This window comes from Carassius auratus, chromosome 35, assembly GCF_003368295.1.
Source record: "Carassius auratus strain Wakin chromosome 35, ASM336829v1, whole genome shotgun sequence".
Lineage (NCBI taxonomy): Eukaryota > Metazoa > Chordata > Actinopteri > Cypriniformes > Cyprinidae > Carassius > Carassius auratus.
Window position 1 is genome coordinate 14,904,506 of NC_039277.1, and position 107,699 is coordinate 15,012,204.

General features: G+C 37.3%; 4 protein-coding genes and 1 long non-coding RNA gene across 9 annotated transcripts; 3 read left to right on the forward strand and 2 right to left on the reverse strand.

Moving 5' to 3' along the window:
- Positions 1-5,647: 5,647 nt before the first annotated feature.
- Positions 5,648-29,039, forward strand: antxr1b (ANTXR cell adhesion molecule 1b). 3 transcript variants are annotated; one of them, XM_026220159.1, is made up of 18 exons: positions 5,648-6,197; positions 9,158-9,229; positions 9,620-9,691; positions 9,992-10,073; positions 10,155-10,188; positions 10,881-10,960; positions 11,253-11,321; positions 11,468-11,548; positions 11,670-11,730; positions 11,951-12,049; positions 14,579-14,648; positions 15,466-15,667; positions 16,153-16,248; positions 16,805-16,846; positions 20,043-20,138; positions 20,226-20,393; positions 24,222-24,302; positions 26,505-29,039. In XM_026220159.1, exons 1-18 carry the CDS (start codon positions 6,043-6,045, stop codon positions 26,949-26,951), a joined length of 2,007 nt encoding a protein of 668 aa, XP_026075944.1. In that variant the 5' UTR covers positions 5,648-6,042; the 3' UTR covers positions 26,952-29,039. The 3 variants fall into 3 exon arrangements, with proteins under 3 accessions (XP_026075944.1, XP_026075946.1, XP_026075945.1); XM_026220161.1 differs by having other exon boundaries at positions 15,466-15,544; XM_026220160.1 differs by lacking the exon at positions 5,648-6,197 and adding an exon at positions 7,805-8,795.
- On the reverse strand, positions 21,372-32,497 carry LOC113054545 (uncharacterized). Its single transcript, XR_003277399.1, has 3 exons — positions 31,260-32,497; positions 24,056-24,324; positions 21,372-21,975 (listed from the first exon to the last, which is right to left on the reverse strand). It is a non-coding gene; the product is annotated as an uncharacterized LOC113054545 (long non-coding RNA).
- Positions 32,498-32,864: 367 nt separating this feature from the next.
- On the reverse strand, positions 32,865-60,601 carry aak1b (AP2 associated kinase 1b). 2 transcript variants are annotated; one of them, XM_026220162.1, is made up of 21 exons: positions 59,582-60,601; positions 56,980-57,098; positions 56,406-56,514; positions 55,185-55,327; positions 54,776-54,897; positions 53,213-53,294; positions 52,833-52,965; positions 51,771-51,874; positions 51,521-51,606; positions 51,267-51,433; positions 50,596-50,678; positions 48,304-48,594; positions 47,165-47,340; positions 46,810-47,030; positions 45,948-46,028; positions 45,512-45,571; positions 44,932-45,036; positions 44,204-44,305; positions 43,095-43,205; positions 42,669-42,767; positions 32,865-34,175 (listed from the first exon to the last, which is right to left on the reverse strand). In XM_026220162.1, exons 1-21 carry the CDS (start codon positions 59,745-59,747, stop codon positions 33,574-33,576), a joined length of 3,162 nt encoding a protein of 1,053 aa, XP_026075947.1. In that variant the 5' UTR covers positions 59,748-60,601; the 3' UTR covers positions 32,865-33,573. The 2 variants fall into 2 exon arrangements, with proteins under 2 accessions (XP_026075947.1, XP_026075949.1); XM_026220164.1 differs by lacking the exon at positions 32,865-34,175 and adding an exon at positions 40,005-41,465.
- A 1,005-nt stretch (positions 60,602-61,606) lies between these two features.
- anxa4 (annexin A4) lies at positions 61,607-94,643 on the forward strand. Its single transcript, XM_026219092.1, has 26 exons — positions 61,607-61,764; positions 63,746-63,786; positions 64,432-64,519; positions 65,655-65,749; positions 66,412-66,525; positions 67,460-67,550; positions 67,674-67,753; positions 72,319-72,375; positions 73,503-73,596; positions 74,379-74,474; positions 74,560-74,618; positions 74,711-74,833; positions 75,411-75,466; positions 85,822-85,851; positions 86,660-86,714; positions 86,856-86,943; positions 88,123-88,217; positions 89,133-89,246; positions 90,543-90,633; positions 90,755-90,834; positions 91,011-91,067; positions 92,538-92,737; positions 92,998-93,098; positions 93,184-93,242; positions 93,335-93,457; positions 94,353-94,643. The coding sequence occupies exons 2-26, from the start codon at positions 63,778-63,780 to the stop codon at positions 94,410-94,412; spliced, it is 2,115 nt and encodes a 704-aa protein (XP_026074877.1). The 5' UTR covers positions 61,607-61,764; positions 63,746-63,777; the 3' UTR covers positions 94,413-94,643.
- A 2,160-nt stretch (positions 94,644-96,803) lies between these two features.
- adrb3b (adrenoceptor beta 3b) lies at positions 96,804-103,330 on the forward strand. Of its 2 annotated transcripts, XM_026220641.1 has the most exons (3): positions 96,804-96,893; positions 98,453-99,670; positions 102,501-103,330. In XM_026220641.1, the coding sequence occupies exons 2-3, from the start codon at positions 98,465-98,467 to the stop codon at positions 102,507-102,509; spliced, it is 1,215 nt and encodes a 404-aa protein (XP_026076426.1). In that variant the 5' UTR covers positions 96,804-96,893; positions 98,453-98,464; the 3' UTR covers positions 102,510-103,330. The 2 variants fall into 2 exon arrangements, with proteins under 2 accessions (XP_026076426.1, XP_026076427.1); XM_026220642.1 differs by lacking the exon at positions 96,804-96,893 and having other exon boundaries at positions 97,881-99,670.
- Positions 103,331-107,699: the final 4,369 nt, after the last annotated feature.

The window sequence follows — 107,699 nt, forward strand, 5'->3', positions numbered from 1 at the left end:
TGAACCGCTACTTGTTCTGCAGACGAATACCCTATCGTCCATTCCGACAATTTATTTATTTATTTGTTTATTTATTTATTTCCTTCATTCGGATGTTCTCATCCGACCGCTGTCTGTAACGTGCGTTGATTTATGAGAGCAGCAAACTCTGCTCTGATGCCATAGTGTCCCCTTCCTACTGTCCCACAAACATAGGCTATGTATATTAGGCTATATAACATGCTGTATATATCCTATATGTTAGCAACATGATAAAAGTTATCTTAACGTTAAGATATAGGTTACCTCTAGTTTTAATCAATTTATTGATACTTATTTGATATTATGGTGTGTGTGTGTGTGTGTGTGTTTCGTGTCAACTCAGATCTGTTTTGAACAAGAATAATGCACTGTGCCTTGTAGAGTCGGCGCCCATCACTTCTGCTTGGATCCTCAACGCGCGATCCTCAGTGACGTCTCTACGTGCGTCAAGAATGCACCTGTTAGAAAAATTGCGCTGCTCACTCACTGCTCCGGTCGAGCTCGCTGTTGTACCATTTCTGAAACGACAGGGGGTGACTCAGAGTGATTGCCCAATCACCAGGAAGCGACGGGGAGCAGTAGACCCCTGTTAGTAGCTTGCCTCTGGAGTTGCTGAGTGAATTCATTAATATATCACATGGTTAGGCTGTGGGTCAATTTGTAGGGCACAGTTGAAAATGTTTAAGTGATGTGATGTTCATCAGTTTCGTTTTATATATATTTATATATCTAGCCCAATACTCGCAATTCTGACTTTCTCCTAACAATTATAAAGTCAGATTTGAGTGACATAAAATTGCAATTCTGAGAAAAATAGTAGCCTAAGCATATATCCTGAGGATATATAAGTATATAAGTATATATCTCGCAAATCTAAAGAAAAAAAAAAGTGGGAAATGCGAGTTTATATGAGTGTCGAGGCATTTCGATTTTTACTGTTAGGAAGTTTTCTTTAAACTGATGATTTGAGAAAACTGGGGAAAAGTGTCTCTGCGCATGAGGGTGTAGATCTGAAGCTGGATTTTATCATAGGCTACATCATGCTGCTTGGATCTATCAGGCTTTGGATGATGCCTTCCTTTAAGCAAAACATTAGCTGACTTGAGTCCTGTCTGCCATGTCTGTGGAAGACCCACTTCAGGTACTTCCCATTGATACATCTGACTTCTCGGTGGACAAAATCCGCAATGCCATCTCCAGCCTCAAGAGCAACAAGTCTTTTGGGTACTGGATGTCCAGGCTGTGCAACCATGTATGGAACTCTCAATTCCCGGAAAAGTCTATTTCAAGTTTTACCTCAATAGAATGTGTGACAATGTAGACTCTGAGCTAAGTGAAGAACAGGCTGGTTTCCAGCCAAAACGATCTTGCATGGAACAAATTTTCACGCTGCAGAGAATTGTTGAAAAGTGTGGAGAACTCCAGGTACTTCTTGCTGTCAACTCAATTGACTTCTCCAAAGCGTTCGACAGTGTGCACAGGTCATCACTCTGGAAGATTCTGTTTACCTACGGCATCCCACCAAAAGTCATGGGGGCCATTGAGGATATCTACAACACATCCAAATGCAGAGTGAGGACTGAAGATGGATATAGTGACTGGTTTGAGGTGGTGACCGGTGCAAGGCAAGGATCTATATCCACCTACTATTCACTATCACTATTGATTGTGTGGTGAGGAATGTTGCCACTGGCAAGGGGATAGAATGGCTGGAGGGACGGAAACTGTCAGACTTAGACTTACCTGATGATCTAGCAGCATTAGCAAACAACATCCAGGATCTGCAGCTACTTGTGGACAACATCAGCAGTTATGCTTAAAACATCGGCCAGACCATCAATGGAAAGAATACCAAGAATATGCCACAAGGCAACCACCCAATCTCAAGAGAGGTCTTCGTAGACAATAACAGGGTAGAAGAGGTAGAGAATTGTACTTATCTTGGCAGCTCCATCAGTAGAAGTAGGGACATTGAAACAGGAACTTAATTGCCACATGAGAGAAGCTGGAACAGCCTTTAATCAGCTGAAGAAAATATGGCAAAGCTGGAAAATTATGCTCAAAAACAAGTCCTTTGCAGCAGGGAAACTTGGCAGTTAAAGACTTCCCAAGAGAAGAAACTGAAACCTTGGAATCAAACAAAATGACTTTGTGAAAAATCAACAAGTCAGGGAGAAGTCAGACCTTCCACCGGTGTCAGAGACCATCTGTAAAAGGCGCCTCCAGTGGCTAGGTCATGCACTGCTCCCACAGAATGGCTCACTAAGTGTTAGACTGGATGCTAGCAGACTGGAGAAAAAAAGGACGACCCAAGATGACCTTGTGAGAGACCGTGAAGGAGGACCTTGCAATTGTCAACCGGTAATGGAGTGAGACCAGGTGGCTGGCAGAAAACCACACCTGCTGGAGTGCTTTGGTAGCCTCATGCATCTAAGGACACGGCAGCTTATAGGTCTAGGCCACACTCTGAGAAATGCAAATTAGCAGCCTATTTGTTTGTGACATGCTTTGTGACCAGGTCATAAAGTAACTGCAAAATTAACAAATAATATTAAACATATTTACATGAATGAAAGAATTCGAGACTTTTGATACTGGGCAAAATGCTATGGTATCTGGGGACCTTGGGCATAAATATGAACAAAAGTAGAATCCTTCAGATAGACTATGGGTCTTGTTAATTAATCAATCTTTTTTTAATACATCTGACGGGAAACAGGTCATGTTAAATGGTTAGAGGTGTCACAAGATTTTTACATAATATTATTAATAAATCCTCAATGACGAAATACAGTACATGACTGTAAAATGGAAAATTGAAATGTTGTAATTAATCATATTGTAATGGCATTTCAGTTACACTTTCTGTGAACGGAATATCATAGGTAGCCTAGTAAAAGATAACAATATGCAATCACTAAAAAAGGTTTTGCCACAAACTAAACTGCCTGGCTTCTTCTTCCTGTGTGATTTCACAGTCTCTTAGACCTTAGAACATTAAGAACTGTTCGATCGAAATTAATCGCTGTTTATCCAACCTAACATTAAAGTTTTTAAATATACTTTTATATTGGAATAATTTCACATTTTATATTCAACTTATTGTAGAAACAACAAAAACATAAAATATTTTTTAAATTTGTTAAATGGCATCTTTTTTATGGCTGAAGAATTACTGATACCAATACTAATGTGTCTATGAAATCATTTTTTACTATAGCCATTCAACAGTTTATATATCAATTTTAACATTTATTAGACTTTAAAAAATAACAACTAATTTACGTAAACTTAAAACAATCTTCATGTAAACCTATTAATAAATGTATTTGTACCTACCAATGCCCTTCAGCAAGTAGGAAATATACAGAAATGTAATAAAGTTATTAAACACTAAATTCTAAATTTAGATGAATGTTTAAAGTTACAAAAGTTCCTCTTTTTGTTTTTCTTTAGTTCTTGGATCAACACATCACAGTAGCAGGGTTATTGGGTTTTTAGCTGATTTAAGAGCTGCTCCTGAACAATAAAGAGTTTTCTCAACTCTTTACTTTTTCTGACCAACTTCAGGTCATGAAGTCTCTACTAATGAGCTGACAAGTTGAATCAGGTGTGTTAGATGAGGCAGACAGTGCTGAGGTGTTCGGGACAGTTTTGAAAACCATTTCAGAAATATGTTCTTAAATGTGACTCATAAAACAAATCCTTGCATGCATGCACAGTTCTAAGGCAGCTTTAATTGCCTTTTTGTTAACTGATGACATAACTACAACACTGCCTGCTCGTAGTTTCGTTCACGTTTTGATATGAAATGATACAGCATGCACCACCACAATAGTGTTTGTATTGAAGAGCTCAGGCCACGAGCACAATATAATGGCTGACAAGACGGGAAAATTAGTTTTTACTGACATACTGTATGACCTGACAAGATCTCATCTGAACGCAGTTCACTGTTGTTCTACTGAAACTTCCTCGTCATCTTTATCTTTTCCATCCTCGTTTGACTAATGTCTGACTCTGAGGCAAAGTTAGAGTGTGCGCCTCAAAGTCTCCAGTTTGATATGGCTGGAAAGATGTTTTAAACGCAATTCTTGTTAAGAAAAAAAGAGATAGAAGCAACAGTTGTAAATGGGGGGGGGGGCAACCCTAGCTCCGCCCCTGCATTAATTGCACTAAATAAGTTTTAAATAAAAAAATTAATTGCTTGCCTTAACGTATTGAGAGCACTTAAATAAATAAAAAGTATTTTCTTAGTCCAGGGGCTTAGATTTTTTAGTTTCTGCCAGGGCCATTGTTGCCACCAATTGTGGAACAACTGATTAATGCAAAAGCAAATCATGTGTGACCTGCAGGTGCAAAATATGCAAGGTCATAAAAATCGATTGGTGTGCATAAAGAACTATTTTCTTTATGTACTATTCTCTAAGTACTATTCTAATTACAAAATGTGCATAGGTGGACCCTCGCAAACATGTCAACATGGCCACCAAAAAAAAAGTGCTGCTTAAGCTTATACATGTGGTGTGAAACTCAGGTCAAAGTACTAGATGCCAGATCAACAGAGGTGGGAGTCACACATGTACAAGTCATAAAACTTGACTCGAGTCCCCTACCTCCGGTCATCAGATTTGGAGTCTTTTTGGTGAGCCATAGGTGGACCTCTTTGCTTCGCAGTACTCAATGCCTTTTGGAAGATATTTGTGTTGTTGCAGGGTGGTCCTCCCCGCACACATTTTATCAGGTTTTACCACCTGGAATAGGATGTGGCTGCTGGTTCCCAGGCCCTTTGTACATGAATCAGTCATCTGAGTTTAGTTTGGTTATTACTCTTTATGCCAGATGCAGCAGTGGTTAGCTTGGCATGTGTGCTTTATCATTCCCATTACATCACTGCTACACAGTGTTGAGTGAACCTGGGAAAGGGAATGTCTCAGATTATTTGTGTAACCCATGTTCCCTGAATAGATAAAAAGACACAGCAATCACTGCCAAGCTTCTTGCACTGTGAAGAGGCTTTTTCAGAAGAGGAGCTTTTTCAGTGGAGTAGATGATGTGCTCACTATTATTTGGTGAGTGATGTATCACTGTTGAGGAGTAGTCTGCGTCATCAGCCAATGGATTGGCACGATTTCATACATGCTTTTCAGACATTCAGCACCACTCCCATTGCATCACAGCTACAGTGGCTCGTTCACTATTCAGGGAACATGGGTTACGCAAGGAAAACGTTTTTGGTTGATTGAAAAGAACTGGTTCATAAGAATAATCAATTCAGGATTCTTTATTTATTCTAAGGAAAAAAAATACAGTAATGTTTATTAATTTTTAAATATATATTTTTTTTATAAATAATTATTATTTAAATTAAATTAATTTGTAGAAAATTTCCTCTTGCAAGAAAACAAACAATGATTACAGGAATAAACGATTCTTTGCTACCAATGAATTTATGAAAGTCACCACACTGTGGCAGTAGATAAGAAAAATACCTTCAACAAAAAAACCATTTTGGAAATGAGAGAGCAACAGAGAGAGAGAGAGAGAGTAAAACTGTTTTCCACGTTTTTTTCATAAAGTATCCATGTCACTCCCCTTTCCTATTCAAGATAAATCCCCAGTTTCACAGAGATACAGACAACACCAGACAGAATAAAATTATTTTATGAAGTTTTCAAATGAACTCGAGTCACGTTCAACATATGCCTCAAGGGCACACTGAGGGCCGGCTTTTCTAGAAGCCTGAGACACATCTGTGGCAGCACAGCAGCACAGCTGTATTAGAGCTATTTGAGCGTGTGTCTTTTGTGAGGGAGTGATTCAGGCCGGTCTGACTGGAGCTCTGGGACTCTGCCACAGACATGCACCGTCACTGAGACCAGACCTGCTCCAACCTGGATGGATCAGAGACTACAGAGGCTGCAGAGGAAATCATCTCCACCGAACTTGGATGTTTTGGTTTCAGGCTTTGCTGGGAATTGCCATTGACTTTTGGAAGTTTGCAATTACCAGACTGGAATAATGTCCATGGACTGGCGTGGAGGTGAAAGGCTGCTTATAGTCTTGATTGTGATGTTTATCCTGGGGCTCAGCCACTGTGCTGGACAGAGCTATGAACGCTGGGAGGCTGGGTCCTCATGCTATGGAGGATTTGACCTTTACTTTGTGCTGGACAAGTGAGTTTTTGTTTTTGTTTGTTTCTTTTTTTTTATTATTATTACCATTAGCTTTGAGAGTGTCTTGTGAAATGACACCTGAGAATCTTGCTGGTTAGATGGCCAAAAGTCAAGCAGGCATTCATAGCTATTAGGTCTCCCACGAGACAGATCAGGCAGCATGGAGCATCATTACAGTCTTTCATGCTCTTGCTGCTGCCAATCAAGTGTGAATCATAAGGTTTGAATGCGCCCATATATCTGGCATTATCCATCTGCAACATGAAGGTGAAATGTAATAATATACCTAACATTTCTATTCTCTGCAGCATGTTGTAGGTGTTTTAGAGGGTTAGCTCCTGTATCACCTAGGCAGTTTTTGTGAGAAAGCATGAAAACATATACACGGTCATCTCATATGTATATACTTCTACTAAATTATACATGCTCCGCTTGCACAGCCCTAATCCACAGAACTGTGCTGCAATACTAGATCTTCTTTTGCATGTTTTAACAGCTATGTGGATGCATATGGAACCATTTAGCATAAAATAGTAACTATGAGGATAACAACCCACCTCCAGAAAACGGAAAGAGATTGGCAAAGACAAAAAAGAAGCAGAAAAAAAAAAACTGCATACCAAAGTCAGCTTTTAAAAGTGTTGAAAAATACACTATGAGAGTTCTTACAGATTACACTATGGTTGCGGGATATTTTGGATTTAAAGGATTATTTTCCTTTGTCTGGCTCTATTAATGATGGTTTGCCCTGGGTTTGGTTGCTTATAATATTTAATATATTCGGCTCCATAACAAATACAAAAATCTGAAATAATTTTCCATTATTTCATTGAAAAGCACAGAATTTTGATGCGGCTATCATGAGGTGAAGGTAAGGGTATCTGAGGATAGCGTTCAGGGGTGTTTGGATTTCTCGTGTGCTGAACCTTTTCACCAGCAGGGCCAGATGTTCCAAAGCCTTACAGAGTTGTTTTGAGGCAGAGTTTGCATCTGAACACAAATGAAATGAAAATGAAAAAGAGACATGTGAACAGTGAAAAACCTTTGATGAATTTAGAGTACATTCATTTAATATGCATGCAAATCTCGGGTTAAAACAATGCCATCGCTGTGCAGGACAACAGTCCAGACAATAGGAAAGTCTTTTCAGTGATGATTGCAAAGAATTAACTCACAATGTAAGTTTAACAGTGCAGAGTACAAGCACAATGTTGATATTTCTCAGTTTATGGTCTCAGACACAAGATTGGCAAGTGGTTCTGAAATACATTGAGAAAAAAAAAATTATTTGTCTCATTAAAATGGACAGCCAGCTTTCTGGACCAACAGAAAACACCTCGAGACTCAAGATGATCTTCCCACATGTCAAAATGTTCAAATAAATTCATTTCTAATTGAATGACTGTGATTCATATACATCTGTAGTCTTTTATTTACAGTAAAAGAATGTGGACTGGGTCTTAGACATAAACTTTAGCTTGCATCTGCCTCTTGGAATATGGTCCCAGACAAAACATCAACCTCTTTCAAAAGCATTAAAGGTGATAATGACCTCAACTAAAGGTTGGTGACGTATTACAGAGAATTTACCAGAAATCCATAGTTCTAAATGACCACTGTACAAAAATGACCCAGTGTTTCAAATGAATGCCGTAATAAGTTCAGTCTTTTTTTTTTTTTACCAGTTCATTGAAATGCATGGCCTTTCATGGTTCTTGAATTATATCTTTGTCTGAAATTAAACACAGAGACGATTTAGTCTTGGTCTGGATCTTGAAAGGTCTGGTCTTGTCCATATCTACATAAAAATGAATTCTAAATATAAACGTGCATCACCATCTGTTGAATTTCTAAAGACAGAATTAGCAGCACTGGTGTGTTTGTGGGGGTGGATGTGCACGGAGGAAAGCTTATACTGACTTTGGATGGCTTTGACGTCGCTTACGTAAGCCTAGCATTCTTTTTTGATTTGTCTCCACCACAATTGCTCGGCCAGATGAACTATTACACAAGCTGAGCCATTAAAGAAGCCCACTTAACAGAGTTAGTTACTAGCTGCTCAGATATCATTCTCTGTTTCAGAAGCTACTTCTAAGACTGTTGTGGACAAGGACATACTGCTATGTAAATCTGCAATGAATCTTGAAATAATCCTTAAATCAGGAGGGTGTCATTTAAGTGAAGAATCACCACCACAACATACAAGCAGATTAATCCTTATGTCCATCACATAAAGTCATCATGTGAAAGAGGTTTTTTTTTCTTCTCAAAACTAGGGTCGGTACATTACTGTGGCCGATGATGTAATGTCTCAGACTGCAGTCATAAATGTCGCACCTTCTGAGATCTGTGATGTCTTGTGATGCTCTTTCCCAATGTGTCAATGAGGCAAAAGGTGTTTTTGACGAAATCATACCTTTAAGATTCACCGGCATTACCCCTTGCACTGAAAAACTGTGCAAAATCCATTATATGTGTTAATTCCATTACTTTCTATGCTTCCAAGTTGTTGATTTCTTTTACAGTGGCCTAAGAATGTATTTGGACTCTTAAGCAACACTTAATGAATGTCATTGGATTAGATGTCAAAATATCAAAGTAAGTGACGTGTGTCCAAAAAAAAAAAAAAAAAGGTAAAACACGCTTAAGCAAAATACGAAAAAATACATTTTCAGAAAAAACTTAATTTGTTTAAATAATAAATAACACTAAAAAAGAGGAACATACCTTTACTTTGTCTGATATAGTGTGTCCAATAATATCACTAAAACACTCACTAAGCAAATATGAAGAAAAGTTAGTATTTTTGTGAAAAGGGTTGATATTTTACCTAATGTAATTAATATACATTTTTAGTCACTTTTTTACTGAATGAAAAAAATTGTGGACGACTGCATGGTTATTTTATCCTTAATGCATAAATCTGTATTTTCATTGACATAACCCGTCTTCATTCTCAGGTCTGGAAGTGTACAGCACCACTGGAATGAGATCTACTACTTTGTTGATCACCTTGCACACAAGTTCATCAGGTGATTCTGGAAGAAACTCACGTTGCATAGTTTTGTTGTTGTTGTTGTTGTTTTATTGCAATCAGTTTACTGACATTATTATAATCTATTTAAATCTGTTGAGGTTGAAATGAAATTGTCAAAAAAAAAAAAAAAACATCTTCACTGCAGTAAACAATTTTGAGTTACCAGCCACTGTCCAAAAATATCACAACATATAATTAAAAAACTGCAAAGCCAATTGAAATACTAAGGACATGACAGCTTGTATAGAAGAAATAAAACGCTACAGTATAATGGAAAACATATTAGGCCCAATTAATGTCAGCTTGAGCGCAACTGCAGCATAAATATCATGAATGGTCTGTAAATTAAAAAAAGAAAATCTTACCGATTATGCTCTGTCTTCAGCCCCCAGCTCCGTATGTCCTTCATAGTCTTTTCAACGGAGGGAAGGATCTTGATGAAACTGACAGAAGACAGGCAAGCGTTCAGAGCACATACTGTGATTTCATACTACCTAACTCTGACTGAATATCTTGGATGACTTTGATTTCTGTGTACCTGCTGTCACTTTTATTTGTATCTTGTGTTTATTACACAAATCCAGAAGAGCAGGGAGCACTCATTCCCATGCTGGTCCAAGCCTAATGCTGGATCTGGCTTAGCTGGTCCAAAAAAAAAAAATTGCATACATTTTTATCTATCTTGTTAACTACGTTTTATTATTTAGTTAAACAAAAAGCAGTACAAAATGTCAAACAGCAAAAATTCAATGTCCAGGGATCAGATTCGTGCTGGGCTGGAGGAACTTCAGATAGTCCAACCAGGTGGAGATACCTTCATGCACAAAGGTTTTCAGAGGGTAAGAATTTTTTCCTCTTTCAATAAAGTAAATAAGAACAAAAGCACTGGTCATTGAAACAAATATCTATGTGTTTTTTAGGCAAGCGAGCAAATATACTATGGAACGGGAGATGGTACGTTATCACATTTAGATGGCTTCTAAGGTGACAGATGACATTGAACAGACATTTTAAAACTTTAGATTGATTTGATTTTTTTAAAGTATAGTCTACTATATTATGCTTTTCAACAGTGCTACAACAACTTCAAAAGTTAAATTAAGAGGTGGTCATATTTACGAAATATGGCCTACAGCGATTTCAATAACTCAACGCGAGAGGGAACTTCGTGGGTGGAAGACTTGCACATGCAAATTTTAGGTTTTTCGGAAAACTGTGCAAGATGTGCTTTATTCACACTGGAAATGATTGTACAGTACGGGCCCATCTTTAGCTGATGTGGGGCCTGGTGCCACATAGGGAGGGCGGTCCCCCGGGGTCCGTTTTCTGCTGGGCCTCATCGAGCACACCAGTTGCACCCCCTTAGTACAGCCCTGGTACAGCTTCACAGCAGCGGCTCCAAAGCTACATGTTTCTTTACAAAGACAAGTCAGTAATAAACGTGAGAGTTTGTTAACATGGGGATTTGCATGTACATGGTAAACACCAAAAACAGCTCTGATCATGTTCTTTCAGTCTACTCTAAGAAATTACAGACAGCTATTTTTAGTAAATAAATCTCCAATGCTGGAAAGTTGTTGAATTATTCATGCTCTGTACAGTTTTAGAGGTTCTGTGACTGTTAGTTTCTCTCTTTCTGCTGTTAGGATACCGCACAGCGAGTGTCATCATTGCTCTGACAGATGGAGAATTGCGCGAGAATGAATTTGACTTGGCAGCCAGAGAGGTGAGAGCCTAGACCTTGGATACTTTTACAGAACTGACATATTTTCCTATTCCTATTCTCTCCCCTGAGCATGAAAAAAAAATGAACTTCAAATCAGCAATCTTTAGCTGTGACTTTACCCGCAAACGGAGCAGCTATTTATAAAATAAACCTTCTTTCTCTCAAACTGTGTGTCCTTCATTATCTTGATCATATTTGCACAGTCTGATATTTCACGTGAACTGACTCTAATGACCCCATATTTGCAACCCAATACATTGTTCTGATCCCTTTCTTTGTGTTCGAATGGCAGGCTGATCGCTCACGTCAGCTGGGAGCCTCTGTTTACTGCGTTGGAGTGAAAGACTTTAATGAAACCCAGGTGAGGTGGCATCTGCACAGAGGTCAGAATGATATGGCTATTCATTGTGAGCATGTCACCACAATCTTGATCTTCCAGTATTTGAAATACAATGTAAGAACAAAAGAATACAGAAGCATTTTTCATGATTTCTTATTTGGTCGCAGCTGGCAACAATAGCTGACAGCAAAGATCACGTCTTTCCAGTTAATGATGGCTTTGAAGCCCTGCAAGGCGTCATTGATTCGGTGAGCGGATGGAATTCAGTTTAAGTTACAGCTACTAGCAATGACATGCTCCTTTAAAAAGGACATGTATGTCTTGCACAGAACATTAAAATATAAATGCATTTGTCTCTTCTTACCTCAGATCCTGAAGAGATCCTGTATAGAGATCCTCGCTGTGGAGCCCTCAAGTATTTGTGCAGGAGGTAAACAGACATCAGGCCTGAAGCAAAGACCTGTTTCTTTTTTTCTTTTTTTTCTTTTTTTTTTGGCAGGGCCAATGAAAATGTTGGACCAAACAAAAACAAAACTTTTAACCCTTGCCCCGACTGGGCCTGTAGAAAAAATCCTTACCACTGAGCCCTGAATTTTATCAGGAAACACCATGTATTTAACATCAAACACAATGTGTTTCCTCTATCCCAGAATCCTTTGAGGTGGTAGTTCGAGGGAACGGATTCCTTCATGCCCGCGATGTGAACAGAATTCTTTGCAGCTTCCGTATAAACAACACCCTCACCGTGAGTAAGTGAAAACAGCACAGAACGATTCCTGTTCCTTACACTGCCAGCTGCTGAATTATTACAACTTTATCCTGTGTTAGCATTAGCTGCTTACCAACAGTGATCTCCTCAACGGATAGAAACCTTCAGTTTCCAGAGTCCAGGCCAGGCTAAACTCACTGGCAAATGTAGCTAGCTACATTAGCAATGTGCTCACTCATGTGGCAGTGCAGATAGCTTTGTTTTTGTCCTTGTAATGGTTAAGAAACCAATTAAATCCAAATATCAGTATGGCTGTCATGTTTTCTACAATGGGACGTGAGCTAGCTTGCCGCCCGAAAAAGTTTGGCCGCAGCACTTGTAAATCACAAGACTTGACTTCAACGCAAACCACATGTGCACAAACACACATCCACACACCATTAAAAACACACCATGGAAAATATTACCAGGACTTTTTGTTAAAGATATTCGATGGTTTTAGTTTTTTTGTATACCGTATGTATCAGTTTGATAAGCAAGTGCAGAGTTAAACCAATGTAATGAAAAGCACCTTTTAGTTCACATTTAGGCAAACAATTTCAATTCTTTTAGGTTATAGTGACAAATTATATTCCCCATAGTCAACTCCTGCATAACTGTTATATTGAGTAACAAATAAAATGGCTCAACGCACAGCGCTTGGAATGCTGGATTTATCTTGGAAGCAAATGGTTAGAAATCGGTCTGCTGCGGTGTGGATGTCCTAATGATTTCTGAACATCTATCCTTCTCTCACAGCTGCTGTTTTACTTAAAGAATATCAGGTGGCATGGGGGAATGCAAAAAAGCCCATCTCACCAGTGTGTGTGCATGGGTCTAGGCCAGGATAAATAGACTTAGGAGTCAAACATTTTCCAGTTTCTCATTTTTCATGTGGGAAAAATGACAAGAGAATATAAATTCTGCCCTTTAGTTTAAGGCTGAACCAAAATGGTAAGGGTATGCAATACAGTTTCTGTGTTTTTCATCTGAAAATAATTATTAGAGGTTATTGCGAAGGCAAACATCACTATTACCTATACGTAGTGGCTTTTCAAACTTCTGCGCATAACTTTTCATGAACTATGATACAAGCATGAATAACAGCTCAAATCATACGGCTTATTTGGAAGAGGTATAATTTTATGAGTAAATGATCAACAACACCCGATGGATTTACAATAAGAGAGGGACTTGAGTCATAGCTGCAAAACAAAATATCATAGAGGGTGGACTCTTTTGACTTGAGCCAGTAAGCAACCACCCAAAAACAGTCTAAGAACTATACAGATACACCCTTGCAGTCACCCAGACCACTCCAGCATCATGCCATTGAATACTGTATTAAAGGAATAGTTCAACCAAAAATGAAAATTTGCCGTAATTTACTCACTCTCAAGTAGGGCAGGGTATCAGCCATTGAGTATCGAAAAATACCATTATATTGAGTATCGAAAAATTCTAAAGTCTTGTCATTCGGTACTACATTTCGATTTGCAGATCAATAGGTGTTTGACTTCAAAGTACTAAAAGATGTGGAAACTGAAAACTATTTGAACTTTTTTTAAACTATTGGCACTGTCTGATTTATGTTGTTTAAATTTTGGTTGGTTAAATGCTTTGTTTTGTTTTTGTTTTTTTGCTCCTTTGTTCAGTGGCTCAGGAAATTATACTTTAAATCTGTAAAAACATTTTGTTTTCAATTTTTTTGAGGTAATGTGTAATGTTATCTTGTTCAAACAGATTTTATACAACTGGTATAAAAAAAAGTATCATTCAGGAAATGGTATCGAAGTTAAGGTATCGGACAGGTATCTGTATCAATATCGAAAACTGAATGTATTTATTTTTAATGAGCCTACTCTAAAGCTTTACAAGGTGTAAATGAGTTTGTTTCTTCAATAAAACATATTTGGAAAAATGTAATGGATCCTCTGCAGTGAATGGGTGCTGTCAGAATGAGAATCAAAACAGCTGATAAAAAACATCACAATAATACACAAGTAATCTACACTACTCCATCAATTAATGTCTTGTGAAGAGAAAAAAGTGCTTGTTTATGAGAAACAAATCCATCATTATGACCGTTTTCAGGTCAGAGAGTTGCTTCTGGCTAAAGTCCCTTGTCCATAATATATTATTAATATTGCATTCTCTGTGAAAAAGAATCAAGAGAGAAATATGGTACATTCATGACTCTGATAAATAGAACGCTCAAAAGAACAGCATTTATTAGAAAAATAAATATTTTTACACATTATAAATGTCTTTAGTGATTATTTAGTCTTTGTCAAAAATTGTTTATTCCTTTAAAAACAATTTTTTTACTTGCTCCGAACTTTTAAATGGCAGTGTATTTTTATTTTTTTATTTTTTTTTTTTGTAAGGGGGGTTCAGACTGGCCTATTCAGTATGTTGAGCTGCTGTTAGATTATCCACAAACACCTTGTAAAATGATAGCAAATCACAGATTTCAAGCCGGAGGACATTCACCAATCTGCTGCTGTTTCTGTGTGTTGTTATTCTCCAGTGAAGAGGCCTCTGGTAGTTGAAGACACATACCTGCTCTGCCCAGCGCCTGTACTGAGGGAGGAGGGAACGTAAGTGTTGCTGGAAACTTTCTCTTCATCTGAAGCAAATAAAGCTAGAATGGAAAGAGAAAAACACAAGCCAAAACCAAATTAAAATATAGGACAGAAAGACGCCCAGCGCTCTCAAAGTAACTCTTCTCCCATGCAACCATGCATTTTCAATTTAAACTGCTTGTGAAGCATTGTAAATGCTTTAATATTGTTAATTAATTGTCATAACTGTTGTAAATGTTCATAATTTTAACCTAAATTAAACTTAACTATGAAACTTTACTGTAGAAATAATGCACACAAAAAAAAACATGTAGTCACATTTTACTGTACAGTGGAAGCAGTAAAAGGATGTTCCTGCATAACCCATTACATAGAAATGAGCAAAGGAATTTTTCTTATTTGCATTTTTCTTGAGCAGCAAATCAGCCTATTAGAATGATTTCTGAAGGATCATGTGACACTGAAGACTGAAGGAATAAATTACACTAAATGATATTACAATAAAAAGGTACAAATTAAATTGAAATTTTACAGTATTATTGTTTTTTTTTTACTGTATTGTACATGTTTTGATCAAATAAATGTATCCTTGGTGAACATTTCAAAAAATAAAAACAAAAAAAAATTCTTACCAACCACTTAAGTGTATTTTAGATGTAATTTAGCACAACTGGAACGCTTTTTTGTATTCAGCAGGAAAATCTGCAGAATGGGTTTAAATATGGTCAATGTGTTAAATGCACTGAGAAATATAATAGAAAAGATATTTCCTGACTGGATCATTCTTTTGAGACAGTCAGCCCAGTTTTGTCTCTCTCGGTTTCGTTCATAGGACTGCCTCCCTCCATGTCAGTATGAACAACGGCCTGAGTTTTATCTCCAGTTCTGTGACCATCACGACTGTCAGCTGTGTGAGTACAGTAACCCTGCAGGGCAGCAGTGCCACTGTTACACTGGGCAGAGCCACTGCCAGTACCACTACACTGGGCAGTACCTGTAGTTCAGCTCCATCTTCAGTCTGCCCTCTGAACACAGTCAGTATATTCTGTCCTACTTGCCCTCTCTAAAAATTAACACTCGTCTGGTGGGGTCCCATTCCGAGAGAAAACTGTTAGATCACAGCATTTTTGTGGAAGCCAAATGCATTCGCAAATCAACACGGTGCAGAATGTGCCATTGTGACAGTTTTGTGTATTGTGTAGTTAAATATAACTTTTTTTACAGGTTTCACCAGATACTATATTTGACTTCACATAAGGTTTAACAAACAAAACTGAATAGAATATGTCTTTTTAAAGGGGTTCCTGGCATAGTCCCTCATGCTAAGATCAAGATAGTGTTTTAAAAAGCTTGCAGCATCTCCTATACTATTCTCTGACTAAATTACATTACACTGCACATTTTCAAGTGGACCCCCATCCAGAAGGGTTTTGAGTGAGGCATGAGGAAGATTATCCAATGTTTAGGTCCTTTGGACTATAAACCTCCACTGGATGTGTGTTTGTGCTCTGTCCTTCAGACCGACGGAACGTTCTTGGCCATAGCACTGCTGATACTGCTGCTGCTGATCACTATGGCCACACTCTGGTGGTTTTGGCCCATCTGTTGCACAGTGGTAAGTCTCGCACTGGAGCCCCTCATCTCAGCTTCCTCTTTCAAAAGTTACCCCATTCAGAGCCTGAAATCCAGTTATTACAGTGCTCAAAAGTGGTTTTCCAGCAGTTTCTGTGCCCAGTGATGTCTTTTCTCAAAAACTCTTTCTAAGAAGTGAGATGGAATAAATAACATTTCCATTGAATCTGATTTCCATTCCTTCAAAAATGATACATGTGACATTAAGGGCTACAACATCAAAAAATAAAGGCATTTATAATGTACTTCTTTCCACAAAGTAACTGAAATTAATATGCATTCTAGTAGTTGCATATTCCTTGGTTGCAGATTTGATTTGTCATATTTTTTAATGTATTCTAGTTTCTAAATGTGTAATAATAGATAAGCATTAGAATGTGACTATTATAATGCATATTATTACTGCTTACAGTTATTCATGAGATCATAAAATGCATTATACAGTGCATTACCAGACATAATTACATTCCAGACATTATATATAAAGGTTTCAGACATTTTAGTGTTAAGACAATTTCATTTCGTTCTTATCTCAACAGATCATCCATGAGCCGCCGCCACCAGTCATGGACGACAGTTCGGTAAGAGATCCTGAACCACTTCAAGATCACATACAGTAACACAGCCAGATGTTGGGGGGGGGGGATCTGATTGTGTGTCCATCTTCAAACCTGAACATTAAGTAACTTAGTACCTTTAAAGGAATAATGCATCTAAAGATGAAAATTGCATTATCATTTACCTACCTTCATGTCGTTATGAACCCATGTAATACTTTTGCTGAAGCCATACAATAACTTTGTGCAACAGTGCTATATTTAAGTAATTCTTCTATGAAAATATACCCCTCTGCCGTAGCTCTCAAATCACATTCTGAATAGCTGGAACTGAAGTGGAGAGGGAGATTTTTAGCAAATAATAATTCAAATTGAATGTAGATTTTCAATGCTACGCCTTGGTGTCTTGGTAGGATCAGCAGTGTTTTTGTGGAACAAATATTAATCAGAGGGTTTTGCCTGTGAGGAGACGCCAAATGACATTTGTTCCAAACATTTACTCAGCAAAGTTTTCACAGATGTGGCCACAGGTGCCAAACTGATAGTGACAAAAGGCAGAGAGTGTCAGAAAATGATGTGATTAAAGGTCTCGAATTTCAGCTGAAAATCCACCCTCTAATGTCGATGAATTGTAGCGATTTTTACCCTTTTTGACTAGAATAAAAGTAAACACATGGAGACGAAAAGACAAAGAGCAGTTCCACTGCTGAGGAATTTTTGTACTGCTACGCTATGAATTTTTGAGAACAATTTAATTGTCCACAGCACATTTCAACCTTGACACGTTGTGGCTCTTCCACTTTCCAAGTCTCCGATTGCTCCTTCAAAACAGGAAATTCCAGAAGCTTAGAGCAGGTCTTTCTGTGTCTGAGGTGTCAGTCTGCAGTGGAAGTATAAACTCCTGCCCTCATCACTTTAAAAATGTATATCTGAACTCAACTTCAGAAAGATCAACAGTGCTGTACAGTACTAGGGATGGGTCATGATGGTGTAAAAATTATTCCATATTCCTCAAAAATATTAACCAGCACTACTGTTTTCAGCATTGATAATAATAATAATAAATAATCATTGAGCAGCAAATCAGCATATTAGAAGGATTTCTGAAGGATCATGTGACACTAAAGACTGGAGGAATGATGCTGGAAATTCAGCGCTGCAACACAGGAATATCTTTATTTTAAAATATATTAAAATAGACAACAATTATTTTAAATTGTAATAATACTTCAAAATATTACTGTTTTTACTGTATTTTGGATCATATAATAATAAATGTGGCCTTGGTGAGCATAAGAGACTTTTTCCAAAACCATTTAATAAAATCTGACCAACCCACCCAAAACTTAAAGGGGGGGTGAAATGCTTGTTTTCACTCAATATCCTGTTAATCTTGAGTGCATATAGAGTAGTACTGCATCCTTCATAACTCCAAAAAGTCTTTAGTTTTATTATATTTATAAGAGAAAGATAGTCTGTACCGATTTTTCCCGGATAAACACGACCGGCTGGAGGCGTGACGTGTGGGCGGAGCTAAAGAATCACGAGCGCCAGTAGACTTTTGTGTTGAGATCATGTGGAAGCTGTGACATTACCGTGAGGGAAAATCCAAAACAAACCATGGCTAACAGTCAGATTCAGCCGTTTATTTATGATCCAAAATCAGATCCCGAGGCTGAAACTGAACGAGAGCAGCAGCAGCAACGACTCGCTCCGAGCGGGGCTCGAACCCGGGTCTCCGATGGGAGGCGGACGCACTAACAAGGAGGCAGAGATATTTTAAGCAGTTTTACTCACCGCCTGCCGTTCCAACACACGATCGTGACCCCTTTTCGTTGGGATTGCATCATCCTTAAGAAATAAACGATACGCAAAAAAGCCCGTCGTCAAACTGGGCTTTGTTTGTAAAACAAGCATCTTCAAAATGCAGGGAACAAACAAATGCTCTGTAAGAATAAACTCCATCCACTGGTCTCTTCATGCTGTTTTTTTTTGTAATCTGTGCAGGGTTGTCTTGCCCTGGCAAGCAAAAACACACTTCTTTTGTGACTTTTCGCGACGCTCTCGCTCTGATCAGTGAATGTCTGTGCACAGCCTCTCAGTGCTGTGCTATACGGGAGCGCGTGCTCTTCCGGCAGACGTGCCCTCAGGACCCATATAAGGAAATTCCGCTCCATCTAACATCACACAGAGCCATACTCGAAAAAAACTTTCCGAAACTTGTGACAAACCGGAAGGAGTATTTTGGGAACAAAAATACTCCTTCAAACGTACAACTTTATTTTTGAAACTTTCTCCATGTTAAGCATGGGAATCCAACTCTTTAACAGTGTAAAAAACTCAGCATGAAATAGCATTTCACCCCCCCCCCCCCCCCCCCCCCCCATAACTCATGCTTAAAAATGTTTTAAAATGTAACAGTATATTTGATGAATAATTTTCAAATGCAACATTTTTTTTTGTTCCTTCTTATTATCCATTTATCAATAAAGTCATTACAGTTCACACATGGAAACAGTTCAAAGCTGCATCTAAATTAGTTATTATTTTTGATCAATTTAACGTTAAAATGTAACCCTAAAGACAGTGCTGGATCATTAGCAAGAATCATCATCAGACTTCATAACAGTTCTGTTTCTGCCGAAGATCTAGGGTAGTACTCAAAATAAAAATCAATAAGCCAAGCTCATTCTAAAAGTTCATCTCAGAAAGTTCTTTCTCCCGACCTCATTAAAACGGTTGCAGTCAGACTGCGGGGGAACATATGGAAACCTGATTCCGTCTGATTTGTTAAGATCTATGAAATCCAGATATATGCTGACATCATTTCCTGTCTGTGCTTGGAATAAATGAGTGTTAGACTGTTTTCATGAGAATAAACAATGACTTCATTCTTGAGCACCCTTGAGCATAATTCAATTAAACAAAGGATGCATTCATATGTAATCAGCTCTTCTAAACACTCCAGATCATCTCTCTAGTGCCTGATAATAACAGGCTCAGTTTGGCTAGTTAGCATGAGCCAAAGCATCTTAATCCATCCCCCTTTTTTGTAAGCCATAGTAAATATTGAATATTGAAGGTGTTTTTTAGTGCCAATTTAAAACTAATGGAACTTGGCATATAATTACAATTCAATCAATTCTTGATTATTAAAACCCGCTCTGCAAGGTTTCTTAATCGATAATCCATGTGTACTTAAGACTGTCTTGCTCTGAAGGATGAAGAGGATGAAGCCAACCCAAAGAAAAAATGGCCAACGGTGGACGCCTCGTATTATGGTGGGAGAGGAGTTGGTGGCATTAAAAGGATGGAAGTAAGGCAAGGGTGTTAGGACAGAAAAGAACCGCTTCCATTCGCTCCAGTCCGCTGCAATGATGTGAACGTGTATGTGTGAGTCCAGGTGCGCTGGGGAGATAAGGGATCCACTGAAGAAGGAGCCAAGCTGGAGAAGGCAAAGAATGCTCGGGTGAAGATGCCAGAGCAAGAGTTTGAGTTTCCGACCACAAGGACTCTAAACAACGGCATGCGGAAACCCATCTCCCATCAGAAGTGGTACTCACCAATCAAGGTAGATCAGTTTATTTTGAGGGGGCCTAGAAGAGAAACCACATGTTTAGTTCACCACATTAAGCATATAAACAAATATTACATAACATTTAGACATATTAAATGTTCAAACGCATTTTGGGGGAGTGCTTTCATTGATTCTCTTATAGAGCAATGATTATTTACCAATGCCTCAAGATAAAACCTTTACAATTTGATTAGAATCAGGGGCCTACAATTGATACATTCATATTATGGTTTTGTGTGTCTGTTTTACACAACTAGTCAAGTCACACATGAGATTATTAATTATCAGTTCTTCATTGGCTTGTGCAGTAATATAGTTACGTTGGTTTTAATATAGACAATTTTTCAAAGTTGTAGATAAAACAAAGATTATTGGAGAATATACTATACTATTATAAGAATATACTATTAAATCTTTCTGTATTTAAAAATTTAAAAGCAATTGTTTAAGTTTTTTTCAATGTAGGATATACAAAACACAATTACACTTAAAAAATGTTAAATAAAAAAAAATAAAAATAAAAGTTGTTTAAATTATATTATATCTTAGATTTGACTCTGGACCACAAAACCAGTCTTAAGTGTAATTATTTTTACTTTTTTTCTAAATTAAAAAAAAAAAAAATTCTGTAATATTATTTATACAATCTAAAAGCTGAATAAATAAGATTTCCATTGATGTATCTGACAATATTTGAAAATCTGGAATCTGAGGGTGCAAAACAAAAAATATTGAGAAAATCACCTTTAAAGTTGTCCCTACGATACTTAGCAATGCATATTACTAATCAGAAATTACGTTTTTATATATTTAAGGTAGGAAATTTACTAAATATCTTCATGGAACATGATATTTACTTAATATTCTAATGATTTTTGCCATGAAAGAAAATTTTATAATTTTGGACCATGCAATGTTGTTGTTGTTTTTTTTGGCTATTGCTAAAAATATACTCCAGCGACGTCAGACTGGTTTTGTGGTCCTGGGTCACATATCTTATATTATATTTGATGACAGTTTTGTGGTGCTTAATTCACCATGCTTTACTGGTGAACAGCATGTCATTGCTGGCAAACCAGTGACAAGAAGAAAAGCATCTCTAACCAGCCTGAACCAGAAGGAAAATTCATGCTGGTATAATTAAGCCAGGGATGGCATCGTAAAAGTTTTGAATTAATACAAGGAAAGGCAGGAAATCTTCATATGCCAGTATGTCCTCACAAATAAACACAATACACAGCAGCTATAACCCAGTACGGTGTCATGCTTACGGTATGCGTACGGTCATCTGACTGACAACGAATGACGTGATTATTCATTGAAAGACTGGAAGGAGCTCAGAAGAAGCGGCGTGTGCTGTTGTGGTGGTCTCAGTCAGTCCAGGAAGCAGTTCTTGTATTGTTTCGTAATGTCTCTCTCAGATGGAAGCGGGGGGTTAATATAAACCAGATTCTGAACTGAGCTGACCCAAGGGAGATGAGCTTTGCAGAGCTGGTCCATTTCCTAACAAAACAAACTCCTTTTCTCTTTCTCTTCCACCTTCTTTCCTCTGGATTATGCTGGGTGTCAGTCCACTCTGAGAGGCAGAAATGAAGCACATATACAGGTTGAGGAAAAACAAAGAGAAATTCTGTGTACAGTTCTTGGCCAAACGTTTTGGCAGTGGCCTAAATATTGTGATTTGCAAAGTTTGCTACTTAAGCTGTTTTGGAGTGATAAGAAGCATTTTAAATAATTGCTTAAAGCTTTTTGGGTTACTTTTCACAAAAAAACATTGACTAATCATATCAGCAGCACATGTGAAAATGTGAATGAATAGCCTACTACTCAGGTGACATCACTATCATACTAAATAGATCGTAAGAGCAGACTGATGGAGGGAAGAAGCGCTTCCAATCATTATGTTCTCGTTGGCAATGGTACCTCCAAAAAACACGTGCAGCCATCATCACTTTGCATCAAAATGGCCGCACATGCAAGGAATATTGCATCTGAAAGTCCTGTGTTGTGCCAACAGTGAAGCATCCTGAGACCATCCGTGCGTGGGGTTGCTTTTTAACCAAGGAAGCAGGCTCTCTCATAATTCTGTCCCAAAACACTGCCAAGAATAAAGAATGGTATCAAAACGTCCTGCAAGAGCGACTTCTTACAACAATCCATGAGCAATTTGGTGAGGATCCGTGCATTTTCCAGCATGATGGAGCGGCATGTCACAAAGAAAGAGTGATAAAAGAGTGACTCGAAGATAATTACATTGAAATTTTGGATCTGTGGCCAGGTAACGCCCCAGATCTCAATCCCATAGAGAACCTGTGGTCGGTCTTCAAAAGGCGAGCGGACAAAAAGAAGCACACAATTTTTTTTTTTTTTGCGCTAATAAAAGCCTTTAAAATGTATTAACTGCTTATCATTGTTTTTCAGTAAACCATAGAAATATGTTGTAAAATAAATCGACAAATACTGAAGCAGCAAACTTTGCAAAACACAAAATTTATTTGACCCATATTCAAGATATTTACTCTCAGTAAAGTCTCCATTTAATTGAGTAATGAAGTGATGTTATCCAGGCCAGTGTGTGACAAATGTTACCAATAACTTCTAAAGGAACACAGTTATTTACCTCAGCGTGCGATTGGAGGTTTCGACAGGTAATATTCTGTTGAGCTACACTGAAATATTTAATTTTTTTCCATATTGGACACATTTGTTTACTAAAAACTGTTTCAATCTGTTAAGTTTAATGTAAGTATGATAATAATAAATGGAAATCCATCAAAGCTTCTCTAAGAATTTTTTTACAAAATGCAAACATCATCATTTAGTTATTACTGTGTGGCTCAGAGCACCACTTAAAATCAGCGTATTAATAAAAAAAGTCAAATAAATAGAAATATGAAGTTAATTTAATGAATGATTAAAATGGTAGTCAAAAGTAACAATAAAAACAATATTCATATAATTTCAATTATTTTAATTGATTTCCTTTCTTATGTGGAATTAACAAATGAATGCACCAGTTAATGCAAATAAGTAAATAACATTAGTAATAAATTCAATTTTTTTTTAATGGTTACATTAAACTAAATTATTAAATACATTAATAATTGATTTCAATTTATTTGTGTGGCACTCAATGAAATGTGAAGTGACATTCAGCCAAGTATGGTGACCCATACTCAGAATTTGTGCTCTGCATTTAACCCATCCGAAATGCACACACACAGAGCAGTGAACACACACACACACTGTGAGCACACACCCGGAGCAGTGGGTTGCCATTTGTGCTGCGGCGCCCGGGGAGCAGTTGGGGGTTCAATGCCTTGCTCAAGGGCACCTAAGTCGTGGTATTGAAGGTGGAGAGAGAGCTGTTCATGCTGTTCAATACAGTCCTCAATACCCAAGGACAGTCACAGTAGTATATGAAAGAAAAAAAAAACTGTCTTCTATAAATTAAACAGTTATTTTTACAGCCAATTAATGAGAAATGTTAATATTCATTGAACTGAAAGAACTGGAGTCAGATGTCTGATCCACCAAATTCCGATTTTAGGAGCTGACACTGTTCTGCCAGCTTATTCTATTTCTTTGATCCAGACAAGAAATTGGAAAATCATAATTTAACAACCTGCATAAAATGAAATTCCAGAGATGAGTACCTTAGGGCTCTGTCTGTATGAACTGCTCTGTGTAGTCAATTTCAGATTCTCCTGAAAATGATGTCTGCTTTGTTGATGAAGTGTTTTGCAGCTTGAAATTGGCACCAGGGTGCTTTGAATCTTTGAAGTGTTGATCTCTTTGAGTGTTTGTGTTTGGATCTTCCAGGGGAAACTGGATGCCTTGTGGGTGTGGCTTAGGAGAGGATATGACCGCGTGTCAGTGATGAGACCTCAGCCAGGAGAGAAGGTAACCAATGGTGTCATACATACTGTAACACAGATGCTGCATATTTTTAACAGTGCTGTCAGTTTGGGGCATGTGCACACTACAGGTAAGAGGTTTGGAATAATAAAGATTAAGAAGTCCGCATTTATTCAATAAAAAATACAGTAAAACTGTAATATTGTGAAATATTATCATCATTTACAATATTTATTTTCCATTTTGAATATATTATAGAATGTAATATTTTCCTGTGATCACAAAGCTGAATTTTCAGCATCATTACGCCAGTCATGATTCTTCGGAAATCATTCTAATATGCTTTGTTTGGCTGCTCGAAGAACATTTCTTATTATTATCAATGTTAAAAACAATTGCTGCTTAAAATCTTTGTGGAAATCGTGGTACACTAAGAGGTTTGGAGTTAGCACCAAGAAAAAAAATTTATTAATTGAGCAACAAATCAGCGTATTAGAATGAAAACTCCATCAGAGGAATCAGCCATCACAAATTCAAATAGAAAACAGTTATCTTTAATTATTTTAAAAGAACATGAGCTTATGAGACTTCTTAAAAAAAGAGAAAAAAAACTTTATTATTCCAAATGTTTGACCAGTAGTGTATACTTTATTAAATAAACTTCCTATCAAACCAATTTATTTTAAATGATACTTATACAGCGTAGACATTCAGAAATATAAACTCAGCTGTGTTTATTTCTTACCTCGATGACAATATTTTTAAGTTAGAAAAACACATTAAATTCTGTTTCCACATAAGGCAATAGAAGGTAATGCCAAAAAGTTGCAAGCAGATTGTGAGGAACACATGAAAAACATCGTGAGGTATATTGAGAATGAAAGAAGGCCAGCTGTTAGCAATAAGTGCAATAGCAGCAGATTGAAAGTACTCGGGACACTGGCTCGGCTTCAGACCAATGGGACCAGTCTGCTAATATTGCTCCTGCCTAAAGGAATGCAGTCTGCTTAAAGCATTAACCACCCTCCCCAGTCCCTCAGAAGAATGCACTTAGGGGAGTTTTGGGGTGTCTGATCTGCTGTGGTTAACAGAAAAGGAAAGTTGGAGAGAAATCAGATGGCCTTTAAAATTATAGCAGTGAGACTGCTTTGGATCTTCACAGGCAAACAAGAGCTTCTGTTGACTCTTTAGAGCTATATTAAACTTCACTGAACTATATAACACAAAACACTAAGCTGTACTCAATTCATCTCACGAATGCTTTCATTATAATTCAAAGCCATACCGTGGAATAAAAATTATTTTCAAGTAGAAACTCGTAAAGGTGTCATAAGAAATCAGATTTTCCTTCATCTTGAAAATTTAGAGTTTGACATAAGCAATATACATGCTTAATAATCTTCCCAAAACGCATGCCTTGAAATTAAAGTTCCTGACCTAAAAAACCCCCCAGAAAATATTAATATACACTTATGTTCAAAAGTTTGCTGTAAAATGTTTAGTTGTTTTTTGAAAAATCTTATTGTGTACTTTACTGTGTAATATTATGAAATACTATTTGCAATTTAAAATAAGTGTTTTCCATTTTAATATATTTTAAAATGCCATTTATTCTTGTGATGGCAAAGCAGAATTTTCAGTGTCATTACTTTAGTCTTTCGTGTCACACGAGCCTTCAGAAACCACTGTAGAATGTGACAATGGACCAGAAAACCAGTTAGCTGAGATTTCATCCTGAATAAATAAGCTTTCCATTGATGTATGGTTTATTAGGATCTGACAATATTTGGCCTATTAGAAAATCTGGAATCTTAGGGTGCAAAAAAATAAAAATAATAATCTAAATATTGAGAAAATTTGCATTTAAAATTTTCCAAATGAAGAACTTTCTTAACAATGCATATTATCTTTACTTAAGAGCTTTACTAAATATCCTAATTATTTTAGGCATAAAAGCAAAATCAACAATTTTGACCCATACAATGTATGATACAAATATACCCCAATGAGTTAATGACATCACATATGCTGCTTTGCTGCTCAAGAAACATTATCAACTTTTGAATAACAGTTTATGATGTCACATTTACACATCAACACCTTTTAAGGTTTTCAGAAATACATGGCTTAAAAAAAAAAAAAAAACATGTTTTACCAATTACTCTCAATAGAAAAGAATTATTTGACTCCTTGAATACTTTATTTTTGTTTTCTAAATGAATTGATTTTAAATGTTTGACTCTCTAGGGTCGCTGTATGAAATTTACCCGTGTGAAATCCTACCCGCCCCCTCGATACCCGCTTTACAACAACCCCTCCAGCCATATCTACACCCTCCCCCATAGCCAATGCCCTCCTGTCCCACAGGGCACCCTGCCGCCCACCCCGCGCTGCTCCGCCCACTCTCCAACCTCCATCCTGCCCCCTTTGCCATCAACCCCACCCCCAACAGCCATAACCCCTCCCCCTTACACACCACCTCCAGCCAGAGCTCTTCCTCCTACCTGTCTGACAATCAGTGTGACTCTGCCTCCCTGTCCACCCACACCGCCACCACCAACAAGCTTCCTACCACCCTTGTCAGCCAGCTCCTTGCCTCCGCCCCCTCAGGCAGCTCCACCGGGACGAGCCCCGCCCCCTTCTCGTCCACCACCACGCCCAGGCCCTGAGGAACCGCAGTGCTACCTGGACTGAGTAGATCTAAATGACAATGGCTGATGATGGGATTTAAGGTGGCAGCGACTGTATTATTGCACACTTGATTCTGATTGGTTGACAAACATATCTAAAACTGCACCTTTATGTAGTTGTTTGAGGTTTGTTGACTTTCAACTTGCCATGTTCTTTGCAAAATGTTTTGTGGTTTTAAATTAACAGAACATCAAAAAGAGTCAGAGCAAAAGAACCAGAAAGAGATAAAAAAAATAATAATAAAAAACATTTAGATTTTTAAATTTACATATTGACTTGCATTTGGATTGCACAATTCACATGAAAAAATAAACTTAATGTGATGCATATTTGTCAGTCGTGCAAAAACTGGTAGGATTTCTGTACTAGTACTAATAAACTGAATGCGTTTACACAGTAACTAGGTTTATATATTTATAATCTATAAATAAAAATACTTTCAATCAAACTCATTTGTAATTAATTGAATAGGCTATTGTTTGTTTCACGGCTAGCCATATTTCAACCATTTTAAATTAATAAATTTAATTATTTGTGTTGATTCTAAAGAAACTGAACAAATGCTTTTTGATTATTCGTGATCATTTAAATAAGACCAAAAAAAGACAAAATGATGTCATAAATTGATTAAAAAGTGCATCTTACCGGCTTCATTTATGCATGACTGGCAAATATGCATCATATTAAGTTTATTATTTTGTATTATATTTAGACTGTTTAATGCAAATTACATAATGTTATTTTATATATATTTCAAATGAATCGTTCTTTTTTTTCAGTGTGGAATTTGACGATAGACCATTAAATAATTGAAAACTAATGCATTTTAATATTCATAGCCATATTTCAATGCCTACTGGCTCCAGTGTTAGTACATAATGACTGTAAATGATTGACATCATTATAAGCATCTTAACTTAGCTTTGCAGATGCATTAGAAAAGTTTGAACGAGAAGCAGCTGTAATATAGGTCCTGTTGTACTTGAGAGATCCGGTTCAGCTCTGACGCCTTTTGAAGATGTCAAGAAAACATCTGCAGGATAAAATGGCAGGATTCAAGTGACTGCATGAATGGATGGAAACAATGACAAAACTACTCAAAGAGTTCAGCCTGTAGTGCTAAAACCCAGGAGAGAATTAGCATGTCCATTAAATTCCCCAGGGAATTTCCAGATTTGAGTAAAATAAGACGCGTGTTAATATTTGAAGAGACTTTGACATTGTTCAAAATAAACTACACACAGTTCACCAGGTGTCTTGCTTTAAAAACACAAGTTGCTACATACATGCATCTACCATGAGAATCGGACTAACGTTGTTGTCCTTATATAACATAGGAAAGTTTCCTCAATTTAAGTTAACCACAAACCATATTTTACTCATAAACTGAAAACAGCTACTCTTGCAACCCATTGAGAATGAATTGGCCTCCCGGATTAGCCTACATCTTGACTGAACAGCATTATTCCAAAGAAAATTGTGTGACTGACGTGAAAAATAAACGCGGTGGATGTTTTCGTGTTACGATCTGGATGAAGATTTGCGGAATGATGCAGGCTTTTGTTTTGTATATATGGATGCTTTCCAAACAGCTGTGCTAAGAATAGATCAGTATTCATAAGGTACTTTATGATTTTCTATTTAAAATGTCTATTGTTGTGCTGTTTGCAAGTGCTGCATTTAAAGGGATAGTTCATTCAAAAATGAAATCGGTATAATTGACTGACCCTCATGTCACTCCAAACCCCTACTGACACCAAATGTTTTGAAGACATTTCGTATATTTTCCAGTTTATTCTGCTAGAGAAAATCATTCAAGTTTGAAATGGTATGATATTGAGTAAATTACCACAGAAATTTTAATAATTATTTAAACTGTTCATTTAAGCATATGGCAGTTCTGTGATTTTTAGTTTGAATTATTCTGTTTCTTCATTTTACCTTGAACATTGTTTTTTTGTTGTTGTTGTTGTTTTTCGTGCTGGGTTTAAAACTTGTGCTTGAGCTGTTACAGATGTTCAGAGCGTGTCAGGCTATTCCTTTTTAACGAAGAGCATGTTTTTACACGCTTCAATTAAATGTTGGAATTAATATTACTGTGTCAGCATTTTTCATGTGGGCTAACAGAACATTAGCATGCTTTCAGTGGCTTTTGGTAAGTACCACAATTCCTGCTGGTTTGGTAACCAACTTTTTATTAAAGTTAATAAATAACCAAATGACCACTACCATTGAAATACACTACTGTTCAAGTTTGGCAAGATTTTATTTTATTAATTTTTTTTATGATCAAATCCCTTGTGCTGCATTTGATCAAAAAAATACATATTAATGTTGTGAGGTAATGTTACAATTTAGAAGAACTATGATTTATCTTAAAATGCCATTTATAACTGTGATGAAAAAGCTGAATTTTCATCAGCATTACTCCAATCATCAGTGTCACATAATCCTTCAGAAATGATTATATTTGCTACTCAGGAAACATTTCAGATTTTTATCGATGTTGAAAACAGTTGTGCTGCTTAAAATTTATGTGGGAAACAGGATAAATTAAGTGATTGCACTTCACTTTAATTTATCATATATATATATATATATATATATATATAAATACATTTATGCATTTAGCAGACACTTCCATCCAAAGCGACTTACAGTGAACTCAGGCTAACATTTTTAACCTAACGTGTTCCCTGGGAATCGAATCCACAACCTTTTGCGCTGCTAGCACAATGCTCTACCACTGGCACACACACACACACACACACACGTCTGGTCAGCTATCCTTGTGGGGACTCTCCATAGGCGTAATGGTTTTTATACTGTACAGACTGTATTTTCTATCGCCCTACACCAACCCTACCCCTAAACCTAACCCTCACAGGAAACTTTCTGCATTTTTAGATTTTCAAGAAACTTCATTCTGTGTAATGTATTAGCTTGTTTACCCGTGGGGACCGCAATTTAGGTCCCCAATGTGACACGAGTCCCCATGAGTCTGTGTGTATTCAGGTTTAAGTCCCCACCAGAATAGAAAAACAAGTACACACACACACACACACACACACTTAAAATTGTTGATTGATGAAGACTTTAATTTGTCCAGTTTTTCGTACATTGTGAAATTCCTTTTTCTCCTCAAAACCTCACAATCAGAGGCCCTGGGGCTTTAACTCTCGGGGGCCCCTGTGCTGAACATATAGCCATCATTAAATTAAAAAGAACCCGACTGACTTTATACATGTTACAGGTCAACAGGGTTCAAACTACTTTGTTCTTTGGCTGACTTCACTTAAAGGTAATTCATAGAAAAATACCAATTTATTGCTCTAAACAGCTTCCGCAATTTTCTGCTGGTTAATGTCAAAGGTTACGGCAATAATTCCAGAAATGTATAGGGCTGGTGTACACTACTGCTCAAAAGTTAGGGTTTAAGTTTTTTTCTTTTTCTTCTTCTTATACTCAAAGTTGCACTAATTTGATCAACAATTAAAACAGTAATATTGTAAAATATTATAAAAATTTTAAATAACTGTTTTCAGTTTTCATGTATTTTAAAAGGTAATGTAATCCTGCATAGTAAAGCAGAATTTTCAGTAGCTAGTTACAGGAGCATAAATTTACATTTACTTGCTTATAGGATAAAAAGTTTATGCTGCACATACTCCCATACAATACATAATGCAATAATGACTTGCATCCTATGGCAAAGCTGACAAGAAAAAATGAGCATGGCTTGCAGCGCTTCAGTTAAAATACTGTGTCTAAAATAATAAAATAGTGTGTGTTCTAATCATTTAGACACATGGACAAAATCCCCTGAACTTCAGACAGATCGGGAGCTTTATGATGGATTATAGCGTGCGTCTGTTTAAAGTGCAGCTAAACACAGGCTTCTTCATGTCATCTGCCCAGTCATTAAACTTTTAAGTTAATATTAAGTGATCAACACAGTATTGTGCATTTTGCCAAAGAAAATAGAAATAATTACAGAAGCATAATAGCATAGATGATACATTATAAATGTGGGATTCACTTCTTTCCAGCATCCCTGAGTCCAGGGCTTCATGCTGTTTATTATTGCAGATCTTAACGTGGCAGTGGTCTCTGGCTCTATTAATACCTATCTGTCTCCGTCACAAAGGCTTTGTGGCCTGTTTGTTGATTTGTGTAACAATCTTCTCAGAAGCAGACAGACCCACAGTCCTGTGGCTGTTGACATCAGCTCTCTGCTCTCAAGAGCCAAGTGTAGTAAATGCCTAAGAGAGGGATAAAAGATTCAATCGCACTGAGATGTGGCAGACTGACCTGTCAGAATGACTTCACGGTTGGTTAATGCTGTAACTGATTCCTGGTTGCATCCCCCCTCCTGAAAAGGCAGTAAACATTTCAAGAAGTTTGTAATACATTTACATTTATGCATTTAGCAGATGTTTAGTTTTTTTTTTTTTTATAGCTTATAAACTTTATTTTTTTCATTCTTATTATTACAGTTAAGATTATAAATGATGATCAGTTTTTGTTTTTGCAGGACCACCACTATAACAAATTGCCATGACCTTTTACTCTTTGTCATTAGACCATGATAGACAGAAGCAGGAGACAAAGCACTGGTTTTCAAACACAAATCCACAGGGTGGAAAATTCCATTCTGTTCTTGTGTTGCTCAAAATGTGCAGGAATTCACAGGGACAATTGGCCACAAAACTAATGGAGAAACTATTAAAAGTGTTACGCGTCACATTATAGATGAAAAATAAAGAGAATGTTAATTTACATAAAATCAAATGTCTATATACAACCTTAGTTCAAGCCAAGTCAAAGTTTTTCTATTACAAATGAAAGTGTCTATTCACAGAGGGCTGAGAACTGCAGTTTGATGAACCTCAATGCCCTTTTGGAGACTTAAGACGCTCATCTTTTCTGAATTTTCAAAAGAGACTCAAAGGGATTTTTGTCTTGTATCCTTGTCTTAGCGGCACAGTGTGGTATTGGCAGAAGCTCTATGGACACATGAAGAAAAATATACTGGAGGAGACTGATGGATTTACATAAATCAGAGAATACACTACCGTTCTGCTTCAGATGCAGAGGTGTTTAAAGGCTTCTAGCTTCAAAAGCAACTTGCGTGTTTTGATGTTTCCGTTTTCTCTGGTGTTTCAAAGAACAGAATAAAGTGACCAATTAAAGGTGAAGGTTGATATATGAAATCAATCTGTAGGCGGCTCATGCTGCCATTCAGTTTCAGAATCCCTTTTACACAACTTCAAAAGATATGAAGTACTTAAGAAGTTGTTGAGCTCTTAAACAGCAGTGGAATCTGCCAGCAGTCTTTAGCTGGAGCCGGTTAACAGCAGCATTTTGGCTGTTATTTCAATACCAGGGCTGCTTCATGGCTTAGTGTTGTTTCTAGCCAATACTCCATATGTCCTGTGCTTCATTAATGAAAGAGCAAATGTGCATTCATCACAGCTTTCATGTCAACTGCACTTAATAAAAAGAGTTGCTGGTCCACAGGTGAACCTTAGTTTTCTTAAAGCCTATTAACAGTGTGTGGAAACTTAGCTTTGAACTTTTAAATATCTTTTTTCTTCATTCAGTGAAGGATGAACAATATCTTTACATACATATACACATACATATATATATATATATATATATATATATATATATATATATATATATATATTAAAAAATCTATATAAATTATAATTGCTACTGTAAAGTCTCTGCTATAACATTTTCAGGTTTCACTCTAATCAACGTGACATCATTGTAAAATCTGGTGTTACAAAAGTTACAAAAGGGTTTCAGCGCTATACACTTGAGCCCCGAATAAATAATATATATTCTCCTGCAGGTGTTAAGAAAGGGATGATTAAATTATGAAGGAACAGTCAAAAACAAGACATTTTAACAGAACGGATTTATACACAGTGAATATACAGCAGATTGTTATATGGCAAAACTACAATATGCACTATAACAGATCGTAAAAGTGCTTCGATGATTTCACTGCATTAGATGGTGTGGATGTGAGCGTCAGTTACTTACAGTCCATTCCAGTCCAGCTTAGAACGCACAGTACCTTGGGTTTAACAAGAACGGAAAAGAAACGTGATTCTCCAGCTATTTTTACCTCTCATAAGGCCTCAACACAATTCTGTCACCAGGTTCTGGAAATTCTTCCAGCTTTGAGACTCAAAAAGGTAGTTAGTTCTTCAAAAAGCCTAAAAACCATTCAATAGTTCCATCAGCTGCTCCCTGTAAACTAGTAAACTGAAAGCAACAAACTTCCTTCATTTTCACATTTTGCATCTTTTTTTAATACTATGTTTGATATATATAAAAAGCTTATAATGCATAAACCATTGCAAAAAGATATTGGATGAATATACGTGGATTATAGACCATTATATCAATCAAAAGATGAAAATCGCTCTCTTCATGCCTGGTGGAGCGATGCACAGAGGAAGAACATCGTAGTGAAGGTAAGCTAAAGTGCTGCGGTGATGCCAGATGGCGTCACGAGGACTGAGGTAGTCGTCTCATGATTGACTACGCCAGAATTGCTTCCACCACAGATATAACCAGCACTGGAACGGCACAACATTCTCAGACCTTACGGCTTTCCCAATGGGCCCCGAGGTTGGAAGGGGGCTGCCAGGAAGGGGTCCATCACTGCTCGAACACCTACCGTCCAGGAGTGAAGTGGCCCAACGGCGACTGAGCTCACGGCCGCCTGCTGCCCCACACTGGAGACCACGCGGTGGGCAGCAATGGGTTGCTGGGGCATAGGAGCCTCGACGCAATGCGGAAACCGGATTTGACTGTGCACCGGTGGATGGGGCAGAATGGCCTCGTTGCCATTTGTGCACCCCGTTAGATGTTGCGGTCCAGACGGATCATTCCTTCTGCAGAATGGGGCCTGGAGGAAGACATCAGGCTGCGGGTGGACTCGTTGAAGTTGAGGAAATGGAGCGCCGGTGAAGATGTCCTTACCGTCTCGTCCACATCCAGGGAATGGGGCATTTGAGAAGATGTCTGGGGAGGACGATGGTGAGAGTTTGAGAGCTGTAGTGTTGAGGAGTTTGGAGTCCAGCAGTAGAAGCTTTGAGCCACTGCTCGCATGCAGAACCTCTTCTTCCTCTGCAGGAACATCTGAGCTCTGGATGTTATTGGCTCCTGATGAAGAATAATAGCCGTTGAGGTTAGGCAGATCATCTGCAAGAGAGAATAAATTCAAATTAAAGACTACTTGTGTTCATCAGTTTTTTTACGTCTACATGTCTATCTGATGCTTAAAGGTCAAACCATGTGCAAATTTATCGGTCAACACCATTGCGGAGCATTTTCTCCTTAAAACTGTGGTGTACCAAAGACAATCTCAAAAATTCTGTCTCCTACTTTAACATACAGCTAACCAATCTCCTCGATTTGCAGAGTGGGACTTTTCATATCATTAGCAGTCTGAGTTGGCAAATGGGAACATGGTTTGGGTGATATTAACACATTATTAGCTGTTTAATAAAGTAGTCAAGTCAAAGAGCAATAATTTCAATTACCAATATAGGTCTGACACTGTAAGGAGTGCTGAATAAAATGCATTACCATTCTGATGTATGGACTTGTAGACGAGCCTTTATAATTCATGAGAACATGAACACATTTTTGTGTTGAAATATGTCATTGAGGTTTAAGGGATAAAGGTAGTGACTGTGAGGGAACTTTTAAAAACAAAAATTAAAGGGGAGTACGCTTGCGCTGTTAAAAAATAAATAAAAATCAGTGAAATTTACGGGGGCAAAAAGTAAATAAATAGCTACAGTAGAGGCGTCCTGGAAAGTTCTTCGGGACTGGTTGGTGAAATGCTTTGTTTTTAAAGAGAATGACAGCTGGTTTATGACAAAGAGGAATAAAAATAATAAAAACAACTATTTAAAAGTTTTTAGGAACATTAAGACTTACAGATAGAATGTAAATTTATGGTAAGTAATAAAATGTACTGTATATCTAGTTAAAAACAGTGAAAATGTTGAATCTACCAAATTATTTAAATCTTTGTAATAAACTGACAAATCAGAAAAAAACTGGTGGAAATGAGAAAGACGCATGATGAATCAAAGTTCATCCGAAGTAGCTTTTCCACAAGCTGTGGTGAATACCAATAAAATAAGAGGCACATAACATCATGCACAAAAATACTAAACACCATCTTGTCAACACACAATACTAAAATAAAGAAATAAACATTCATTTACAAACAAAAGCTGTAACATCCTAATGTACATTAATAATAAGAAAAAAAATATAATAAACCGTTGGTCCAATAGAAAAAACAATCAAATGTCAATTTATGCTTTTTCACTAAATTATAAGAGAACTTGTTCTTTTTTACAATTTTCACAAGATAGAATAAGGGTACTGTTAACCAATCAACCGGTTTTTAATATAGCATTAGTCTTTTATTGCTTAAAAAAAAAAAAAACTAACATGACCGCCAACATTAATCATCTATTCAGGATGTTACACATTTCACATGAAAAGAGGTTAGCCAAATACAAAAAGTGGTTATTTACATATAGCAGCAGCAGAAACGGCTTTAACAATCTTCAAAAGTGCAGCTAATCGCACATTTGAAGGCGGCTATTTGTGATCTGCAATGCCAGCGGAAAATGCATGGCCTGAAGCACAATACCAAATTAGGCTGCTTTTGCACCGAAGCTCGAATTTATTTATGAACTCCCTGCTTTAAGAGCTCATCTAAATTCTATTTTAATGGAATGAATCATAAAGCCTCCTGGCAAATTTGACTGCACTGGCTTGTGAAACAATTAGTTTGAATGGCGGTTGGTTTATGACTATGATTAATAAAAATAATAACAACAACAAACATAAGATTAATACTTAAAAGGTTTGAAGCCTGATTCAGGTCTGGATGCTGTAGAACTAGGTCATAAAACCAGAAAGGTACACAGATGTTCTTTAAGGAATGTTTGTACGATGTGCCCTAATACGGAGAAAGGCAGATGCTTTTTTCTTGTTTTGTGATTCTGCAGACGTAAAAAAAAAAGATTAACTTAAGCCACCTGACCTTCTAAATGCTATTTTGCAATATCCTTGGCCTACCAAATGGGCACAGTATCAGTAAACACACATTTAGATCTCAGGTGGAGATCAATATGATTTACTTTTTCCACCTCAGTCTTACAGTTCCAAATGCACAGTTTTTTTCTTTTTTCTTTTTGAACTTTCGGTCAGTGTTGAGAACGAAAGCTCAAATGACAAAGGAGGAAGATAGAGAGGGATGAGACAAACAACGGCCACGACAAGGACGAGGAAATCTTACCTGGAGAAGACAAGGCTCTGTCAGCCAGACCTCCAGCAAAATGTTGTACCATGATAACTAAGAAAAACACCTTCAGTATGATCAGATATTTATGACTGTAGGAAGTAATAGAGGTTTGAGTATCACCAATATTATGCGCGTAAATTTGATAAATATGTCTGACCTTTCTAAAAATGTAAAAAAAAAAAAGTTTTTTTAAATAAACCTTAAAGGGGGGGGGGGGGGTGAAATGCTCGTTTTCACTCAATATCCTGTTAATCTTGAGTAACTATAGAGTAGTACTGCATTCTTCATAACTCCAAAAAGTCTTTAGTTTTATTATATTTATAAGAGAAAGATAGTCTGTACCATTTTTTCCCGGAAAACACGAGCGCCTGGAGGTGTGATGTGTGGGCGGAGCTAAAGAATCACGAGCGCCAGTAGGCTTTTGCGTTGATAGAGTTTGGAAGCTGTGACATTACCGTGAGGACAAAACCAACCAAAACAAACCATGGCTAACAGTCAGATTCAGCATATATTTATGATCCATAACAGATCTAGAGGCTGAAATTTAACAAGAGCAGCATCAGCAACGACGTCTCTATGTGGTATGTACTGAAACTGCATATATTTGCTTAGCGGTTTTGGAAAATGACCAAGTTCCACTTTGTCGTCTTTTTTTTTTTTTTTTTTAAGCTGTACATGTGGAAAGTGCAGTTTGATGACAACATCGCATGTTGTTTACTTGATGTGCTTACACGCCGATAGCTAAGTTAACAACACAGAGATATTTGAAGCAATTTTACTCACCGCATACGGTTCCAACATACGATCGTGACCCTTTTTCGTTGGGATTGCATTATCCTTAAGAAATAAACGATGTGCAAATCCGGCGTCAAACTGGGCCTTGTTTGTAAAACAAGCATCTTCGAAATGCAGGGGAACAAACACAAACACTTGCACAACTCCGTTGATGCTCTGTAAAAATAAACTCCATCCATTGGTCCCTTAATGCTGTTTTTCTTTTGATAATCTGTGCAGGGTTGTCTTGCCATGGCAACCAAAAACACACTCCTTTTGTGACATTTCGCGACGCTCTCGCTCTGATCAGTGAACGTCTGTTGTGCTCTCAGTTCTCTGCTCCAGGGGAGCACGCGCTCTTCCGGCAGAAGTGCCCTTAGGACCCATATAAGGAAATTCCGCTCCATCTAACGTCACACAGACCCATACTCGAAAAAAACTTTCCGAAAAACCGGAAGGAGTATTTTTGGAACAAACGTACAACTTAATTTTTGAAACTTTGTCCATGTTTAGCATGGGAATCCAACTCTTTAACAGTGTAAAAAGCTCAGTATGCACTAAATGCATTTCACCCCCCCCCCCCTTTAAAATGTTGGTAAAAAAAATAGTAGTAACAAACAATCAAGTGCATTTGTTTGACACTCAACTTCATAAATTTTGGTACAAAATTTAAATAATTTTTTTTGCATTTTTCTCTGTTTACCAACAATCAGATGCAATTAATTCCCAAAGACTAAAACTCATATAATTTCTGATCATATTATAGTATAATTAAGGTTAATTGATGTACATGATTTGCTTGACTGCGCAAAATGTTTCAATGGATAAATAATTAACACTGGCACAATTTACATTCACATTTACATTTTATTTAACACCCCTTTCTTTGTTTATTGTTTTTCACAAAAATAGAAGGTGCACATGAACCCATCACTGCTCTAACACTGGGCTGAGGGCGTTTGCTACAGAGACCAATCGGGTTCCAACTCTGAGGATAAACATGGTCATAAATATTGTTTTTCTCTGAACAAAAACAGCACATAAAATCATAATCTTTGATTTTTGCACAACAACACAAGTCAAACGCTACCCGCGGGGCAGAAACCTCTACTGAGAACTACAAGATGGAGCTTTAGGATTGCATAGGTTAACATGAGAGTCTGCGAATAGCTGTACAGATGAGAGGCCAGGATATAGAGAACCATCTCATAATTGACACTGCCAACAATAAATATTTTTCTATCCTCCGCAGAGTATCGCTGAAGTGCAGTGCTATTCTGCCTTCAAGCAAACAAAACGCCTCATAAAACATCCCAGACTTTCATGGAATTTTTCCATTTCCAGAACTTGGTGGGTGGGCGGTATAAATAAAACCTCTCTATATTACGTTAATGTATAGGTCATTGTATATTTATTAATTGGACATCCAAAAAATTCACAGACACAGTTTTTTCAGCAAAGATGATTTAAATTATGTTAAAAGAATATTACTTCAAATAAATGCTGTTCTCCTGAACTTTCCAGCACCAACTTTAATGTTGATCATGATGATACTAACAATAATAGTTTGTTGAGAAGTAAATCAGAATATTAGAAAGATTTCTCAATGATCATGCGACACTGTAAACTAATGCTGCTGACAATTCAGCTTTAAAAGAACATTCCAATTGTTTGGAAAATAGGCATTTTTCAACTCCCCTAGAGTTAAACAGTTGAATTTTAACGTTTTCAAATGCATTCAGCCATCAGATCATTGAATCATTAGACCGTTAGCATTTCACTCTAAAATGACCAAAGAGTTTCTATATTTTTCCTATTTAAAACTTGACTCTTCTGTAGTTACATCTTGTACCAAAATTGACAGAAAATGAAAAGTTTTTCTAGGCCGATATGGCTAGGAACTACACTCTGATTCTGGCGTAATAATTAAGAAACTTTACTGCCATAACATGGGTGCAGCAGGTGCAATGATATTACGCTGCACCTAAAAATAGGCTACCGTTGGAAGTTAGCTGGGGACTATTTTCAGGCGCTGGGTAATACCATTGGATATCAATGATCTACGCTAAGCTAGAGCTAAAAGTGTTACCGCCAGACCCGGAGATCGTCTGAATGGATTCGAAAACGGTAAAACTCAACTGTTTAACTCCAGGGGAGTTGGAAAATTAGCAAAAAAAATATATACATATATATCTCATTTAAAAGTTTGGGGTATATCTAGCATCAAATAGAAAAATAAAACTTAATCTCAAGAAAAAAACAAACAAACAAACAAAAAATTCAAACAGAAACAAGTTCAAATTTTTCTGATCACATAAGATTTTTGATCAAATTTGACAGCATTGGAAAAGTCGTTAATATTTCATAACTGTGCAAATACATCTAAAGTGATGCAAGTATAGCAAAATCTCTATGGGACCGCCCAGCATTACTGCAGTTGCCCTTGTGAAACGCCAACCATTGTCTCAAGTTTATTTCAATGGCATTTAAAGATTCAATGTCGAAAAGCTGATTTTTTTTTTCATCCCCATTTTGGATCTGATCAAATGACTTTAAATTCTATAGTATGGCAGCCAGTGAATGGTAGTCTGCTCATATTGTACAGCATCAACGCGACCATTTTCCCTGCTCTCAGTGGGTCAGACTTATGACTCTCAGTGAATGAAAAGAGAACCTGTGCTTGAAACAGAGGTGCCTGCTGCGGGTCCAGCTTTCTGAATGAAGCAGATAAACGACCTCACCAATTTCAACAACTAAGACTTGCTATTTATTTACCTCACGTCCACACATACACACACACACACACACACGTAGAAGTACTGATATGATGATTGGCCTCAGGCATGTCTTAACTTCATATTCATAAACACCGCCATGCTTTGATATGCGTCTGATTCACGAGGATTGTGCAAGAAAGCATGGCATCGGGCTGTAGTTTCAAGGATGATTTATATACGTATGGCGTTGAGGATTGTAGAGCATTTCCCTCAAGACTACAACTTGTTTTTGTTGACGATAAACATCTCGGAATAAAAGGCAATGAAAAACCGAAAACAAATCTAGTTGATTTGTTTACGAATGGTGTCAAACTGTGTCAGGATGCTTCAAGATTGTCCTCTTTTCTTAATCGACTTTGTTCAGCAATGACGTTCTGGCCGTTAGAAGATGAAACCGACAATTTACATTCGCAAACACGTTTCAACACACAGAACAAAGAGATAGTTTCCTCTTAAATAGGTTTCATATACACGTCTGCATTTATATAAGGATACTCGATTCATACATTCATTCTCTAACACTCACATATAATCTATAACCGTATATGAAATATTTTTAATTATCTCATTATGTATACTACGGGGTAAGATTCAGACCTCTGAAGGAATCGCTGGACATCTGGACCAGATGATTTATACACAGGAGAACAAATCACTTTTGAGGGCGGGAGGGTCGGATACTGCAGATATACACCAATTTACATTGTTTCAAGTCAACGTACAACATCAATAGAGCTATTTACAAAGAAATAACAGAGAAATTATGGTATGGAGGTCATGAGATGGCGAACGAGTACCACTGATGGCAATGAGTTGCTTCTAGCGGGTTTTAAAATCACTCTACATCAAGTTTTAGGATCTGTTCGTACCCTGCGATCAGTCTGGGTTAAGATAAATTGCATGCCTACCTGCCTGTCTGTAAACATTTGTTTCGATTTGTACTTTATTTTCTGTCTGGAGGTAGCCAACTGCTTGAGTCTAAAACACATGTGTGTTTAATCTGGAGACGAGCTTCCTGAATGCCACTGAAGACACGGCTAAAGACTTAAGAGAAGAACAATTTTGATGTGTGAAGCTCAACGCTCTCACTCTTGACTGCGTGGCAGATGAAAGTGCGCATGTACAAAGGAACAACAGATATGGACGCAGTAGGAAACCAGGTTTTGAGCCTGTAGAAAAAGGTCGCACCAGAGTTGAACGAAAAAAGTTGAACAAACTCATCAAGGAGATAAACGTCATGGTGCAGGGGAGGAAAGCCGAGTTATGTCAAATCAAATGAGCGATGATGATGAGGATGACGAGAACTGCGGCAGGGAAAGAACATAAAACGGAAGATGTGATGAACAGGAAGAAACTGAAGTGACGGAATGAAGAAGAACTGATTAAAGAGGGAAATGGACTATAAAAGAGGGTGGAGGACAGGACAAAAGATAGCAGGAGGGATTCAGGGTTAAAGGCAGAAGACTACAGCGGTTGGCGTCATCTTCAGCACAGCAGGAATTATCTGTACGGTCTAGAGGTCGATGAGCTGGTCCACCAGCAGCAGGGAACGGGCCAGGTTGGGCAGGCTGGACTCAGAGCTGCCACTGTTACTGCGAGAGTGACCTCCTAGAAGAGGCCAGATGGACAGGAAGGTTAGGGGAGGAGGGAAGGGAGGACAGCCAGATTAAGACAAGGCCGAGAAAGGGGACAGTAAAAGAGAAAGAGAGACAGAGATAGTAAACATTTAGAGAAGTCAAGAGACTCTTACGAAAGATCATGCATAGGGTTGGGAATCAAGAATTTGGGAACTGATTTTTTTTTTTTCTCCAAACAAACTATAAAAGGAATTATATATATTTGATTCAGCTAAAGACTTTGCGTGTAAAATGTAAAAACATGAGATTAATAATTAGGATTAGGATTACCTCAGTGATTTGTGCACCATTACTGAATTGGTAGTTTTAAAATAAAGATAATAAAATTAAATAAATAATAGGGAAAAAATTCAAACCGAGACACGAAAGAAATAAGTTTAAGTACTAAAATGACACCAACTGAAACTACAGTTAATTTAAAAATATATTTAAAAAACTATGACAAAGCACATAATAAAATTATTAAAAATTGAAATGAAAATGAACATATATAAATGTAATCCAAAGAAGCTAATTCAAAATATTACTAAGTACTATAATAACTAAAGATACTAAAGAACTAAAGAACTATAAGAACTAAAATAACAATGACTTGTCTGGATTAATACAGAAAAATAATAAAAAGAACATGTTCTTTTATGCAGTGTCCTTATTGGTTATATGCAACAACAAACATATATATACATGTATGTGTGTGTGTGTGTGTGTGTATGTGTGTGTATGTGTCATCCAGTGCAATCTGATTTGAAAAAGAAAGACTCCGTGAAATATGAACCACACTCAAGTACTTTTGTCATGTATGACTCAAAATAAATTGAGAACTAGTACTTCTATAACTGTAAAACTGATTTATTTATAGTACCTACCGGTACATAAGCATAATTAGACTGACTTATACTTTTCTTCAATAAATGGTATTAAAAAAAAACAATGATTTTGTATGACTGTTTTTCATATATAGGACTAGTAACTTCCTCAAAAATACTTATAGAAAACTTAATGGAACTGCAACCAGAATTTCTATTTGCCTCTGTATGTTTTCTGTATTTCTGCAAATGCCAAAAAGAATGCACTCAAAATGTACAGTTCTCAGTTATGCATAACTGTTTGTTTTCATTATAGTGACAGTAATACGCAAATTGCTCACTCATTCTTGAAAAAAGGGAGTTTTTACCTTTTTTGGAGACCAGTACTGGTATGGGGTCAAATTCATCTTCATTGGCTGTCTCAGCGCTCTGAGGCTCAAAGCCTGAGATCAAACAGGAGTCTGCAGCTGAGAGGCGATGAGGGTTGGGGCAAATTACAGTTTAAGGGTAAAAATTTTAAGAGGGTGGTGGCAGGGAGAGACAAAGATGGGTGAGAAAAATACAGCACTGTTAACCCTGAAATGCTCACATTAATGTTTCTGGCTGACACTCTCCTACCAAAGCTAAACAAAAGTCAAGAAAGTGCATATGGTATGTTAATAATAATATATATATATATATAATTTTTTTTAATAAAATAATCTTTACAGTTTTACCATTCTTTACCTCTTTTATGCCTCAACACTTTGCATAAACTATAAATGCCAGCAAAACAAAAAATTGATTGGATGTACCTGGAATATTCTGGGAGGGGCCTCCTGAAACAGGTGCAAAGTCATCCAGAGAGTAGGCGGAGCCAGAGGGTAGAGGACAGCCCAGAATGGAGTCCTCTCCAATCAAAGGGTCTACAGCACAGTGGCGAGCAACACCAGGGAAATACATAAAATCATTTAAGTCACATGAACTAAATTAAAATCAGAGGGTTGTGTTATTTAAATTTTCAGAGGTTCACTTTCAATCTAAGTGAAGGGGTTTCTTTAGTTGGCAGGACCATTTTCTACTCTTTTTCCTGACACTCAAAATTAAATGAGTCTGCTGTATTTTTATGTTTGCAAAGTCAAACAAAGTTTGTTCTGCCCCATTTGGACACCAAACTTAAAAACGTTAAATGTGGATAGTCATGTGTTCAACATCTGTCAGAAAGTTGTTTTTAATATATAGAATGGAATGTTTTGAATTGTAAAATTGATGGTGTTTATTTAGAAAAATGTTGCAGAAAAAATGGTCCACTGTCTATTGTCAATATGAAGCACAGTTCACTCAGAATTCACTTTTAAACTGATCGGCTTTCGTTTGGGCAGCAGAGCGATTCTGCATGACCAATTTGAACCTGTTGCTAAATCTAAATGGGAAATCTTTTGGCCAAAGGTGAAATTCCAAATTGCGTGGATTCCTATTGAAATGACTGGATTTTTCTCAGTGAAACAATGGTAAATGTGACCACACATTTACAGTGTTTTCATTATACACAAAATTTAATTATATATAAAGATGAAAGAAAATAGTTTCCTCATTGCGTGACCCCTATAATAAGTTCTGCAATTAACTGTTGCATTGATTGATGTATTGCTCTTATCTGTACAATCAAAACAAAGTGTAATTTAAGTTATTTTGGGGTTACCAAGAGAAGATGCCTCATAATGTGTATACGCGAGGATCGACTCCAGAGGGTTAACAAACATACTAGATCCTTAAAAATGTGGGGGAAGAGGATACTGATGTTTTAATGTGAGAAAATAGCCTAAGGCCCACACACAAAAAAAGATTCTGCAACCACAGAAGTATTTGACAGGGTGCTACGATGCTTGGCAAATACTTGTCTGTTTCTAATACATATATTTACCTCTCAGTGCTGATGATACTGGATCTGCCTCCACAGGGTGTAGCTGAGCCTGAGGGGGCTCTAAACCAGGAATAAGAGTCTCCAAACACACTTCCGTTTTGGCTGGGAATAAGAGAGAGTGAAGAAAGTACAAAGAAAACAGACAATAACACATTGTGAATTATGTCACATCATCAAACAGATCACTGGAATCTTTCATAACACTTTAAAAATCAAACATCAATTTTTAGTCTGATGGACCATGCACAATTTCTTTAACAAGTGACTATTCTCTCAATAATGGACATCAGAAGAACTTCCTTTTGCTGTTTTGAGATTTACATGATGATTAGATCCTTTGAGCTATCTTGGAAAGGAGGGATGTGCAAATCATAAATAACTACAGGTGTACCTCAGGGTTCAGTGCTAAGGCCCTCATCTTTTTGATATACACAATATTTATGAAACCCATCACTATGCAATAAATCAGCTTTTTCTAAGACCACTCTAGAAGCTGTCCAAACCTTTTGCGAGTTGATTTCTCAATGTTTATACAAACAATAATTAAAGTTTAATTTCATGTGGCAAGAAGACAAAATTCCAAGCTATCACAAATATAACAGGGATTGTTTACTCTGCATTACATAACAAAATTTAGGGGGAAAATGTCATGTGTCTCAGTGAAAAGGACAGTGTTTAGTTAAGCTTTTGTAAAAGAGGCAAGCATCCAGTGAGTCAAAAGCTGATACCATCTCTAGTGTCATCAATGGAGCTACCAAAGGGGTCAGCCATTGACAGCAGATCAGGCAGCATGAGAGAGGTATCTGGAGACTTCAGGCCCTCTATCAGTTTCTCTGTAAGTCAGCAAGTGAAAAAAATACAGTGTTAGGCAGAACAAACACAGAAATGTATTTCTACAAAAACTAAGAGGAAAAATAAAACACAATGGAGGTTTTGAATTATAAATTACTAGTTTTGTATTTTTTTCCAATTTCTGAATGTTTTACTTTAATACTCCTAAAAAAATCCTCTGAAAAAGCACTTAAGTAGCTTTATGAAATTATAATTTATATTTTGTTTCTTTGTTCCATTTGCATTTGTTCTGTTGCTTTCAATTACTTTTTATATAATTATTAATTCTTTATTTCAAAAAACACTACAAAACACTAAAAAACAAACTTAAAATTTTTTTTTTTTTTTTTTAAGTAATACATTAAGATTTTGTGATTCACAACATTTAAAACCATTGGTATTTTGGTAACAATTGCAGTTGTGTGATCACTAAGGTGCGTAGAGGGTAAGTAAAGCTGGCATGGATATCTGGATTACCTGGCACAGCTAGCAAACCAGCTCCTGATTCCAAGCCCAAAATGTCAGCAGGCCTTTCAGCTGTGTGAGAGAAACAGAAAATGGAAATAATAAAGTGGTCAAGAAGCACTGAAGAGACAGTGTGAATAGAGCAAGCAGTTGGACTCTGACGAGTAGCTCAGCAGGGAAGCCGAGATAACTGGTGAGCCTTGATTCATCTTAAGGAGTCTCCTGCTGATTCCTGCAGTTCAACTACCTCAGATGTAGTGAACATGTGCCATCATGTAGCGAGGGAGGCCACGAATGGTACAGAAATAAAGAGAGACTGACGGAACATGAATGGAATCTCAATAGCCAAATACAGAAAAACAGGAAGCCAGGATGTCACTATCGGGGTAATACTGATATCATATCATTTAAGATAGGAAAATTAGTTTAGTGATGACAGTACACTTACCAGAAGATGGAGGAGCAGGTTCTGCAGCCTCCAGCCCAGGAATAAGACTCTCAGTAGTGACAATCAGAGGTTCAACAGGTTCTGCAAACAGCAAAAACAATGAAGATTCTGTCAATTATTCGCTTTCATGTAATTCCAAATGGCAGGGTTTTTGTTTTATTTAGCTGTATTTATAATTTATAACATCCAAGCAAAATATATAATACCAACATGTCAGAAAAAAAAAAAAATGTGTTTATCTCTAGTAACTTTGCACATGTTGTTTACAGAACTGTTTAAGTCTGGGCTCTGACTAGGCCATGCAAAGACATTCTCCTTTTTCTCTTTCAACCACTATGTGCTCATTTTTGCTGTGTGCTTTGGGTCATTGTCATCTTGAAAGGTAAACCTACTTCCCATTGACTCATTAATAAAGCCTTAGAATTTTTTTTTGTATCCATCTCCTGACTTGTGCCCGTCCACAAATTTATCGCGGAGATCAAAAGTGCCTTGCCACCCATATTTCATTGTTTGCTTCAGTTTCACTACCAAGGAATGAAATGCTCCATGAAAAGCTATTTTCATGCTGAGCTTATTAAAATGATCACAGCTGATAACAGATGAAAGGCAAATGGCTTTGTGTGCCATTGAGATTGAGTTTACAAGTCATTTTAAGAGGGGGTGATGCTTTTTCCACTGCTGTCCAAAGCACCATCAAAATAAAAGTCCCACTTCGAATGCATCGGTCAAACAGGAAAACTTATTGGCCGATGCCTATATTTAAAAAAAATCTAAATCGGCCTTGGCGATATATCGGTCAGCCACTACCCTGCAGAATGTGCATTGATAAGATATACCAGAGTTTTATAGAAAGCAACATTACCATCAGCAAGTTTGGTGAAATCTTTGTTGAGTAGGTCCTCAGCCGTGAGTTTGGAGAAATTGTCATCACCAAAAGGATTCCAGGTGGGCTGGTCTGGGGGGCTTGTCAGGCTAGCAGCTGAGGCAGGAGCTTGAGGGACAGAAGTACTGCCCTGCTGGGCAGCCTGGTACACACTCTGCTGGGAGGACTGGGGAGAATTGGATGGGGTGGCGCTGACTGACCTAATTGTGCCCAAATAGAGAAACAAGTATTAAAAAAATAGTTTCAAGCAGGTTCAAATTTGACAGAACATTTTTTTCTTGCTATGTAGGCTATATAATTGAAGTATCTCACTCTATATTTATAGATTTCTCACTTTGACTTGTTAAGGCTGGCTTCTGCTGTGGCTTCCTGCAGCTGCTGAGTGGACTGGCTGACCGGCACACCGAACATAGCGCTGTGAGTAACATCACTCTGGATACGTCTGTGCCCTGCCTTCTGGGCCATCTTTGGGGATGAAGGAGGAGTCTGGGACAGGCCAGGGGCTGCAGGCTGAAGAGATGGTGAAAGGACAGCAGGATAAGCAAGTAAGACCTCACAAAATACAAAAGATATCAGAGTGTGACAAAATAGAAATTTAAATGCAGTGAAATGTGACTGACAAAGTCAATGCAGATAATTAATAAACATTAAAACTGAGAAATAAGTTCCAACATTAACTTTTTCTCTATAGCAACTGTTCAGGCAGGTAGGATTTTTTTTTTTCTTGGAAAGTCAAGACACAAAACTATGTCTACAGTCACATGAAGCATTAGCAACACTGCCGTTTAAAAGCTTGGGCTTAGTAAATCTGTTCTCATATATATATATATATATATATATATATAGATATATATATATATATATATATATATATATATATATATATATATATATATAGCTTCAGCAAAGATGCATTAAATTGATCAAAAGTTTTTTTTTTTACTTTCCATTAAAATACTGAAAAAGCATCACTATATATAAAAATAAATAGCGAATATGTGAGAAATAGATGGGTGTGTAAATAATAAATCACTTCTTTTGTCCCTCTCAGCATCTTTCTGATGCTCAAGTCATCTCAGTCAACTGATCTAACTAAACTGGATAACTACTACACTGTCTGAACAAACTGATCGGATTTCAGAACTTTAACATCTGAACTGACAAACAATTCAAAAGTGTAAACAAGGCCTAAAAATCATAAAACGAACATTTCAGCAAATCAAAAATGGAATCTGGTTTTAACAAAAACATTTGTCTGTCAGTTTTTGGATCATTTTTAGAGCAAATAAACCAAAACAAGCAAACATCCGTCACGCAAACAATCAAAACCATCTGTGCTGATCCAAAACAAACCAAAGATGGACAGATGGATGATGGATGATGAGGCATGAGGTGCATCATTAGTGAGAGTGAGGCTGCCAGCTCTTTGAATCTAACGGGATGGAGCAGCATGCACAGGATGGAGGAGATTACCCTTTCTTCTGCCTTCTCTGGGCTGATTTGTGATTGAGGTTCTGGCTGCTGGACAGTGGGCGGCACCGCTGCAGGCTCAGCCTGTGCTGGAGGCGGGGCCCCAGCCGGCTGAGTGGGCACCGGCTGCTGCTGAGCCGCAGACGCCTGCTTACGACGGGCGCTCCGTGCGGGTGCGGTGGGTGGGACGGGGCTGGATGGAGGAGGAGTGGCTACAGCTTTCTGAGGGGCAGGGCTGACAGCTGCAACTGGAACACCCCCTCCTGCGGCTGCGGCAGGGATGGGCTGCATGGGCTGTCACACAGACAACTACTATGATGTGAACCATAAATGGGACCTTTACATGCGACTGTTACTTTAGTTTAATAAATGCAATCTAAAGGCTGGAGTTGTTTTATAGGACTTCAAACTAATATACAGGTCCTTCTAAAAAAATTAGCATATTGTGATAAAGTTAATTATTTTCCATAATGTAATGATAAAAATGAAACTTTCATATATTTTAGAGTAATTGCACACCAACTGAAATATTTCAGGTCTTTTATTGTTTTAATACTGATGATTTTGGCATACAGCTAATGAAAACCAAAAATTCCTATCTCAAAAAATTTGCATATCATGAAAAGGTTCTCTAAACGAGCTATTAACCTAATCATACGAATCAACTAATTAACTCTAAACACCTGCAAAAGATTCCTGAGGCTTTTAAAAACTCCCAGCCTGGTTCATTACTCAAAACCGCAATCATGGGTAAGACTGCTGACCAGAAGGCCATCATTGACACCCTCAAGCGAGAGGGTAAGACACAGAAAGACATTTCTGAACGAATAGGCTGTTCCCAGAGTGCTGTATCAAGGCACCTCAGTGGGAAGTCTGTGGGAAGGAAAAAGTGTGGCAAAAAACACTGCACAACGAGAAGAGGTGACCGGACCCTTAGGAAGATTGTGGAGAAGGACCGATTCCAGATCTTGGGGGACCTGCGGAAGCAGTGGACTGAGTCTGGAGTACAAACTTCCAGAGCCACCGTGCACAGGCGTGTGCAGGAAATGGAATACAGGTGCCGCATTCCCCAGGTCAAGCCACTTTTGAACCAGAAACAGTGGCTGTAGTGCCTGACCTGGGCTACAGAGAAGTAGCACTGGACTTTTGGACAAATTTTGCATGTCATTTGGAAATCAAGGTGCCAGAGTCTGGAGGAAGACTGGGGAGAAGGAAATGCCAAAATGCCTGAAGTCCAGTGTCAAGTACCCATAGTCAGTGATGGTCTGGGGTGCCATGTCAGCTGCTGGTGTTGGTCCACTGTGTTTTAATCAAGGGCAGGGTCAATGCAGCTAGCTATCAGGAGATTTTGGAGCACTTCTTGCTTCCATCTGCTGAAAAGCTTTAAGGAGATGAAGATTTCGTTTTTCAGCACAACCTGGCACCTGCTCACAGTGCCAAAACCACTGGTAAATGGTTTACTGACCATGGTATTACTGTGCTCAATTGGCCTGCCAACTCTCCTGACCTGAACTCCACAGAGAATCTGTCGGATATTGTGAAGAAAAAGTTGAGACGCAAGACCCAACACTCTGGATGAGCTTAAGGCCACTATCGAAGCATCCTGGGCCTCCATAACACCTCAGCAGTGCCACAGGCTGATTGCCTCCATGCCACGCCGCATTGAAACAGTCATTTCTGCAAAAGGATTCCAGACCAAGTATTGAGTGCATAACTGAACATAATTATTTGAAGGTTGACTTTTTTTGTATTAAAAACTTTTCTTTTATTGGTCGGATGAAATATGCCAATTTTTTGAGATAGGAATTTTGGGTTTTCATGAGCTGTATGCCAGAATCATCAGTATAAAAACAATAAAAGGCCTGAAATATTTCAGTTGGTGTGCAATTAATCTAAAATATATGAAAGTTTAATTTTTATCATTACATTATGGAAAATAATGAACTTTATCACAATATGCTAATTTTTTGAGAAGGACCTGTACAGCATTTCTCACAACGAATAAGTGAGTTTGGGGTGAGTTATTTGTTCATCCTACCAACTGGAAATCAGTAATTTTAGCTATCACATTTGTTGAAATTAGCTGCATAGAAATTACACGCATTCTGTTATGGAATTAAATTTAAAGACGTTTAATTAAAACAAAGCTGCACTACTTTTATGCAATTTTATCTTAGTTCCTGGTTAACCAAACTTCTTGTAGCTTGTAATCCTAGCATACTTCCTGCTCTGTAATAGAATTTAAAATGAAAAACTGAGCACTGTAGGCTTTGATTAGCGCAGTGAGGTACTCACCGTTTTCTGCTGAGGGACCGGAGATGTCTGGGCTTTCTGTGACTGAAGCGCTGCAGCTGGCTGAGCCAAATTCACACCGACAGCTGAAAAACACCGCGATCAACTGAACATTTCAATAATTACTTTGAATGAATGAGATCAACACTTAAATGATCATAAAATATACATCATAAGAGAAATCTGCCAAACTCACTAAGATTTTTTTCATACATAAAAAAAAAAAAAACATTTTAACAAGAAACATTTACAATTATATTATAAACATTTATAAAATGTAATGCAATTTTACATCTAATATTTATAAGAATTACATATTAACTATATATATCTGTGTATAACATGTTAATGTTAATTAAAAAGTGATTACATAGATGTACATTTATAACACAGGCTAAGAAACAATAATTTACAATATAATAATATACAGTAACAATAAGCTTTTTAGTATTTTATAAAATGTATTATAATTGCATGTAAACAAAAACAATAAAATGCACCATTAATAATGTTACTAATTTTGTTTAATACATTAAATTTATGGAGAAACATGTCTGCAAGACAGCTATTATGATTCAGTTCTGCTACTGGTTCAGAGTTGACATACTCTAGCTGTAAGTGTATTTTATGCTAATATACAGTAAATGTTGAAGAACAGTTCATAATACTGGCACCTATCGGCTGAGTGGCCACGGCGGGCAAGTTGGCTCTCTTGCGTGGGGTCAGGGCAGCAGGCTGGATGGGCAGGATGCCCCCTAATGCCTGAGACTGGGATTGCGCAGCTTTAGGGCGCTGGCGTGGGGTGATGGAGGTTTCAGTGGTGGGAATAGGGTCTGTAAGTCTGCGGGACAAAACATAGACACACACTTTCAGGTTAAATTTAATGACCACGGTAGCATGGAGTAATATGGAGTCTCTAATCACGTACCTCGCCTTGGTCTGAGTTTGGCTCTTCTTCGCAGCTGCTTCGCTCGCTCGGATTGGCTCAGGAAGTTTAGCAGGAATGGGAGAATTCTGGGGGGACATATTTCAGCTTAGTCTTGTTTTAATGATTTCAGGCATTCTTGCAGGCTGACACACACAAGCACCCAATCCAAAAACTGATCCCAGAGGTAAAAAGCACTGACCCAACAACAGGCCGAGAGTGACTCCAGAGGAGAGGAAGCAAAAAGACTAACCTTGACGTTTTGGACAGGGCAGTCCCGTCGGGCCAGTTTGAAAGCAAAGTAGGACACCTGATAAATGTCAGGCCTCTTATCAGGGTCCGGTTCCAGCATGTAGCCTGACAAAATCACCACCACAGAGGGAAGGAAAGAGGAGAGAGAGCAGGAGAAAGAGAGATTGAGTATCACCACGTGACAGATAGAAAAAAAGCAGAGCCGATGATCAGTATGAGTGTTTATTGATACAAAGAAGTTGAAGGAATAGTTCATCCAAAAAAAAAGATTCATCATTTACTCGCCCTCAAGTTGGTCAAAATCAATATTTACTTCCATGAAACACAAAAGGAGATGATTTTTAAGTTCTTTATATCTTTGCCTTTTTTCCATTTAAAAGTAAATAAATGAGGACTGAGGATGTCATCCTTTGTGTGAGGACTATATAATAATAGATTATATAATCTATATCCATAATCTATACAGTTTTCCAAACCTGTATGCATTTATTTCTTCGACTGAATACAAAAAATGTTGGCCGGTTAACTTTGTTACCAATTGTATTCTTGTAATCTTTGTAAAATTGTATTCTTAGCAATGTACATTACTAATAAAAAATTTTGTTTTGATATATTTATGGTAGTAAATTTACAAAGTATCTTCATGGAGCACGATCTTTACTTATCCTAATATCCTAATGATAAATAATAATAATAATAATAATGATAATTTTGACCCATACAATGTATTTTTGGCTATTGCTACAAATACACCCCATCGACTTAAGAGAAGGTTTTGTGGTCCTGGGTCACACATCAACTTTAGCATTGTTTTGTCATTTTGGACAGTACATGTAATCTAATTCCATAATCAGTCCCCTCTGCTTTCATCAATGACCAGGACTTTCTCATTCCCCTTGGGGTTCAACAGAAGAAAGAAATGACACGAGGGTGCATCAATGACAAGATTTCATTTTTGGGTGAACTACCACTTTCAAGTGAGACCCACAGCCACACTGAGCCAGAGGTGAGACAGCAACCGAAACCTGGTGCGGGACGTGAGCAGAAAGAGACCGATACTTACGGATGAGACGGTGCATGTCTGGGGAGTAGCGGGAATTGTCTGGAATGGTGAAGTTGCCATCACAGATAGCCACCTGACTCTCACCGAAGGGCAATGTGAAGAAACAGAGTTTATAGAGCAGACAGCCCATTGCCTGAAAGAAAGAAAAACCCAAGTTACTATACAGTATACAGCCATAAAATATAAATAAATAAATATATATATATATATATATATATATATATATATATATAAAACAGCCTTGAATAATGTTAATTAAACATCATTATTACTACTGTTCTTTAATTTAGGCATGGAAGATGTTTCAAAAAGTGGAAGAAAAAGCCAAAGACTTTAAATATCTTCTGACTGGCTTTCATATCTTTGAGATGTTTAATTACCCAGATGTCTGCTTTAGTGGTGATGATTTTGCCGTTGTACAGATTCACCATTTCAGGAGCGCGATAGGACAGAGTTGTGTACCTAAACAAAACAGACATTTCTTTTTTTAATACAACACTGTATTACAACAAGTGTTATCTTTAAAGAAAGCATGATATATCTGTGACCATATTTGAATTGTCCAATATAGTGTTTTTTATTAATTGGCATCAGTTTAATAGCACTTTACAGAAAGCAGAAAATACTATATATTCTATTCCAATTTTCTAATATGCGACATATTCATTTAGATATCACTTATCAATTTCTAATTATTAGAGGCAATTTGTTCATTTCAATTAAAATTCTAGGTTGAAGGTTAAACAGTACAGTTTCATTATCCATCATAACACATATTGGCCATTATTCATTTCAACTTTATTTGTATAGCACTTTTTTACGATACAAATCATTGCAAAGCAACTTTTCCGAAAATGAAGTTTCTACAATATTTAGTAAATTAAAAAAAGATGTGTGTAAAACAAGAGTGACAGAAATAAAGTCAAATACTGTTATACACTGTGGCGATCTGTGAGAAAATGATCAAATATACAATACTATTGTGAAATATTTGTATAATTTAAAATAACTGTTATTACTATTAAATTTTAGAATGTAATTTATTTTTATGATGGCAAAGCTGAATTTTCAGCATCATTACTCCAGAAATCATTCTAATATACTGATTTGCTGTTCTAGAATAATTTACTATTATTATAATTATCAATGTTAAAAACTGTTCTGCTTAACATTGCTGTTGAAACAATGATTTTTTTTCAGGATACTTTGATAAATAGAAAGTGCGAAAATCAGCATTTACTTGAAACTGATATCTTTTGTAACACTATGAATGTATTTACTGTCACTTTTGATCAATTTAATGTATCTTTCCTCGATACAAGTTCATTTCTTTCAAAGAAAATCTTACTGATCCTTTACATTCGATACTGTATACGGCCTCTCTCTAATATCCCCAGTCTTCTTTAACACCATGTTATAATCCTGTCAATATGAAAGTTAATGAATCAAAAATCACAGTGCTTTTTACAAACCATCATTTTGTAACACTATGTATATCCCTTCTGAAAGTGAAAGAGAAAAAGTGAAAGTGAAGTGTTGCCAAATTGGAGTCCCGTACTCAGAATTTGTGTTTTGCATTTAACCCATCCCAAGTGCTGTGGCACAGTTGGGGGTTCAGTCCCTTGCTCAAGGGTCTCAAACCAACAACCTTTGGGTTACAAGTCCGTCTCTCGAACCATTAGGCCATGACTGCCCCCACTGATCAGTACCCTAAATGATCAATAACCTCCTCTAGCATTTGTGAAGTGATTTCACTCACCTCAGGTACCGCTAATGAAAGAAAATGTCAAATAGACTACATATCTATCATTTCTATGCATTAGAGTTATGCACATTAGTAAGAAATTGATTAAAACAGTGGATTTTATGAGTAATCCCTCTTAAGCTGTACTGCCACTGGTTATAAAACAAATTCAAGAAACCGGCTGATTGGAAAGAATTACTTTTTAATTTCGTCCTCCACCACGGTCACGCCGTCATTCTGGGGGTTCTGGAACTTCATGGTGGCACTGCCAAAATCACACAGAACATAGTGTCCTCTGTCATGAAGGAGGATGTTTTCCACCTGCAAAGAGAGACGGACGTCAAAAAACACCAATTAGACTCCAGAACAACACTGCATCTTCAACTAATGAAATAAAGCCCAAGGAGTCAGTCTCAGCCTACTAATCAAGTGTTCGCTCTGAAGTGGTTTTTACCATAACAGTAAGTCACACAAAGCTGTTAGCAATGATTAATTCCATCAAGGGTTCAAACTGAAAGTTTCAAACAATTTCATGTTCTTAGAAAATAATGAGAAGTACAAAAAGAGGGGAACGAGTAGAAAAAAAAGACAGTTGAAAATAAAGGAACCTTGAGGTCTCGGTGGATTATGGGAGTTTTGTACTGGTGCAGACGTGCCACAGCCTCACAAGTGTCACAGAAGATCTGGAGCGCTTCCTGTTCGCTGAAGCCGGTTTGCAAACGCTGGTTCATCAGGTTCACCACCTGACCGCCTGCACATAAACAAATGTAGCGATGGCACACGTTACAATACTTCAGTTCCAAATCAATACCAATACCACGTTTTGAAGAAATCTTAAGCCAGAACAAAGCATTTCTCATGTTTTGGAATCTGTAGATTTCAATTCGAGTCAGAAATCTCCACTTCAGCAGCACTTAGACCAAACCGTACAGTTTAGTCCTACCATATTTAATTCACCTAATTTATATAATATTTTATTCCTAAAACTATTTAATTTTTACAGCATTTTATGAAAAAAGATCTAAAATCCCACTTTAACTAATATCAACTAAATTAATTTCAGTTCTGGAAATGTATTTAAATTTGTGCACCCTGTTAATATCAATATCACGTGACAGTCACTCCTTCTGAAAGCGCATACAGTACATCCAAATGGTTGGCCTCTAGTAAACATTTAAAAGAAAGAAACAAGCTCTTTTGGAAGAATCAAAGAACCAATCATCTATTTGAGGCTTTGAACACAAAATGAACCAATATAGACACAGAAAGCTTTTCACATGAAGAGACAAAAACCTTTTTGAATGAGCATAAACCACAATGAGATTTAGCCTTCTGTGCTAGTGCTGTCAGGAAATGTTATAGTGATTTGATGAATGAAAAGCTTTCTCTAAGTACAACAAGATAAGGAGAAAAGGTCACCTCAGGCTATGATGGAGGCCTGAAATCTATATAAAGACTGCCCCCAGGTGGATGAACTGTATAAATACAGCACAAGTTCTGCATAAATGGAGATTAGGGATGTCATAGTCCTAAGAATTAGACATTTTCCTAAGAACTAATACACTTGAGACATCAATATTACACAATGCACATTTTACATGATGAGATATTTTTCAGTTATATAGTATATAAGAAAATTGGAGAAAGAACAACTTATACATTTTTCATTGGAAAGACATTTTGTAGCTTTAGTCCCATCGTCTTCCACACTGTTTGCCATCTAGGTGATACTTGACAAGAAGTTTACTCTGTTAAGTGTATGTTCTGTTTCCCCCAAAGCACAAGGCGGCTGTGTGCAGAGGCATCGTGGGGCGGAAAAGCAGACTTACCTTTGCAGAAGTCCATGAGGATAAACACCTCCCACACGTCTCCTCCTCCTACAGCCGTGATGCTGGAGTCCAGGAACCCAACGATGTTCTTATGACCATTGAGATCCCGCTGGAATACAGAAAGAGTAGGAATGAGTGAGATATATATATAGAGAGAGATAGAGAGAGAAAGAGAGCACAAGAGAGAGAAATATTACCATTTACATTTATTTATTTATTTTTTAATATAAGTGATGGCAAAGTTGAATTTTCAGCATCATTACTCCAGTCCTCAGTGTGATCCTTCTGAATTCATTTTAATATGCTAACTTGGTCCTCAAGAAACACTTATTGTCATCAACATTGAAAACAGTCGTGCTGCTTAATATGGAAACCCATACATTTTTTCATGATTTCTTTTGATCAACTAAATGTCCTTCCTGTCAGTTTAGATCCATTTACTGAATAAAAGCCTTCATTTATTTGAAAAATAAATCGTACTGACCTTTTTTAAGTATTTGAAGTGATGTAAAATGTCTCGAATGTCAATTCCCTCACTATTGCTAAAGCATAGAAGACATTTCATCACACTCACCATGATCTGGATCTCACGGTTGCAGACCTGCAGGTCATGTTCGTTATTAACGTACATCCTCTTCAGGGCACAGCGCACTCCCTGACTGCTCCGCACCAGGAAGACGATAGCGAAGCCACCTACAAAGGCAAACACAAAGTTTAGGTGGTTTTACTGAAAACTCGATCAGTGCAAATGTAAGATATTTACAACACAACACTGCCTCCATGTGGAAATCAGCATTATATACTTAACTTACATATTAAATAAAAATATTTTATTATATGAATATAAAATCACATACTGCATACATTTTTGTGTGTGTGTTAAATAAAACAGTATCCATTATTATTATTCTTAATTATTTAACTTCATGTTTTACTATTTGTATTCAATCACTAAATTCTGTTTTGTTTTAGTGGAAGCACTCAGAAAAAGCAAAAGCAGTCCATGCTTCTATGAGTAGACATCAGAGGCTGTAAATGTCTGCACTCAGATTTGCTGTGTTGGCATTATGTGGTGTTATTCCTCAAAGCAGACACATGGGAAACTGGTGGAGGAAAGTAGGACACATATTTCATCAAGGATCTTGCACTAAACGAACAGTCGATTTACAGTCAAACAATCAGCGAGATTATCTCTCTGCAAAACAGCTGCGACTGGTTTTATATTGCAGAGCTGAGAAAAGATGCTGAGGGGTGTTTGAACAGGACAGACCAGTCTGAGACGCACCAGGCCTAAAAGTCTATTAGCTTTGTTACTAGTTCCATCTGTGAACTGGAAATCAAATTAAAGTGAGCAAACAACGGTTTCCTTTACATCACTGATGACACATGAAATTCATGATGACGCAATGAACGCTTGCCCTCAAAAACAGCTTTCTTCTGTCCACCACAAAAGAGGTTTTGGGCAGGGTGATTTTTATCATATTTAAAACTTTGACAGCACCTGGAAAACGTTTACCGTCACAGTGTGGTATAAATGTAGTGTCAATGGTATGCTTAATCTCCCTTTGAGGAAGAAAGTAAACCAGGTTTAAAGCAACACAAAGGAGAGGAAATAATTACAGAATGTTTATTTTTGGGTGAACTTTGCCCTTAAATTTCTCATTCAAAAATGGATCTTTGACTCAACATCAATTATATATATATATATATATATATATATATATATATATATATATATATATATATATGTGTGTGTGTGTGTGTGTGTGTGTGTGTGTGTATGTATATATATATATATATATATATATATATATATATATATATATATATATATATATATATATATATATATATATATGTGTGTGTGTGTGTGTGTGTGTTTGTGTGTGTGTATATATATATATATATATATATATATATATATTTTCTTTTTTTTTTTAATGTTTTTAAAAGTATTTTATGCTCACCAAGGCTACATCTATTTAATAAACAATATATATTATAGTAAAATAGTACACATTAACATAGCAGTTTTCCATTTATTTATTCCTGTGATGCAGAGCTGAATTTTCAGCATCATTACTCCAGTTTACAGCGTCACATGAGCTTTCAGAAATCATTCTAAGATGCCAATTTGATGTTCCAATTTTTTTTTTTTATTAGCAATATTGAAAATATTTTTTTTTAAACTGTAATACACGTTTGATTCTTGTTTTTCAGGATTTATTATTTGACAAATAGAATATTCAAATGAATGCCTATGGAATGCTTTTGTAACAACGCAAAAGTCTTTGCTGTAAGTTTTGATAAAATTAATGAATCCTTGCTAAATAATCCATATTTTATAAATTAAGAAAAACTGCAGTGAACCCAAACTTTTTGAACAGTATTGTAGCCATTTTTAGCTTTTACCCAATGTGTTTTTTTTTAAGCACAAATACTCCATAGTCTCTCAATGAATGTAAAAACTGCATGCCAATTTTAATTAAAATAATATTAATTCTAAAAAAATAAAAAAAATAAAACGCTTTTTGAAATAGTTTTAGATGGTGTATAAGACGTCACAGCACAGGACATGTCAACACCCAAGTACAGATGAGCAGGGATTTCCAGACAGAGGATTTAGATCACTAAATAAAGCTGTCAGAGGGGTTGAGAAGAGTGCTGAGATCTGAGCACAGTTCACCATCAGGCCAAGCTACATGTTTGCAGGATTCAATTATCTGTAACTAACTCCCGTACAAAACTAAACATCAATATGGTTGAAAAGAAAACATGAACTTGTCATAAGTCAACCAGGCAAATTGATCATTCAGTATTTGGTCATTTTAAAATGACCAACATTTGGCCAATCTGCTTCAGCAATTTTCAGTGAGTTTTGAGAAAATATTGCACCCATATACAATGACTTCTCCAGGCACTCACAATACTGGATAAAGATTTTTAAAACCCATTTTTGAGACTGAATGAATGAAATTCTGTAAAGCTGAATTCTAAACCAATTCATTAATTACACATATTTCCATGATATTTCCAGGCTGCCCTTGAAAATGTTAACGTTAGCACTCTGTAAAGTCAGTACAATAAATCAACATCTATAAATGTCATCGTCAAATTAGAATCCTGGTTGTAGGTACACGGCCTGCATGGAAAATATTGAACATAGCCTGACGTACCTTCTGCCAGAGTTTCTTCTACAGTGACCTGGTGTCTTCCTACAGTGAAAGCTCGTCCGATGAAATTCCCACCAACACTGCTGCTGGATCCAGAACTTCCAGCTCCCCCTCCGGAACCGGGTCCTGAGCCCACCAGCTCCCTCCGGGAGTCAAAGAACTTCTTCATGATGTATCAACGATCCCCTAGCTAACGATACTTATCTTATTTGAGTCTATAAGAAACTGAAGTGGTTTGCTTTTTCTTGTGCCAGAGGTCTAGATCAGCTGTGACTGTCAAACATGGGACTCCCAGCCCAATTCTGGTGCTGATCGCAGCTCAAATGAACCGTTTTGCAACAAAACCGTACTAGTAAATGAAAACAAACAGTATATGTACTAGATTAATACATCACAGTTGAGTACACCCAAATCAACAGCGTCTGTCAGTGATGGCCTGATATGATTAAAGTGTTTGTCTAGTGTTTATATAAGGGACACGGGCCCATATCACGATATAAATATTTAAATAAAGTCTAAATCAATGTAAACATTCAAACCCTGTTGAAAAATCAGACGTGAAGCGAAGAGAACATATTGTTTTGCTGGATGAAAGTCAAACTCTCCATCATCAGCCAGCTGTGCAGCTCATTAACATCTGAAAAACCACCCACTTTTCACGGAAAAACAGATGACATGCGGATATTAATCAGAATAAGCGATCATTTCATGAGTTAAACACCCATAATCATATTATTTCGTCTCTTGTTTGATGAAAAAATTTATATATCATTTAAATCCAACACATAGCTAGGCGCTAACGCTAGCATTCCTGCAAAACCTGCTCGAACGCGTGACACATCTCATCTGCGCGCTCCCATCGGAGCGAGGCCTGCCGGTGAACGGTGAACGGATGCAGTTCGGTTTCAATCTGACAGAATCTAATTCAGGCAGAAATGAGCGTGTTGCTCATGGCGATTCTCGTCTGCCGCTTTGGATGCTGCAGATGCGCCAGCTAACCGGAAACCATACCGGAAGAGTGAAGCTAGCGCTATAGAAACTACAATAAAAGTCTGAAATTCTCGATAATTACAGTCTTTTTTCCCTTTTAAGTGAATGATCAGCGAAGGAGGCAGTGAAAATGCTGACCTTACGAGGTCAAATTAAATATTATATTAACAGAGTATTTAATATGAGCAAAATGTGTATCTATCTATCTATCTATCTATCTATCTCTAGACACACGTTCTGACAGAAGCCACTGGCTACAATGAAATAAAGATTTTTCCTCCTGATTGCAAAGTTTTGGAAAGATAGTGACTTTTTTACATTAAAGCATTTTTACATTTAAATTGCTATATAGATTTTTGTACTTATTTTACCTTATAATGTTGCATTGCAAATATGGTATATAAAAAATGTACTTACTTTTCCTCCATATGTAAATGTGCATCACAAATCTTTTACTCATAAAAACAGAAAATAGGCCACTGATTTCATACATCAAAAGCAAAACACACATTAATGCAAATTTTTAAATCTATTGTTTGATTGATTGATTGATTGATTAACAATAGTGCACAACATGATTGTGTTCGTTGTTCAAACTGCAATAAAAAAAATAATTAACCATGAAGCAACTTTGAAAGAGTTTATATAAAGCAGTGGTACTTTCAATTTTGTCAACTCATACATACCAAGAGGGGGGATATAACTTCATATGTAAAAGACGATTCAAGACGAGTTGACCGTCACTTTTCATGATCTTTATGTACATAATTACAAAATTCCTTTTTTTATTTTATTTTTTTGCAGCAAAATTTCAGCTGGCAGCTTTCAACTTGTGTTCATCCACGAAAGAAAAAATTGCATCCTCTAATGCAATTAATTTGACTTCAAACATATTTGGAAAACATCCGCGACAATAGACTTTAGAACAAAAAGCTATTAAAGAAACTTTTGAAAGTGGCTATATGCAAAGCCGAGACTTGTGACAGGCAAACACTGTGACAGTTTCATCACACTCTTGTCAGTCTCTTATCTCAACGTACTATAAAGAGGAGGGGCCGTGAAAGAGAAACTGTAAGGCGATTCTGTCTGTCCAGGCCAACGCCCATTAAAGTTGGCAACGAAGCTCAGAAACATTCTCCTAAATCTCCACTCCATTTAGTGTAACGGGTGCCGTGCATCTCTGAATCCTTCAGCAGGTAAGATGCTACAAACTCCCATCCGCTTCCCAAATTAACTTTAACTTCGCTTACAATGTTATTCTCGTCTCTTTCCGCTCTATAACAATTGTTTATAAAAACAACTTACTATTTTAACAGGCAAACGGAAAACACTTCATGGAAATATATCGTAATCGTGTATTGATACTTGTTTGTAAAATCATAAAGATTTCCGCTAATGTTTTTGACAGCACTGAACGCCCATATTCCGTTCCGTCACGTGACTATTACCGCCGAGCATGATCCTTTGAAATGTGGCTTTCATTAAAATACAATGAGTCATATTGCTTTGAATGACAAATTAATTAGACCACACACTTTACAAATGAAAGGGATGACCTATATCTGGTAGTCAGCAAGAAATGATGTAACCACAAGAGGGGGGAAAAAACAACAAAAACAAATTCAATCTCTTTAATATATATCTCTATCCATTGTTTCTCCTAGATCAGGAGCTTTCTAACTTTTTACTGCTATATAAGGACCCCCAAATATGATGATTTCCTTGTGAAGGATCCCTTTGTTCAAATATAAAGGCAGCTGTACACTTTCACATATGACAATCTACTGTATTTTTTCTTTGTGTGAGAAAAATCTTAAATGTAATATAACAACAACTAAATTAAATAATTGTCTCCAAAATTAAATAATTGTCTTTTGCATTGTCATGATTTTATAAACAAATTTAAAAAAAAATATCTAAATATATATATATATAAAGTACAAAAAAAACTGCAAAAATAAGTTTTAATTAAATACCATTAAATAAATAGATATGCAAAGGTTTCTGCCGAACAAAAATTGTGAATATCTTGACTATTGACCAGTCTTTAGAAAATAATAACATGGTATATGTTAAACATATTTCACTAATATAACAAACCTCAGAGATTTGAATATTAATAAAATGTTCATATAATTCTTACAGTTCTAGGCTATTATCTCCTTTTTTTATTCGCTTTATGCTGTATGTCAAAAGTCTTGTTTCTGTTTGAAGTTCTTCAGAGGAATCTTATTAAGTTGATGACTAAATGAATTCTGATTTACAACTGAGAAGAACCCTCCTGAGCAATAACATTTTCCTCTAGGTCCTAATTTGTGGGTTCTACTGGTGGGCAGATGCTGAGCTTTCTCAAATAAGAGCTTAATCTTTCATATGAAACACTGCGGTATGTTTTGAATGTCAGTGAATTTATCTGTGGTGCTGACGCTCAAAATCAAATGAGCTTAACGGTGTTAAAGTCGCACAGCATGTGTCGAATATAATGGCAGCAGGCTCTTTGAACGTACAGCACATTGTATGCAAAGAATACATTATTAAAAGGTCTTAAATGATGCACTATAGTCATGTCAGTGTTAGACAACGATGAAGTGAAAATTGAGAGACTGCTTTGAGAGCCAGATGTCGTGGTGTTTTAAAGGAGGTCTTCTGGGGGTTAGGAAATGTTGTAAGTTTATTGTATTAAAGGGGAAACTGATACTGAGCATTAGGCTGTTAATTACCGGTTCAGCCTCTTCTGCTTAATGAGCTGAATAGTAAAGTGGAAACCATTTTGCTAGTGGCATCCAAAGGCGTTATTTATTTAACAGTGTCATTAACCCCGTCATTAGATCTCAGTCCTAAATTTCACTTCAATAAAACCCTAACAAACTGGGAAGTGTTTCCTAAAAGCAAGCACCAAAAGAAACCATTGGCACCAGTACGAATACGATTTATGATTAAAATGTTTCTAGAATGCATCCCTGGTCGGTTTCAATATTATAGATGTGTCAAAATAAAACAGTTTTACCTGTTTGTGGATTTCAAAGACATATATTATAAAATGAAATTGATTACACCACTTTTGCATTTCATCGGTTTAAAAATGCATTTATGTTTTACAGGTACATTGCCTGTACAATGGTTCCTTATACTACATTAATATTTTTTATAATTGTTGTTTTTATTTCTTGGCTTTAGTGTCCTTATCTCTTCATCTCTCCTCCATCACAATGGCAGCGGTAAGAAAAGTATTTCAAATGTGACACAATGTTAGTCATTTTTTTCATGTCTGAAACATTGATGCGTTTAGTCTCACTTCTAGATGATTCAAAGGCAATTCATTTGAAATTAATTGTATCACTATCACACATTTATACTCAATTAAAAGCATTTTCCTGCCAGTCAAAAGTCTGGATCTCGTAAACCTTTCGCTATAAATATAAGAAATGCTATATATAAAGGCTACCGCAGAAATGCTTGAAATTAGAATTTTGGAATTTTGGAACTCAACTCAACAGTTTAAACTTAAGTTTTGCACTTGTTAAATCTGTCTAAACAGCCCGATCTCACAGTCAAAACGTACATATTTAGATGTAAATTAAAACTGTCCAATACGTATGTGCCTTTATGTATTTACAGTGTCATTTACGTATTATCTGGACGTAATTACAGGTTCAATACATATTGAAATTTACATAAAAAAAACCTCAAATACGTACAGATACATTTTACTGCTATAAATACGTCTAAGTTGTAAGTTTTTATGTGCATGAAAACGTAAGTAAATGTACGCGTGGTAGAACCACATTTAACGTAAAAATACACACGTATACTCATGAGATCACGTTGGTCTAAAGGTGATGCTATCTCTTCTTTTGCTGTAGTTGGGCAACCGTGGAACCGTAACTGAGGCATCAGGCTTCAACCCAGAGGAAGATGCCCAGAAACTTTACAATGCTATGAAAGGAAATGGTAAGTGATCGACAAATCAGAACCGGGCTTCAAGATGAGTGTTTACATGATCCATTTTTTTGCCCGTTTGAATGAAATGAGAATCATCACCAGGTTTCATTTTGAAAGTATTTTATCAGGTAGATCAGAGAACCAAATCTCTTCATATCCAGTTAAAACTGCAAGCTGTGCTCCGCATTGACTCCTGTGTGTTTAGCTGGGCTCTCGTCCAATGCAGAGCAGAGGATGATTCCTCGGCATTTGTCCTGTAAACTAAAAGGTTTTTGCTCATTGTTGTAGACTAGAGTTTGGTATGATGTTGAGAATGCAGATTTCTAGATAAATGGAGTTCAGCTGATTTCAGCATGAGTTGCATTACGAAACACGGCTTGCACTCACACTGTTGCTGTTTGACAAAAGCTCGCTTGTTGGCCTTGAGTGAGTTGTGAGTAACATGCAGTTTAACACTTTAAATAACAGTGAACTTGTGATTCGGAAAGTGTCAAAATTTTCCATGCAGTGAAAGAAAATGAAGCAATCTTTTGCCATTTTACGATCAAGCATGTACAGCATGGGACTTTAAGGGTAATGTCTAATTTGGTACTTAAAATAACAAAAAGTTGTTAATTCCGTTAATTAAAAAGGTATATGCAGATATGAAATTGAAAACCGCCGTCGTTTACTCAACCTCACGTCATTCCAAACCTGCAACACTTTCTTTTTTCTGCTCTTTTGTTTCTACAAAATGATTTCAACATTGATATTAATAATAAATGTTTCTAAAATTACATTTTAAAATGAATTTTAATGAAAATTAAAATAAGTTGTACAGTAAATGATCATTTTATTTCACAATTTTAGTTTCTCCTGTATTTTTTTCCGAAATATTAACATGTCATTTAGTTATATATGTAATATTTATTATACCATATCAGATGTATAGATTTTGTAACACATTAAAAGACGCAATATCCATTATGAATCTGTTTTGGAGATAACCAAAGATTAAGACAATGCTGTCATCAGCTGATGCTGATAATCTCGAAATGGTAAAAAAAATTCTTATTATAATAATTGACATAAGGCTGACTAAATGTTTTCTTCTATTTATTATTTTTTTTATTTCATGCTTTAACCACAACTGAATGAATTCCAGGTACCAATGAGGCGACTATCATCGAGATCCTCGCCCATCGCACTATTGCACAAAGGCAGAAAATCAAGGAGTCTTTCAAACAGAGCGTGGGAAAGGTAAAACACTCAATGTCATTTAACCAACAGTTACCATTCTCTGAAATAAGGTCTATTAAACTCAGACCTGTAGCCTATCATTAACAGGTCTCATTTTGGACCAAAACAACACATCTTCCTGGTCAAAATGAGGGAAGCTTGTAGTCGTGTTCTTATCTTTATGGAAGGTCCTAATGGCAGGGAAGGTGTGAGCAACCGTTAGGTTGTATTTACATAAAACATACGGTTCATCTACAAGCGGTGTCTTTCAGAAGACATCACTGCTTTATGACTGTTATCATAACAGAGTATAAAGAATGCAGTATTGACTTATATTGTACTTCCTTGTGGTTTTCCTCTATTAATTTGTAAACCTCTAACTCTGTAAGCCGGTCAGGGAAACCAGAATCAGTAAAAGTCAGGGTCAGGTCTTGCAGGTTCGTGGACACGACATGCCTTCCCCACTCAGACTTACAACTGATATTACAGTTTTGGTCTGCAACCAACACTATTTTCAACACCAAATCCATTTGTTTCTTCTGTGATATGAGATGTGGAAATAAAGCATGAATGAATGCATCGAAGAAGAAATAATCTACTTTTAAGCTTGATGTGCCTATAGTTTGTTTGCTGTTCTTCCACATGTGGTATGTAATAACACTTTATTTAAAAATCCCATTCAGGAACTGGTTGACTGCTTGAAGTCAGAGCTATCTGGAAACTTTGAGCAGGTTGTGGTCGGCCTGATGATGCCTGCCCCAGTGTATGACGCGTATGAGCTGAGGAACGCCATCAAGGTTAGTGAGGATTGGGAAACACCCATTTCAGACAGTATTTTACTTTAATGTGCATGGCTTCTGGTGCCAACCACTTCGAGTTGTTTTGACTGTACAAAAAATTTAGGTGCCAAATAATGTTTTTACGTGCCACAGAATAAATGTGTTTTATTTGTTTTAGTATTATTATTTTATGTTTTTTTTTTTTACATTTTAACATTTCAACCATACTGTCATGTGTTTATGTCTCTTATTTTCTTGACTTTATCAACAAATTTAATCCATCTTGTAGATGACGTGGGAACTAAGGTTAACTTAAAGCGGTGCTTGATTGCGATTTCACTTTTTTGACGTTAGTTAGCATGTAATATTGGTGTTGAACATAAACAATATCTGTTGCCTAGGGCGCGAGATGACTGGGGGGCGCCGCAGGAAAGTGTTTTTGCCGAATTGAAGAGAGCCATAAACAAAACTGTATTTATTGTTTGTATTTCGTTATGAATTTTGAATCATTTTAAAGCTGATACCTTGTTTACTAAAAAGGAACAAAGCTTTTTGCGATTATTGGATGGCAGGTGCACCTTAAATAATGAAGTCCATGCATTAACAGAACACATACACATATACACATATATATATATATATATATATATATATATATATATATATATTCGTATAATATAATGCTGCTCTGATCTTCCTTGACAGTCAAATCAGAAAAAAAGAATATTCAGAATTTGTCCTCTGCATTTAACCCTAGTTCACACACAGCAGAGAGTAGTGAACACACACACACACACACACACACACACACACACACAGCAATAGGCAGGCATTTTTCCTGCGGCACCCAGGGAGCTGGATACCTTGATCAAAGGCACCTTACGTGTGTGTGTGTGTGTGTGTGTGTGTGTGTGGTTTTAGTCACCACACAATATCTTCAACCTTTTTCCAGGGTGCAGGAACTGAGGAGGCATGTCTCATTGACATCCTTGCCTCAAGAACCAATGCTGAGGTGAAGGAAATCATTGCTACCTACAAGAAAGGTACAGATGTGCTACAGCTCACACTTATCATGGATATGCTCTTTTACAGTGTGAAAAATATACAGGTCTACCCATATATTTTCGTTCACTTTTCTTGTGCTAATAATGATGTCATTATCACAGAATATGGCAAGAGTCTCGATGAAGATGTCTCTGGAGACACGTCTGGAATGTTCCAGAGAGTTTTGGTGTCTTTACTCACGGTAAATAAACAAATCAATAGGTTACTTGCGTAACCACGGTTTTCTGATAGCATTAAGTGAGGTGTCTCACTATGGGATACGCCCCTTCCACGTATTCCTCAGAAGCCCAATTCCATTACGCCAGCCCCAATTGGCTGGCAGACATGACCTTGCATCAGGGAGTGGCTCCCTCCTCTCTGTATAAAAGGAGCGACACAATGTCATTACGACATTCAAAACAAGCACACCTCTTCCTCGCTTTACACAGCAAGGAGAGTGATCTGGTGAGAGACCTCACTTAATGCTATCACAGAAACGGGGTTACGCAAGTAACCTATTGTTTTCTTTCAAACATACGTTTCAGTGTCTCACTATGGGATATCATAACTCCTGTATTGCCAGATAGCCTGTCTCGAAGTCTCCTGCCAACCAAAGAACTATTACTGGGCTGGTTAACACTTAAGATCAATGCTCAAAACATTTGAGCTGTAACATCCAGTTTATAGAACCTCGCAAATGTGTGCGGTGAGGACCAACTCACCGTATCACAAATATCTTGTAACGTAACTCCTTTCACGAGTTCACACTTACATACAATTGAGAGGGTAAAGTTTAATGCGTATTTGGCGTGCTGTCCAGAGGGAGGGCTCCGAGCTCAGAGTTCGGCCCGAACCCAGAGTACCCCCCACCTACCCTATGTAAGTGGTTTAGGACTAGAAGTGTGGAGAAGGGGTGGTGGGGGGATGCTGCGAGACTGTCAAATGAATTGAGGTGAGACTGCTGTATATATACCTCTTACCATTGATTGCTGAGTGCTCTCCACCTGTGTTAATTATCTGCACGTGCTTCTCCCGAACTTTGTTAATAAAACATTATTTCACGAGTTCACACTTACATACAATTGAGAGGGTAAAGTTTAATGCGTATTTGGCATGCTGTCCGGAGGGAGGGCTCCGAGCTCGGAGTTCGGCCCGAGCCCAGAGTACTCCCCCAAAAAGCTAAAGAGCAGAGGACAGCAGCTGAACTAAAAGACCCCCCCAAATGAGTGCCGTGTTTGGCGGGCTGGCGTCTCTAGAAAGGGTCTGAATGTTTGGCCAGTGGGCCCGTGATGGCGGCTCACTGTACCTGGACTGACAGGCCCCGCTGGCTTGCAACGGGGACCGATCAGACAAATGTATTTATTTATTTATTTATTTATTTATTTTGCCTTTTTCTGCGCTGTGAGACCAATGCTCGCTGGACAGAAAGAGAAAAACAGGAAAAAGGAAAATGAGAGCTTGACCGGGAGATTTTCTCACACTGCGTCCGCTGTGAGACCTAATGCTCACTGGACGAAAGAGAAAATGTAAGTGCTCTACCGGAAAAGTTCTCACTGCGTCCGCTGTGAGACCAAATGCTCACTGGACAGAAAGAGAAAACAGGAGAGAGAGAAAATGAGAGCTTGACCGGGAGATTTTCTCACACTGCGTCCGCTGTGAGACCTAATGCTCGCTGGACTTAAGAGAAAACGTAAGTGCTCTACCGGGAAGTTCTCACTGCATCCGCTGTGAGACCGAATGCTCGCTGGACAGAAAGAGAAAACAGGAAAGAGAGAGAAAATGAGAGTTTGACCGGGAGATTTTCTCACACTGCGTCTGCTGTGAGGCCCTATGCTCACTGGACGAAAGAGTAAACGTGAGAGTTTTTTTTTTTTTTCATTCAATAAAGGTTTGGTGAGCTTTTTTTAATGTGGAATCGGTTGGTCCTGATATAGCTATGGAAAGCATCTGAGGACCATCTCCCAAGGGCTTGTATCTGCTGTTGGGAGAGGCCTTTTTGGGCTGCTGAAGTTGCTGCCCCAATACGGAATGAGTGACTTGAAAAATTCTTTACTGGAATGCCTGCCTGTTGGAGAATGGCTTTGAGGTGTTTCTGGAACCAAAAACGAGTCACGGGTTTTTTGGATTCGTCTATGAATAGGGGTTCCAGAGGATATTTGACCTGAGAGCTTCTCCATTGCGAATATGCCAGAATTGACTGGTATGGTTGGACTGGCGATGAGAGATTAAAAATGTATATGAAATGGCCTTTTTTGGTTTGGTCGGTCTTACTTTGTTTAATCAAATATGAAATTGATTCACCATCTATTACTGATAAGTCTGAGATGGTGGGGTGGATTTTTGGGTCGAAGTTGGAAGTGATGGCGAGTTCTGAACATCTGAGAAAACCAAAAAAGGCTAGGACAAACATAGCGTCGAGTGTGCGAGTGGTACTGATGGAATGGTAGCCTGTGCGGAGGGCGCGAATGCATTTGGTGAGAATGTCTAACGTTATAGGTGGCCTAGCGTCGGTACGGCTGTGCTGGGATCTTTGAATCCCTTTGATCAGGAGGGAGGTTTGTGAGTTGTTTATCTCGGGGGAAGGAGCGCCGTACATCAATTTATGGAAAAACTGGATGCCGCTCAAGTAACCTTTGATGGACCCGACTTGGAGGCCCTTAATGCTATTAAGGTAGGAAATAAAAAAGGTGACTGAAAGAAGAGAGAAATCAGGGAAAGGCATGTTATAAGAGAAGTGCAATGTTTTGAAACATCTCCAAGTTATATTGCTATATTAAAATCCTGTCCCGTTCCAAAACCAGAAGAATGATTCCCGTTCCCGCCCACTCCCGGATTGTATATTTTTTGGCTGGAATCCGTCAGTTACAGTAAAAGAAAGAAAATACAGTAGGCTACAGATCACAGCATGCCAACTTTAGTAACACCAACAGGTGCTGCCTGACAGTTTTGCTGCCTAAAGGGAACTGATCAAGCAACTCTGAACTGCCGTTGCATTCACACACAATCTCTGTCACATTGTAATGCGAAAGCTTGGGGGTGGGCGAGCTGTAGCCTGCGCAAAAGTCTGCCGAGGAGGTGGCGGTTGCGCAGTCTGCATCTTTCTTTGCATGCAGAGCTGCAAGGCCTAGTCATCCCTTTTCTTCTCCTCGCATCTCTTCTGCATCAATGTCAAAATGCAGAAGAAAATGCAAAAATGCCTTCTGCGACCAGTGCATCCTCTCTCCTGAACGACCATTGTTGCCTTGCCTGCTGCCTGAATGGCACATCTCTGAAGACAGAGCAAGAGATCTGTGACAACACGGTTTTCTTTTCCACTCTGTCTAACTTGGCGTGTCAGACACCTCGTCTTGTAGCTCCGCCTGGTATGCCGTGTGCAGAGAGATGGCGTTCAATGCCCGTACTGAGAGAGCGACTGCTTTGTAAGTGCGCTCCATCATGCTAGACTGGAAGGGGTCCGCTTTTGATGGCAATGTTGGATTCGCAGCAGTCATATGCTTTGGATGCAGATGCGCTGCAACTAAAGGCTCCATGGGGGGCATGCGAAGAAGGCCCACGTCGAGCGCAGACCCCCCTTGCATTTTTTTACTAGTAAAAACGTCCTTCCAGGTGACAGAAACCTCTTCCAGAAGCTCTGGAAAGATTGGAAGGAGTTGTCTCGCTGCCCGTTAAGCCGTTTTTAGAGACTTTGCAGTCTCGGCTACTACGGTCAGCCACTGAATGTTGAGTTTCTCCGCAGCGCAGATCCACACTAAGAAGCGGAGAGAATAGTGCCCCACCCACCTCCTCCGTGGATCCCGCCGTAAACGAGGGATTGCGCCGGTTGCGCAGGGGGGAGAAAAGGGGAATCCTCAACTCCTCCTCTTCAGAAAGAAGGAAATCTGTTTGCCCCTCTTCCTCGTCCGTGTTCACCCCACGATAAAGTTGCCATGGTGGGCAGCTCTACAGGAATAGGTACCTTAGGGGTGAGAACCAGAGCGGGACTAGCTGACATGAGGGGATCATAGCCAGACAAGCAAGCTTGGCATGCCAACCTGCAACGGAGGCTCTTCATTGTGAAACGTGTGAAGTGCTCACAGGATCCGGGATTATTATTGAGCATGTTTCAGCCCAAGACATGCAAAGCAGACCTGGTGTGTGTCTTTGCATGAGATCTTGTTCTCGCATGAGCAAAGCCACGGATCTTCCTCGCTAGCTACAGTAGTCTGCATTGCTGCAGCCATAGTCGTAGAGAGCTGGAAAGCCCATTGATGGGTAGGCGAAAGCGGCGTGGTGTCCAACACGATCGTCCATACGCACAGTACCAGAATGATTAGCCAGCAACCAAAGTGGAGACATGACCATTGTGGATTCCCGTGACCAGTGTAAATCCCGAAAAAATGTCAGCCTCTAGTGAAGAATAGTTGATAGCTATCCGAGTTGTGTAGGATTCTGGTGTAAAGCGAGAAGAGGTTTTTGAATGTCGTAATGACATTGCGGCGCTTCTTTTATACCGAGATGAGGGAGCCACTCCTGACACAACGTCATGTCTGCTAGCCAACTGGGGCTAGCGTAATGGAATTGGGCTTCTGAGGGATATGCGGAAGGGACATATCCCATAGTGAGACACCGAAACGTATGCTTGAAAGAGAACACTGCTGCCTTTACTAATGACCTGTTTTGTTTGCCATGCAAACCTTCACCATCCACAGTGTCCAGCTGGGGCAGGTGTGACCCCTGACAGTTTGATTTATGAGATGTATTGATTTAGTTTTTCTGCTTTGCTTATAGGCTGGCCGTGACCAGAGCACCAAGGTGGACGAGGCTCAGGCTGTTCAGGATGCAAAGGTGAGGATTTGGCATGGTTAGCTTTTCAGCAGCAGCACATGTTCAAATGTTGTGGTGTAATGGGTTCTGAATACCTTAATCTGGGTCATTCTTTGACATTACATGCTTAGCATATCCAGTGTGATTTGGTAATAGTAGTAGTCTTCAGTGTACTGCGACCCCCAATTTCAATTTTAAATATTTTTATAAAATACTTATTATAAAAACCTATAGTATTCATCATGGTACAACTAGCTAGTTACTTAAGTGAAGTCTAAAGAGCATTAAGTACAATATAATACATAACATTGTAGCTGATTCACACTGGAACACAGACCATACTGGAAGTGTTTAATTCATTAAATATCCCTTTTTTGTGATTTGGACTACACTGGTTGTGCTGCATGTTTCTGATTTATTGAAAAGAATCGACTCACGAGAGTCATTCATTGAGTATTCAAACTAAAGCGGTCGCACTATATGTCTTTAAGTCTCACATAACAATAGTTAATCAGACTGTTTTCTTTGTGCTGTAGTTTTTGATTCATTGAAAACAACCAGCACATGCAAGTTATTTATTTGAGAATCATTAATCGTACCACACTGGTTACACCTGTATTTTTGATTTATTGATTTATTTTTTATTTATTGAAAATAACCATCTCAAAAGAGTAGTTATCTTGAGAATCGGACTACACTGGTCATGCTGAATGTGTGTTTGTGTGTGTGTATGTATATATATATATATATATTAGTTAGATAAGAGTTAGATAAAACTTGTTCACTGTGGGATACGACTGGTGGCCGCTCTGAATGTTTTTGATTCATTAAAAAGAACCGGCTTGTAAGATTCTCTATGGAATCCAACTACACTGACTGCAAAACAAAAAACACTCTTATTGTGACTTTCTTTACATTAAATCTTGTTTGTATGTTATCTAATGTAGTGATTTATTTTTATGTGTGGCTAATGTGTTTAAATGAAAATTGGGCCTCTGTATATTCTGTGCATTTACTATTCTTTAATGGACGTGTTTCATATTCAATGTCAGCGAACTGCATGTGGGCTTCAGCCGTAGGTACACAACAGTCATGCTGATCTCACTAATCATTAACTGTATAAAAGGAAATTGTTTCTCATTCAACAGGACATCTATGAGGCAGGCGAAGCTCGCTGGGGAACAGATGAGGTCAAGTTCCTAACTGTACTGTGTGTGAGGAACCGAAATCATTTACTCCGAGGTATCTGTTCATGCCAAATAATAATCGAAATACTCCTTACCTCTTCTGTGTTCGTTCTAGAAAGCAGCAAAGTGTGAAAATTATCGTACATGACAGTGGTTCCCAATCCTGGTCCTGGAGAACCCCCAACACTGCACATTTTAGATGTCTCTCTGTTCAAACACTCCTGATTCAACTCATCAGCTCATTAAAGAAGAATCCAAGACCTCAAATGTGTGTGTCCGAAAACAGAGACACCAAAAGCTTGCAGTTTTGGGGCTTTTCCTCCAGGACCAAGATTGAGAACCACTGCTACAGAACAATGAAGTAGGCTCATGACTTCCACCTTGTGTTCACTGGATGTAAATAAAGTTGCTTGGAATAGATGTAGGCCTACTTCTCATACTGTTCAGTTAAATTATGTGTAGTACAGTGTTATTTTACTAAAATGTATATACTACTATAGGTTTTATTTTACTTTTTCAGTTTAGTTTCAATGTAATTTGAGTAATTTTGTTTTAATTGCTTTTATCATTTATTTGATTTAATATATATATATATATATTGATTAAGTATTGATTCATATACATGGTTAGTTATATTTTTCTGCTCCTACACTCATTTTTTTAAAAAATGCAAAATTAACATTATTCAGCTATTTATTAACTACATGGCATTAATTGAATAAAACATAAAGCAATGTGAGATCATGTGACAACTATAGTGTTTGAAACTTTGCATATTGCATGCTGTTTCAAGAAGTATTACATCCAACCCATTCTCAACCATTTTTCTTTTCTCAGTGTTTCAGGAGTATCAGAAGATTTCTGGAAGGGACATTGAGGACAGCATAAAGAGAGAGATGTCTGGCTGCCTGGAGGATGTATTTCTGGCAATAGGTCGGTCGTGAGTAATATTTTAGTTATCTTCACACATTTTCAGTTGCATACTGGGATCTAAAAAGCTTCTCTTTAACCTTTGCAGTGAAATGCCTGAAAAACAAGCCAGCATTTTTTGCTGAAAGGCTCTACAAGTCAATGAAGGTAAATGGAAACACCATCTAATGTAATATTTGTACACATTAGAGATATAACCAGTACAACAGTCATAATTTCTCTTGTTTCTTGGCTCTTAGGGTTTAGGCACCACAGATAGCGTGGTGATCAGAATCATGGTGGCTCGTGCCGAGATCGATATGCTGGACATCAAAGCAGAGTTCCTGAAGATGTATGGAAAGACCCTTCATTCCTTTATAAAGGTGGGACACAGTTGTTTCACTAAGACTATGTGACTAAACACAATATTTAAAATCCATTTAAAACATATTACAAATACTCTAACACAAACCTCAGGGATGAAGCAAAGCCAAACTTTTAAAGGAATAGTTCACCCAAAAAACTGACTCATTTGCTTATTCAGTATGTAATTGAGTTTCATCAAAACAAATTTGGATAGATTTAGCATTCAATCACTTGCTCAGCAAAAAATAATCTGCAGTGAATGGGTGCCATAAGAATAAGAGTCCAAACGGCTGATAAAAACATCGCAATAATCCACACCAATACAGTCCATGAGTTAATGCCTTGAGAAGTGAAAAATTGTGTGTTTGTACAAGTACATCATTAGGACGTTTGATCTAGTTTAAACCAAGATAAGTGTTTAGAACTAAGTGTTTTCACTTTTATGCTTGATCTGTGCATAGTTTTCTCCTGATTCAGACTAGATCTATTTAAATTAATTTTGCAGACAAACCCAAAAATTCCCAATCAAAGCACTTCTAAAAGGCAATACTAACATTTAACCCATTATGAAACTCTGTTCTGGTTGTTTATTAGGGTGACACATCGGGCGATTACAGTAAGATCCTGTTGGAGCTGTGCGGAGGAGAAAAGTAACTCATTCGCCGTGTTCATTAGCGTGAAACGCTGTCTCTCACACCAAGTCTACTGCATTTCAAACACATTCTCTGTTTGTAATACCCATTAAAACCACACAGTGTTGTTTTAAGCAAGACTCATGTTTTATTTTGTTTTGTGTTTATAGCCTTGGAATTTAAGGGAGTCCTTTAAAGATCATTTTCTAATCTTGTTGTCACACTCAATGGGGTCAATTTTTGAAATTACTCATTTAATGTATAACATTAAAACTCTGTCTAATTTTACTAATTGCTCATGGTTGTTTGCATATCAGCATAGTTTCTCTGTTTTTCTAGATTACAGGTTTCACAGACCATGTGCTTCAATTTAATCAAGAGCAACATATTAATCATATGAGTGAATGTGGCATCTGTCAGAATTATGGGGAAAATGACTGACCAAAAAAAAAGTGCATTTAAACTTTTACCACTAAGTGGTGCTATGCACGCATTCATGTACACTCCTGTGTAAGTCACAAAGACTTACGTTTGTGGCTTGAGTTATCATACCTTGTATGTCTATTAAAAACAGAGAAATGAAAAAAATAAAATCCACGAATAGGGTGTAATTATATATATATATATATATATATAAATATATACACACACACACACACACACACACACACACAAGTGCTGGTCCTATAATTAGAATATAATCAAAAAGTTTATTTATTTCACTAATTCCATTCAAAAAGTGAAACTTTTATATTATATTCATTCATTACAAACAGACTGATATATTTTAAATGTTTAGTTCTTTTAATTTTGATGATTATAACTGACAACTAAGGAACATCCCAAATTCAGTATCTCAGAAAATTTGAATATTGTGAAAAGGTTCAATATTGAAGACACCTGGTGCTACGCTCTAATCAGCTAATTAACTCAAAAACACTTTCAAAGGCCTTTAAATGGTCTCTTAGTCTAGTTCTGTGGGCTACACAATCATGGGGAAGACTGCTGACTTGACAGTTGACCAAAAGACGACCATTGACACTTTGTACAAGGAGGGCAAGACACAAAAGTCATTACAAAAGAGACTGGCTGTTCACAGAGCTCTGTGTCCAAGCACATTAACAGAGAGGCAAAGGGAAGGAAAAGATGTGATAGAAAAAAAAGTGTACAAGCAATAGGGATAACCGCACCCTGGAGAGTATTGCGAAACAAAACCCATTCAAAAATGGGGGAGACACACAAAGAGTGGACTGCAGCTGGAGTCAGTGCTTCAATAACCACTATGCACAGACGTATGGAAGACATGGGTTTCAGCTGTCGCATTCCTTGTGTCAAGCCACTCTTGAACAACAGACATCGTCGGAAGCGTCTTGCTTCAAAAAGGACTGGACTGCTGCTTAGTGGACCAAAATTATGCTCTCTGACGAAAGTAAACTTAGCATTTCCTTTGGAAATCAGGGTCCCAGAGTCTGCAATAAGAGAGGAGAGGCACACAATCCACGTTGCTTGAGGTCCAATGTAATATTTCCACAGTCAGTGATGGTTTGGGATGCCTCGTCATCTGCTGGTGTTGGTCCACTGTGTTTTCTGAGGTCCAAGTTAACACAGCTGTATACGAGGAAGTTTTGGAGCACTTCATACTTCCTGCTGCTGACCAACAAGATTTAATTTTCCAACAGGACTTGGCACCTGCACACAGTGCCAAAGCTACCAGTACCTGGTTTAAGGACCATGGAATGCCTGTTCTTAATTGGCCATCAAATTCGCCTGACCCTAATTCTTATCAAGAAGAGAAAGATGCGATATGCCAGATCCAAGAATGCAGAAGAGCTGAAGGCCACTATCAGAGCAACCTGGGCTCTCATAACACCTGAGCAGTGCCACAGACTGATCGACTCCATGCCACACCACATTACTGCAGTAATTCAGGCAAAAGGAGCCCCAACTAAGTATTGAGTGCTGTATATGCTCATACTTTTCATGTTCATACTTTTCAGTTTACCAAGATTTCTAAAAATCCTTTCTTTGTAATGGTCTTAAGTAATATTCAAATTTTCTGAGATACTGAATTTGGGATTGCCATTAGTTGTCAGTTTATAATCATCAAAATTAAAAGTGTGAACTGGCCATAATGCTGTATGACTGGTGTGAGATTCATTAAACTTGATTTGCTATAATACTTCTGTTCATAAGATATTGCATATGATTTTCAATTAATTATAGTGGTTTGGTTAAGAGTGTGATTAGCTGATGTATTATTGTGGGAGCATGTGATTAGTTGATGAATTGTGTGCATGGTTGATGATGGCTCTTAAATATTTAAATGCAGTTTGCTGAGTGCCTACTAAGACTTGCATATTTGTGCATAATGTTTTGACCATGGATGCATACAGAAGGAAATAGATATTTAAGTATATGGAAATGTATTTATTATTAATATTTCAATCTATATGCTTCTGTATGGGCTGAATGCTTTCATTCATATTTCGCTGTATATCCTATGTTTTTATTAATAATTTGGGTGTATTACTGTTCATATTTGTTTGTTATTAAATTAACTGAATTCATTTTGAGTCTGTATTTATCATTCACAGCTGCTGAAATAGCCTTTAAATTAGTTTGGGCATATGAGGACATAAATTAGGTTAAACTACTGCATGTCCACCCATAAAGAAAATTTATAATTATAAAAAATTACCAACTGATTACCAGCACACAACTACTGATCCGCGACGTTGCCACGAAGTTTGCACAAAGTTATGTTGTGGCGATGTATACGCACCTTTCACCTTTCCACTTTTTTAGTCTCAAGCAGGCTCCGAAGAAAAATTTGTTTTTCAAGTCCAAACTTTACTTAAAACCCCTTACCAGTCACCCCCCATTTTTGGCATGGAGACAGAAATGACATACCCAAAATAAAAAAAGTTTCTGCTCATGATTCTTTCTGACTAGATACATAATCAACTTTGGTTCACAAAGCTGAAACTTCAAAGTTTACAGATCAGAATCACTCAGACTGTTATGACAATAGAGATATATAAGCTCAAACATAAAAACAAAAATACAAATATTAAAAAATGTATTTTAAAAATTGTTGATGTAGGATATGAGTTTAAAAACAAAGTGTATCTAAAGCCACAGGACTTCCAAAACTTCATTAAAAATGTCAAAATCGAATCTGTAAAACTGAATTTTATGAAATATTTTCTAAGGCCATGTCATGTGTGTTGTTTTCATTAGGCACTATCTTTGTTTGTTTTTTAGTGTTCAATGTCAGTTTTGTTTACTTCTTTAAATGTTAGAGAATTGAAAAATCTTACAAAGCGCAAGGCACTTTTTATTTTGTAAAGAACTTAAGGCAAATGTAATATTTATACAAGAAACACATTCGGGTACAGCAGATGAAACATTTTGGAAACAGCAGTAGGGGGATAATGTTTTATATTCTCATGGTACCTATTATTCAGCAGGTGTTATGATACTTTGTAACCGGTTTACAGGAAAAGGGATTAGTTGCTGATTGCAGCTATTGAAATATGCGATCAAAAAAATTGTGCTTTTAATTTACGGATATAATAACAAAGTGAACAACAGAAGTATGTTACAGAAAATGGGTAGGCTAGTGACAGAGTTGAACGCCGTTCATGTGACTGATAAAGTTGATATGGGAGGTGATTTTAACATTGCTTCATATTCTTGGTTGGATAGGCTTACTCCTAGAGGCCAACAACCTGAAAACAATGAAGTACTACACTTTAGTATTGAAACTAATACTTTTGACTATTGGAGATTGAATAACCCTACAAATTTGAAATATACATGAATTAGTGCTTCAAACTGGAATCAAGGGTCAAGGCTAGATTACTGGCTAATCTCACATTCAATAAGTAATAATGTTCAGAAATGTGAGATTATTATATCTCCGCTCAGCGACCACGGTTTAATAAGTTTATCCTTGTTATAGTAACCAAACAACCTCGCTCTTCGGGTAATATATGGAAACTAAACAATAGACTTTCATCAAATGATTTTTTTTGCAAACAAATAAAATCCCTCTGTCTAGAAGTAAAAGGAATGGATATGTCAAATAAAGGGAAGTGGGAATGGTTTAAATTTGAAACAAAGAGGTTGGCAATTGAAATGGGGAAAAGCCTGTCAAAAAACAAGTAAACTTGCACACAGTCTCTCATGCCAACGTACTATAAAGAGGAGGGGCCGTGAAAGAGGAACTATCAGGCGATTCTGTCTGTCCAGGCCAACACCCACTAAAGTTGGCAATAAAACTCAGAAACATTCTCCTAAATCTCCACTCCATTTAGAGTAACGTGTGCGGTGCATCTCTGAATCCAGAGCTTCAGCAGGTAAGATACTTCAAACTCCCATCTGCTTCCCAAATAACCTTTATCTTCGCTTTCAGGTTTTTTCACATCTCTTTCTGCTCTATAATGAATGTTTAATTTAAAAAAAAAAACTTAGTCTTTTAAATGGCGAACAGAAAAACACATCATGGAAATAGAACGAAATTGTGTATTGACACTTGTTTGTAAAATCATAAAGTTTTCCGCTAACGTTTTTGACAGCACTGAACGCCCATATTCCGTTCCGTCACGTGACTATTTACCACATATCATGATCCTTTGAAATGTGGCTTTATAGTATAGTCAGCAAGAAAGTATATAACCAGAGGAGGGGGGAGTAAAAAAAAAACTAAGAAAAACAAATTAAATCTCTTTATTATATCTCTATCCATTGTTTCTTCTAGATCAGGAGTTTTCTAACATTTTACTGCTTTATAAGGAACCCCAAATATGATGATTTCCTTGTGAAGGATCCCTTTGTTAAAATATAAAGGCAGCTGTACATTTTAAATATGACAATCTTTATTTTCTCTGTGTGAAAAATATTAAATTAATATAAAGACAACTAAATCAAATAATTGTCTTTTTCATTGTAATGAATTTATAATAGGGCTGGACGATTATGGCCTAAAATCAAAACTTCGATTAATTGAACATTTTACCTCGATTACGATTAATGAACGATTATTATTTTTAGTTTTTTTGCCCTCATAGTTCACTGACAAGGTTTGTACTGTAAATATGATTGACTATCAGCAGTTATTTTATCTACGTTCGTAACATTTCTTACTAGGGTTGGGTATTGTGTGAATTTTATCGATTCCGATTCTTATCGATTCCTAGTTTTGATTCCAATAAAATAAAAAATCCAATATATAAAAAAAAATAAGTCAAACATTTAGATGTCAAACATTTTTACAAAGCATTCTGTTGGAGCTGAATAACATGAGCAAAAATCAGCAGCCTACAAAACACTGCAAGAGGAATTTTGTCTGTGATTAAAAAAAATCAAGTAAAGTCATTAAATGTATTCAGTCAAGATCAGTGAAGGATTTTATTTTGTTCTTTGATTAAAGGTGCTGTAGGGAACTTTTGTAAAAAAATATTTTTTAAATATTTATTAAACCTGTCATTATGTCCTGACAGTAGAATATGAGACCGATAATCTGTGAAAAAAATCAAGCTCCTCTGGCTCCTCCCAGTGGTCCTATTGCCATTTGCAGAAAGTCATGCGCTCCTGGTAAAAAACAACCAATCAGAGCTGCGGTCCGTAACTTTGTTTGTGTTCAAAATGTAGAAAAATGAACATAATAAGCGAGTACACCATGAATCCATTTTCCAAACCGTGTTTTTTGCTTGTCCTGAATCACTAGGGTACACCTATAATAAGTGTTTATATTCGGACTATTTTAGATTGCTTCGGGGGTACCGCGGCGGAGTAACCCAGTACCTTTGTGATTCTTCATAGACATGAACAGAGAGAAGTAGCTCCGGCTACAATGTTCTTCCGCAAGACGCAAGCAGTTCTGTTTATTAACCGGTACAGCAAAGTTCCCTACAGCAGCTTTAACATTAATGACAGGCAGCGTGCTTATTAGGCTGTTGTCTCTTTAAGCAAAAATACTGTACACATGTGTTTTCTTTCTCTTCTGTTTATGTTCACGTAAGACAAAAACTGCTGCGTTTATGATGATATACTGATGTAGTTTTCTGTATCGTAGTTTCGATTTGGAACAACCTTATCTACAGTTAAAATACACAGAACAGTCCGAGAACGGACACAAACCGGGAACCTGCAGCGCAACCGCCGACCGCTGCTCTCTGTGCACGCGCTTGTTCTTCATGTGCGCTGCACACAAACATGCTATAATAAGTTTTGAGATTTGGAACTACATTAGTGATAAATCACTGGACAGTGCTGACAACAGTTTCTGTGTTCCTCTGTGCGCGCGATCTTCACAGCTGTTTATGAGTGTTCGTGCCAAAATGCAGCTGCGCGAACATGGGAATACACATCCGATCATCTAATCGCTTGAATGTCCAAACCATAAAACACATGCAACTGACAAAGTTTAGTGACGACTCAAGGCTCACCGCTCACGCGCCATCTGTATGTATTGAACCGGCGTCCGTTCACCTCCGTGTTTTGCTTTTATGCCACTGACTAGAGAGCAGAGTCATGTGGCTACACACGCACTAGTATGCTTTTAAGGGCGAAGTGTTAACAGGATTAAAAAAACGAAATAATCGACGTCGGTTAGAGGTTATGAATTTCGGTTTTGATTATTTTTCGATTAATCGTCCAGCCCTATTTTATAAACACATTTTAAAATATTATCTAAAAAATATTAACTTTTAAGTAAAAAATAAAATAAGTCTGAAATACGATGAGATCATCGCTCTCACCTCAATGGCTGGTTAAAGTCCCAGCCGCATAGGTGATGGCCAACACTGGTACATTACAAATTCAACCTGCTGAGCTTTGTGGTGTGGGCCCAAGGTGCTTTCTTTGGGTCATCAGGTGGGTACCCTCCTTCAGCAGTGTTTCATCAATTAACCCACAACACCTCCAGAGGGCTTGACAGCAGCCCTAGTTTCCTGGGGCAGCCCCCTCGGCCCCCTGGACTCCACAACCAGTGCTCTTTTATATTCCCTCCATACCCAGTGGGCTGTTCCATGGCTCACAGTGCTTTAGCCACAGCCATCCCAATGCTGTCTCTACTCTTTTTGTGATGTTCGCCACAAGACGTCTCCTGCTGGGACCTATTATTCCAAGTCTGGACAAGGGACTCCAAAGTGACTGCCCAGGAAATCCTTGGAAGCCTACTTCCACTGGCAAGTATCATGCCCGCCATCCCACCTGCTGGCACTGCTGGGTGAGTGGTTGGTACTTCCCAGGCTTTCTCTCATGTACCTCTTCTATCCTCTCCTCCCATGGCAGTCGGTTCCAGCAACACCACCTGTTTTGTTGCTCTGGACCACAGAACTATGTCTGGTCTGAGAGCTGATGTGGTGATCTCCTCTTGAAACTTGAGCGGTCTCCGGAGGTCAACTCTCATGTCCCATTCACTGATCAGACATGTTCAAGGATTGCCTACCCTCCTCCCTTTAATAATTAAATAACATTAAATAATTAGATATGCAAAGGTTTCTGCATAACAAAAATTATAAAATGTTCATAAAATTCTTACAGTTCTAGGCTATTATCTGCATTTTTATTTGCTTTATGCTGTATGTCAAAAGTCTTGTTTCTGTTTGAAGTTCTTCAGAGGAATCTTATTAAGTTGATGACTAAATTAATTCTGATTCACAACTGAGAAGAACCCTCCTGAGCAATAACATTTTCCTGTGGGTCCTAATTTGTGGGTTCTACTGGTGGGCAGATGCTGAGCTTTCTCAAATAAGAGCTCAATCTTTCATATGAAACACTGCGGTATGTTTTGAATGTCAGTGAATTTATCTGTGGTGCTGACGCTCAAAATCAAATGAGGTTAACGGTGTTAAAGTCGCACAGCATGTGTCGAATATAATGGCAGCAGGCTCTTTGAACGTCCAGCACATTGTATGCAAAGAATACATTATTAAAAGGTCTTAAATGATGCATTATAGTCATGGGGCCGCAGTCAGTGTTAGACAACGATGAAGTGAAAATTGAGAGACTGCTTTGAGAGCCAGATGTCGTGGTGTTTTAAAGGAGGTCTTCTGGGGGTTAGGAAATGTTCTTCGATTAATTTAACATTTTACCTCGATTACGATTAATGAACTATTATTATTTTTATTTTTTTTGCCCTCATAGTTCACTGACAAGGTTTGTACTGTAAATATGATTGACTATCAGCAGTTATTTTATCTACGTTCGTAACATTTCTTACTAGGGTTGGGTATTGTGTGAATTTTATCGATTCCGATTCTTATCGATTCCTAGTTTTGATTCCAATAAAATAAAAAATCCAATATACAAAAAAAATAAGTCAAACATTTAGATGTCAAACATTTTTACAAAGCATTCTGTTGGAGCTGAATAACATGAGCAAAAATCAGCAGCCTACAAAACACTGCAAGAGGAATTTTGTTTGTGATTAAAAAATCAAGTAAAGTCATTAAATGTATTCAGTCAAGATCAGTGAAGGATTTTATTTTGTTCTTTGATTAAAGGTGCTGTAGGGAACTTTTGTAAAAAAAATATTTTTTACATATTTATTAAACCTGTCATTACGTCCTGACAGTAGAATGTGAGACAGATAATCTGTGAAAAAAATCAAGCTCCTCTGGCTCCTCCCAGTGGTCCTATTGCCATTTGCAGAAAGTCATGCGCTCCTGGTAAAAAACAACCAATCAGAGCAGCGGTCCGTAACTTTGTTTGTGTTCAAAATGTAGAAAAATGAACAAAATAAGCGAGTACACCATGAATCCATTTTCCAAACCGTGTTTTTGGCTTGTCCTGAATCACTAGGGTGCACCTATAATAAGTGTTTATATTCGGACTATTTTAGATTGCTTCGGGGGTACCACGGCGGAGTAACCCAGTACCTTTGTGATTCTTCATAGACATAAACAGAGAGAAGTAGCTCCGGCTACAATGTTCTTCCGCAAGACGCAAGCAGTTCTGTTTATTAACCGCTAGAGCGTCAAAAGTTCCCTACAGCAGCTTTAACATTACCAAACCATAAAACACATGCAACTGACAAAGTTTAGTGACGACTCAAGGCTCACCGCTCACGCGCCATCTGTATGTGTTGAACCGGCGTCCGTTCACCTCCGTGTTTTGCTTTTATGCCACTGACTGGAGAGCAGAGTCATGTGGCTACACACGCACTAGTATGCTTTTAAGGGCGAAGTGTTAACAGGATTAAAAAAACGAAATAATCGACGTCGGTTAGAGGTTATGAATTTCGGTTTTGATTATTTTTCGATTAATCGTCCAGCCCTATTTTATAAACACATTTTAAAATATTATCTAAAAAATATTAACTTTTAAATAAAATAAGTCTGAAATACGATGAGATCATCGCTCTCACCTCAATGGCTGGTTAAAGTCCCAGCCGCATAGGTGATGGCCAACACTGGTACATTACAAATTCAACCTGCTGAGCTTTGTGGTATGGGCCCAAGGTGCTTTCTTTGGGTCATCAGGTGGGTACCCTCCTTCAGCAGTGTTTCATCAATTAACCCACAACACCTCCAGAGGGCTTGACAGCAGCCCTAGTTTCCTGGGGCAGCCCCCTCGGCCCCCTGGACTCCACAACCAGTGCTCTTTTATATTCCCTCCCTACCCAGTGGGCTGTTCCTTGGCTCACAGTACTTTAGCCACAGCCATCCCAATGCTGTCTCTACTCTTTTTGTGATATTCGCCACAAGACGTCTCCTGATGGGAGCTATTATTCCAAGTCTGGACAAGGGACTCCAAAGTGACTGCCCAGGAAATCCTTGGAAGCCTACTTCCATTGGCAAGTATCATGTCCGCCATCCCAGCTGCTGGCACTGCTGGGTGAGTGGTTGGTACTTCCCAGGCTTTCTCTCATGTACCTCTTCTATCCTCTCCTCCCATGGCAGTCGGTTCCAGCAACACCACCTGTTTTGTTGCTCTGGACCACAGAACTATGTCTGGTCTGAGAGTTGATGTGGTGATCTCCTCTTGAAACTTGAGCAGTCTCCGGAGGTCAACTATCATGTCCCATTCACTGATCAGACATGTTCAAGGATTGCCTACCCTCCTCCCTTTAATAATTAAATAACATTAAACAATTAGATATGCAAAGGTTTCTGCATAACAAAAATTATAAAATGTTCATAAAATTCTTACAGTTCTAGGCTATTATCTGCATTTTTATTTGCTTTATGCTGTATGTCAAAAGTCTTGTTTCTGTTTGAAGTTCTTCAGAGGAATCTTATTAAGTTGATGACTAAATTAATTCTGATTCACAACTGAGAAGAACCCTCCTGAGCAATAACATTTTCCTGTGGGTCCTAATTTGTGGGTTCTACTGGTGGGCAGATGCTGAGCTTTCTCAAATAAGAGCTCAATCTTTCATATGAAACACTGCGGTATGTTTTGAATGTCAATGAATTTATCTGTGGTGCTGACGCTCAAAATCAAATGAGCTTAACGGTGTTAAAGTCGCACAGCATGTGTCGAATATAATGGCAGCAGGCTCTTTGAACGTCCAGCACATTGTATGCAAAGAATACATTATTAAAAGGTCTTAAATGATGCATTATAGTCATGGGGCCGCAGTCAGTGTTAGACAACGATGAAGTGAAAATTGAGAAACTGCTTTGAGAGCCAGATGTCGTGGTGTTTTAAAGGAGGTCTTCTGGGGGTTAGGAAATGTTGTAAGTTTATTGTATTAAAGGGGAAACTGATACTGAGCATTAGGCTGTTAATTACCGGTTCAGCCTCTTCTGCTTAATGAGCTGAATAGTAAAGTGGAAACCATTTTGCTAGTGGCATCCAAAGGCGTTATTTATTTAACAGTGTCATTAACCCCGTCATTAGATCTCAGTCCTAAATTTCACTTCAATAAAACCCTAACAAACTGGGAAGTGTTTCCTAAAAGCAAGCACCAAAAGAAACCATTGGCACCAGTACGAATACGATTTATGATTAAAATGTTTCTAGAAAATGCATCCCTGGTCGGTTTCATTATTATAAATGTGTCAAAATAAAACAGTTTTACTTGTTTGTGGATATCAAAAGACATGTATTATAACATAAAATTGATTACACCACTTTTGAATTTCATCGGTTTAAAAATGCATTTATGTTTTACATGTAAAGTTGCCTGTGCGATGGTTCCTTACACTGCATTCATATTTTTTTATAATTATCTTTTCTTTTTTTTCTTGGCTTTAGTGTTCTCATCTCTTCATCTCAAGAATCAAACCTCTCCTCCATCACAATGGCAGCGGTAAGAAAAGTATTTCAAATGTAAAGAGACACAATGTTAGTCTCTTTTTTCATGTCTGAAACATTGATGCGTTTAGTCTCACTTCTAGATGATTCTTGTTAAATCGGTCTAAAGATGATGCTGTCTCTTCTTTTGCTGTAGTTGGGCAACCGTGGAACCGTAACTGAGGCATCAGGCTTCAACCCAGAGGAAGATGCCCAGAAACTTTACAAAGCTATGAAAGGAGCTGGTAAGTGATCGACAAATCAGAACCGGGCTTCAAGATGAGCGTATTTACATGAAACATTTTTTTGCCCGTTTGAATGAAATGAGAATCATCACCAGGTTTCATTTTGAAAGTATTTTATCAGGTAGATCAGAGAACTAAATCTCTTCATATCCAGTTAAAACTGCAAGCTGTGCTCCGCATTGACTCCTGTGTGTTTAGCTGGGCTCTCGTCCAATGCAGAGCAGAGGATGATTCCTCGGCATTTGTCCTGTAACCGAAAAGGTTTTTGCTCATTATTGTAGACATTATTCTAGAGTTTGGCATGATGTTGAGAATGCAGATTTCTAGATAAATGGATTTCAGCTGATTCAGCATGAGTTGCATTACAAAACACACGACTTGCACTCACACTGTTGCTGTTTGACAAAGGCTCGCTTGTTGGCCTTGAGTGAGTTGTGAGTAACATGCAGTTTAACACTTTAAATAACAGTGAACTTGTGATTCGGAAAGTGTCAAAATTGTCCATGCAGTGAAAGAAAATGAAGCAATCTATTGCCATTTTACGATCAAGCATGTAGAGCGTGGGACTTTAAGGGTAATGTCTAATTTGGGACTTAAATAACAAGAAGTTGTTAATTCCGAAAGTGTCGAATTGAAAACCACCATCGTTTACTCAACCTCAAGTCATTTCTAAACCTGCAACACTTTCTTTTTTCATCCATGGAACCAGGGAGAAATTCTGCAGAATATACAAATCAAACACACACACACAAATAAATATAAGAAATGCTATACTGTTTGAAACTTAGCAGTCAGTAAGATTTAATAATAATAATAATAATAATAATAAATACTTTTATTCAGCAAGGACACATAATTATAAAAAAGAAATTCTCAATTTTAGTTTCTCCTGTATTTTTTCAGAATTTCAGAGACATTATTTATTATATATGTAATATTCATTATAGCATACCAGATGTATAAATTTAGTAGCCCGTTAAAAAAAAACAGAATATCCATTATGGATGTGTTTTGGAGATAACCAAAGATTAAGACAATGCTGTTAAGACAATCAGCTGATGCTGGTAATCTCAAAATGATAAAAAAATAATAATAAAATGACACAAGGCTGACTAAATGTTGTCTACAATTTAAAAATTTTTTTTTTAATATTAATCACCACAACTGAACAAATTCCAGGAACCGATGAGGCGACTATCATCGAGATCCTCGGCCATCGCACTATTGCACAAAGGCAGAAAATCAAGGAGTCTTTCAAGCTGAGCGTGGGAAAGGTAAAACACTCAATGTCATTTAACCAACAGTTACCATTCTCTGAAATAAGGTCTATTAAACTCAGACCTGTAGCCTATCATTAACAGGTCTCATTTTGGACCAAAACAACACATCTTCCTGGTCAAAATGAGGGAAGCTTGTAGTCGTGTTCTTATCTTTATGGAAGGTACTAATGGCAGGGAAGGTGTGAGCAACCGTTAGGTTGTATTTACATAAAACATACGGTTCGCAAGGTGATAAGATAACAATGTTGACCATTCTTGATGATTCTGTAGTCGGTATGAAGATAGACAAAGCAGAGTATGTATCACTGATAAGAGATGCATGTGACTCCAGTCATTAACTCTTCATGTCAGTGCACACAGTGAGGGAACAGAGTACATCTACAAGCGGTGTCTTTCAGAAGACATCACTGCTTTATGACTGTTATCATAACAGAGAATAAAGAATGCAGCATTGACTTATATTGCACTTCCTTATATTGTACTTGTGGTTTTCCTCTATTAATCTGTAAACCTCTGTAACTCTGTAAGCCGGTCAGGGAAACCAGAATCAGTAAAAGTCAGGGTCAGGTCTGGCTGGTTATATTAGTGGAAACACTGAGCGACTACAGGGAATTCTGCATAGCAAGAAAGTGTTAATCATTGTGTGGTGCGTTCAGGACGGTTTCGTGGACACAACATGCCTTCCCTACTCAGACTTACAACTGATATTACAGCTTTGGTCTGCAACCAACACTATTTTGCCAACACCAAATCCATTTGTTTCTTCTGTGATATGAGATGTGGAAATAAAGCATGAATGAATGCATCGAAGAAGAAATAATCTACTTTCAAGCTTGATGTGCCTATAGTTTGTTTGCTGTTCTTCCACATGTGGTATGTAATAACACTTTATTTAAAAATCCCATTCAGGAACTGGTTGACTGCTTGAAGTCAGAGCTATCTGGAAACTTTGAGCAGGTTGTGGTCGGCCTGATGATGCCTGCCCCAGTGTATGACGCGTATGAGCTGAGGAACGCCATCAAGGTTAGTGAGGATTGGGAAACACCCATTTCAGACAGTATTTTACTTGAATGTGCATGGCTTCTGGTGCCAACCACTTCGAGTTGTTTTAGCTGTACAAAAACAGCCCGTTATGTTGCTTGATGTTCAGAGCTCCAAACAAAACAAAAAAAATCAAGTAAGGAGCCGTTGGCTCCTATAAGAAAATAACTTAGGCGCCAAATATGTTATTTAGGTGCCATAGAATAAACGTGTTTTATTAGTTGTCAGGAACCCAGATAAACCATCACTTGGCCAATGACTCTAGTTTGGGCTCCTCATGACCGTTGTGCACTCCTAAGTTAAATAATTTCTGACAGTTAACAATGTTAGTACTCATCAATCATCAAACTGATTAAAATAATGTTAGAATAAAATAAAACTGACATCAACGAAAAATCATAAGATTAATCATAAACTTTCTGTGTCATGACGCAATTATAATACATCATCAAAACAAATTAGTTATGAATGGGGCACCCAGTTTAAATAGTTTTGCCATTTATGTGCTCTTAAAGTATAATTTCTAAAAAAAATAGTGAAAAAAGAAAATCATCAGGGGCACAAGGCAGGAAGCGACGCAAAAGAGAATAAGAAAAAAAGATCAATATAGAGATAAAAATCACACGTTAACAGCTGTGTATTACCCCCTGATGTTTATGAAGTGATGTTTTGAAATAGACTTTTTAGAACATTTTAACTGGCAACACTGACATCGTGGAATGTTTTTTCTTGAGCTAACTGCTTATTTAATTTTACTTTATTTTCTTCAAATAAATTTAAGCTTCTGTAATGTTTTAATATCAGTTACATAGTCTACTGCTTGCTTTTAATTCACTTGCATTTAATTAAGATCTTGTTAAGAAGTCATATTATTAATAATTATAAACAAACATTTTTACAATATTGCATTTATACACACACCTGACAGCTTTACCTGATGTAGTTTCTTCAATTTCTGCACTAAAGTTTTTTTGTATTTTAATTAATTATCATAAAGACACATAATATAACGCTGCTCTGATCTGCCTTGACACAGTCAGATAAGAAAAAAGCATACTCAGAATTTGTCCTCTGCATTTATCCCAATATATATATATATATATATATATATATATATATATATATATATATATATATATATATATATGTATGTGTGTGTGTGTGTGTGTGTGTGTGTGTGTGTGTGTTTGTGTCTGTGTGTGTGTGTGTGTGTGTGTGTGTGTACAGTATTTATATTAGTTTTAGTCACCAATCACAATATCGTCAACCTTTTTCCAGGGTGCAGGAACAGAGGAGGCATGTCTCATTGACATCCTGGCCTCAAGAACCAATGCTGAGGTGAAGGAAATCATTGCTACCTACAAGAAAGGTACAGATGTGCTACAGCTCACACATATCACGGATATGCTCTCTTACATTGTGAAAATATACAGGTCTACCCATATATTTTGTTCACTTTTCTTGTGCTAATAATGATGTCATTATCACAGAATATGGCAAGAGTCTCGAGGACGATGTCCGTGCAGACACGTCTGGAATGTTCCAGAGAGTTTTGGTGTCTTTACTCACGGTAAATAAACAAATCACTTGCTATTTGCGAAGAAGATTATTTGCTGCCTTTACTCATGACCTCTTTTGTTTGCCATGCAAACCTTCACCATCCACAGTGTCCAGCCGGGGCATGTGTGACCCCTGATAGATTGGCATATGAGATGTATTGATTTAGTTTTTCTGCTTTGCTTATAGGCTGGCCGTGACCAGAGCACCAAGGTGGACGAGGCTCAGGCTGTTCAGGATGCAAAGGTGAGGATTTCGGCAGGGTTAGCTTTTCAGCAGCAGCACATGTTCAAATGTTGTGGTGTAATGGCTTCTGAATACCTTAACCTGGGTCATACTTTGACATTACATGCTTAGCATATCCAGTGTGATTTGGTAATAGTAGTGCTTCACATATAATATATAAGCTTATATTATATAAAATGGATAACTTTTGTTTGAGAATTTGTTGACTCAGACCACGCTAGAAGTGTTTAATTCACTTAAAGATCCCTTTCTTGCATTTTGGACTACACTGGTTGTGCTGCATGAGAGTCATTCATTGAGTATTCAAACAAAAGCGGTCGCGCTGTATGTCTTTAAATCTCACATAACATTAGTTATTTGTTCAGGAATCAGAATATTTTCTTTGTGCTGTAGTTTTAAATTCATTGAAAACAACCAGCACATGCAAGTTATTTATTTGAGAATCATACCACACTGATCACACATATTTTTTTTTATTTATTTATTTTGATTTATTGAAAATAACCATCTCATAAAAGTAGTTTGCTTGAGAATAAGACTACACTGGTCATGCTGTACAGTATATATACAGGTGCTGGTCATATAATTTGAATATCAAAAAGTTGATTTCACTAATTCCATTTGAAAAGTGAAACTTGTATATTCAATTATTACACACAGACTGATATATTTCAAATTTTTATTTCTTTTAATTTTGATGATTATAACTGACAACTAATGAAAGTCCCAAATTCAATATCTCAGAAAATTAGATTATTGTGAAAAGATTCAATATTGAAGACACCGAGTGCCACACTCTAATCAGCTAATTAACTCAAAACTCCTGCAAAGGCCTTTAAATGGTCTCTCAGTCTAATTCTGTGGGCTACACAATCATGGGGAAGACTGCTGACTTGACAGTTGACCAAAAGACGACCATTGACCTTGCACAAGGAGGTCATTGCAAAGAGGCTGGCTGTTCACAGAGCTCTGTGTCCAAGCACATTAATAGAGAGGCGATAGGTAAGAGAAATGATGTGGTAGAAAAAAAGTGTACAAGCAATAGGGATAACCGCACCCTGGAGAGTATTGCGAAACAAAACCCATTCAAAAATGTGGGGGAGATTCACAAAGAGTGGACTGCAGCTGGAGTCAGTGCTTCAAGAACCACTATGCACAGACGTATGGAAGACATGGGTTTCAGCTTTCGCATTCCTTGTGTCAAGCCACTCTTGAACAACAGACAGTGTCAGAAGCGTCTCATTTAAAAAAGGACTGGACTGCTGCTGAGTGGACCAAAGTTATGGTCTCTGATGAAAGTAAATTTTAATTGGACCTCTGTATATTCTGTGCATTTACTGTTCTTTAATGGACGTGTTTCATATTCAATGTCAGCGAACTGCATGTGGGCTTCAGTCGTAGGTACACAACAGTCATGCTGATCTCACTAATCATTAACTGTATAAAAGGAAATTGTTTCTCATTCAACAGGACATCTATGAGGCAGGCGAAGCTCGCTGGGGAACAGATGAGGTCAAGTTCCTAACTGTACTGTGTGTGAGGAACCGAAATCACTTACTCCGAGGTATCTGTTCATGCCAAATAATAACCGAAATACTCCTTACCACTTCTGTGTTTGTTCTAGGAAGCAACTCTGTGGGAAAATTATCGTACATGACAGTGTTTCCCAATCCTTTTTAATTTAATTCTTTCAATTTAGTTTGAATAGTTTTGTTATGTGCCTTCGTCGTTTTTTGTTTATATATATATATACACACACCTACAAATATATAAATATATATTTTTTCTATACATATATGATTAATTAATGTACATGGTTAGTTATATTTTTATGCTCCTTCACTCATTTTATTTAAAAATGCAAAATTAACATTATTCAGATATCTATTTTAACTAAATGGTAATAAATTAAGCTGTTTCTTTTTCCCAGTGTTTTTCCAGTGGAGTATCAGAAGATTTCTGGAAGGGACATTGAGGACAGCATAAAGAGAGAGATGTCTGGCTGCCTGGAGGATGTATTTCTGGCAATAGGTCGGTCGTGAGTAATATTTTAATTATCTTCACACATTTTCAATTGCATACTGGGTTCTAAAAAGCTTCTCTTTAACCTTTGCAGTGAAATGCCTGAAAAACAAGCCAGCATTTTTTGCTGAAAGGCTCTACAAGTCAATGAAGGTAAATGGAAACACCATCTAATCTAATATTTGTACACATTAGAGATATAACCAGTACAACAGTCATAATTTCTCTTGTTTCTTGGCTCTTAGGGTTTAGGCACCACAGATAGCGTGCTGATCAGAATCATGGTGGCTCGTGCCGAGATCGATATGCTGGACATCAAAGCAGAGTTCCTGAAGATGTATGGAAAGACCCTTCATTCCTTTATAAAGGTGGGACACAGTTGTTTCACTGAGACTATGTGACTAAACACAATATTTAAAATCCATTTAAAACATATTACAAATACTCTAACACAAACCTCAGGGATGAAGCAAAGCCAAACTTTTAAAGGAATAGTTCACCCAAAAAACTGACTCATTTGATTATTCAGTATGTAATTGAGTTTCATCAAAACAGATTTGGATAGATTTAGCATTCCATCACTTGCTCAGCAAAAAATAATCTGCAGTGAATGGGTGCCATCAGAATAAGAGTCCAAACGACTGATAAAAACATCGCAATAATCCATACCAATACAGTCCATGAGTTAATGCCTTGAGAAGTGAAAAATTGTGTGTTTGTACAAGTACATCATTAGGACGTTTGATCTAGTTTAATCCACCAAGATAAGTGTTTAGAACTAAGTGTTTTACTGTTATGCTTGATCTGTGCATAGTTTTCTCCTGATTCAGACTAGATTACTTTTTCACTGGAGATGTATCAGAGAACTTATTTAGCTGGATACAATGGTCTAGTTAAGAACATCTCTGTGGATTCATTTCTTACAAACACACAGCTTTTCACTTCACAAGATGTGTGAATTACTTGTAGATTGTTTTTATCAGCTGTTTTGACTCATTTTGACGGCACCCATTCACTGCAGAGGATCAATTGATTATGTAATGATAAATGTTTCCAAATCTGTTCTGATGAAGAAACAAACTCCTCTACACCTTGGATGGCATGGGGGTAGATACATTTTAAGAAAAGTTTCATTTTTGGGTGAACAATTACATTTATTTAAATTAATTTTGCAGACAAACCCAAAAATCCCCAATCAAAGCACTTCTAAAGGCAATACTAACATTTAACCCATTATGAAACTCTGTTCTGGTTGTTTATTAGGGTGACACATCGGGCGATTACAGTAAGATCCTGTTGGAGCTGTGCGGAGGAGAAAAGTAACTCGTTCACCGTGTTCATTAGCGTGAAACGCTGTCTCTCACACCAAGTCTACTGCATTTCAAACACATTCTCTGTTTGTAATACCCATTAAAACCAAACAGTGTTGTTTTAAACGAGACTCATGTTTTATTTTGATTTGTGTTTATAGCCTTGGAATTTATGGGAGTCCTTCATAGATTGGTGTGTGTTTCAAATGAATAAAAGGAGAAAAGAACAGCCTGCATTGACTGTATTGATCTGTTGTTGTCTCGTTTAATTTTTTAATCTCGGCACACTCAATGAGGTCAGTTTTTTTAATTACTCAGAGTATAATTTGTTTAATGTACAACATGTATACTCTGTCTAATTTTACTAATTGCTCATGGTTGTTTGCGTATGAGCATAGTTTCTGTTTTTCTAGATTACAGGTTTCACAGACCATGTGCTTCAATTTAATCAAGAGCAACATATTAATCATATGAGTGAATGTGGCATCTGTCAGAATTATGGAGAAAATGACTGACCAAAAAAAAAAGTGCTTTTAAACTTTTACCACTAAGTGGTGCTATGCACGCATTCATGTACACTCCTGTGTAAGTCACAAAGACTTACGTTTGTGGCTTGAGTTATCATACCTTGTATGTCTATTAAAAACAGAGAAATGAAAAGAAAGAAAAGAAAAACCACGAATAGGGTGTATATTATATATATATATATATATATATATATATATATATATATATATATATATATATATATATATATATATATATATATATATATATATATATATAAAATTCTCAATAAACTGAGTTAAAGGAGATGCTTAGCCTTCAGTAAATGTTGACTGTCTACAAACTAAATCATAATTTATTTTGAGACATATGTGAATACAGTTTTAAACCCTGATTTGCCTTTTTTTCTGGCAATAAATACTAAAACATAAAAATTTTAATAAATTGACAAAGTTTCATTTATTTAAGGACATATAATTTTTCTGGCTTTGTAAGTTTACAATAAACCTACTAAAATGACAAAAACACAACAAAATGACTAAATATTAATTGAAATTTATGCTTGCTGCATGACTTGTATGTTCCAATACAGCGAGAATCGTATTCATGAAAAAAGGCCGATAGAGAGCAATCATGAAGGTTTTTGTATTATCACAGATGGGCCCACATGGGCAGCAATATCTTAGACAAATGAAAGCCTTTGTTTATCGCCTGTGCAATGGAACACAATATCTCTGTCGACCCACTAAACTGTCTGACAGCAATGGATTCAATTCCAGAAACAAAAAAAATCCAGACAGGGAACGGTTTTTAAATCTCAACATTCAGCAAGCGGCCCGGAGCACTCTGGGATCACGGGAATGAGTGTTTCACAGCAACTAAGACAGAAAGCGCTCTCTCTTTCCTGAGCTAATGGTGGCACACAGCATAAATAAATCTCAGCCACTTGAGGCCATGCAAATGTCACCAAGATTTTTCCTGTTTTTCCCTCATGTGTGTCAGTTTGCAAGAAAGTTTCTGAATTTTTTTTAAAAGTTGCTGCTTTTTTACCGTTATCATCGGAGACCCAGAGAAACGAACACACTCTGTTTATGTGTGTGAAATTGTATGCAATGTACTTCCCCTGAGGCTACAGTCCATCAGTGAGTGTCAAGCTAGAGTGCAGTACAGCCATCACATAAATTAAAAACACACCAAATCAAAGAAAACAGCAAATAAAGCTCCCAGAAACCTTTAACACTTTCACTTTAGCCAGTTTGTTGTACGATTAACTCACCTTGAACAAATTAATACAATTTCAGTATAGTGTTATTAACATGGACATCCTGACAAACCATCTGTCATTCTAATATTTTTCCTATTAAACAGTCTGTCATTTTCAGCAGCAAGCGAACATCATGAGATGTTGTGAAACTTTGTCAAGCTTGGCTTGAGCTGCCCGAGGGAAGCAAATGAATGATGGCTAATCTGCCTAACAGAACTGCATTGTAGCATGACCGTCTATACGCTGTGAATTCAGTGTAAACAAAACCAGAACTAAGATGCGACAACAAAGGAAACAAGCAACGCTCTACAAATTAATTGTAATAGGGTCAGAGCAATGTGTTGGCTGATCCAAGAGCATGGAACATTTCAGAAAGACAAAACAACCTCCACAAAAGACATCATTTTGCATAAATGATGCGAACCATTTTTAAATGATACTAACCTAATTATTTAGTGAACAGTTATTGTACATTTTGAAAGCTATGTGCCCATTCTGTAGACGTTCTTTGTAAAGGCCAAAAGTTCTACCACAGGAAGCTGACAATACGGTGCCCACCACAAACCACACGTCCTGCATCCTTCTGAACATTTTGTTCACATCGATATTTAGAGGCGTGGGAAGGTGCACAGAGAACGCCTGCACGATGATGGAAGATTAGAGTTAACTTGCTGACAAGCATAAATTACTGAAGATGATTTGAGGGAGGAAGAACCTTTCTGGGTAAGCTGTCTGAAATTGCTTTATTACTGCATAAAAGGCATCAAATTTTCCATGTCGGTTTCTTTCATTTCAACACGGAAGTATGTAACAATTAAACGACTTTAGCAAAAAATGATGCATTATGGGTCAGGAGGTGGTTTGAGGTCATCTCAAATGATAAGACATCTGAGTAAGCCGCCTGAAGTTTTTTATTACTTCATAAAGGCATCAAACATTCCACATTGGTTGGTTTCATTTTAACAAAATATTCTTTTAAAATACTCTGTACACAGCAGCTTTTGTGTGTTTGTGAAGCTAAAACTGCATAAAATAGCTGTAAATCAAGAAAAAACTATAATAAAACGAATGGAACAAATAATGCTGTATGGGTCAGAATGTGATCATCTCAGATGACAAGAATTGTGGGCAAGTGGGCCGAGATTGCTTTGTTACTTCATAAAGGCATAAACATTTTTTTTTTCATTTTGTTATGTAAATATGTATTTTGAAATAAGGTTGTAGCGGCTGCAGCTTTGTTTTTGTGAAGTCATGTTGCATAAAAGCGGATTAGATTAAATGTCAACAATGAAAACAGCTGCATATCATTTAAATACTACAATAAGATCATATGTATAAAGCACAAATAATGCATTGTGGGTCAGGAGGACTTGTATGATCGTTTGATATGACAAGAAGTCTGGGTAAGCTAGCTGAAAGTGTTTTATTAAATCATACAGCAAACATTTTCAATGTCAGTGTTTCATTTCAGCACAGTATTTTGAAATAATAGCAGCTTTGTTTTTGTGATGTTGATGCCTAGTGATAGTGATTAGTGATAATTCAATGCCATCAGCAATAATGGAAACAGCTGAAATTATCAAGAGAACCATATAATAAAAAAATATTAAAATACGTTACAAATAATGCATTACGGGTCAGGAGGAGGTATTTGATCATCTCAAAGGTAAGCGGGCTAAAACTTGCTTTTTACACCACAAAGGCATCAAACATTCCACATCGGTCAGCAGCTAAATAAATATACTGAGTACCCAGCAATAGCTTTATTTTTGTGCAGTTATATATGCAGATTAGTCCATTAACAATTAGCAACATCAGGAAACAAGTTGTAAATCTTAATAAAATAGGACAATTAAACCATGCCACATAAAAAGTTTAATGGGTCAGGAGGAGTTATGCAATCTTAGGAGAAGTTATGTGACATTAAAAAGTCTCTCATGACGCTATACGTCAAAGAACAGTTCTCTTACCCACCGCATGCTCCTCCTCCTGGTGCATGAAAACAAATAAAGTCTTGCCCAGTTAGTTAACTTACAGACTGCAAGTTAGCATGCAATTATCTCTCATGTCTGAACAGCCTATGAACTTTCGAAATGAGTGAGTCGCTGATATCTCCTTCTCTCGCTGGTGGAAAAGTTCCGTCATCGTTCCTTCAACGTGAAGTCACCTGGAACCTGTTTCGTGCAGGACATTAGCCCAGCATGCAGAGTTATTTAGCTGTATTTAGGAATTGACCAGTCCTGTGTCAATTTCTTTTTTCTTTTTTTCTTTTTTGCTGAAAGATTCCTCTCAGGATGGGGGCCAACAACTCCAGCCTGGTTAATGAAGCACAGCCCCTGTTCATTCTTCCTCTGGCGCTGGTCATCTTCCTCACAGTGGTTGGGAACCTGCTGGTCATCTTGGCTATTGTTCGCACCCCTCTGCTCCACACCACCACCAATGTCTTCATCATCTCCCTGGCCTTTGCGGATCTCATCATGGGTTGTGTGGTCCAGCCTTTGGGCGCCAGCGTGGTGGTGAGCGGGAAATGGCTTTTAGGGGACAAGTTATGTGACTTGTGGACGTCCGTGGACGTGCTTTGTGTCACGGCTAGCATAGACACATTGTGTGTCATCGCCGTTGAGCGCTATTTCGTGGTCACAAGACCTTTTGGGCATCAGGGCCTCCTTGGTAAGCGCAGAGCTGGCTATATCGTCTGCACGGTGTGGATAGTGGCATCCCTAGTTTCCTTCGTGCCAATCATGAACCATTTTTCCCGTGCAGAATATGATGCGGCAAAAAATTGTTATAATAAATCAGAATGCTGTGATTTCCATACTAACAAGCCCTACACCATCTTCTCCTCAGGGGTGTCCTTCTATGTGCCCCTCGTTATTATGGTGTTTGTGTATGGGAAGGTGTTCGTCATCGCGACCAGACAGTTGAAACTCATCGTCAAGAACAGACTCCGTTTTCTGAACACATGCACAGAAGACTCTTGTGGAAGTCCGGGTGAAACGGTGCGTAATTTACGCCGGAGGTCAACGAGGCATGTTGTAAAAGAACACAAGGCGGTCAAAACGCTGGGGATTATTATGGGCACCTTCATTCTCTGTTGGCTGCCGTTCTTTTTCTTCCAAATCATCAAAGTTTTTAATCCCGAGGTGCTGTCGAAGGAAGTGTTCCTCCTGTTGAACTGGCTCGGTTACACCAATTCAGGCCTGAACCCAATCATCTACTGCCACAGTCCCGAGTACCGCACCGCATTCCTCAATCTTCTAGGATACAAAAAACTCAAGCGGTTGCATTACGGCACAGTGCACAAACATCTATGGACCCTCAGCTCGTGCATCCAAAGCAACGGTTCTGTAAATATGGATTGCTTAGGTCACGAAGCTCCATCTGCCAAGGGTGGGAACGTTTGCTCAGACACGTGTACGGTTTTCAAAGAAGAAGAGGTGGAAACTCAGCCTCACAATGACTCAAACGCGGCACAGATCAATGTAGCAGAGATGTCAAAGGTAAGGGAGTTTTTAATGTGAATGAAGTCTCGAACCGTGCAAGCTGGTGAGGTGTTGTGTGCTATTATTTATGTAAGTGATTGGACTTTCACCTTAAGGATGAAAAATAAATCCCATTAACATCAAAACCACCAAAAAGTCCTAACAACTGCATACAAACATTCTAAAAATTCCTCGGGGCACTTTAGAATCCACATAGCTATGCCTTGGCATCCATTCACAAAACCTAGCATAATGGCATTGAACTATGAAACAGCACTCAAATTTTCTTCAGATAATCCTTCACATTTATTTATTTAGCACCTTATTTAGTTGGCATTTATATTTTCACTGTACTAAAGCAAAAATTTACAAAATGATCTGGATCGTATGATTTATACACTAACTTCACACTAAACATTGGTTCTTTGGGGTCCATGGACCGCAGTTTGAAAACCAATTAATTTTCCAATAATTTTGACACTGTTATCACTTAGAGGTGCTTTATAGTGGATTTGATCTTTGCTTGTAACTTTAAATCATTATTTTCCTGTTTATCCCTGTAAAGCTTTGAATCTGTCTGTATTGTATAAAACACATTAGAAGTAAAGGTGACTTAACAGATGCTGTTATCCAAAGTGCAGAACACTGCCAGCAGTTTATCATCATAAGAGCCTACAACACACGCAGTATGTAATACAACATTTCAAGCTAGAGCAAAAATGAAAAAGCAGAAAAAAAGAGAGAAATTGTTTACTAGAGAGGACGACTTATATAAAGTAAATTTATTAGTGGTTGTGGTTAAGTGCTTGCGGTTAAGTGCTTGCATTTTCTTTTAGACCACCTAAACAAATCAGTATATGGTCTTTAATTTTTAAAAGTAATTAGATGACGCTAAAAGTAAACAAAACTCTACCAATCAGGATTTTCTCTGAGAAAGCCACATTTGAGAAACTCCCACGCCTACCGTTTCCTTGTGGGTGGTAAATGTGGTCAGTCAGCTTATCAAGATCACATTCAGTTTGAAGCATTTCTTCCTGTTCGATGAATGACACTGACCCTAAATAATACAGGAACTAATACCTGTGAATCGAACAATAGGTCTAATTAATTCAAATAAAAAATAAATAAATAAGAAATTACAAATTCTACATTTTAGCATTCTTTCCATGTACCATTAATTATCCTGGATCTGGAGTGCACGGGACGGATGTTGCACAAACTAGGACATAAATCGACCTGTTCCTTTTTAAGGTGATATCAGACCCTTAAAACTGATTAGCATTGCACAACCAATCAGTTTCAACATGTTTCTCAAGCGACTGAAATGAGTCAGCAGAGATTTCTAAAGTGTGTTTTGTGAGAGGCCTTGAGTTCAGGTTGAGCTCATACTGTAAACGTGTTGTATTTGATTATACACCTAAACATTTTCATCATGTCCTCATTTAAGTGTTTGGTTACATAAAAACAAGAATAATAAACAACATTTCTGTGTTGTCTGCAGAAAAATGTGCGATTACCGCGACTAAGATATCCAAGGATAAAAATGTTAAACAACCATTTCAAAGGTGGTGTGAAAGCTTTTTTCTTTTCTCAGATGACGTTTTTTTAGAGCAGGGGTTGGCAACGTCAGTTCGGGAATGCCAATGTCCTGCAGAGATTATCTCCAACCCTGAAAGAAAAACCTCACTTGTCTGTAGTATTCCTGAAGACCTTGATTAACTTGTTCAGCTGTATTTGATTAGGGTTAGAGCTAAACTCTGCAGGAGAGCGGCATGCCAGGAACGACGTTGCCTATCCCTGCTTTAGAGCATGCACAAGCCATTCCTATTTACAGCAGCGAGTGTGAACTGTGAAGCCCGAATTGCAAATAAATGACTCAGTTCTGACTTCAAGACTCATGAGACAGTAGTTTGGGAATCGTTCAGGACTGCATTTTACAAAAGTACAATTATCCTGGTTGATCCTACAGAGATACGACTGGACAGTTACCGATTTACCAAATCGAATCAAATCCCCAATCTAACATAAACCAAATCTGAATCCGAAGGAATCTTGAAAAAAAAATATTGAGACAATAACACTATTATATTGTTGAATTATTTCATATATCCAATTTCGCAAAACTGGTTTCAACATTGATAAAATCAGCATATAAGAATGATTTCTGAAGGATCATGTGACAATGAAGACTAAAGTAATGATGCTGGAAATTCAGCTTTGCATCACAGTAATAAATTACAGTTAAATACTGCTGTTGTACTGTATTTTTGTTCAAATTAATGAAGCCCTGGTGAGCAGCATAAGTGTATAAAAATCTATGGATATTTGTTAACACTTTTTCATCCACCCATCAAAAAGTCCAATCACGTAGAAATGAGATATCACAAAACCATCACATGTCTCTTTAAATCCCTAACCCTAGGAATGGCTTAGCAAGCACTGCCAATTAAATTAAGTGAAAACTAAGTGAGCAGTACAGTACACACGAAGCAATATCTGTCATAATCGTTCTGGTCTGGATCAGAATTATGGTTTAGTTTGTGGTTGTTTTAATCAGGAACATACATCTTATGCCACAGGGGATTAGACACTCTAGTGTACGTGAATCACATGTACTAATGATGATTGAAAAGAACACTTTGAGACACTACAGACGCAAACACATCTGAGAAACATTTCAGCATAATCCAGCTGATGTCACTCAAGACGTGCGATGAGAGAGAAATACATATTGTGCAAAAACAACGCACTGATACATGTACCAGAGCACACAGGAACACAATCACTAGCTGTCTGTTTTTTTCCAGTTCAAACGTCTAATGATTTCATAATTATTTTCCTCCCACAGGGCCACTGAAGATGGGAAACAGATCCTTTGCTTTTCAAGAGAATTAACTGTTCCCGAACGTCATGCTTTTCAACTGGACCTTGATTGTTTTACATTTAAACCATGTGCACAGGCAAAACAGCCAAATCCTTAGGTAAAGAGCAGCAAAGCGGAAAAATGATATTGAGAACAAACCGTGACATAAAAATGATCACGCGGGTGACAGTTTTTTAAACTTTAAACAGAATGAAACTGGAAACTGAAGTCCTAAACTGTCATCTCTTTAACTCACAAATCATCAAAAACAAACCTGTGTAGATGTTTTTTTCCATGTTTCCAGTTCTCTTGCCCATTGGATGGAAATATTATCAGAAAAATAATTCTGCAGTAGCACATGCACAGCAGTAGTGTTTGTGCTGCTGCCCTTGTGCCATCTAGTTTGTTTCGTTTTGTTTTCAAAATATAAACTTATGAGATATAAACTAGGAATTCTGCATTTTTGTGTTTCTGCCATAAAAAAAAAGTACTTGTGACTTTTCTTCCCAGTTTATCTCTCAATTGTAAGTTCATATCTCACAATTATGACTTTTTTTTTTACAATTGTAAGTTTACATCTTATTATTCCATATATTCCGTCTCTTCTTCTCAGAATGCCAACATCTTACCATTCCTTTACATCTTACCATTCCATCTATTCTTCTCAGAATTTCGAGTTTATTTCTCACAACTCTTTTAACCAAACGTCTGAATTCTGAGATGTAATATCAGAATTGCGAGAAAATAGTCAGAATCAGAGATTTTCTTGCAATTCCGAGTTTACAGTCTGCACTTTTGAGCGTATATCTTGCAATTCTGACTTTATTTCTCAGAATTCTGAGTTAACATCACACAATAAAAATGTTCTCAGAATTCTGAGATTACATCTCACAATGCTGTCTTTTGTTTTTTTTGCCACAGCATAATTTTTTTTTTATCTAACAATTGGAAACTAAATTTTAGTTAGCAACTATGGTTTTGGGAAACGCACCCCTGAACAATTGCAAGTTTACATCTTACAATTCCATCTTTTCTTCTTAGAATTCATAATAATGAGTTTATATAATCACAATTTTGACTGAAATTATGAGCTACTGTATAATATAAGAATTGCAAGAAAAATAGTCCAAATTGTGAGAATAAAAACTCAATTATCTTTATTATCCCGTGGCAGAAACAAGCTAATGAAAAAGAAAATCACTGATTTCAAACTGTCTACGCAAGTAAACACCTCGAACATTGTAATAAATCACCAGAATGCACTTGTGCCACAATTACTGACCAAAAACAGACATATAATTCCATATGGAGTGGATCAAAATGATATTTTGCTGGCTGTTTTGTGTCACATATCTAAGCAACCTTGTGAGAGAAAAAACTTGTCCTGAAAATTGAAACAGAATTAATAAATGCATGCACTTTGTAATATATTTACAAGAGAAAAAAAAAGAGAAAAAAGACAGCTACTACATGTTCCAACTATCGTCTTTTTTCATGGCAAAATCTTGCAGTGTTATGTGGAAATATTTGATTCTGAGGAACTGAACAAGCATGCTGTATCTTCATACTTCATGAATTCAAATCAATGCCTTCACTGGGGAACTGAGTCATTTTAATTGGTCTGTTCTCTCTGCTTTTCATTATCATGTCATGGAAAACATCAAATCTATTAGTTTGATGAAGCTCAACTTCACAGTTCTTCAAATAGTGGAAGCATTGTTATTAACTGCAATCTCACAAAAGGTCAGAACATTGTGTGAAACCACTGCATCGGCCTCAAATGAACATCCGGAGGTTTCATTCTAAAATGGGATGCAAGAACCTGACAATTTGGAGACAAATACAAGCTTCATCCCTACAGGGTCAATCAATATGAGGACCTGATATAAAAAATATATATATTTTTGCTGCAAATTAATTTTTACCTTCTACAGGAGAGTCATGCAGAGGCGGCTATTATGCTTTTTTTATTTATTATAAAACTATCACCTGCTGGATGAACACAGGATTTGATATTTGTTAAGTATGAAATGGTCTATGACCATTTTACTTATATTATGTATTATTTAAAATGTTTATGAAATGTATATGTATAATGTTACAAAGATTTCTATTTTCAACAAATGTTGTTCTTTTTAAACTTTCTATTCACTCAAGAATCCTGAAAAACATTAACTGTTTTCAACCTTGATAATATTTTAGAAATGTTTCTTGAGCAGCAGTTCAGAATATGTTATAATGATTTCTGAAAGATCATGTGTTAAGGTTGAAGTGGTATACTACTTTTTATACTATATTTATACTGTGTGCATTATGCACATCTTCTGTATGCAAAATATGCAGTACCGAGCAAAATACACAATACAATGTGCTTGATATGACTTTGCATTTCATATGTTTCAATCTTTTGATAAGCTCATTATTTGATTGATTTGATTAAGTGTGTTTGCTTTGCTAATTTGATTAAATGCACAAAAAACAACAACAACAACAACAAAACATAAAAGTCTTTAGAAGAACTATGCAACCATTTCACAAACTATTTTACATGCTAACTTCTCAGCATGTAGAAAGCAATAATGTTGGTGTTCCATTCTCAACCCCGCAGCCATTGGGATCTTTCCTCATCTGAAAATGTATGAGAAGAAACTCTGACATCCAGTGTGCTTCCCTGAGAAACTTCCATGACTTTTTCCAGGTTGTCTTGAATTAATTTGTGTCATGCTCATGCGTAATAATGTTTACATCCTTGAGATTTCAAAGCAAAATACTTTATTGCGGATGCACTCTACAAAGAAAGCCAAAAATGTAGTTTTAGCATTAATCATGAGCTAGCATATGCTACTCCTCCAGCATCATACGACATTCCCTGACATGACTGCTATTTAAATAGGCCAAGTGCTGAATCATAAGAAAATACAAACAGCATAATAGATAGCGACAGCTTTCGAAACTTGCACAGTCTGTAATGCCATCCCTCTGGATTAGTACAGAGAAGCCACTGAATAGCACCCAAAAGAGTGAATGAGGACAAAACTTCAGAAAACACACTTTTGGTAACCTGCCTGACTAGCTTACTAGAAGTTGTTATGCTACAGAAATCCTAACATACAGAATTTAAGAAATGTGTACGCTAGTCTATGCTGATCACCTGATTTAAACTGGTCTCCTAGTCTGACCAGCAGAAGATGTGGTCAAAACCCCTCTAAATCATTCTTCATAATCTAAAAATCAAAAATTTGGACTTCTTACGCATTATTCATAACTCCTGCAGTGCAATAACGATGTCAATAACGATTTGCACTTTTCGTAATGTCATTATAGCAAATAATTGAGCGCAATTCAATTGCTTAATATAATAATATATTAACCATACTTTAATATAGACAGGCAAGCCTATTCCTCGCTCCGGCTCTTGCATAAAACAATTGCCTCAAAGTTACCGGGAAAGTGATTATGAACGTGTCAAAAATTACGCGAATATTGACGGTTTTCATGCTAAAGTACAGTGAAAGTCTCTTGAAACAGACAAGGTTAACATGTTGGTATTCTTGTGGGGAAAAAAACACATGCAAGCACTGTCTGTCACCAGCAGCAAGTTTAGTTTTATTTTTCTAAAATTAGTTTTATTTGAAAAGAGAAATCATAACTTACTGTCCATTGATTCAATAATTGATTTGACTGATTTGGTGAGTTTGTTCTGTGAAGGATCTATCAGATTCAAACTGTTTTATAAATGATTCATAAAGAGCATCCCATTAAACATAAAGAGCCATTTGTCGTGAATCAGACTATATTTTTCGCATTGCATGTTTAATTTGCTAGCAAGTGGAGAAGGCATTTTCTTTTAAACTTTTAAAAAGCTCTTGAAACTCCACATGCAAAAGACATTGTAAAGCAATGTGAATGAAGTGAGAAGAACAGCAAAAAATTTGTTCAACGACTCAAATTAGAACTTAAATGATAAAACACTTGAAATTCAATTAAATCTGTTTGAGGCTAACCCCATTTATCATCCAGTTGAAATCTCACAACGTTTTGAAGCATTATGTGATTTGCTCAGTTTGATGTGAGCTCTTGCGTCTAATCCCATTCAATTCAGACTGCAAACCCCATAACTTGAGTAAAATAAGATTTATTTTGCCATGGCGCTATAGATTCATATTTGGTACTCTAATTGGAGATTCAAACACGCTCTTGCATGGCCATGGAGAGACAACGCATATGAGCTGAGAGCTTTTGTTTATGCCATTTGCTCTGTCTGGAGTTGTTTAATCCTCATCTTGTAACAGGCTTGCCTTACAACCTTCAGTCGATGTTACACATTTGTTGGTGTCTCATTTCAAAGGCTGCACTGTCCAGATTTCTTATTTGTCAGCCGCATACATCATCGAGGCCGTCTCATTTCAGAAGAATCAACCATTACAAACAAACAAACATATAAATAATATGATTTTAACCTAATTTTATGTGATTATGGATTTCTTGTCAAATGAGTCTTGCTCAGTCAGAAGGAATAGGCAAATCCAGTGGTGCAGTGTGTGTGTGTGTGTGTGTGGTTATATCTTAAGAATGCACACAGCACTTCTACACACAAGACTAGTGCAGGATTAACAGAGCATGGCAATTCTCTGCACCGTGAATACTGCTCTCATGACCCTGGTCCACACGAAAGTGAAAGTGCCTAGCACAACCACGAGCGAGCAGAACTATATGAACACAGGCATTATGGGTAGCGTAGTCTATGTCAGGGCGTGGACTTTTAACAGAGGTATAATGGTTATTTTTATAATTCTTGATTTGCTTGAAATTATTTGAAATGAAATGTGTGTGGCTGACAAACACGACCTCTCAAGAAGGTCTGCTATTATGTAAGCAATTATTGTGAGAATTTGTCAACACCTCTAAAACCATCACGCCACATGAAAGTGATGCAGGCTCTTTTGCATCATCACAGTGTGATTGGTTTCATGTTATAGAAAGATGAGAAACCGTTGATAGAGGCAGAGGAAGTGATTATCGGATGACTGATCAGAGCGCGTGTGTGTGTGTGTTAGTTGTTACTAAGTGGCACTTTTTGTACCTTTTAGATACTGATACATTCACTTTAAGGTATCAATGTACCTGTAGGTACAAAGGTGTACCTTTTCAAACCCAATGTCATTTTTTGTCCTGCCACAAAAG

What these genes read in the sequence shown, in the direction of transcription:
- anxa4 (XM_026219092.1), top strand. An exon ending in CATTGCTACCTACAAGAAAG is followed by an intron (nt 67,551 to 67,673) that starts GTACAGATGTGC and finishes TCATTATCACAG; the next exon opens with AATATGGCAAGAGTCTCGAT. An exon ending in CTTTCATATGAAACACTGCG is followed by an intron (nt 85,852 to 86,659) that starts GTATGTTTTGAA and finishes TCTTGGCTTTAG; the next exon opens with TGTTCTCATCTCTTCATCTC.
- antxr1b (XM_026220159.1), top strand. Translation starts at nt 6,043, where the DNA reads ATGTCCATGGACTGGCGTGGAGGTGAAAGGCTGCTTATAGTCTTGATT. An exon ending in ATGAAACTGACAGAAGACAG is followed by an intron (nt 9,692 to 9,991) that starts GCAAGCGTTCAG and finishes TTCAATGTCCAG; the next exon opens with GGATCAGATTCGTGCTGGGC. An exon ending in TTGACTTGGCAGCCAGAGAG is followed by an intron (nt 10,961 to 11,252) that starts GTGAGAGCCTAG and finishes TTCGAATGGCAG; the next exon opens with GCTGATCGCTCACGTCAGCT.
- aak1b (XM_026220162.1), bottom strand. Translation starts at nt 59,747, where the DNA reads ATGAAGAAGTTCTTTGACTCCCGGAGGGAGCTGGTGGGCTCAGGACCC. An exon ending in ACCGTGAGATCCAGATCATG is followed by an intron (nt 56,515 to 56,979) that starts GTGAGTGTGATG and finishes TCTGTATTCCAG; the next exon opens with CGGGATCTCAATGGTCATAA. An exon ending in TTTCACCAAACTTGCTGATG is followed by an intron (nt 46,029 to 46,809) that starts GTAATGTTGCTT and finishes TGCTGTTTGCAG; the next exon opens with AACCTGTTGAACCTCTGATT.
- adrb3b (XM_026220641.1), top strand. Translation starts at nt 98,465, where the DNA reads ATGGGGGCCAACAACTCCAGCCTGGTTAATGAAGCACAGCCCCTGTTC.